General features: G+C 42.4%; 4 protein-coding genes across 6 annotated transcripts; all 4 read left to right on the forward strand.

The window, feature by feature from the left end:
• The first annotated feature begins 21,163 nt into the window (after positions 1-21,163).
• Positions 21,164-22,539, forward strand: LOC126335811 (uncharacterized). The gene is made up of 2 exons (XM_049999276.1): positions 21,164-21,188; positions 22,104-22,539. The coding sequence occupies exon 2, from the start codon at positions 22,129-22,131 to the stop codon at positions 22,537-22,539; it is 411 nt and encodes a 136-aa protein (XP_049855233.1). The 5' UTR covers positions 21,164-21,188; positions 22,104-22,128.
• A 72-nt stretch (positions 22,540-22,611) lies between these two features.
• On the forward strand, positions 22,612-24,498 carry LOC126335812 (uncharacterized). Its single transcript, XM_049999277.1, has 2 exons — positions 22,612-22,968; positions 24,091-24,498. Exons 1-2 carry the CDS (start codon positions 22,612-22,614, stop codon positions 24,496-24,498), a joined length of 765 nt encoding a protein of 254 aa, XP_049855234.1.
• A 19,986-nt stretch (positions 24,499-44,484) lies between these two features.
• On the forward strand, positions 44,485-55,640 carry LOC126336175 (uncharacterized). The gene is made up of 3 exons (XM_049999678.1): positions 44,485-44,582; positions 48,919-49,783; positions 54,964-55,640. Coding segments are annotated over exons 1-3 (1,275 nt in total). The 5' UTR covers positions 44,485-44,580; the 3' UTR covers positions 55,372-55,640.
• Positions 55,641-77,508: 21,868 nt separating this feature from the next.
• LOC126336177 (uncharacterized) lies at positions 77,509-109,467 on the forward strand. 3 transcript variants are annotated; one of them, XM_049999679.1, is made up of 3 exons: positions 77,509-77,648; positions 91,561-92,425; positions 108,699-109,467. In XM_049999679.1, the coding sequence occupies exons 2-3, from the start codon at positions 91,730-91,732 to the stop codon at positions 109,107-109,109; spliced, it is 1,107 nt and encodes a 368-aa protein (XP_049855636.1). In that variant the 5' UTR covers positions 77,509-77,648; positions 91,561-91,729; the 3' UTR covers positions 109,110-109,467. The 3 variants fall into 3 exon arrangements, with proteins under 3 accessions (XP_049855636.1, XP_049855637.1, XP_049855638.1); XM_049999680.1 differs by having other exon boundaries at positions 77,509-77,629; XM_049999681.1 differs by lacking the exon at positions 77,509-77,648 and adding an exon at positions 85,937-86,022.
• Positions 109,468-144,179: the final 34,712 nt, after the last annotated feature.

Genomic DNA, 144,179 nt, shown 5'->3' on the forward strand with positions numbered 1-144,179 from the left:
TTTTGACAAGGTTTACAAATAGACAAGACTCTTCGAATTCTCTTTTCCATATTGTTAAAATAACAAGTCGTTCGAAGAATATGATAACATTTTCGTGGACCAAAATGTACATAGCTGAAATGAATGTACCAAATGAGCTTATTAACAAAATCGTCTGGAATGCAAAGTACCCATAGCTTGTCATCAACAGTGCATCGTTTGAACAGTATGTTGTTTCTAACCAGATAATAATGCCGAATCTGTGTGTGTGTCTTTTCATGCCATTTACTTTTGATGTCTTTCCAAATCGGATCTTTGTCTTGTTCATGAGCAATGTCCTTTAAAGATGTGGTGATGAAGTTTTCAAAGGCGACTTTCTGGATGTAAAGAATACTGAAATTTCTCTCGAGGTTGCTTTCTGTGTTACTTTTCTCAAGCCCAGCCGGTGCGCGTGACAGTGCGTCCGCAACAATGTTCTCCTTGCCGGGAATGTAGACTATTGTGAAGTGGAATTCTTGCAGAAACAATGCCCAACGTTTTAACCTGTCATGATTTAATTTTGAAGACATAAGAAATTGTAATGCACGATGGTCACTGTATACTTTTACGTGCTTACCATAAAGAAAGAAACGGAATTTGTTAAATGCCCAAACGATAGCTAAAGCTTCTAATTCAGTAACGGAATAATTTTTTTCAGATTTTGTTAGCACTCGGCTAGCAAAAGCAATGGTTTTCTGAACAGTAATGTCATTTTCTGTGGCTTCTTGAAATAAATGGGCACCAAGACCGACTTTAGAAGAATCCGTGCTAAGGCAAAAATCTTGTGAGAGATCTGGATGAGCTAGTATTGGCGCGTTAAGTAGCGATTCTTTCAAAGAATTGAATTCCAACTGTGCTTGTTCGTCCCAGTTCCAAATAGTATTTTTTCCAGTGAGAGAACAAAGTTTTGGTGTAACTAGAATTTGCATATTCAGAAAACGACGGTAAAAATTTACGAGACCTAGAAAACTGCGGACTTGTTTTTTTGTGGATGGAACTGGAATGGCTCTGATTGCTTCTAACTTTTCAGGATCCGGCTGGATGCCTTCAGAAGAAATAATATGTCCCAAAAACTTCACTTTTGTCCTACCGAATTCAGACTTTTCCAAGTTAACTGTAATTCCAGATTCTGCAAAAATATGTAACACGCTGTTGAGGATGCGATTATGTTGTTCCCATGAGGCTTCTGCTATCAGAATATCGTCCACATATAAGGTGATATGACGTTTTAAGAGCTCAGGTAATATGGAATTTAGCCCGCGAATGAATGCTGCCGAGGAAATGTTCAAACCAAAAGGAAGTTTCCGAAACTGATAACAAACGCCCAAACAAAGGAAAGCTGTATATTTTCTACATTCTGGATGAAGTTCGATCTGATAAAAGCTGGATCTGAGATCAATGGAAGACAACACTTTTACACCATTAAAATTTTGAAGAAGTTCTTCCAACGTTTGCGGCCTGTCTGTTTCAGGAATAATGATAGTATTGATTTGTCTCGAATCTAAGACAAGCCTGATCGATCCATTTTTCTTTTCAACAACATGTAATGGATTGTTGTATGAGCTAACTGCAGGCTCAATAATGCCGTCGTCAAGCATAGATTGTATTTCTGTTCTAACATGGTCCCTATAATGTGCTGGAATTACGTATGGTCTAACACAAAATTTAGTATGCTCACGAACACGAAATTGGTATTGAAATCCCTTGATTGTTCCTGTTTTGTGAGTAAAAACTGTGGAATGTGCTTGTAAAATCTCAAAAAGGTCCTGCCTATCAGTGTCATTACAATTCTCAATTGTTTGAATTTTATTCTGAACTAACTCATTAGTTTCAATTGTGCCGTCGATATCATCCCTGTCAGTACTTGCAGAGCGACTGTTAGTGTCTAGTTCCGTAGAAAATTCCGAACTGTTGTCTAACAGAAGGTAAAGCCGATTAATTTCCTCGTCATGGTTTGAGAGCCAATCTTCAAATTTCAAAGCTATTGACTTACCTTCTTTCTCTAAACTTATTTCAGCATCGTGAAAGTTTAAGATTGCTTTGTATTCATTCAAAAAGTCTACTCCCAGTATAATTTCCGTCGACAACAATGGAACAATAATAAAGTTCATAGAGAAGCTGTGGCTCTGACAAAAGAATTCTAAGTTGGTTTGTTGGCGTACATCTACACTTTTTCCAATGACTGCACCTTGTAATTTAATCTTGCGTAACGGAAGTGTGGGGCAATCGTTCGATTTATTGCATTTGCTAAAAGCTGTTTCACTGATTACTGAAATGGGACTGCCTGAGTCAAGTACTGCCGTAAATTTTACGTCATTTACAGTAATGTGAATCACAGGATATGCAATGTTGTTATGTTTTACGTCGTGTTCCTGGAGTAATATGTCCCTAATGTCTTCCATTTTAACGTAATTACTAGCTACGGCAGCTGCGTCGTCAGTTTCATAAGTACGTTTTGAGGCTGCCAGCGGTATGAGTCATTGCCTATTGTGTCTTTGTTGGCGCGCGTCGTTATTGGGATTTGGAGACCTAACTTCTACAAATTCACCTTGTCGAGAGGGCCCTGCTCTGTTTGATTCCCGCCAGTTCTGCTGCAATTCAGGTCTGTCGTTACGATCATATCGTCTGTCGTCATGTCGGTAGATTCCATAGTTTCTTTCTTGTCGGTCACGTGGTGGAGAATTTCTCTCTGAATCGTAACTGCGCGCTGAACCGTTGCGTCTAAAGTTATTCTGTCTCCCTTGATAGTAATTATTTTGGTTCCCATATTGTCTGTTTCTCTGATTGTCTCTGTGATAGTCATTACCGCGGAGAGGTGACCTTTCCCTGTAATTATTACTACTCTGCCAACGGTTGTCATACGGGTGGTGTCTGTTTTGGTCACGATTTGTATTGTGAGAATAGCCTTGTCGTGTCCAGTTATTATTTCTTTCATCGCGGAATTGCGACGGATGTGACCTGTAATTGTTGTGTTCCTGTTTTCGCGTTCCGCGATTGTCAGTGTCAATTTCTAATTCTTGTAAGAGTCCCTGAAAAGCTTCAATGTCGTCTTTGCAACGGCCTGCCAAAATAATATGCCGTAAATGTTCAGGCAATTTGATTAAGCAAATGCGGATGAGTTCTGACGGGCTGTATGGGTTTGACAGGTACTGATTCTTGTGCAACATGTCTTCAAAATATTTCACAAGACTGGAAAATTCAGATTGTTCGAAATGTTTCATCATCATGATGCCATGTTTTACTCGGTCTTGTGTGGCTTGGGACCAATATGCTGAGAGGAAGGCATGGTAAAATTCTCCTTCACTGTGGCAATCGTGAATGACCGATCGCATTCTTACAGCTGGTTCATTCTCTAAGTAGCCACACATAAATTCTAATCTGTGCTCTAGTGACCAGTTGGGAGGAAAACAATGAGAGAATTGATGGAGCCACGCTTGTGGATGAATATCGTTGCCAGAATTCTTAAATGTTTTGAATTTACGTGCAGTAATGAACAGCTTATAGTCAAAATCATCGTGTCGGCGGGTAGCATATCGGTCATTGTTACGTCGTATCGGCGGTTCCATCTCAAAATTCGGTGCACCTTGCCAATTACTTTCATGATTTCCGAAATGCCCTGTGTTATTATCTTGTGGTTGTTCTGTATTGCTATGTCCCTCTTCCCATACTGGGGCGCGAGTGTCCTCTGAAATATGTAATTCTTGTATTACTTGAGCCAACTGATCTTGTACTTCCCGCATTTCTCTTTTGTACTGTGTGTTGATTTGATTTTGATTCTGTTTGAATTTCCTAATTTATTCATACTCTTCAGTGTCAGTGAAGGCTACAGGTTTTGTGTCATTCAGATCATCATCTACCTTCGTAGATAAGTTAGTGAACTGATCTGAAAGTTCGGCTACTTTATCCGACAGTGAAATTATTTCCTCTGTGTGTCTTTCTGAACCAATTTTCAGAGTATCTACTGTGTCCTTTAAGTTCGCTTGAGTTTTTGCAAGTTGCGTAACCGAATCGGTAGATGCAACTGAGTCAATTTTAGCTTGCAAGGTCTCATGATTTTCATGAACAATAGTTTGCAGTTCTTTTATGGCTGCTTCGTGATTCTGTAATGCATTCTCATGCCGCGAAAAAATAGGTTGGAAATGCTCACAAATTTGTGTTTTTACGTCATTACAGACTTTTTGACATTTCGATTCGATGTTATGTAACTCATTAGTTAAATCTTCACGTGTTTGTTCAAGTGTGGTGTCTAACTTTTGAAGCTTTTGCTGTGTTTGTCTCTGATTTTGTTCCATTGCGTCTAACTTTTGAAGATTATGTTCCATTGTGTCTAACTTTTGAAGATTCTGTCCCATTTGTTTCTGATTTTGTTCAAGCGTTGTGTCTAACTTTTGAAGATTTTGTTCCATTGTGTCTAACTTTTGAAGATTTTGTTCCATTGTGTCTAACTGTTGCTGTGTTTGTCTCTGGTTTTGTTTCATTTGTTGCATTAATTGCAATAATAATGTATTAGTGTCTGGAATCTGAACATCTATGCTTTTCGGCAGTGCATTTGCACCGGCAACATTCACAGTTTGACAAGCAGAAAATGTGTCTCGGCTTATTTGAGAAAACGGTGAGGACGCAAAACCTGAATTTACAGTATTTGCAAGATTGTGTCCTGTCATATCGGATTCCTGACGCGAGCTGTTGCCGACCAATCGATCGATAATGCTTCCCTGTTCACTAACTGTTTCACTTCCTACACCATTATTTGCAGCCCGCTCCATTTCCCTATGCACTATTACCAAATTACTACTTTGAACATTTGTGAATTCATTACATGGTGGCGCTAACACATTGCTTCCGTCTTCACTGTCATTTCTCAGTTTACTTTGTAGCCTAGTATTACGTTTTTCACACGCCATTATTGTCACAATATTTCACACGATAACACAGAAAAGCACAATTTGAAGATCAAAAATAAGAGAACACATTAACATAGCACTGAAAATAATATCTAGTTAATTGCAAGCGCAGCTGCGAAATACTTGGTGCAACTCTACATGCATGCCACAACTGTTGTACTGTACAACAATGAAAGACTACAACTACAAAGGAAATTCACTCTAAGATTACGCGCTAGCAATAAACAAAAGCTACACTAATTACACAAACTACAAGGAAAAAATCAGAAGATTCCAGTGAGGTATCCTCGGCTAAGGGTCGACATATGAAACGTCCCCTTAGAACAATTATACAAGACTGTGCTTAAACTGACACACAATATTTTTTAGTGCAACGCAATCTGACTTTCAAAAATCCCTACAAAAGAATGGCCCTGACCAACATTAACCTATACCTTTCACAAATCACTTACCTCACAAAAATCTTCGTTACTCGAACTACTGCAACACAGCGAGCGCCACTACAGCCAGCTAAATAAAAGATTCAGACTACGGAAGGCACTAACTACTGATAGGCATAGTTAGCGAATGAAAGATTTTAATAGAGTACAAACAATGTATTTACCTTAATAGTCATAATATATATATCAGTTCATGACACCAATTCTTACAAATTTCAAAACTCCACCATCTCTCTCCCCACGTCCACCACTGCTGGCGGCTCACCTCCAACTGCGCAACGCTACGCGCTGTTAGCATCCAGCTGCCGCTGCCTGACACTACAATGGCGAGTATTACAACAATGCCAACCAGCCACAGACTGCACACGGCACAGCCAGTGATTTTCATACAAAGCGCTATGTGGCGGCGGCGTTACCAATAAAAAAAAAAAACTTAAACAGCCTCCTTACACCATGTACGATGGTTTCAGAGGGTATTTAGAAGGAAGTTTTGCAACACGCTCACGAGAATATGTTGTCAGGTCATGGTAAGCGACGTGCAACCACCAGACGTGTAACATAGAAGTTTTGGTGGATGAATAGAAAGCGTGATTCGCAGCAAAATGTTACGGACTGCAATGAGCGCAGAGGGCAAACATCAGAAAGTGCCGTTGCAAAGGTTACCAGAAGCGTCCAGTCTGTTTTCTGTGTTTGGGTTGGATGTCCTTGTACCATTTAATAAAACACCTGGAGTAAATAGGTACGCTCTCATGATCGTCGACCATTTTTTGATCGATCACTTTTTCATCGATCACTTTTCACGACTTTTGGTAACTATACCGATGTCGGACCAATGGGTTAGTACTGTAGCGCAGGCATCAGTAAACAACTGGATATTGAAGTATGGTGTGTCTGATACCATAATTAAGGACCATGGTACGAATTTTGTCTCGGATTTAATGAAACAACTATGCCGTTTGTTGCATATATGGAAGTTATCAACATGTCCTTTTCATCAGCAGACCAGTGGGGGAACAGCACGCGTGCACAAGATAATTGCAGAGGTGTTGAGCTATTACGTAGGTCAAAGGCATGACGATTGGGATGCCCCTATTAACTCATGTATTCTGTACCTATAATTCGAAGGTTCATTATGCAATGGGCTTGTCGTAATTTGAGGTGGTGTACGCCTGGATAATGGTCACTAGTCCCTTAAGGCAGAGATGAAAACGAATAAATTTTTAACAAAATACCAGGGACCATATCAGGTTGTGGAAATGATCTCACCAGTCAACACTCAGATACAGTTCTCCACCAAAACGTTTGTTATACACGCCAGTCGCATAAAACCGTAAAGGATAAAAAGAACTGGTGAGCAACGGAAGGTGCATGATGTGCCATATAGGTAAAGGTCGCATAAGTGAGTTGTATAATTTTAATTTGTTGGTCTTTTAATTTAGTATATCAGATAATATGTATTTTTATTGCCATACGGATATTAGCCGTTATTATTTTTTTGCAGAGTTGTTATTTTTAGAGCCGTTATTACTGGTGGTGTTTCTTGTCGATTGTGCGTTCTCGGAATGAGGGAAGGGGTGATAGAGAAATTTTATTCTACAAGTGGCGAATACACCAGGATATCCTGGGGTACGAGGATGGTCCTGTTGTTGCTAAGCGTCTGCAGTGGTGACGCAGCCCAGGTAGCGGTTGTTCAGCCTCTCGAATCGGGTGTGATACTCTCGAGACAACCGTATGCGTTGTTCACTAGTCATTAATATACACTAAAAACAACAGTGGAGACCTGGCAGATTAGGAATGAGATGTGCTGGTTGGAGGATGCCTTTTTGGAATTATACAAGGAGGCACGGGAGAATAATTTATTTAGGGAGGCAAAGGGAGAGTACCAGGAATTATAACAGTGCCTAGTGGCTTGTGTGTTGGTGTCGAAGCGGGCTGAGGAAAGCTAACGTTGTATTTGTAATTATTAAACAGCGCTCCATTTGTCTCCACCAGACGAACTATATCACAGCCTTAGGGAAAAAAAGTATAAATAAGCGACCCTGAAGGCTCAAATGTAATTCAACAGGAACCCATAACGAGCATGTAATGGGATTTAAATGGTATACCCTTAGTTTCCGTAAACGTACAAGGAACTACAGAAGACGTCACGCTAATACCGTCTAATGCCGCCTCTAGAGTGGACAGTGGCTTCAGTTTGGCGAGGAAGAGAGTCCTCAAGTTGCTTCAGGAGTGATACACGTGCTCACTCATTGATGATTGCTGCTAAATTGCGGCAAGCTTTCTCCTCATTACTCCAACCGCTTCTGTGAGAGTAAGGTCGGGTGAATAAGCGGACGAGTCGAGGAGCTATAGGATGAATTAGTGTTCGTCAAACCAGGAAAATACAGTGTGTGTGCTGCCCTGCGAATACTAATTAGAAGATGGGAACATCCGCCGTGTACTCATCACGAAAATGTTGAAGAAGGGGTCTAGAGTTTCTGGAAAACATCCTTGTTCTTTACGGTTAAATGAATGACTGAGCCTAATTGAGTGCACTAAAAACATCCCCAAACCAAACCAAGACCAGTTCTGCCCTGATCTGAACTCTCAAGTCCAATCGTTTAAGACCGCGAGTGAGCACAATTCCTTGCAGACACGTTGGATTGTCTGCGTTGATACACTAACAAGCCGAGCAACTTCATACAAGAGTTAGTCACCGTCGAGGTATTTTTTTCTAGAGAGAAAGAAAAGCTACTGGTACACTCAAAGAAGATGGTATTCCAGCAACTTCCAGAATTTTGACGTGTCCTCCGACGTACACTCATCGTTTCTAGATCGCTTCTTGCTTTTCATATCAATGTCTACGTATTCGTTAGGTTTGAACTGAGTTAAAAGATACTGCGTCACCCTGATGAACAGCGGAGCAGAAGTTCTCTATACCAGCATATGTGACCTATATGAAATAATTGTAAGATTCATATGGAAGAAAACCCTTGCACATTCACTGGAAAATATTCCAACTGTGCCCAAGATGTGCTTCAGAGGAAGTAGTATATCTGGGTCTTTATTTTCTTGAATTGCATGCCTTTCCTGATAGGGAATTATGCAGGCTAACTTCCTAATTTTACCTTCATCAAAAGTCAGGTCCTTACTAGGAGCTCCTGGCCAATACTTGGTATTTAAATCTCGGCACATTCAAGCAACTCAACATCATCTCCTTGAAACAAGTGGTTAAAATATTATAATTTTTTTCTAAGATCTTATTTGTGGCATGGTTTGTGCGCCGAACGCTACTTATGGTGATGTATCTTTTTTTTTTCATTGGCATTAACTGTTGTTTCTATAATTCTCCACAATGACTGATTTTAGCATTTGCCCACTCCACTGCAATTTTCACTCTTATCCGTTTATTGACGGTTAAAATTTACAGCTCAATGTTTTGTTTTCGACACACACCCATTCATGAAATTCTCTCACGCTTCAAGTCGCGTCAAATGGTTCAAAATGTACGAGCTTTCGGCCGAGTACTCCTCTGCCATTGCCAAATGCTGACACTCTCTTGGTTGCTGCTTCCTGCTAAGGAAGGTAGAAGCAATCAAAAGACAGTCACCGCTTGACAACGGCGTAAGATTATGAGATAAATTTATCAGTACATGTCACCACGAAGCCGTGCATTCATATATAATACAGCCGCTAGTTTCTCTCCCAAAAGTTATTTTCCTGAAACAGTGTCCAACATTCGGGATATCGTATTCAGAATCTTTCCTGTCTTAATAAAATTCGACAATTTCTGTTTCTTCAGCCTTCATTTTTTTACTAATCGGCATAAAGGAACTATTTATTGTATTCATGTTGAAGAACGATTGCACGCATTTAAACTGGACTGGTTCAAAGCTGAGATTATGTGAATAAGAATTTATATATTATTATTTACGTAAACCATTCTTATAAACACTAATCACAACAAAATTGTATATAGAAATATTGTGACTTTGCTAGGCACCGAAATGCTAGAGAATTAGTGTCGTATGGTTTAGCGAGGAGCTAGTTTTGGCCTAGAAACAGTAGACATCAGACATGACTATATTTTACCAGCAGAATTTATCATTTTTTTTTGTTGAGACAATAAAATTGTAATGTAAGTATGCTTTCTGATGAAAGTATCGACGTTTAACCGTCTGTAGGCATTAGCGACAGATATAGTGGATTAGCTGAAGAAGCTGGCGCTCAGTCTAAAGATATAACGATGCATACAAAGGCTGACAGCAGCTGGACGAAATAATGGTTTATTTAAAACTCAAGTTGGAAACAACTTCGGTCTAACTAACACTGGTCAAATGCTTGCGTGATTGCGCTGCAGAAAAAATACTTGCGAATCTAACTAAAATGAATAAGTGTATAACATATGTGTTCATGCCATTTGCCTTGTGCCATACTCATTTTTCTGACTTTCCAGATTTTCGATGATTCGGATGACCTACTGCCCCAGCTAATACGGATGAAAGAAGTTAGACTGCGCTTTAGAACGCTAGTGATAACATAATGAATGGCATTACTCTTATTTCTAAATTACTGCTTTGGACATCAAACCTGTTTATACAATACTTCAGCTCCGTTGTTCTAGAACACTCGGACTGACGCAGCTACATCTGAAGAGTGCAGTGACATTGCCTTGCTCAGTAGGCGTTCTTTATCTGCAGCAGATATGAACAGACAAGCAACAGGCTCAACGTCCACTCGTTACTACCGAGTGCTTCCTATATGCAGATACGCACTGTCCGATAAGATGCAGTCCACTGACGCACATGTCACCGGGCCACGGCCTCGGCGTCTGAGCGTTATCTGGCGGGATTACAGGTACCGACGTTGACACCTGCATTGGAAATAGTCATTCAGTCCGATTACCAGCAGTAAGCTATAAGCAGTAAGATTGGCAATATGGAACGTCTGTGCATTGCAGATATTTATGACACAATCGCTCTAATTAGGGAAGAGTTGGTTGCAGACTTCTTTCATTGGAGGTACGCTTATCAAAAAGCAGGTAGGAACTTCAGTTACAGGCAATATGAGTCGTACGTGACCCAAAATAAACAATATTCGTAGAGGAAGAATTGTCGCATTACGTGCAATCATCCCAGCTCAGCCAATAAAATTTTCAAAAGCGGCTGCTAGCTTTCGGATTGGTTGCACTTAGGATCACTATATGTACTTTCATGTTTCTGTTAAGTTGGACCGCCACAAGGACGTCAGTGGATGTAATTCTATAATTTCGAAATAGTTAATAAAATAGAATCAAAGAAATATCTGAATGGGTTATCCGATAAGAGGTTGTAATTATGTAATAGGCGTATTTAAACTGTTTTAGCATGTAATTATCTGAACTGTTTCTTATTTAAATTGTTTTGTTAATTAAATTGCATTGTGTATTATTGAGAAAGAGCGGGAAACCGCGCATAGATACATTTTGAGAAAGAGCGGGAAACAGCGCGCAGTAATACATCTGTAATGGTAGCAGGGACTGTCTGCACCAAAAACCATTGTTGGCGGCGAGACCGCACTTTGGTAGCATTGAGCGTTGGAAGCGAGCAGTTGCGAGTAAGATGTGAGACGAGGCAGTCGTAGCTAGCGAGACATGAGAGGAGGTCGCTGTAAGCGAGGTATGAATTAACACTTTGAAAGAAGCGGTGTGCTCGCCAGCCACTCGCTATATGTAGCGCAATGCTAGTTTTTAAGAATTTTTGTAAAGAACTATGCCCCTTGTAATTGTTTGTCAAGATCGTTCTCAGAATATAGTTATGTAATTTTGATGGAAAATTAGGTATGTAGCGCAACGCTACTTTTTAAGAATTTTTGTAAAGAACTATACCCCTTGTAATTGTTTGTCAAGATCGTTCTCAGAATATAGTTAACTTCTACCAGATTAAATGCATTAAGAATTTTCTATCCCAAAATCATTCACGTAAATGCTTTACGGAATTTATTGTTATCTTAAAAGAAAAGTCTAAACTGAGCTTCAGCTTTTATCAAATCTAAATTAACTTCAACTTAAAGAATTCCAGTCACAAAGTATTATGAAACTCCACCAGCAGCTTATAATTATGTTAAAGAGAAGTAAGTATATTCATTCCACAGTTTGCTGTAGCAGTCAGATGGCGATCCAGTATAAATAATTAAAGGTAAGAATCAGTCTTAATAATTTCAGGTAACGACTGAGGGCCACGGCGACAACACATTTTATGTTTCGTCGTAATAATCAGCAGGTAGTCTTGACAGAGCAGCAGTTAAAAGATTTTAAGAGACGCAGCGTTCAGTCAGCAAGCAAACGTTCATCCAATATTAGACGGGAAGGTTTCAAGGTGAAATAGATCATTAGAATAGATCGAAAATGGAGCTATCCAAGGAAACACATTTTAATCGAAGCTGTAAGTGGCCATGTGTAGGAGATTTGCTTATTTTGATCCAATTGTACTTCATTTTTTCGTGACTAGTTTTTGGTTCACAGCCCCACCCTCAAGCGCTCCTTGATGTATACCGAAAAGTTGTCGGGAAAAGAAATTAAATGCAAAGAAACTAAATGAAAACAAAATGCAGCTATACAACTGCTGTTTCAAAAAGAAATAATTTATCAACAATGAACACAGAAATAGAATTCTGCATCCAAAATAGTGTAGCACACGGAAATCAGAACACTAATCGCTATGTGTGGCATGTGATCACACTTGCTGCCACATAGACTGCACATAGATGTGACATTATGTCAGCAAGCGTGTTGTTGGTCACTAGGACTCGTTAGAGAAAATCACATGATTCATAGTTCAATGACGTTGTTTGTAAACCAAATTCAACCCTCTCCTGCCCCAACTATGAAAAACAGTGCCATAAGATTTAGTATTTGGGAATGATTTTACGAAAGCAACTAAAATCTGAGTAGTGTGTTGTAATACGTATATTTTTTTACTTTATGAGTAAATCACAAGTGGGACTTCTGAACCCCATCAGAAGATATTCATCGTTTCTGATCGAGTTATTTTCATACTGAATCAGTAATATCTGTTTACATTAATTAAAGGAATACGAAACCCGAGTATAAACATCAAATCATTTACAATATTGTACCTATATGTCAGCAGAGCTCAAATTCTTATGACGACGATTCGACAGTCTGTCGCTGACGTCTCTCCTCTCTTTTATGTCTGTAGAAAGTGAATGGAAGTTTTAAGTACTGTCGGGCAGGGAAGGGTTAAGCGTACTTATATTTCTTTTTAGAGTGGTGTGCGATATCGGAATCCCCTCCGCCCCCCCTCGCCTTTCCCTCACTCCCCTCCCCCCCCCCCCCACACACACACTATTGTCTTGTGTACAGAGGCTATGCACTCAGCCACCAGTAAACCCTTTCGACTCGAGACGTGCAAATGTGGTTTTCTGTGACATGAGATGTTGGTGTTGGAGGGATATCCGCTGTTAAAGACAATACCACTACTGCAGAGGCACCTTGGTCCTTGGCTGACGTCGTACAGGTCATGGAGCGAGGTTGCGCTGTGGATAATGGACTTCAGTCGCAGTCAGGAAGAGAGAGATTTAAATTCTATGTTCCGGCTTCCAGGATCAAGTATTCCGTTATTTTCTTAAATTGGTTGAGAAGAATTTCTTGTCCAGTTAGGGATTGTGTTGTGAGTTAGACTGCCTAGTTGCTGACGTTGTGTAAGACGCTCATCTTCGTCGTTCTGGTACAGGTCGACGGCAGACATTTTAAATAAGAGGCTTACGCAGAGCTTAGACGAACTCAGCCAATGTTCAGCCTACTCTCAGTGGTTAAATAGTCTTTTAGTACAGAGACAAACTGCATGTTTGACTTGTAATGAAGCGGTTATTTGAGTGCAATATCGAAGCCGTATGTCTGCTATTTGCAACTGCTGTGACATTTATTGTTTGTATATTCTTCCTGTAGCTGTCAAATGGTTCAAATAGCTCTGAGCACTATGGGACTTAATATCTGAGGTCATCAGTCCCCTAGAACTTAGAACTACTTAAACCTAACTAACCTAAGGCATCACACACATCCATGCCAGAGGCAGGATCCGAAACTGCTCCGTAGCGGCCGCGCGGTTCGTAACTGAAGCGCCTAGAACCGCTCCGCCACTCTGGCCGATCTCTCGCTGTCATTCATTCACAGATAAAAAGTTTATCTGACACTAATTTTATACGAAAAAGCTATTGGAATATAATAACGATAATCAGAATAAAAGAAGTAGATCACAATTATTTTTATTCATACTAAATGGTATTATGATCGATTATGATCTGTAAAAAAAATACATAATTAAGATAATGTATCAGAAAAATGTTAGAATCGGTGCTACAAAAGTCAAAAAAATACAATTTAGTGGCGTTATAATCACCTCAGTTAGAACATATAATTGTTTCTTGTGAAACCAATGCTCATCACTGTAAAAGTTTACATTAGAATTTTGTAATGTTATTAGGTTTTGCCAATGTTATGCTGTCCGACTTTACAACGAGTAGTTGCAGTATAATGAAGACGTACGTATATATTTTACTAATAACATATGTGATTTCTGGGTACTTGCTGTGGTTGGCAATATGGTAATGTATAAATGATATCTCGTGACGAAATTATCTCTGTTGGTGAGGTGACAGTGACGAAGGTGATGATGGATTGAGTTGGCACTGAGCCTGAAGACAACATGACACATATAAAGGCATCAACGCGGCTCAACGAATGATGATTTGCTTTGAACGCAAGTTGTACAAAACTCGATTGAACTTACGCTAGTAAAACAACTGTGTGACGCTTATGTACATTAACGACTTAGTATTGTTGCTCGAAACAATGTTAGTTGTTGTTTCAGTGAATAATAATTCGTATCTTTACGTAAGAAAAAGAGATTGTTTATGGCCTTTGACTTACGTCAAACAATTTTTTTCTCAATTTCCGGATTTTTGATATTCCAGGTGGCCTACAGGCCCTACCTGTTCCTGATGAAAGAGGTTCCAGAGATGTAAGAACCAACAGCCTTACCGTTATTTCCATGTGACTGCTTTGAAAAATTAAACCCTCTCATACAAGATTTCACTCCCATTGTTTAAGAACAGTGGGGAGTGACGTAACTTTGAAATAAAAACGTCTGAGGAGTTCAGTGACATTTACTTGCTTTGTAGGCGTTCCCTATCTCAGCAGATACGAAGAGACAAGCAGCCGGATCAATGTCCACTCGTCAGAACGGATCGCTTTCGAGATGCAGACATGCACTGCCTGATAAGATGCAGTCCACTGACCCACATGTCTCCGGGCCACAGGCGCAGCGCCTCAGCGTAATGTGAAGGCAGACGGGAGTGGAAGTACCGACGTAAATGTCTACATTGGGACGAGTCACTTAACCTCAGTCTACAAAAGAAAGCTATAAGCATTAAGATTAGTAATAGGGAACGTCTGTGCTCTGCAGGTATTTACGACACATGTGCACTAGTAACGACGTCACTTCACCATTGGGCGATTTTATTGTTGATACGCTTAGCAAAAAGTTGTTCAGAATTTAAGCTGCAGACAGTATTAGTACATGTGATCCATAATAAACAATAACCTTTCGATAAGAATAGTCGCATTACAGGTACAAGTTCACACGAAATTTAGTTGTATAAGATGGCTTTAAGGAGGGTTGTACGGAAGCTTCATGGGACAATGAAGGTAAAAGTATGTGTAACCGTCCAGATACGTATGCGATTCCATAATTCTATTTCTATTTCAGTTAGAAGCAATTTGATCAAATAGAGTTTGTAATATGACTGTTCCTATCTTAAGCAAAATAAACAGTGGTTGCCGCTTAGTTCCTAGAAGGAGTGATAGGAACTGGGTGGCGACTGGAACGTTGGAAATTATAATGACATCTGTTGAACTTAAATGTAATATTCCGTATCCTTCGAGAATGTACAAAAGATGAGAAAAACATATTAAATCAACGAAAGCACTCTGATCTAAAGAGACATGTCATAAAATTCTTAAGCAGTATGCAACATATGGTAAAGCCACACGCTCAAGAAAAACTTGAGGTATAAGAATATGATTAAGTCGCCTATTATGCTACGTCGGTCGAAAAATCACTCACTACGTAACTCAGGGACATGGAAAATGTCACAGCCACTATATGCAAAACAGCTTCACTGATTCGACATTTGAAGAGGCAGCCTATGGGTAAATTCGAAAGTAAACTTCGACATATCATAAAATCATAACTGGACTCTCATAAGACACAGTCTGTGCAGTTTTCAGACAGAGAAGTACCACAAAATCGAACATTTCAACCTACTGTTTATAGAAAAATGGCTAGCAAAAAATACTCTACGTACCGTCTAGAGAGAAAGATCAGAAATTTGTTTAAGAACTGCAAACATCATCCCTTCTATAGCGTATAGGGAGAAAGGGACAGTGTAATGCCATATATTCACTTTGGAGAGTATGCAGCTCAACGTACCACCACGTAAATGAACACAAAAAACAACCATAATTTACTGCTTATTCCCACGAAGCATGCTTCATTGCATCCATAAGCTACCGATTTAGCGACGACCACAAATCGCTGGCTAGTGGTCAGTGAAACGGAATCATCTACCACAGCCTCTTAACTTTCAACCTTAAATTTAGTATAATAATGACTGCACATCAAAACAGTATAATTGAGCCCCACATTCCTACAGTTTAACCAGTAATAACCAAGATATTCAATCAACACTTTATCCGGAGGTTTCTTTTACCATCGGCGATCAAAACAATTCCAAAGAGCCCTTTATCCACTGTGTTGGCAAGTCATGGGATAGCTCCTAACAGCGTGTCCGATTTCGTTTTGCCCAGCGTTCCGCAGCAGCTCGACGTGATACGCACTCAGCAAGTCGTTGGAGAATCCCTGCAAAAATACTGAAAGATGCTGCCTCTATAGCCGTGCATATATGAGAGAGATTACCGCTGCATGAATTTGTACACCAAGTGACAACTCAATTTTGTTCATTAAACGTTCGACTGGATTCATATCAGGTAATCTGTGTGTGAAATCATTCGCTCGAAACATCCAGAACGTTCTTCAAAGCAATCGCGAACAATTGTGGTCCAGTGATATGTCGTACGGTCATCAATAAAAATTCCATTGTTGTTTGGGAACATGAAATGGTCTCCAGGTGGTCAAACATAATCAATTCCAGTAAATGATCGGCTCAGTTCTATCAGTGGACCCATTCTATTCCATGTAGTTACTGTAAGTAGGCTGTTTACGTTTTCTTACTGGTAACACCACGAAGCGCTCTCTATGAAAAATCACTGGCTGTGCCGTGTGCAGTCTGTGGCTGGTTTGCATTGTTGTCTGCCATTGTAGTGTTGGGCAGCTGCAGCTGGATGCTAACAGCGCGTAGCTTTGCGAAGTTGGAGGTGAGCCGCCAGCAGTGGTGGACGTGGGGAGAGAGATGGCGGAGTTTTGAAATTTGTAAGAATTGGTGTCATGAACTGCTGTATATATTATGTCTATTAAGGTAAATACATTGTTTGTTCTCTATTAAAATCTTTCATTTGCTAACTGTGCCTATCAGTAGTTAGTAAGTTCCGAAGTTTGAATCTTTTAGTTAGCTGGCAGTAGTGGCGCTCGCTGTATTGCAGTAGTTCGAGTAACGAAGATTTTTGTGAGGTAAGTGATTTGTGAAACATATAGATTAATGTTAGTCAGGGCCATTCTCTTGTAGGGATTACTGAAAGTCAGATTGCGTTGCGCAAAAAAAGTTTGTGTGTCAGTTTAAGCACAGTCGTGTACAATTGTTCTAAGGGGACGTTTCATTACCACCAGCTTGAACAGTGCCCTCATTGGCAACTTGGGTCCGTGGCTTCGAGGGGTCTGCGCCACAGTCGAACCCTATCGTTAGCTCTTAACAACTGAAATCTGGACTCATCTGACTAGGCCACGGATCTAACAGACAAGGCCACGACACCAGCAGAGGCGCTGTTAGAAAAGGCACTTGCGTCAGTTATCTTCTGCCACAGCCCGCTAACGCAAATTTCGCCACTCTGTTTTAACGTGTACGTCCGTAGTACGTCTCTCATCGATCCCTGCTGTCAGTTCACGCAGTGTTGTTTGTCTGTTATCACTGACAGCTCTAAGCAAACGCTGCTGTTCTCAGTCATCAAGTGAAAGCCGTCGGCTACTGAGCTGTCTGTGGTGAGAGGTAATGCTGAAATGTGGTATTCTCGGTGCAATCTTGACAATGTGGCTCTTGGAATATTGGATTCCCTAATGATTTGCGAAATGGGATGTCCCATGTGTCTAGCTTCAACCACAATTCCGCGTTCAAAGCCTGTTAATTCCCGTCGTGCGGTCATAATCTCGTCGGCCACCTTTTCACAGCAATCATGTAAGTACAAATGACAATTCCGCGAATGCACTGCCTCTTTATACTTTACGTATGCCATCTATATATGTACATACCGCTATCCAATTACCCAAAGCATTCGAAGCAGTTCTTGATAAACGACTTTAGATAAAAATCATCCATGATTTCGCTTTATGACAATGCCTTTAGACACCCTCAGAAGATGTTACCAGCTTTTAAAGTATTGTCACCGAATTTACGTACCTTCACTCGAGCTGAGTGCCGAGGTGTCCTGATACCCTGGCGTCCTTCCCCTCATATTCACGCTGACAGCCTGCTAGGTCTTTGTCCCCAACGGTTCCTTTTTCCCCAGCGAGAGGCAAACAAATAGCAGTTATTTCTCCGATCAAATTGACCTATCACATCTAACTATTTGTTCCACATTGTGTTGACGTATTAATAACTAGCGAGATTCATAATCATTTAAATTCAGCTGACAGACTTGTCAAAAGCGGTAGACTCAGGAATAATAGAAAATGAATTGATAAGTATGGATGGCAAACATACTGGGTGGTCAGTAAAAGCCGGACAGGTTAGGTAATGATAAGAAATAATTACTAAGAAAAACTGCGATACGTTGCGCCGTGTCCGATTTAGTAAGCCAGTAAGATCGTTGCGGGTGCGAACTGAAGCACTTACATGCGCTAAAATGCAGTAATGCAGAGACATCTGTGGTTCCATGAGTTACAACTTGTTGAAATGCTCATTACCAGTTAAAACTCGCCTTTTTCGGATGGTAATGAGCAAAATGTTATGTCTGAGGAAACCATAGAAAAACCACGTTTGACGACATTGCTTAACATTGCACGTGCAGTTACTTGATTGGCTAATTTCAAAGGCAATTAACGTATCAGTTTTTTTCCTTACCATTATTTCTCAGCACAGTCTACCTTGCAATACCCTTAAAACTCTTCAGCCTGTTTATGGTCACCATGTATATGAGTGGCCAGTCTCCTGACTGGTTGTTGGTATCCCCCAAGCGTCCTTTCCCATGCCAAGCTCCACATCTTGGAGTAGCACTTACACTCAAAGTCCTTCACTACTTGTTTGACATAGTCCAGTCTGTCTTGCCCTACAGTCTTTTCTTTCTACAGTTGCCATTGCTACAATGGAAATTATTCCCTGACATCATAACACATGTCTTATCACCCTGGCCCTTCGTCTTTTCAGTGTTTTCCACATATTTGTTTCCTCGCCCCTTCGGTGGAACACCTTGTCATTTCTTACAGTTAATTAAATTTTCATCGTGGTTCTCTAGTGTCTTATCTCAAACGCTTCGATTTGGCACATCTCCGGTTTCTCCCCGCTAGACAACTAATTTCCAAACGAATTTGATTTTCCTAAATTTCAACTTCCTTATTTTGGATCCTAGAAGACGTCTCTTTGTGATGAATGCCCTCTTTGCTTGTACCAGACAGCTTCTTATACCCTCTTTGCTCCGTCCGTCATATGTAATTTTACATCCATAAGATAGAAGCACTTCACATTGTCTACTTCGTACTCCCCAGTTTTGACGTTAAGTTTATCACTATTATTAGTCCTACAACTCATTAGCATTGTCTTTGTGTGGTGTATCCGGTTTCCACATTCCGCGTACATTTGTGTGTTAATTTCATCAACAGGTCCTGTAATTCTTCCTCAGTTTCAGTGATGATAGTAATGTTGTCAGCGAATCGTATCACAGAACAAAGAGTGTCGAATACACTTTTCAGAAGTAGTGAGAGGTCAGTGGGGCATCTCATAGGATATCGATCAGAAGGAGAATTGAGAATGGAAGGAAGAGTGAGTGGGATGACCAGGTGAAAGTTTCCATGTGTGAAAATCGTGACTGAAGTATTAGCACAACTCATGAGGCGACACAGGACGACAAAAGACTGTCGCTTGACAGCGGGCCCACTGACTTTCTCTTCGCCGCGCTGTCAGCGAATAAATCGAGAAACTGAGAAATGACACTGTACGAACTGCACGCTCTGTGTACACCCAGTAGCACCGACGGAGAGATGGTTAAGTAGTAGAACAGGAAATATTTAAGTCGGATATTTCCCAACTAGTAGCCACATAGGGTGATGACGCCGATAGTAAAATGTCTTCCCCATTCTAAAATCCTCGGTTTTTGCACTTCTAAACCAACCTCTATCATTGCTGTCTTTTATCACCTTACTTAAGATATGTAGATTTAGATTTCTCGTTAATACTGAACTTGCGTCATGTTAAACGAAACAGATTTTTTACGCTCAGCTTCCTCCAAATTTTGTGCAATCCGATACTGTGAAGAGAAGCTGACTGATAAATCTTTACAGCAGCTGGTGTATCGATAAGCAGAGCTAAGCGTGAAGTTTATAATAGTTCCAAAGTCAGACCGTTGGTGAAAGACCAACAAGAAAATCTTTGGAAGTATTTTGCCTATGAAAAGTCAATGAACGGATCGAGACCTTATATCAAACCTCTCATTTTGATGTTCAAAGGGAAAGATAGAACGTTGAAATACAGCAATCTACACTTAAATGTGTATATAGAAGTGATTATTCTACTACCATGTGAAATGTTTAGTGCCGCAGAATATCACAAATGAGGAATATTTAATTAACCACCGTCGATTTTGAAAAAAAAATGAAATGTGAAGATCGTATGGCATTGATGGCCAGGAATCCCCGTCTGGGAACGTTCGGTTTCCAGTCGGAAGACTCTTCAGTTGACGCTACAATGGGCATCTTGGCGAGTCGATGACGCTCAAATAATGAGGAGGACAATATAAGACTCAGTCCACGAGCCGAGAAAGTCTCCGACTCAGCTGGGAATCGAATCTGGCCCTGCTGCGTGACATTCAGACGTGCAGACTAGTCAGATAAGGTGGCGGACATTGAAAAACACTTTAAAATATTCAGTATGAGCAGCGCTCCTACTACGTTTTAACTTTAGTAAGCTGTGATAGTACCCTATCAACTCTCACAATTATCTAGAATCTGTCCACCTATCCACAACATGGATGAATTTCTGAGCGGTTTTCTTGGCACTAGCTAACTTTCTAAGACGAGTGACTGTTTGTCTTGAAGTGATACAAGTGGGATATTTGCACAGGATGTCATAGAAATCAATGGGGTATGTTACTGCAGGTCAAGGAACTCTTGGGATAAAGCAGCTGCAGTGACAGCAGTACTGAGTGGTATAATTCGGACTACGAATAGGCAGATAACATCTTTTAGATTAGATCTGCCAATTACACCATTGTCTGTATACACGATTTTAGCGGTTGCGTGAACTTGGAAACTAATCAGAAGAAGTCAGTGTATCTTCCAAGGACAGAAATTATCAACCTATCAGCCAACAGATAAACCAACAGCACATTTATTATATATACGAGCAACAGCATATTGGAAGCATCAGTCATAGGCAGAGAATCTCGAGCGCGCTACTTGCTTACCAGGTGAGTGAACGTACTTTGTCACAGATCGAATACGTCTTTATTGGCTGCTTAAGCGTGGCTTGCAATGATGACATCAGAGTGACATACAGACAATGAGTCTCTTTTAGGAAACTCGTGTAAATTCATTAGGTGTTCTTCTTGTGCGGTCTCAGATTGTCTATAGAAACTCTCGCAGCATGAACTATATCGTTAGAGGCAAATTATGGCAAGGTTCATACCTCTCGGTTACGCACAGTATCTTACCCCACTTTTTGCCAACTAGGCTATGTGGCCTATTTAATGACGTTTTCATCCATGAGATACCAAATTCTAATCTTTCTTCTTCTTGCAACAATATATTTTAGATGGTTGCAGATTCTGCCATTGTAATTTATCAGTGAAACACTTTTCAATTCAACATTATGTTGTGCTTGTAGCCTTCTTAGTTCATAAACGTGTTACTCAAATCAGTGACACTATTTAACACCAGAAAACACCTTTCGTTGAAGAGAGTGTAGTTCCCCTTCAATAATAAGCTAGTAGATGCTAGAAGATTTTGTAATGTAGTACCTTGGCAGAATGCTGTAGACTGCATTGACATGTCTTATAATTAGTAAAGAGTACTGATTTGAGATAAGATACAAAGAACTACGTGGCACAATTTGGCTGAAAGAGAATTTGGCAGATAGGACACACCCGCAGCACCATGGAATAGTCGATTTGGTAATGGGTGGAAGTCTGTAGCCCAAAAATTACAGAGGGAGAGCAAGTCTTTTGCTGTAGCAAGTGGGTTCAAATGGTTGTACTGTAGTTTACAGTAGTTATCCAGAGATGAAGATATTTTTACCGACTAGGCTAACACCTAAGTGTTCTTTGGGTTGACTGTCACATCAAGAGCAATATGGATTAGTAGTGAAGATTATGTTTTACTTCCAGGTACCTGAGCGGAACACCGGCAGACATGGTGCTAGAAATAGTAGAGAAGGAATCCCATCCTGACTGGGCCAGCAGCAAGTTCCTGGTCAGAGCCTTCAAACAGGCAGGCTTCGATGTGGTGGAGGACAGCATCCAGCTGAAGAACGCCTGCAGCGGCGGGGGTGGCTTCATGAGCGAGACACTGCTGTTGCGGGGGCGGACACTCAAAGGAGACGCGGCCAGCCTGGTGGTGAAGGTGTCTCTGCAAAGAGGTGGGGACGGTGCGCTCAGCTCCGACGGGCTGTTCCGGAGGGAGAGCGTGCTGTACACGAGGACTCTGCTCACGGCGGAGACGGCGCTGAAGGCTGCTGAAGGTGGCGCGTGGCGGCCGCTGTGGCCCGCCTGCCCAGGTGTGTTCGGAGGCGGGCTCGGCTGCCTGCTGCTGGAGGACGTGTAGGCCGCGGGCTTCCGCAAGGCCCCCAGTGCCGCCTCGGCTCGCGGGCTGGATCTGGACCACTGTCTGGTCGCCATGCGTGGGCTGGCGCGCCTCCACGCTGCCACCACGAGAAATGCGCTCCAGGACGCCCTAGTCGAACCCCTGCTACGAGAGTCCGTCTCTTTTGGCTCTAGTCAGATCCCGCTGCTTCAGTCGCAAACCAAGACGACCGTCCTCAAGATGGCTCAAATACTGAACCGCTACCCGTGGTTCCGGAGGTATAAGGACAAGTTCTTGCAATTCGCTGACACAATGCTGTTGCGAGCTGTTGAAGCCGTTAGTAGCTGCGACAACAAACTCACTGTCATGCTGCACAGGGACTTCCAGAAGAACAATATGATGTTCCAGTACTCAAACGAAGAGCTCGAAGTCATATTCTACGATTATCAGGTAATAATCAAATTTTATTTGAGGTCCAACCCATCTGATAATTCTGATAATGTACTAAGCGTATCCCAAAAGTTGTAAGTTAATAATGCAAATGTCACCTTCCATGTGGTGTGTAGGAGATCCAAGGAAACGTGCTGTTCAATAGGGCTAATGTAATACGAAATTAGTAGGACTGAATATACAGTTCACCAACATTCTTTACTTTCCTTCTCATATTTCTTTACTGGGCTGTATAATAAATAGTAATCTTCTCTGTCTCGCTTGGTACTGAGCAAGAGACATGTATTGGTGCTAATATTTACTTTCTCTATTTGTTTCTCCATATATGCAATAATGGTGTCTTAGTGTGATCGTGATCATAATACCTAAAACTCGTTAGTTCAGTCGATCATAAATGGAATAAACTGTATTGCTGCTTTCTATTTTTGATATAATATTGACGACATCATTTAATGCTCTGTATACTCATCCGACTGAACGGTTTTTGGACTTTTTCCACTGTGGTGGAGAAGTCCGTTTCGTATGCCTTACACCAATGACAGAATGGGGAAGCTGTTTTTAAAAAATCTACACTCTTCTCTGGAACTGTTTAATTACCTCCCATGTTTCTTCAGCCAAAATAGAGGTTATCGTTCTGGGCCCTGTCTCACTTCTCATGTTTTTTGTAATTCTGTGAATACTGCTTGTGCCTGTGTGACTTCTTCAGTGGAATTCATATTCGAGGGAAACAGATTACAAATCCCTCTTTTGGCCATTCTGATTTGCATTTCCTCAGGTGTCCAAATATTATTTCAGGCTCATGCTGGGACAGATCCTTAAACAGGCAAAGCTTTCTGCCTTTCTTCTTCATCAAACATCGGAGCTGACAGTTGATGTGGTATTAAATTGTGTCGTTTCATACATTCAATAGCAGAAAAACTAAGAGGTGGTCACAGTGCAGACTCTATGTGCGAGTGCAGCGACCCATATTTATTTGTCGAGATGTGGAATCCAAAAGATCCTTTAGAGTGTATATTGGGAAATGTTTCTTACGTTGTTATGTTCTTCTTATTTCCTTTCTTGAAACAGAAGGTTGTATCTTGTGATAGTCAGTGATTAATTCATTACTGTTGGATTTTTCAGGGAGCCCATATCGGATCTCCAGCGGAGGACCTGCAGTACTTTCTGCACACGAGCACCAGCCTGGAGGTGCTGCAGCAGCACACAGACCTGCTGCTGTCTGAGTACCACAGCACCCTGCAGCACACGTTGCGCGCCCTGGGGCTGCAGCAACAGGCGGACGCCTACCCGCTGGAGCAGCTGAGGACGGAGATGCAGCAGCTGGCACCAGTAGGGGTCTTCTGCACCTACAACCTGCTGCCTGTCATGCTCAACCTAGAGGCAGTCGATTTCGACCTCGATACATCGTCACCCAACTATGCTGCCAATGTGGACAAGTTATTAGAGAAATGCTACACAAATCCTGAGTATTTGTCCTTTGCCGAGTACTTGACGCCATTTTTTGAGAAGAACAGTCTTCTAGAAAGTTGAGTCTGAGCATTAGTGTTTCCTGGTGTAACAGATCTGAGAAAAAAATTGACAGCGTATTGTAATTATTCGCAATGTTCTGAATTCAATAAAGAAATGTATGAGAATTAAGAGGGTGTGACTGGTTTCTTTATTTTTTTGGCTGGATTAAATGTAAAATAGTCCCATGTTATCAATGGTTTCTGTATTATTTGAAGATTTCATTGAACCAGAAGGAAAATTTACCTGTCAACTAATGAAGATGTGCTGTGTAATGCAATATACTATGTTACCATTAAAATTCAATACAATAAATTTGCATAGCGGTTTTCAGTTGTATTTACTGCTTGCATCTTTTGTGGTGGCTTGTGTGTCCTGTTAACATTGTAGCTGGTATCATGCTAACGTTAACAAAAATTTTAGAATTTCCACGTTACTTGGATTCTTATTAACTGTCACAAGAAATGCATAGATGATATGACACCTGCTGGCTATTCATGCTGTGGTTTTGTTACGAAACAGTTACAATTTTCACGATATCATGGTTTGTTCTACAATGAAAAATAACGTCAAAGCACACTAATTTCTCCTACGGTCTCTGTAGGAGGACTACACAGTCAGGATTTATTAAATCCTGAAACGTGGGGGGTGGGGGGTGACGAAGACACTACTTCCACCAATATGGCACGCAAAAAGTGCAGACACACTGTCTAATAAAAAAAAGGAATCGTATAGAAGATGAAGAGGAAACGAAATGCAACTTCGTGGGTTGAGAGGGTATTTGATGTTACTTCAGTGCTTGTAAAATCGAATCTAATTTGCGAAAAGCTTGGCAGCATGAATCCCTCTCCCCCTTGTCCAGGATGCATGTACTGATTCTGTTAGGACGAGTATCGGAAAGCCGTTGTACACTTTCTTCAAGCAAATGGGGCCACACTGTCAAACCTACTCCCTGATATCCACCATACTGTATTAGGATGTATTAGGATGGAGTTGATATTCAAGCTGGTCGGAAACATGTCCTGTCTTGGAAAGATCTGGGGGTTCGGCTGTTCATGAAGATCAGGCAGACAATTTACATACTCAATTACCATGTGTGGACGAACATTACCGTCTTGGAAAACGGGAGCGTGGTACTGTTTGCAAGAGAGCTAATACATCAGAACGGAGTTCGAGACGTACTGTTAGGCCATCAGGTTTGCCTGAAGTACTGTCACCCATGAACTGAAGTCATACTCGATGGCTCCCCACGTCATGATCCCAGGGTCAAATCTTTTGTGCCTCTCCAAAACATTGGAATAGTGGTACCTTACACCATAACCACCCGAGACAGTGAAGAACCACGATTCAACGCTGAACGCATTTATCAGGAGACCATGCATTCCAGAAACCGCTCTACTCCAAATGTAGCCACTTTTGGGGCTGTATTAATGGCAGCCTAGCATGGGATGGTAATTCTCTATTCCGGCTGCTGCTAATCCGCAGTCAGTGGTGTAAGACGGTACAGAATGTAGCAGAGAGTCTATCAGTAGTTCATTTATGACAGATGTGAAGGGGTTGCAAAGAGCCTTGTGCACAATTTGGCGATCGACAGGAACACTGATGACGACCATGTGTTACCCTCATGTGCTAATCCAGTCCGACTTTGGGCCAATGTCACATCTGAAGCCCGATGAATCTGGTAGTGCTTGATTCGACCAGCCAGAGAAATGGAGTTTCAGAATCTCTGTCGGGTGCTGATAATGCTGTCTCATACGATTCACGGGATCTCCGTGTCCTTTACACTGATAACTCATCATCGAACACTGTTAACACCCTTTATACAGCACACTGGGCCTGGTTACAACAATAAACGTTGTACCTCAAGCAGATAATTGCAAATCTGTAATCATTTACATACCCGCCGATAGAGTGTAAGTGAACAAAGTTGCATTAACATCTGACTATGACTTGCTTCGCTTTTCTTGTCACGCAGTGTAGAAGTGGTAGTGGCAGTTAAAGATGAACGTGGAGAGAGGTCTGTCATTTCTACGGCAGTGCTGGGTAGCCGTGCGGTCTTAGGCATCTTGTCACGGTTCACTCTGCTCGCTTCCCCCCCCCCCCCAACCCCACCCCCTCGTAGGTTCCAGTCCTCCCTCGGGCATGGATGTGTGTGTTGTCCTTAGCGTAAGTTAGTTTAAGTAGTGCGTAAGCATAGGAACCAATGACCTCAGCAGTTTGGTCCCATGGTCCTCACAACAAATTTCCAATTTCATTTGTAGGCCCACATGCAGTGATCATCAACAGTGTTTTTATGAGTTGCTATTGCACTAACGTACATGAAAACTGAAACGTCTAATGGAAGGATTGTCATCAACATCGTTCCTTATTTGACAACCACTGCGTGACAATACTTTTCCACCCATTGTGATATTCATCCATACACATCTACGTTGTTCCTCCATGGATTTTAATTTGATCTTAAACGATCATCTCAAATTTTTCTTATCACTTACAATTCAGAAGATATCTTCATTGTTCCATAATCATCGATTTGTTTGGTTACATATCGCGCCTAGGTCCAATTTATTTTTATTATGGTCAGAATAAAGTCTTTCATTACCTTCTACTCAGTAATCTACTTGCTTGTTTTTCCATCGGTTGTTGGTTCCCAGAGTACACCTCTCCTCTGTTTGCTGAGTAACTCTGATACTAAATAGTCTCTGCATAAAGGCAATACATACTGTTTCCATGAATTGTGTGAAAAACAGAGAGAAAACTTAGTTTTGAAAACTCTAATGTACAAAAGCACTCAAAGCAGCTTTTTCTCATACGTTTATTTATTATTCTGCTTATATGGTTACTGGGTGCAAGCTGCCCTAAAAATGGGATGTCATCCATTGCTTTTATGTCTTCAGTATCAATTTCAGCAATTCTATTTAAGTTTGTCGTTTATACTTTACTTTAAACTGGTTGTGGTCGGTTTTTAAGTATATTTTCCGACTTTTCCTATGATACTTTTATATTTGTTGTTCAATATTATGTACACTAGATGATGATAGAGATGTTGTTTGGTTTGTGGGTCGCTCAACTGCGCGGTTATCAGCGCCCGTACAACTTCCCAACCGCCGCTCAGTGCAAACCCGCCACTTTCAAGAACGGTGATGAAATGATGAGGTCAACACAAACACTCAGTCATGTCGAGAGAGGTAAAAATCGCTGAACCCGCCGAGAATCCAACCCGAATCACCATGCTCGAGAAGCGAGAACGCGACCGCGAGTCTACACGCTGCAGACTATGTACACTAGAGGCCATCAGTACATCATCAGCAAACTGAAGACGGTTCAGATATTTCATGGTAAAGGTACTTGACTTAATCTAACTTGAACTAACTTACGCTAAGGACTCGATCCTCCGTCGGAGAGAGCCGCGAGAACCTTGGCAAGGCCGCCCAAGAACGTATGTCCACCCCGCTCGACGATATGAATCTATAATAAAACCATTATTTTGCCTGAATTCCAAATAGATTTAATCATGTGTCCTTATGTGTTTCACCCACTGACTATCTTGCATGGAGTGTTTTCCTGCGCCGCGATAAATAAATACAGGCGTGGATTTGAGGAGTTTTTGTAAATTTCGGGCAGCTTTGGCTGGAAGGTAGTAGTTAAGGTACCGATTATCACATCGGATGGCAGGCGCTGGCAATGTTGATATTTAGCAAACGATTCCGCGAGGCAGGTTTACGACACTGCTCACAGGCGGGAAAGCACGACCCAGCGGGCACTGTATATACGTGTGAAGTAATCAGGGCAGGACCCATGGGTTGGAGTTACAGTAGCGCATAGTGACCTGTGTGTAGGTACCAAAGCGGACTGTGGAAAGGTGACGTAATTATTGAAGAGCACTGCACTTGTCCTGTTCAGAGGCTATACGTCAGAGCCGTAGAGACAAGACGTTTAAATAAACAAGCCCAGTGAATCCTGGAGTGTCGGCGGTGGGGGTAGGGGGGACGTATTCGTGTCGCCATTCTGTCCGCATCTAGAACCAGAGAGAAAGATGCTCGTGTAAGTTGTGGTCATACGGAGCAGTAGGAGGCACTCTTAATCCAGACTGACTTCCCCGTAACTCTTAATGCGACTGACAGCGACTTCGTTTACGAGCCTGTAACTAAATTCCAAATTTCTCTGTGTCATGCCCTCAAACGGCTGTCTAAACGCTTGCACGTATTAAGTTAAGGCAGAAACTGTATCTATGGTAATAGCACATGTTTCCACTATTTTGCGTACACAACTTCCACTTTAATTCAACTGATATTTTTTTACAAAAAAGACAAGACATTTAACCTGACACAAAAAAGTAATCTCAAATTAATTCCTCTGGCGAATCATTACCCATCTACAGTCAGTACTACTACACAGCTGACTACTAAGCCTAATTACCGAACGAACAGCTGCTACAGCTCAGATACACGGCGACCGGTGCCTAGGCGAATTGCAAAATGGACACCTCAACGGCACTAAATTATCATGAACACCATTACATCAAAACAAAGATTTGTCCTCCGGCCACTGTGGCCAAGAGGGTCTAGACGCTTCAGTCCGGCACCGCCCTGCTGCAGGTTCGAATTCTGCCTCGAGCATCGATTTGTGTGAGGTCCTTAGGTCAGTTAGGTTTAAGTAGTTCCAAGTCTAGGGGACTGATGACCTCAGATGTTAAGTCCCATAGTGCTCAGAGCCATTTGAACCACAGATAAGTCGACAGGTTCCTGTGGCTACATAAATGTAGCTCTAAACATCGTGTACCCTAGATCACACAGCTAACTCGGACAACGAGGGTAAACAGGAAAAAATAATATAAATAAAACTTAGACATACCGCACCACACTGTGCTGAGCGGTACCACGCAACGTATGTCAAGTGACAGAGTCTCACTCACCGTAACCAACTCTCACACCATATAGTATTGAACGTGTACGAACACTTCCCGACAAAACGTATCGGAAAATCTTACAGCCCCTGAGCTCAGGGGCTGCAATATGTAAAAACGACCGAGAGAAATGGTTTGGGAGATAGGGTTGATTCACTTGAAGGCGTCCAGAGAAACACCAGCAAGTGTGTCACTGACTTTATTGCATCGAAGGTGGCGTGTGCCAATGTCGACGGAAATCCGCTGCATCGCCGCCCGACCGGCCAGACTTGCAGACATAGCACTAAGGGCCCACCGCGCCTATGGCTGCGACGGTAGCCCAGGAATCGGCTGACTGCTCCCTCAGGTGCAGCTCGAGGACCTCACGTAGAGAGGCGAAGAGAAACAGCCGACCTCCTTCGTTTGTAGTGAGCCGTAACACCTACAGCGGTCCGCCCAGGGCATCTCAGTCAGTGACTGCAGACAGCTCTACACCCACGAAGCCGCGATTGGTAGCGCTGATTAATACTTTCTCGGGCCAGGCAACAGAGTACGTCACGATTTTCTTTAAGGATTTAGTGACGCAGCTGGGGCGTATGGGTGGTCAAATGAAGTAACACTGTATGTTGCTAATATGCGTTTGGCGCTGGACACCAAAGCATGTACACTCCTGGAAATTGAAATAAGAACACGGTGAATTCATTGTCCCAGGAAGGGGAAACCTTATTGACACATTCCTGGGGTCAAATACATCACATGATCACACTGACAGAACTACAGGCACATAGACACAGGCAACAGAACATGCACAATGTCGGCATTAGTACAGTGTATATCCACCTTTCGCAGCAATGCAGGCTGCTATTCTCCCATGGAGACGATCGTAGAGATACTGGATGTAATCCTGTGGAACGGGTTGCCATGCCATTTCCACCTGGCGCCTCAGTTGGACCAGCGTTCGTGCTGGACGTGCAGACCGCGTGAGACGACGCTTCATCCAGTCCCAAACATGCTCAATTGGGGACAGATCCAAAGATCTTGCTGGCCAGGGTAGTTGACTTACACCTTCTAGAGCACGTTGGGTGGCACGGGATACATGCGGACGTGCATTGTCCTGTTGGAACAGCAAGTTCCCTTGCCGGTCTAGGAATGGTAGAACGATGGGTTCGATGACGGTTTCGATGTACCGTGCACTATTCAGCGTCCCCTCGACGATCACCAGAGGTGTACGGCCAGTGTAGGAGATCGCTCCCCACACCATGATGCCGGGTGTTGGCCCTGTGTGCCTAGGTCGTATGCAGTCCTGATTGTGGCGCTCACCTGCACGGCGCCAAACACGCATACGACCATCATTGGCACCAAGGCAAAAGCGACTCTCATCGCTGAAGACGACACGTCTCCATTCGTCCCTCCATTCACGCCTGTCGCGACACCACTGGAGGCGGGTTGCACGATGTTGGGGCGTGAGCGGAAGACGGCCTAACGGTGTGCGGGACCGTAGCCCAGCTTCATGGAGACGGTTGCGAATGGTCCTCGCCAATACCCCAGGAGCAACAGTGTCCCTAATTTGCTGGGAAGTGGCGGTGCGGTCCCCTACGGCACTGCGTAGGATCCTACGGTCTTGGCGTGCATCCGTGCGTCGCTGCGGTCCGGTCCCAGGTCGACGGGCACGTGCACCTTCCGCCGACCACTGGCGACAACATCGATGTCCTGTGAAGACCTCACGCCGCACGTGTTCAGCAATTCGGCGGTACGTCCACCCGGCCTCCCGCATGCCCACTATACGCCCTCGCTAAAAGTCCGTCAGCTGCACATACGGTTCACGTCCACGCTGTCGCGGCATGCTACCAGTGTTAAAGACTGCGATGGAGCTCCGTATGCCACGGCAAACTAGCTGACACTGACGGCGGCGGTGCACAAATGCTGCGCAGCTAGCGCCATTCGACGGCCAACACCTCGGTTTTTGGTGTGTCCGCTGTGCCGTGCGTGTGATCATTGCTTGTACAGCCCTCTCGCAGTGTCCGGAGCAAGTATGGTGGGTCTGACACACCGGTGTCAATGTGTTCTTTTTTCCATTTCCAGGAGTGTATATGGTGCCTACCACAAGACATTGTGTAAAGCACATACTTCCCAGGGGTGGACATCAAAAGCAGAACAGTCAGCGATTTTTTCGGGAGAGATTAAGTACATTGTCAATGCAGCGCAACAAGTCTGTGGAAGCATTCTCGTATAGAATCCGTAAGTGCAAAGACATATGTATTAGACCCAGAATGCAGACGTTAATAGAGAAAGGATACAGGAGGCAAAAACTGGAGCGTTGGTTTCTTTTTGTGTAGTATACCCGCTGAAATGTCACGGAGGGTACGGATAGAAAACAAAGAGGACTTAGCGTCAGCTCTTAGGTTTGCAACATTTATAGAGGAAGTGGATATGGCCAGAACGCAGCGAGTGGTCCAGCATGTATTTGCTTCTGAAGTGTTACAGATGGGGTCGGGAGGGACATGTACGGAAGCCGCGTAAGCAACCGAGATTCTAAGTATATGGCATAGTGGACCACCAGACATTTGAGTGTGGAGATAGGAAGGGCGGAAAGGACCGGCAAGGGAAACAGCCGTTAAACGCAAACGATATAACTCCAACCGTCGGAAAGCAGTCCTGATATATCGTAATATCGGATAAGTTTGTGCACAAACGGAATTCGACTCAGTGGGATTAGCAGGCGGCAGGGAACAGAGATTTTTGGTGGACGCTGTTGCGAATGCTTCGTTTATCAGTCTGGACTTCGCCGGAAAGAGAGGACTGGGGGTACCACGGTATAGGTTGAGTGAGTTTGGCGACGAGACGGTGGTATCATTGCGTACGGCAGTACTGCAGCTTTCGGTTGCGAACGCATGTAGATGTTGTCATGCGTAGTCGAAGGTTATTCAGTGTTTACCTGACAACATTTTGTCGACAATCATGCTAAGATTGGTCTTTTGTAATGCACAATGGAACTCAGCGAGACTTCTTTTCGACTGGGGAAACAGTTTCAAGCGAGACAATAGCGCAAGGTTCACGTGTCATGGGGGTGAGACCAACTAAACTGCGTACGTTTTCAGTAATGATCGATCAACAAAATGAAAAGCCAGCAGGTACCTGAAAGACAGCGTGAGCCTCAGGGGATTCGAACTTGCCGAGGGAAACATTATATGTGGTTGAACTGCTCTTAAGCAGTGGAGAGTTGTATAGTTCGCATTGTTTTTTCCGCAGGATTTTGGCGTATGCGAAGGAAATTATTGGAGAACAGATGATTTCCATTAGTGTGGATAACTTTGACGGATGGTAGGTGTGAGTGTCAAAGGAAGCGATAACAGCCACTCCTGAAGATGAGGACTACGGTAGGTCGAGGCTAGAGGAAAGCCTCAAGCAAACCCTCGATACGGAAGTGTTACGAGGGAACGTAGGTCACTTGAAGGCAGTGATCGCATGGCCAAGGAGGACTTGTTGAGGGGTAATGATTTATTATGTCCAAACGAAGGTTTGCTGTCAGTCACACTAACGCAACATCACGCACCGACAGGGGATAGCGCTTCAATTTACAGGAGCCATACCGTATAGCAAAGCAGCTGCAACCATTGGTAGAAGAAGTTATTGAACAACAACTACAGTATGAAATCATAGAACCAAGAGATAATCCCTGGAGCATAAATATTATTGTCGTGCCGAATAAATCGGTGGACGAGACACGGAAGTACGTATTTCGCTGTGACTACAGATATATAAACTCGCAGGATGACGTTATTTGATTACGATCAGCACGTTTGACGTGAAGTGTAGCATGCGCCATTTTGCGCAAACTCTGTTAAGCTATTTGAGGCAAGTGATTAGTGTACGTGGCGACAGATCGATCCTTGTCTTACAGACACAGTTCAGAATTATCCAATACAACAACCAACTAAACAGACACAGTCGTTCATTGGCGTCTGTAATTATTATAGACAGTTCGTGAAGAACTTTGCAAATATAGCCAGACGTGCAACGGGCAGAAGTGTAACATAAAAGTTTTGGTGGATGAATAGGAAGCGTGATTCGCAGCAAAATGTTACGGGCTGCAATGCGCTCAGAGGGCCAACATTACGCGTCAGAAAGTGCGGTTGCAAAGGTTACCAGAGGGGTCCAGTCTATTTTCTGTGTTTAGGTTGGATGTCCTACCATTTAATAAAATACCTGGAGTAAATTGGTACGTTCTCATGATCGTAGACCATTTCTTTATCGATAATTTTTTCATCGATCATTTTTCACGATTTTTGGCAACTATACCGATGTCGGACCAATGGGTTAGTACTGTAGCGCAGGCGGCAGTAAACAACTGGATATTGAAGTATGGGGTGTCTGACACCATAATTACGGACCATGGTACGAATTTTGTCTCGGATTTAATGAAACAACTATGCCGTTTGTTGCATATATGGAAGTTATCAACATGTCCTTTTCATCAGCAGACCAGTGGGGGAATAGCACGCGTGCACAAGATAATAGCAGAGGTGTTGAGCTATTACGTAGGTCAAAGGCATGACGATTGGGATGCCCCTATTAACTCATGTATTCTGTACCTATAATTCGAAGGTTCATTATGCAATGGGCTTGTCGTAATTTGAGGTGGTGTACGCCTGGATAATTCCATTAGGACCGGATGGTGAGTCGGTGAGGAATTTTGCCGGAAGAATTAGGGTAGTTTGGAGGAGTGTACCAAGCTCAAACACGAAAGCACTAGAATTCCAGGAACAACCGAACAGACGCGTTGGAAAATTATCGCAGTACCGCTTATGGCAGTGTGTAATGGTCACTAGTCCCTTAAGGCAGAGATGAAATCGAATAAATTTTTAACAAAATACCAGGGACCATATCAGGTCGTGGAAATGATCTCACCAGTCAACACTCAGATACAGTTCTCCACCAAAACGTTTGTTATACACGCCAGTCGCATAAAACCGTAAAGGATAAAAAGAACTGGTGAGCAACAGAAGGTGCATGATGTGCCATATAGGTAAAGGTCGCATAAGTGAGTTGTATAATTTTAATTTGTTGGTCTTTTAATTTAGTATATCAGATAATATGTATTTTTATTGCCATACGGATATTAGCCGTTATTATTTTTTGCAGAGTTGTTATTTTTAGAGCCGTTATTACTGGTGGTGTTTCTTGTCGATTGACGTACTCGGAATGAGGGTGATAGAGTAATTTTATTCTACAAGTTGCGAATACACAAGGGCATCCTGGGGTACGAGGATGGTCCTGTTGTTGCTAAGCGTCTGCAGTGGTGACGCAGCGCAGGTAGCGGTTATTCAGCCTCTCGAATCGGGTGTGATGCTCTCGAGACAACCGTATGCGTTGTTCACTAGTCATGAATATACACTAAAAACAACAGTGGAGACCTGGCAGATTAGGAATGAGATGTGCTGGTTGGAGGATGCCTTTTTGGAATTATACAAGGAGGCACAGCAGAATAATTTATTTAGGGAGGCAAAGGGAGAGTACCAGGAATTATAACAGTGCCTAGTGGCTTGTGTGTTGGTATCGAAGCGGGCTGAGGAAAGCTGACGTTGTATTTGTAATTATTAAACAGCGCTCCATTTGTCTCCTCCAGACGAACTATATCACAGCCTTAGGGAAAAAAAGTATAAATAAGCGACCCTGAAGGCTCAAATGTCATTCAACAGGAACCCATAACGAGCATGTAATGGGATTTACATGGTATACCCTTAGTTTCCGTAAAGGTACAAGGAACTACAGAAGACGTCACGCTAATACCGTCTAATGCCGCCTCTAGAGTGGACAGTGGCTTCAGTTTGGCGAGGAAGAGAGTCCTCAAGTTGCTTCAGGAGTGATACACGTGCTCAGTCTTTGATGATTGCTGCTAAATTGCGGCAAGCTTTCTCCTCATTACTCCAACCGCTTCTGTGAGAGTAAGGTCGGGTGAATAAGCGGACGAGTCGAGGAGCAATAGGATGAATGAGTGTTCGTCAAACCAGGAAAATACAGTGTGTGTGCTGCCCTGCGAACACTGATTAGAAGATGGGAACATCCGCCGTGTACTCATCACGAAGATGTTGAAGAAGGGGTCTAGAGTTTCTGGAAAACATCCTTGTTCTTTACGGTTAAATGAATGACTGAGCCTAATTGAGTGCACTAAAAACATCCCCAAACCAAAACAAGACCAGTTCTGCCCTGATCTGAACTCTCAAGCCCAGTCGTTTAAGACCGCGAGTGAGCACAATTCCTTGCAGACACGTTGGATTGTCTGCGTTGATACACTAACAAGCCGAGCAGCTTCATACAAGAGTTAGTCACCGTCGAGGTATTTTTTTCTAGAGAAAAAAAAAGCTACTGGTACTGACAAAGAAGATGGTATTGCAGCAACTTCAACGTACACTCATCGTTTCTAGATCGCTTCTTGCTTTTCATAGCAATGTCTACGTATTTGTTAGGTTTGAACTGAGTTAAAAGATACTGTGTCATCCTGATGAACAGCGGAGCAGAAGTTCTCTATACCAGCATATGTGACCTATATGAAATAATTGTAAGATACATATGGAAGAAACCCCTTGCACATTCACTGGAAAATATTCCAACTGTACCCAAGACATGCTTCAGAGGAAGTAGTATATCTGGGACTTTATTTTCTTGAATTGCTTCCCTTTCCTGATAGGGAATTATGCAGGCTAACTTCCTAATTTTACCTTCATCAAAAGTCAGGTCCTTTCTAGGAGCTCCTGGCCAATACTTGGTATTTAAATCTCTGCACATTCAAGCAACTCAACATCATCTCCTTGAAACAAGTGGTTAAAATATTATAATTTTTTTCTAAGATCTTATTTGTGGCATGGTTTGTGCGCCGAACGCTACTTATGGCGATGTATCTTTTTTTTTTTTTTCATTGGTATTAACTGTTGTTTCTATGATTCTCCACAATGACTGATTTTAGCATTTGCCCACTCCACTGCAATTTTCATTCTTATCCGTTTATTGACGGTTAAAATTTACAGCTCAATGTTTTGTTTTCGACACACACCCATTCATGAAATTCTCTCACGCTTCAAGTTGCGTCAAATGGTTCAAAATGTACGAGCTTTCGGCCGAGTACTCCTCTGCCATTGCCAAATGCTGACACTCTCTTGGTTGCTGCTTCCTGCTAAGGAAGGTAGAAGCAATCAAAAGACAGTCACCGCTTGACAACGGCGTAAGATTATGAGATAAATATATCAGTACATGTCACCACGAAGCCGTGCATTCATATATAATACAGCCGCTAGTTTCTCTCCCAAAAGTTATTTTCCTGAGACAGTGTCCAACATTCGGGATATCGTATTCAGAACCTTTCCTGTCTTCATAATGTGCAGATTCGACAATTTCTGTGTGTTCGGCCTTCATTTTTTTACTAATCGACATAAAGGAACTATTTATTGTATTCATATTGATGAACGATTGCACGCATTTAAACTGGACTCGCTCCAAGCTGAGATTATGTGAATACGAATTTATATATTATTATTTACGTAAACCATTCTTATAAACACTAATCACAACAAAATTATATATAGAAATATTGTGACTTTGTTAGGCACCGAAATGCTAGAGAATTGGTGTAGTTTGGTTTAGCGAGGAGCTAGTTTTGGCCTAGAAACAGTAGACAGCAGACATGACTATATTTTACCAGCAGAATTTATCATTTTGTTTTGTTTTGTTGAGACAATAAAATGGTAATGTAAGTATGCTTTCTGATGAAAGTATCGACGTTGAACCGTCTGTAGGCATTAGCGACAGAGATAGTGGATTAGCTGAAGAAGCTGGCGCTCAGTCTAAAGATATAACGATGCATACAAAGGCTGACAGCAGCTGGACGAAATAATGGTTTATTTAAAACTCAAGGTGGAAACAACTTCGGTCTAACTAACACTGGTCAAATGCTTGCGTGATTGCGCTGCAGAAAAACTACTTGCGAATCTAACTAAAATGAATAAGTGTATAACATATGTGTTCATGCCATTTGCCTTGTGCCATACTCATTTTTCTGACTTTCCAGATTTTCGATGATTCGGATGACCTACTGCCCCAGCTAATACGGATGAAAGAAGTTAGACTGCGCTTTAGAACGCTAGTGATAACATAATGAATGGCATTACTCTTATTTCTAAATTACTGCTTTGGACATCAAACCTGTTTATACAATACTTCAGCTCCGTTGTTCTAGAACACTCGGACTGACGCAGCTACATCTGAAGAGTGCAGTGACATTGCCTTGCTCAGTAGGCGTTCTTTATCTGCAGCAGATATGAACAGACAAGCAACAGGCTCAACGTCCACTCGTTACTACCGAGTGCTTCCTATATGCAGATACGCACTGTCCGATAAGATGCAGTCCACTGACGCACATGTCACCGGGCCACGGCCTCGGCGTCTGAGCGTTATCTGGCGGGATTACAGGTACCGACGTTGACACCTGCATTGGAAATAGTCATTCAGTCCGATTACCAGCAGTAAGCTATAAGCAGTAAGATTGGCAATATGGAACGTCTGTGCATTGCAGATATTTATGACACAATCGCTCTAATTAGGGAAGAGTTGGTTGCAGACTTCTTTCATTGGAGGTACGCTTATCAAAAAGCAGGTAGGAACTTCAGTTACAGGCAATATGAGTCGTACGTGACCCAAAATAAACAATATTCGTAGAGGAAGAATTGTCGCATTACGTGCAATCATCCCAGCTCAGCCAATAAAATTTTCAAAAGCGGCTGCTAGCTTTCGGATTGGTTGCACTTAGGATCACTATATGTACTTTCATGTTTCTGTTAAGTTGGACCGCCACAAGGACGTCAGTGGATGTAATTCTATAATTTCGAAATAGTTAATAAAATAGAATCAAAGAAATATCTGAATGGGTTATCCGATAAGAGGTTGTAATTATGTAATAGGCGTATTTAAACTGTTTTAGCATGTAATTATCTGAACTGTTTCTTATTTAAATTGTTTTGTTAATTAAATTGCATTGTGTATTATTGAGAAAGAGCGGGAAACCGCGCATAGATACATTTTGAGAAAGAGCGGGAAACAGCGCGCAGTAATACATCTGTAATGGTAGCAGGGACTGTCTGCACCAAAAACCATTGTTGGCGGCGAGACCGCACTTTGGTAGCATTGAGCGTTGGAAGCGAGCAGTTGCGAGTAAGATGTGAGACGAGGCAGTCGTAGCTAGCGAGACATGAGAGGAGGTCGCTGTAAGCGAGGTATGAATTAACACTTTGAAAGAAGCGGTGTGCTCGCCAGCCACTCGCTATATGTAGCGCAATGCTAGTTTTTAAGAATTTTTGTAAAGAACTATGCCCCTTGTAATTGTTTGTCAAGATCGTTCTCAGAATATAGTTATGTAATTTTGATGGAAAATTAGGTATGTAGCGCAACGCTACTTTTTAAGAATTTTTGTAAAGAACTATACCCCTTGTAATTGTTTGTCAAGATCGTTCTCAGAATATAGTTAACTTCTACCAGATTAAATGCATTAAGAATTTTCTATCCCAAAATCATTCACGTAAATGCTTTACGGAATTTATTGTTATCTTAAAAGAAAAGTCTAAACTGAGCTTCAGCTTTTATCAAATCTAAATTAACTTCAACTTAAAGAATTCCAGTCACAAAGTATTATGAAACTCCACCAGCAGCTTATAATTATGTTAAAGAGAAGTAAGTATATTCATTCCACAGTTTGCTGTAGCAGTCAGATGGCGATCCAGTATAAATAATTAAAGGTAAGAATCAGTCTTAATAATTTCAGGTAACGACTGAGGGCCACGGCGACAACACATTTTATGTTTCGTCGTAATAATCAGCAGGTAGTCTTGACAGAGCAGCAGTTAAAAGATTTTAAGAGACGCAGCGTTCAGTCAGCAAGCAAACGTTCATCCAATATTAGACGGGAAGGTTTCAAGGTGAAATAGATCATTAGAATAGATCGAAAATGGAGCTATCCAAGGAAACACATTTTAATCGAAGCTGTAAGTGGCCATGTGTAGGAGATTTGCTTATTTTGATCCAATTGTACTTCATTTTTTCGTGACTAGTTTTTGGTTCACAGCCCCACCCTCAAGCGCTCCTTGATGTATACCGAAAAGTTGTCGGGAAAAGAAATTAAATGCAAAGAAACTAAATGAAAACAAAATGCAGCTATACAACTGCTGTTTCAAAAAGAAATAATTTATCAACAATGAACACAGAAATAGAATTCTGCATCCAAAATAGTGTAGCACACGGAAATCAGAACACTAATCGCTATGTGTGGCATGTGATCACACTTGCTGCCACATAGACTGCACATAGATGTGACATTATGTCAGCAAGCGTGTTGTTGGTCACTAGGACTCGTTAGAGAAAATCACATGATTCATAGTTCAATGACGTTGTTTGTAAACCAAATTCAACCCTCTCCTGCCCCAACTATGAAAAACAGTGCCATAAGATTTAGTATTTGGGAATGATTTTACGAAAGCAACTAAAATCTGAGTAGTGTGTTGTAATACGTATATTTTTTTACTTTATGAGTAAATCACAAGTGGGACTTCTGAACCCCATCAGAAGATATTCATCGTTTCTGATCGAGTTATTTTCATACTGAATCAGTAATATCTGTTTACATTAATTAAAGGAATACGAAACCCGAGTATAAACATCAAATCATTTACAATATTGTACCTATATGTCAGCAGAGCTCAAATTCTTATGACGACGATTCGACAGTCTGTCGCTGACGTCTCTCCTCTCTTTTATGTCTGTAGAAAGTGAATGGAAGTTTTAAGTACTGTCGGGCAGGGAAGGGTTAAGCGTACTTATATTTCTTTTTAGAGTGGTGTGCGATATCGGAATCCCCTCCCCCCCCCTCGCCTTTCCCTCACTCCCCTCCCCCCCCCCCCCACACACACACTATTGTCTTGTGTACAGAGGCTATGCACTCAGCCACCAGTAAACCCTTTCGACTCGAGACGTGCAAATGTGGTTTTCTGTGACATGAGATGTTGGTGTTGGAGGGATATCCGCTGTTAAAGACAATACCACTACTGCAGAGGCACCTTGGTCCTTGGCTGACGTCGTACAGGTCATGGAGCGAGGTTGCGCTGTGGATAATGGACTTCAGTCGCAGTCAGGAAGAGAGAGATTTAAATTCTATGTTCCGGCTTCCAGGATCAAGTATTCCGTTATTTTCTTAAATTGGTTGAGAAGAATTTCTTGTCCAGTTAGGGATTGTGTTGTGAGTTAGACTGCCTAGTTGCTGACGTTGTGTAAGACGCTCATCTTCGTCGTTCTGGTACAGGTCGACGGCAGACATTTTAAATAAGAGGCTTACGCAGAGCTTAGACGAACTCAGCCAATGTTCAGCCTACTCTCAGTGGTTAAATAGTCTTTTAGTACAGAGACAAACTGCATGTTTGACTTGTAATGAAGCGGTTATTTGAGTGCAATATCGAAGCCGTATGTCTGCTATTTGCAACTGCTGTGACATTTATTGTTTGTATATTCTTCCTGTAGCTGTCAAATGGTTCAAATAGCTCTGAGCACTATGGGACTTAATATCTGAGGTCATCAGTCCCCTAGAACTTAGAACTACTTAAACCTAACTAACCTAAGGCATCACACACATCCATGCCAGAGGCAGGATCCGAAACTGCTCCGTAGCGGCCGCGCGGTTCGTAACTGAAGCGCCTAGAACCGCTCCGCCACTCTGGCCGATCTCTCGCTGTCATTCATTCACAGATAAAAAGTTTATCTGACACTAATTTTATACGAAAAAGCTATTGGAATATAATAACGATAATCAGAATAAAAGAAGTAGATCACAATTATTTTTATTCATACTAAATGGTATTATGATCGATTATGATCTGTAAAAAAAATACATAATTAAGATAATGTATCAGAAAAATGTTAGAATCGGTGCTACAAAAGTCAAAAAAATACAATTTAGTGGCGTTATAATCACCTCAGTTAGAACATATAATTGTTTCTTGTGAAACCAATGCTCATCACTGTAAAAGTTTACATTAGAATTTTGTAATGTTATTAGGTTTTGCCAATGTTATGCTGTCCGACTTTACAACGAGTAGTTGCAGTATAATGAAGACGTACGTATATATTTTACTAATAACATATGTGATTTCTGGGTACTTGCTGTGGTTGGCAATATGGTAATGTATAAATGATATCTCGTGACGAAATTATCTCTGTTGGTGAGGTGACAGTGACAAAGGTGATGATGGATTAAGTTGGCACTGAGCCTGAAGACAACATGACACATATAAAGGCATCAACGCGGCTCAACGAATGATGATTTGCTTTGAACGCAAGTTGTACAAAACTCGATTGAACTTACGCTAGTAAAACATCTGTGTGACGCTTTTGTACATTAACGACTTAGTATTGTTGCTCGAAACAATGTTAGTTGTTGTTTCAGTGAATAATAATTCGTATCTTTACGTAAGAAAAAGAGATTGTTTATGGCCTTTGACCTACGTCAAACAATTTTTTTCTCAATTTCCGGATTTTTGATATTCCAGGTGGCCTACAGGCCCTACCGGTTCCTGATGAAAGAGGTTCCGGAGATGTAAGAATCAACAGCCTTACCGTTATTTCCATGTGACTGCTTTGAAAAATTAAACCCTCTCATACAAGATTTCACTCCCATTGTTTAAGAACAGTGGGGAGTGACGTAACTTTGAAATAAAAACGTCTGAGGAGTTCAGTGACATTTACTTGCTTTGTAGGCGTTCCCTATCTCAGCAGATACGAAGAGACAAGCAGCCGGATCAATGTCCACTCGTCAGAACGGATCGCTTTCGAGATGCAGACATGCACTGCCTGATAAGATGCAGTCCACTGACCCACATGTCTCCGGGCCACAGCCGCAGCGCCTCAGCGTAATGTGACAGCAGACGGGAGTGGAAGTACCGACGTAAATGTCTACATTGGAACGAGTCACTTAACCTCAGTCTACAAAAGAAAGCCAAAAACATTAAGATTAGTAGTTCACACGAAATTTAGTTGTATAAGATGGCTTTAAGGAGGGTTGTACGGAAGCTTCGTGGGACAATGAAGGTAAAAGTATGTGTAACCGGCCAGATACGTATGCGATTCCATAATTCTATTTCTGTTTCAGTTACAAGCAATTTGATCAAATAGAGTTTGTAATATGACTGTTCCTATCTTAAGCAAAATAAACAGTGGTTGACGCTTAGTTCCTAGAAGGAGTGATAGGAACTGGGTGGCGACTGGAACGTTGGAAATTATAATGACATCTGTTGAACTTAAATGTAATATTCCGTGTCCTTCGAGAATGTACAAAAGATGAGAAAAACATATTAAATCAACGAAAGCACTCTGATCTAAAGAGACATGTCATAAAATTCTTAAGCAGTATGCAACATATGGTAAAGCCACACGCTCAAGAAAAACTTGAGGTATACCGTCTAGAGAGAAAGATCAGAAATTTGTTTAAGAACTGCAAACATCATCCCTTCTATAGCGTATAGGGAGAAAGGGACAGTGTAATACCATATATTCACTTTGGAGAGTATGCAGCTCAACGTACCACAACGTAAATGAACACAAAAAACAACCACAATTTACTGCTTATTCCCACGAAGCATGCTTCATTGCATCCATAAGCTACCGATTTAGCGACGACCACAAATCGCTGGCTAGTGGTCAGTGAAACGGAATCATCTACCACAGCCTCTTAACTTTCAACCTTAAATTTAGTATAATAATGACTGCACATCAAAACAGTATAATTGAGCCACACATTCCTACAGTTTAACCAGTAATAACCAAGATATTCAATCAACACTTTATCCGGAGGTTTCTTTTACCATCGGCGATCAAAACAATTCCAAAGAGCCCTTTATCCACTGTGTTGGCAAGTCATGGGATAGCTCCTAACAGCGTGTCGGATTTCGTTTTGCCCAGCATTCCGCAGCAGCTCGACGTGATACGCACTCAGCAAGTCGTTGGAGAATCCCTGCAAAAATACTGAAAGATGCTGCCTCTATAGCCGTGCATATATGAGAGAGATTGCCGCTGCAGGAATTTGTACACCAAGTGAGAACTCAATTTTGTTCATTAAACGTTCGACTGGATTCATATCAGGTAATCTGTGTGTGAAATCATTCGCTCGAAACATCCAGAACTCTTCAAAGCAATCGCGAACAATTGTGGCCCAGTGATATGTCGTATGGTCATCAATAAAAATTCATTGTTGTTTGGGAACATGAAATGGTCCCCAGGTGGTCGAACATAATCAATTTCAGTAAATGATATATTATGACTATTAAGGTAAATACATTGTTTGTTCTCTATTAAAATCTTTCATTTGCTAACTGTGCCTGTCAGTAGTTAGTAAGTGACGTAGTTTGAATCTTTTAGTTAGCTGGCAGTAGTGGCTCTCGCTGTATTGCAGTAGTTCGAGTAACGAAGATTTTTGTGAGGTAAGTGATTTGTGAAACATATAGATTAATGTTAGTCAGGGCCATTCTCTTGTAGGGATTACTGAAAGTCAGATTGCGTTGCGCAAAAAAATTTTGTGTGTCAGTTTAAGCACAGTCGTGTACAATTGTTCTAAGGGGACGTTTCATTACCACCAGCTTGAACAGTGCCCTCGTTGGCAACTTGGGTCCGTGGCTTCGTGGGGTCTGCGCCACAGTCGAACCCTACCGTTAGCTCTTAACAACTGAAATCTGGACTCATCTGACTAGGCCACGGATCTAACAGACAAGGCCACGACACCAGCAGAGGCGCTGTTAGAAAATGCACTTGCGTCAGTTATCTTCTGCCACAGCCCGCTAACGCAAATTTCGCCACTCTGTTTTAACGTGTACGTCCGTAGTACGTCTCTCGTTGATCCCTGCTGTTAGTTCACGCAGTGTTGTTTGTCCGTTATCACTGACAGCTCTAAGCAAACGCTGCTGTTCTCAGTCATCAAGTGAAAGCCGTCGGCTACTGAGCTGTCTGTGGTGAGAGGTAATGCTGAAATGTGGTATTCTCGGTGCAATCTTGACAATGTGGCTCTTGGAATATTGGATTCCCTAATGATTTGCGAAATGGGATTGTCCCATGTGTCTAGCTTCAACCACAATTCCGCGTTCAAAGCCTGTTAATTCCCGTCGTGCGGTCATAATCTCGTCGGCCACCTTTTCACAGCAATCATGTAAGTACAAATGACAATTCCGCGGATGCACTGCCTCTTTATACTTTACGTATGCCATCTATATATGTACATACCGCTATCCAATTATCCAAAGCATTCGAAGCAGTCCTTGATAAACGACTTTAGATAAAAATCATCCATGATTTCGCTTTATGACAACACCTTTAGACACCATCAGACGATGTTACCAGCTTTTAAAGTATTGTCACCGAATTTGCGTACCTTCACTCGAGCTGAGTGTCCAGGTGTCCTGATGCCCTGGCGTCCTTTGCTACATATTCACGCTGACAGCCTGCTAGGTCTTTGTCCCCAACGGTTCCTTTTTCCCCAGCGAGAGGCAAACAAATAGCAGTTATTTCTCCGATCGAATTGACCTATCAGGTCTAACAATTTGTTCCACATTGTGTTGACATATTAATAACTAGCGAGATTCATAATCATTTAAATTCAGCTGACAGACTTGTCAAAAGCGGTAGACTCAGGAATAATAGAAAATGAATTGATAAGTATGGATGGCAAACATACTGGTTGGTCAGTAAAAGCCGGACAGGTTAGGTAATGATAAGAAATAATTACTAAGAAAAACTGCGATACGTTGCGCCGTTTCCGATTTAGTAAGCCAGTAAGATCGTTGCGGGTGCGAACTGAAGCACTTACACGCGCTAAAATGCAGTAATGCAGAGACATCTGTGGTTCCATGAGTTACAACTTGTTGAAATGCTCATTACCAGTTAAAACTCGCCTTTTTCGGATGTTAGATGAGCAAAATGTTATCAAATCAAAGTTTGTTATGTCTGAGGAAACCACAGAAAGACCACGTTTCACGACACTGTCAGTAGGAACATGCTTAACATTGCACGTGCAGTTACTTGATTGGTTAATTTCAAAGGCAATTAACGTATCAGTTTTTTTCCTTACAATTATTTCTCAGCACAGTCTACCTTGCAATACCCTTAAAACTCTTCAGCCTGTTTATGGTCACCATGTATATGAGTGGCCAGTCTCCTGACTGGTTGTTGGTATCCCCCAAGCGTCCTTTCCCATGCCAAGCTCCACATCTTGGAGTAGCACTTACACTCAAAGTCCTTCACTACTTGTTTGACATAGTCCAGTCTGTCTTGCCCTACAGTCTTTTCTTTCTACAGTTGCCATTGCTACAATGGAAATTATTCCCTGACATCATAACACATGTCTTATCACCCTGGCCCTTCGTCTTTTCAGTGTTTTCCACATTTTTGTTTCCTCGCCCCTTCGGTGGAACACCTTGTCATTTCTTACAGTTAATTAAATTTTCATCATGGTTCTCTAGCGTCTTCTCTCAAACGCTTCAATTTGCCACATCTCCGGTTTCTCCCCACTAGACAGCTAATTTGCATACGAATTTGAGTTTCCTAAATTTCAACTTCCTTACTTTGGATCCTAGAAGACGTCTCTTTGTGATGAATGCCCTCTTTGCTTGTACCAGACATCTTCTTACACCCTGTTTGCTCCATCCGTCATATGTAATTTTACATCCATAAGGTAGAAGCACTTCACATCGTCTACTTCGTACTCCTTAGTTCTGATGTTAAGTTTATCACTATTATTAGTCCTACAACTCATTAGCATTGTCTTTGTGTGGTGTATCCGGTTTCCACATTCCGCGTACATTTGTGTGTTAATTTCATCAACAGGTCCTGTAATTCTTCCTCAGTTTCAGTGATGATAGTAATGTTGTCAGCGAATCGTATCGCAGAACAAAGAGTGTCGAATGCACTTTCCAGAAGTAGTGAGAGGTTAGTGGGACATCTCATTGGATATCGATCAGAATGTAAATTGGGAATGGAAGGAGGAGGCAGTGCGATGACCAGATGAAAATTTTCATGTGTAAAAATCGCATCTAGCATGTTGTGTTCATTAGGTGTAAAGTGACTGTAGTATTAGCACAACTCATGAGGCGACACAGGACGCCAAAAGACTGTCGCATGACAGCGGGCCCACTGACTGTTACTCTTCGCCGCGCTGTCAGCGAATAAATCGAGAAACTGAGAAATGACACTGTACGAACTGCACGCTCTGTGTACACCCAGTAGCACCGACGGAGAGATGGTTAAGTAGTAGAACAGGTTTTTGCACATCTAAACCAACCTCTATCATTGCTGTCTTTTATCACCTTATTTAAGATATGTAGATTTAGATTTCTCGTTAATACTGAACTTGCGTCATGTTAAACGAAACAGATTTTTTACGCTCAGCTTCCTCCAAATTTTGTGCAATCCGATACTGTGAAGAGAGGCTGACAGATAAATCTTTACAGCAGCTGGTGTATCGATAAGCAGAGCTAAGCGTGAAGTTTATAATAGTCTCCAAAGTCAGACTGTTGGTGAAAGACCAACAAGAAAATCTTTGGAAGTATTTTGCATATGAAAAGTCAATGAACGGATCGAGACCTTATAACAAACCTCTCAATTTGATGCTCAAAGGGAAAGATAGAACGTTGAAATACAGCAATCTACACTTAAATGTGTACATAGAAGTGATGATTCTACTAATATGAGATATGTTTAATGCCGCAGAAAATCACAAATGAGGAATATTGAATTAACCACCATCGATTTTGAAAAACAAAAATGAAATGTGAAGATCGTATGGCATTGATGGCCAGGAATCCCCGTCTGGGAACGTTCGGTTTCCAGTCGGAAGACTCTTCAGCTGACGCTACAATGGGCATCTTGGCGAGTCGATGACGCTCATATAATGAGGAGGACAATATAAGACTCAGTCCACGAGCCGAGAAAGTCTCCGACTCAGCTGGGAATCGAATCCGGCCCTGCTGCGTGACATTCAGACGTGCAGACTAGTCAGATAAGGTGGCGGACATTGAAAAACACTTTAAAATATTCAGTATGAGCAGCGCTCCTACTACGTTTTAACTTTAGTAAGCTGTGATATTACCCTATCAACTCTCACAATTATCTAAAATTTGTCCATCTATCCACAACATGGAAGAATTACTGAGCGGTTTTCTTGGCACTAGCTAACTTTCTAAGACGAGTGACTGTTTGTCTTGAAGTGATACAAGTGGGATATTTGCACAGGATGTCATAGAAATCAATGTGGTATGTTACTGCAGGTCAAGGAACTCCTGGGATAAAGCAGCTGCAGTGACAGCAGTACTGAGTGGTATAACTCGGACTACGAATAGGCAGATAACATCTTTTAGATTAGATCTGCCAATTGCAGCATCGTCTGTATACACGATTTTAGCGGTTGCGTGAACTTGGAGACTAATCAGAAGAAGTCAATGTATCTTCCAAAGACAGAAATTATCAACCTATCAGCCAACAGATAAACCAACAGCACATTTATTATATATACGAGCAACAGCATATTGGAAGCATCAGTCATAGGCAGAGAATCTCGAGCGCGCTACTTGCTTACCAGGTAAGTGAACGTACTTTGTCACAGAACGAATATGTCTTTATTGGCTACTTAAGCGTGGCTTGCTATGATGACACCAGAGTGACATACAGACAATGAGTCTCTTTTAGGAAACTCGTGTAAATTCATTAGGTGTTCTTCTTGTGCGGTCTCAGATTGTCTATAGAAACTCTCGCAGCATGAACTATATCGTTAGAGGCAAATTATGGCAAGGTTCATACCTCTCGGATACGCACAGTATCTTACCCCACTTTTTGGCAACTAGGCTATGTGACCTAGTTAATGACGTTTTCATTCATGAGATACCAAATTCTAATCTTTCTTCTTCTTGCAACAATATATTTTAGATGGTTGCAGATTCTACCATTGTAATTTATCAGTGAAACACTTTTCAATTCAACATGATGTTGTGCTTGTAGCCTTCTTAGTTCATAAACGTGTTACTCAAATCAGTGACACTATTTAACACCAGAAAATACCTTTAGTTGAAGAGAGTGTAGTTCCCCTTGAATAATAAGCTAGTAGATGCTAGAAGATTTTGTAATGTAGTACCTTGGCAGAATGCTGTAGATTGCATTGAGATGTCTTATAACTAGTAAAGAGTAATGATTAGAGACAAGATGCAAAGAACTTCGTGGTACAATTAGGCTGAAAGAGAATTTGGCAGATAGGACACATCCTGCAGTACCATGGAATAGTCGATTTGGTAATGGGTGGAAGTCTAGCCCAAAAATTGCAGAGGGAGAGCAAGTCTTTGCTGTAGCGAGTGGGTTCAAATGGGTGTACTGTAGTTTACAGTAGTTATCCAGAGATGAAGATATTTTTACCGACTAGGCTAACACCTAAGTGTTCTTTGGGTTGACGGTCACATTAAGAGCAATACGGATTAGTAGTGAAGATTATGTTTTACTTCCAGGTACCTGAGCGAAACACCGGCAGACATGGTGCTAGAAATAGTGGAGAAGGAATCCCATCCTGACTGGGCCAGCAGCAAGTTTCTGGTCAGAGCCTTCAAACAGGCAGGCTTCGATGTGGTGGAGGACAGCATCCAGCTGAAGAACGCCTGCAGCGGCGGGGGTGGCTTCATGAGCGAGACACTGCTGTTGCGGGGGCGGACACTCAAAGGAGACGCGGCCAGCCTGGTGGTGAAGGTGTCTCTGCAAAGAGGTGGGGACGGTGCGCTCAGCTCCGACGGGCTGTTCCGGAGGGAGAGCGTGCTGTACACGAGGACTCTGCCCACGGCGGAGACGGCGCTGAAGGCTGCTGAAGGTGGCGCGTGGCGGCCGCTGTGGCCCGCCTGCCCAGGTGTGTTCGGAGGCGGGCTCGGCTGCCTGCTGCTGGAGGACGTGGTGGCCGCGGGCTTCCGCAAGGCCCCCAGTGCCGCCTCGGCTCGCGGGCTGGATCTGGACCACTGTCTGGTCGCCATGCGTGGGCTGGCGCGCCTCCACGCTGCCACCACGAGAAATGCGCTCCAGGACGCCCTAGTCGAACCCCTGCTACGAGAGTCCGTCTCTTTCGGCTCCAGCCAGATCCCACTGCTTCAGTCGCAGACAAAGACGACCGTCCTCAAGATGGCTCAAATACTCAACCGCTACCCGTGGTTCCGGAGGTATAAGGACAAGTTCTTGCAATTCGCTGACACATTGCTGTTGCGAGCTGTTGAAGCCGTTAGTAGCTGTGACAACAAACTCACTGTCATGCTGCACGGGGACTTCCAGAAGAACAATATGATGTTCCAGTACTCAAACGAAGAGCTCGAAGTCATATTCTACGATTATCAGGTAATAATCAAATTTTATTTGAGGTCCAACCCATCGGATAATTCTGATAATGTACTAAGCGTATCCCAAAAGTTGTAAGTTAATAATGCAAATGTCACCTTCCATGTGGTGTGTAGGAGATCCAAGGAAACGTGCTGTTCAATAGGGCTAATGTAATACTAAATTAGTAGGACTGAATATACAGTTCACCAACATTCTTTACTTTCCTTCTCATATTTCTTTACTGGGCTGTATAATAAATAGTAATCTTCTCTGTCTCGCTTGGTACTGAGCAAGAGACATGTATTGGTGCTAATATTTACTTTCTCTATTTGTTTCTCCATATATGCAATAATGGTGTCTTAGTGTGATCGTGATCATAATAACTAAAACTCGTTAGTTCAGTCGATCATAAATGGAATAAACTGTATTGCTGCTTTCTATTTTTGATATAATATTGACGACATCATTTAATGCTCTGTATACTCATCCGACTGAACGGTTTTGGACTTTTTCCACTGTGGTGGAGAAGTCCGTTTCGTATGCCTTACACCAATGACAGAATGGGGAAGCTGTTTTTAAAAAATCTACACTCTTCTCTGGAACTGTTTAATTACCTCCCATGTTTCTTCAGCCAAAATAGAGGTTATCGTTCTGGGCCCTGTCTCACTTCTCATGTTTTTTGTAATTCTGTGAATACTGCTTGTGCCTGTGTGACTTCTTCAGTGGAATTCATATTCGAGGGAAACAGACTACAAATCCCTCTTTTGGCCATCCAGATTTGCATTTCCTCAGGTGTCCATATATTATTTCAGGCTCATGCTGGGACAGATCCTTAAACAGGCAAAGCTTTCTGCCCTTCATCTTCATCAAACATCGGAGCTGTGTTCGGATGAGGGCTGACTTGGCATCCCTTCGCTCACAGCTGCAATCGGCGCTGACTTCGGTCGCGCAGCTTGAGGCTGTTGCCAATGGGCACCACTGTGGGGAGCCGGACTCGGGTATCACGGGGATGTCAACCTCATCCCGTCTGTCCCCAGATCGGTCTGCCGCTGTGGTTGCCCCGGTTGCTGCCCGCAGTGGGGCTGAGCCCTCGCCTGTGGTTGATTGGGAGGTCGTTCCAAGGCGTGGCAGGCAGCGAAAGGCGTCCCCGGAGGCTGATCAGAAAGCCTCCCCGGTGCGTCTGACAAACCGGTTTCAGGCACTGTCTCTGGCTGAGCCAGATGCAGCTGCCTGCCCTGTTTCAGAGGATCATTCTCAGCCTTCAAGGTCCGGGCAATCGCAGAGGGTGGGCTTATTGGTAGTTGGGAGCTCCAATGTTAGGCGCGTAATGGGGCCCCTTAGGGATATGGCGGCTAAGGAGGGGAAGAAATCCAGTGTGCACTCCGTGTGCATTCCAGGAGGAGTCATTCCTGATGTGGAAAGGGTCCTTCCGGATGCCATGAAGAGCACAGGGTGCAGCCAGCTGCAGGTGGTGGCACATGTCGGCACTAATGACGTGTGTCGCTTTGGATCTGAGGAAATTCTCTCTGGATTCCAGCGGCTATCTGATTTGGTGAAGGCTGCCGGTCTTGCTTACGAGATGAAGGCAGAGCTCACCATCTGCAGCATCGTTGACAGAACCGACTGCGGACCTTTGGTGCAGAGCCGGGTGGAGGGTCTGAATCAGAGGCTCAGACGGTTTTGCGACCGTATTGGCTGCAGATTCCTTGACTTGCGCCATAGGGTGGTGGGGTTTCGGGTTCCGCTGAATAGGTCAGGAGTTCACTACACTCAGCTGGCGGCTACACGGGTAGCGGAGGCTGTGTGGCATGGACTGGGCGGTTTTTTAGGTTAGAAGGCCTCGGGAAAGTGCGGGATGGGCTGCAATGTCAAAGGGTGCTTGGCAATTACAGGACGTGCTTGGATCAAGGAACAGTCGGAATTATAGTTGTAAACTGTTGTAGTTGCGCTGGAAAAGTCCCTGAGCTTCAAGCGCTAATAGAAAGCACAGAAGCTGATATCGTTATAGGTACAGAAAGCTGGCTAAAGCCTGAAATAAGTTCTGCAGAAATTTTTACGAAGTCTCAGACGGTGTTCAGGAAAGATAGATTAGGCAGAATTGGTGGTGGAGTGTTGGTGTCTGTCAGTAGTGGTTTATCTTGTAGTGAAGTCGAAGTAGATACTCCGTGCGAATTGGTGTGGGTGGAGGTTATACTTAACAGCCGAATTAAGTTAATAATTGGCTCCTTCTACCGACCCCCAGACTCCGATGATACAGTTGCGGAACAGTTCAGAGAAAGTTTGAGTCTCGTAACAAATAAATACCCCACTCATACGGTTATAGTTGGTGGGGACTTCAACCTACCCTCGGTATGTTGGCAAAAATACTTGTTCAAAACCGGAGGTAGGCAGAAAACGTCTTCCGAGATTGTCCTAAATGCATTCTCCGAAAATTATTTAGAGCAGTTAGTCCACGAACCCACGCGAATTGTAAATGGTTGCGAAAACACACTTGACCTCTTGGCCACAAACAATCCAGAGCTGATAGAGAGCATCATGACTGATACAGGGATTAGTGATCACAAGGTCATTGTAGCTAGGCTCAATACTGTTTCTTCCAAATCCATCAGAAACAAACGCAAAATAATTTTATTTAAAAAAGCGGATAAAGTGCCACTAGAAGCCTTCCTAAAAGACAATTTCCATTCCTTCCGAACTGACTATGCGAATGTAGACGAGATGTGGCTCAAATTCAAAGATATAGTAGCAACAGCAATTGAGATATTCATACCTCATAAATTGGTAAGAGATGGAACGGATCCCCCGTGGTACACAAAAAAGGTCCGAACGCTGTTGCAGAGGCAACGGAAAAAGCATGCGAAGTTCAGAAGAACGCGAAATCCTGAAGATGGGCTAAAATTTACAGACGCGCGAAATTTGGCACGTACTTCGATGCGAGATGCCTTTAATAGGTTCCACAACGAAACATTGTCTCGAAATTTGGTAGAAAATCCGAAGAAATTCTGGTCGTATGTAAAGTACACAAGCGGCAAGACGCAGTCAATACCTTCGCTGCGCAGTGCCGATGGTAGTGTTATCGACGACTGTGCCGCTAAAGCGGAGTTATTGAACGCAGTTTTCCGAAATTCCTTCACCAGGGAAGACGAATGGAATATTCCAGAATTTGAAACACGAACATCTGCTAGCATGAGTTTCTTAGAAGTAGATACCTTAGGGGTTGCGAAGCACTCAAATCGCTTGATACGGGCAAGTCTTCAGGTCCAGATTGTATACCGATTAGGTTCCTTTCAGATTACGCTGATACTATAGCTCCCTACTTAGCACTCATATACAACCGCTCGATCACCGATAGATCTGTACCTACAGATTGGAAAATTGCGCAGGTCGCACCAGTGTTCAAGAAGGGTAGTAGGAGTAATCCATTTAACTACAGACCTATATCATTGACGTCGGTTTGCAGTAGGGTTTTGGAGCATATACTGTATTCAAACATTATGAATCACCTCGAAGGGAACGATCTATTGACACGTAATCAGCATGGCTTCAGAAAACATCGCTCTTGTGCAACGCAGCTAGCTCTTTATTCGCACGAAGTAATGGCCGCTATCGACAGGGGATCTCAAGTTGATTCCGTATTTCTAGATTTCCGGAAAGCTTTTGACACCGTTCCTCACAAGCGACTTCTAATCAAGCTGCGGAGCTATGGGGTATCGTCTCAGTTGTGCGACTGGATTCGTGATTTCCTGTCAGGAAGGTCGCAGTTCGTAGTAATAGACGGCAAATCATCGAGTAAAACTGAAGTGATATCAGGTGTTCCCCAGGGAAGCGTCCTGGGACCTCTACTGTTCCTGATCTATATAAATGACCTGGGTGACAATCTGAGCAGTTCTCTTAAGTTGTTCGCAGATGATGCTGTAATTTACCGTCTAGTAAGGTCATCCTAAGACCAGTATCAGCTGCAAAGCGATTTAGAAAAGATTGCTGTATGGTGTGTCAGGTGGCAGTTGACGCTAAATAACGAAAAGTGTGAGATGATCCACATGAGTTCCAAAAGAAATCCGTTGGAATTCGATTACTCGATAAATAGTACAATTCTCAAGGCTGTCAATTCAACTAAGTACCTGGGTGTTAAAATTACGAACAACTTCAGTTGGAAGGACCACATAGATAATACTGTCGGGAAGGCGAGCCAAAGGTTGCGTTTCATTGGCAGGACACTTAGAAGATGCAACAAGTCCACTAAAGAGACAGCTTACACTACACTCGTTCGTCCTCTGTTAGAATATTGCTGCGCGGTGTGGGATCCTTACCAGGTGGGATTGACGGAGGACATCGAGAGGGTGCAAAGAAGGGCAGCTCGTTTTGTATTATCGAGTTATAGGGGAGAGAGTGTGGCAGATATGATACACGAGTTGGGATGGAAGTCATTACAGCATAGACGTTTTTCGTCGCGGCGAGAGCTTTTTACGAAATTTCAGTCACCAACTTTCTCTTCCGAATGCGAAAATATTTTGTTGAGCCCAGCCTACATAGGTAGGAATGATCATCAAAATAAAATAAGAGAAATGAGAGCTCGAACAGAAAGGTTTAGGTGTTCGTTTTTCCCGCTCGCTGTTCGGGAGTGGAATAGTAGAGAGATAGTATGATTGTGGTTCAAAAAATGGTTCAAATGGCTCTCAGCACTATGGGACTTAACAGCTGTGGTCATCAGTCCCCTAGAACTTAGAACTACTTAAACCTAACTAACCTAAGGACATCACACACATCCATGCCCGAGGCAGGATTCGAACCTGCGACCGTAGCAGTCGCACGCTTCCGGACTGCGCGCCTAGAACCGCGAGACCACCGCGGCCGGCAATTGTGGTTCGATGAACCCTCTGCCGAGCACTTAAATGTGAATTGCAGAGTAGTCATGTAGATGTAGATGTAGGTCATAATGACACTGTTGATGTGATATTAAATTGTGTCGTTTCATACATTCAATAGCAGAAAAACTAAGAGGTGGTCACAGTGCAGTCTCTATGTGCGAGTGCAGCGACCCATATTTATTTGTCGAGATGTGGAATCCAAAAGATCCTTTAGAGTGTATATTGAGAAATGTTTCTTACGTTGTTATGTTCTTCTTATTTCCTTTCTTGAAACAGAAGGTTGTATCTTGTGACAGTTAGTGATTAATTCATTACTGTTGGATTTTTCAGGGAGCCCATATCGGATCTCCAGCGGAGGACCTGCAGTACTTTCTGCACACGAGCACCAGCCTGGAGGTGCTGCAGCAGCACACAGACCTGCTGCTGTCCGAGTACCACAGCACCCTGCAGCACACGTTGCGCGCCCTGGGGCTGCAGCAACAGGCGGACGCCTACCAGCTGGAGCAGCTGAGGAGGGAGATGCAGCAGCTGGCACCAGTAGGGGTTTTCTGCACCTACAACCTGCTGCCTGTCATGCTCAACCTAGAGGCAGTCGATTTCGACCTCGATACATCGTCACCCAACTATGCTGCCAATGTGGACAAGTTATTAGAGAAATGCTACACAAATCCTGAGTATTTGTCCTTTGCCGAGTACTTGACGCCATTTTTTGAGAAGAACAGTCTTCTAGAAAGTTGAGTCTCAGCATTAGTGTTTCCTGGTGTAACAGATCTGAAAAAAAAAAAAAAATGTCAGCGTATTGTAATTATTCGCAATGTTCTGAATTCAATAAAGAAATGTATGAGAATTAAGAGGGTGTGACTGGTTTCTTTATTTTTTGGCTGGATTAATTGTAAAATAGTCCCACGTTATCAATGGTTTCTGTATTATTTGAAGATTTCATTGAACCAGAAGGAAAATTTACCTGTCAACTAATGAAGAAGTGCTGTGTAATGCAATATACTATGTTACCATTAATATTCAATACAATAAATTTGCATAGCGGTTTTCAGTTGTATTTACTGCTTGCATCTTTTGTGGTGGCTTGTGTGTCCTGTTAACATTGTAGCTGGGATCATGCCAACGTTAACAAAAATTTTAGAATTTCCACGTTACTTGGATTCTTGTTAACTGTCACAAGAAATGTATAGATGATGTGACACCTGCTGGCTATTCATGCTGTGGTTTTGTTACGAAACAGTTACAATTTTCACGATATCATGGTTTGTTCTGCAATGAAAAATAACGTCAAAGCACACTAATTTCTCCTACGGTCTCTGTAGGAGGACTACACAGTCAGGATTTATTAAATCCTGAAACGTGGGGGGTGGGGGGTGATGAAGACACTACTTCCACCAATATGGCACGCAAAAAGAGCAGACACACTGCCTAATAAAAAAAAGGAATCGCATAGAAGATGAAGAGGAAACGAAATGCAACTTCGTGGGTTGAGAGGGTATTTGATGTTACTTCAGTGCTTGTAAAATCGAATCTAATTTGCGAAAAGCTTGGCAGCATGAATCCCTCTCCCCCTTGTCCAGGATGCATGTACTGATTCTGTTAGGACGAGTATCGGAAAGCCGTTGTACACTTTCTTCAAGCAAACGGGGCGACACTGTCAAACCTACTCCCTGATCTCCACCATACTGTATTAGGATGTATTAGGATGGAGTTGATATTCAAGTTGGTCCGAAACATGTCCTGTCGTGGAAAGATCCGGGGGTTCGGCTGGTCATGAAGAACCTCAAGATCAGGCAGACAATTCACATACTCAATTACCATGTGAGGACGAACATTACCGTCTTGGAAAACGGGAGCGTGGTACTGTTGCAAGAGAGCTGACACATCAGAACGGAGTTCGAGACGTACTGTTAGGCCATCAGGTTTGCCTGAAGTACTGTCACCCATGAACTGAAGTCATACTCGATAGCTCCCCACATCATGATCCCAGGGTCAAAGCTTTAGTGCCTCTCCAATACATTGGAATAGTGGAACCTTACACCATAACTACCAGAGACAGTGAAGAACCACGATTCACCACTGAACGCATTTATCAGGAGACCATGCTTTCCAGACACCGCTCTACTCCAAATGTAGCCACTTTTGGGGCTGTATTAATGGCAGCCTAGCATGGGATGGTAATTCTCTAGTCCGGCTGCTGCTAATCCGCAGTCAGTGGTGAAAGACGGTACAGAATGTAGCAGAGAGTCTATCAGTAGTTCTTTTATGACAGATGTGAAGGGGTTGCAAAGAGCCTTGTGCACAATTTGGCGATCGACAGGAACACTGATGACGAGTATGTGTTGCCCTCACGTGCTATTGCAGTCCAACATTGGGCCATGGTCACATCTGAAGCCCGATGAATCTGGTAGTGCTTGATTCGACAGGCCAGAGAAATGGAGTTTCACAATCTATGTCAGGTGCTGATAATGCTGTCTCATACGAGTACACGGGCTCTCCGTGTCCTTTACAGTGATAACTCATCATCGAACACTGTTAACACCCTTTATATAGCCCACTGTGCTTGGTTACAACAATACTCGTTGTACCTGCCGCAGATAATTGCAACTCTGTAATCATTTACATACCCGCCGATAGAGTGTAAGTGAACAAAGTTACATTAACATCTGACCATGACTTCTGGTTGGCTCGCTTTTCTTGTCACACAGTGTATAACCGGTAGTGGCAGTTAAACAGGAACGTGGAAAGAGATCAGTAATTTCAAGTGCCGCACGGGGTAGCCGTGCAGTCTTAGGCGTCTTGTCACGGTTCACGCGCCTACCCCCCTCCCCCTCCCCCCATCGGAGTTTCCAGTCCTCCCTCGGGCATGGATGTGTGTGTTGTCCTTAGCGTAAGTTAGTTTAAGTAGTGCGTAAGCGTAGGGACCAATGACCTCAGCAGTTTGGTCCCATGGTCCTTACCACAAATTTCCAATTTCATTTGTAGGCCCACATGCAGTGATCATCAACAGTGTTTCTATGAGTTGCTATTGCACTAACGTACATGAAAACTGAAACGTCTAATGGAAGGATTGTCATCAACATCGTTCCTTATTTGACAACCACTGGGTGACAATAGCTTCCTCCATACTTTTCCACCCATTGCGATATTCATCCATACACATCTACGTTGTTCCTCCATGGATTTTAATTTGATCTTAAGCGATCATCTCAAATTTTTCTTATCACTTACAATTCAGAAAATATCTTCATTGTTCCATAATCATCGATTTGTTTGGTTACATATCGCGCCTACGTCCAATTTATTTTTATTATGGTCAGAATAAATTCTTTCATTACCTTCTATTCAATAATCTACTTGCTTTTTTTCGTCGGTTGTTATTTCTCACCTCTCCTATGTTTGCTGAACAACCCTGACGTTGAATTGTCTCTGCATAAAGGCAATTTATATTGTTTCCATAAATTCTGTGAAAAGCAGAGAGAAAACTTAGTTTTGAAAATTCTACTGTACGAAATCACTCTCAGCTGTTTTTACTCATATGTTTATTTATTGCTCTGCTTGGTTGGTAGCTGTGTGCAAGCTGCCCTAAAAATAGGATCTCATTTATTGGTTTTATGACTTCATTATGAATTTGTACCATTCTTTTTCAATATGTTTTTTATACTTTACTTCAAACTTGTTGTGGTCGGTTTTTAAGTATATTTTCCGACTTTTCCTATGATATTCATATATTTGCTGTCAATATTATGTACACTAGATATGATGATGATTATGTTCGGTTCGTGGTGCGCTCAAATGCGCGGTTATCAGCGCCCATACAAATTCCCAAACGTTGCTCAGTTCTATCTCGCCACTTTCATGAATGATGATGAAATGATAAGGACAACACTAACACCCAGTCATCTCGAGGCAGGTGAAAGTCGCGGACCACCACTGGAATCGAACCCGGGACCCCATGCTCGGGTAGCGAGAACGCGAACGCAAGTCCACAAGCTGCGGACTATGTACACTAGAGGCTGTCAGTACGTCATCAGCAAACTGAAGATGGTTCAGATATTTCCTGGTAAAAGTACTTGACTTAATCTAACTTAAACTAACTTACTCTAAGGACAACACACACATCCACACCCGAGGGAGGGCTCGAACCTCCGTTGGGGAGAGCCGCGAGAACCGTGGCAAAGCACCCAAGACCGCATGTCCATTCCACTCGACGATATGAATCTAGAATAAAACCATTATTTTGCCTGAATTCCAAATATATTTAGTTTAATGACGTGCCCTTATGTGTTTCATGTAGTATACTCCAGCGCGATTAATAAATACAGGGGTGAATTTTGGGAATTTTTGTAAATTTCGGGCATCTATGGCAGGAAGGTAGTAGTTCAGGTACCGATTATCACATCGGATGGCAGGCGCTGGCAATGTTGATATTTAGCAAACGATTCTGCGAAGCAGGTTTACGACACTGCTCGCAGTATTCGTGTCGCCATTCTGTGGGCATCTAGAACCAGAGAGAAAGATGATCGTGTAAGCTGTGGTCGTACGGAGTAGAAGTTGGCACTCTTAATCCTGACTGACTTTCTCGTAACTCTGATTGCTTCTGACCATGACTACATTTACGAACCTGTAACCAAATTCGAAATTTCTCTGTGTCATGCCCTCAAACAGCTGTGTTAACTCTTGCACTTATTGAGTTATAGCAGAAACAGTATATAAGGTAATAGTACGTGTTTCCACCATTTTGCGTACACTACTTCAACTATATTTCAACCGTTTTTTTTAATAAAAAGACAAAATATTTAATCCAGCACAAAAAACCTAACCTCAGATTAATTCTTTTGGCGAATCATTGCCCATCTACAGTCAGCACTACTCTACAGATGCCGAGTATGCCTAAATACAGAACGAACAGCTGCTACAGCTCCGGTACACGGCTACTGGTGCCTTGGCAAATTGCAAACTGGACACCCCACTGGCACTAAATTATCGTGAGCATCATTACATCGAAACAAAGATATGTCCCCGGCCATTGTGGCCAAGCGGTTCTAGACGCTTCAGTCCGGCACCGCCCTGATGCAGGTTCGAATTCTGCCTCGGGAATGGATTTGTTTGATGTCCTTAGGTCAGTTAGGTTTAAGTAGTTCCAAGTCTAGGGGACTGATGACCTCAGATGTTAAGTCCCATAGTGCTCAGAGCCATTTGAACCACGGATAAGTCCACAGGTTCCTGTGGCTACACAAAAATAGCTCTAAAAATCGTGAACCATAGTTCACACAACTAACACTGACAACGAGAGTAAACAGGAAAAAATAAAATAAATAAAACTTAGACATACCGCACCACACTGTGCTGAGCGGTACCACGCAACCTATCTCAAGTGACGGAGTCTCACTCACCGTAACCAACTCTCTCACCATGTAGTATTGAACGTGAACGAACGCTTTCCGACATAACATATCGGAAATTGTTACAAGCCACTCAGCTCAGGGGCTGCAATGTGTTAGAACAACCGAAAGATATGGTTTGGGAGAGAGGGTTGATTCACTTGAAAGTGTGTAGAGAAACATCGGTAAGTGTGTCATTGACTTCAGTGCATCGGAGGTGCACAGTGAACATTCCGCTGATCCAGGAGATGGCGCTGTGTGACGTGCGTGCATGGGTCAGTGCCAAAGTCAATGGAAATTCGCTGCATCGCCGTCCGACCGCCCAGGGCTAAGGGCCCACCGCGCCTGTTGGCTGCGACGGTAGCCCAGGAAACGGCTGACTGCTCCCTCAGGTGCAGCTCGAGGACCTCACGTAGAGAGGCGAGGAGAAACGGCCGACCTCCTTCGTTTGTAGTGAGCCGTAACACCTACAGCCGTCCGCCCAGGGCATCTCAGTCAGTGACCGCAGACAGCTCTGCACCCACGAAGCCGCGAGTGGTAGCGCTGATTAATAGTTTCTCAATCAAGGCAACAGAGGACGTCACGATTTTCTTTAAGGATTTAGTGACGCAGCTGGGGCGTATGGGTGGTCAAATGAAGTAACACTGTATGTTGCTAATATGCGGTTGGCTGTTGACACCAAAGCACGCATAATGTGCCTACCACGAGACATTGAGTAAAACACATACTTTCCATGAGTGGGCCTCTGGGCTGTGCCAGCGGTACCAAAAGGAGAGCAGTGAGCGACTTTTTGGGAGAGATTAAGTACATTGTCAATGCAGCGCAACGAGTCTGTGGAAGCATTCTCGTACAGAATCCGTAAGTTAAGGGCAAAGACACATGTATTAGACACAGAATCCAGACATTAATAGGGTACTGTTACAGGAGGCAGAAACTGGAGCGGAGGTTTTCTTTGCGTGCTATACCCGCTGAAATGTCATGGAGGGTACGTATGGAGGTCACGGACTTAGAGTCAGCTCTTAGATTTTCAACACTTATAGAGGAAGTGAATATGGCCAGAACGCAGAGAGTGGTCCACCATGTATTTGATTCTGAAGTCAAGTGTTACAGATATTGTGTCGAGGGACATGTACGGAAGCTGTGTAAACAACCGAGATTCTAAGCATATGGCACAGTGGGCCACCGGACATTTGAGTGTGGAGGTAGGAAGGGCGGAAAGGACCGGCAAGGGAAAGAGCCGTTAAACGCAAACGATATAACTCCAACCGTCGGAAAGCAGTCCCGATAGACCGTAATACCGCACAAGTTTGTGCACAGACGGAATTCAGCTCAGTGGGGTTAGTAGGAGGCAGGGAACAGAGATTTTTGGTCAACACTGCTGCGAATGTGTCCGTTATCAGTATGGACCTCGCTGGAAAGAGCGGACTGGAGCCACCACGGTGTAGGTTAAGTGAGGTTGTTTAATGCGATTCTGTCTCTTTTAATCATTTGGGAGTTGACCGTCTGGTTTTAAACTTTCTTTACTTTTTGCGTTTGCCGGCCGCGGTGGTCTCGCGGTTCTAGGCGCGCAGGCCGGAACCGTGCGACTGCTACGGTCGCAGGTTCGAATCTTGCCTCGGGCATGGATGTGTGTGATATCCTTAGGTTAGTTAGGTTTAAGTAGTTCTAAGTTCTAGGGGACTGATGACCACAGCAGTTGAGTCCCATAGTGCTCAGAGCCATTTGAACCATTTTTTTTTTTTTTTTTTTTTTTTTTGCATTTTATTTGATTGGGAAACCGTTGAGATCGAACTTAACATATACATGGATGGACATGAGAAATGAAAGGTTGCAATAAATTTTTCATCTTTGATTCTCACTTTACGCATGAAATATTCTGTTGAAGATTAATAAAAATGAATTTCTTTGAATACTTCAGAATAATTATTCAAGTTTTACTCTTATTCAGGTACTAAAGCTGTTTGTGCTAGAATGAAAATATTATTGTCCATCGAACTTAGGAAATATTTTCACGTTGCAGTGGATTTTAGTTTAAATGTATATACCCCGACTAGCTTTGAAGCATAAGACTATCTTTACTACATGAAAATGTTTTATTTTTATATTGCTAAGCTCTCCTGAAAAATTATCCACTTTTAAATACACTTTACGATATGTTCAGAATTTATCACTTTTTTTGAATGAAAATTTACAATAGCTGCAGCCTGTCTCCACCTGTGAATGCACAAGATAAAATCTCCTTTTATTCTGCGTGTGGAGTGCTGTGAAAAAAAACACTTTATTATTTTCGTTCACCTCTACCTGTATCCTTTTTAGCATGTGGTCGTTACTGCGATCGGGGAGCTCGTCCGGTCCCAGGTGAGTGCGGCGCTGTACAGCAAAGACACGCTAGACGTAATCGTCCAATCCATCACGGACTCTGTGACGGCCGCGGTCATGGACAAACTGCAAGAGTCTATCGGGCGCAACAGCACCGAAATCCAGTCTCTTAGAAAGTCCCTGGCCGTACAAGAGAAAAAAGCCGCCGACCTAGAAGCTAAACTGTCTGCTGCCACCGATGAAATTGAGCAGTATCAGCGAAGGAACAGCTTGCGCTTGTTCGGGGTAGCTGAAAACGATCGCGAAAACACCGACGACCTGGCCATTAGCCTCGTGCGTGAGAAACTTGGCGTGCAGATCGACGTGGCCGATATTGACAGAAGCCACCGCGTTGGGCGCAGGATACCAGGTGCCATGAAACCCAGGTCCATAATAATTAAATCTGTGTCTTACCGGAAAAGAGCTGAAGTGTTTGCTCAGAAAAGAAAACTCGCCAAGAGTGGGGTTACCCTGAGGGAAGAGCTGACGAGCGAAAGACTAAAAGTTTTGAACGCTGCGATCACACAGTTCGGCCTTCAAAATGTATGGACCCAGGATGGCAGGATCGTAGTCAAGACGGAAGGAGGGGAGGAAAACGGTGACGAACATGTTCGAACTGAAAGACTGAGCGAAATCTCGCGAGACACAAAGTCTGATATTGTAATCTGTCTAATATAAGTTAATTCTTATTCTTTCTTTTCATTTTTTTAGCTTAAATATTGCTCTGTTATTTCTATAAGTACCATAAGTACTCTATTTAAACTCAGTCAATTGTTTCACATAGATATTGTTTCTTTATTTGTCTATCATAAGTGCTCATGTATATTCATATTGTCAGTCAAATGGGAATTAACATTCTCCATTAACAGGAATCTCCTTACAACCGCCTTTCTATATCTGTTATTTTCATCCTCGCCACTACCACTACTACTACTATTATCTTTTTCGTAACCACTACTGCCACATTCCATCTTTCTTTTCGCTCCCTTCTCCGATACTTCCAGCCTGTTTTACACCTTTAGTCCACAGACGCTTGAGCCAGTCACGACCTTGGACACACCTGTAAATATGTCTCCCCCGCGAAATCCAGCTTTTGTCCCTCTTCGGCCAGCAGGTAAACGGAGCACGCTCGGTCCTACAGGCGGCCACAATGGGACGGAACGGTTCCGGCGGCGGGCTCTTTGTGGCCCACGCGAACGCGCAGTCGCTAACGGCTCACTTCGACGAGTTCTGTGACCTGTTCTGCCAATCGCTGTTCCATATTATCCTCGTCTCTGAAACTTGGTTGAAACCGAACATTTCTTCCGACACTATCCGAATCACTGGTTACTCTCTCCTAAGGGCAGATCGCGAAACACGACGCGGGGGTGGTGTGGGTGCCTATGTTCGCTCTGATCTGACACCTACTGTACTATGCACATCGGATGCAAAGGGCGAAGGAGAAGCAGAGTTCTTGTTTTTCGCAATAAATACATCAAATCAGAAACTGCTAATTGGAGTAATCTATAAACCTCCAAACGTCGGTGCCATGTCCTCCTTTCAGTCTGCCATGTCCTCACTCGTGACACAGTATGAACACATAATCATTATGGGCGACACAAACATCGACTTACAGTCAAAATCTCCCTCTGCCGAAAAACTAAGGCGACTGTTCCAGTCCAATGATATGAGTTTAACACCACTGGACCCAACTCATCACACGCCACACAGCCACACACTCATAGATATAATAGCAACAAAGCGACCAGATAAAATAATCCGCGCCAATCAGACATCCACTCCGGGACTCTCTGCTCATGACGTGATATTCTTAAATTAGTCAATGCAAACTACCAAAGAAAAATCTCACCTGGTAACCTAAAGAAACTTAAAAAATGTTAACCATGACGCTCTTCAAAAGGATTGCTCAGACATCCCTTGGCATGATATAAGCAATGAGCCGACTTTAGACGGAAAAATTCGGCAATTATGTCGCAAAATTATTGCACTGTATGATAAACATGCTTCTCAACGCACTGTCAAGGTAAAGAGAGCTCCCGCTCCGTGGCTCACCACTGCATTACGCCAGTCAATGGATAAACGTGATGCTGCACATAGGGCCTTCAAGCGTAACCCAACTCCCGAGGCGTACGAAGCTTATAGGAAACTCCGAAACAGAACCAAGCAAAGCGTGAGGAATGCCAAAATCAGACATGCCCGCTCTGTTGTATGTGGCATATCAAAACCTGCTGCACTGTGGAAAAAGCTGCGCAGTTTCTGTATAGGGAAGCGAAGATCCGACGCTGTTTATCAAGCGTCTGCAGAAGAATTAAACGATTTCTTCTCTACAGCTGTAAACTGCCACGCAGCGACAAATTACCAGCCCCAAGATATCAATCTCTCGAGAGACAAGTTTTTCCTAAAACATGTCACTACCGGCACAGTACACAAGGCAATTATGAGAATCTCTTCCGAGGCAGTAGGAAATGATGGAGTGAGCATTGGCATGATTAAGAACGTCGTAGACACTATTATTCCAGTTATCACATCTTCAACCTCTCTCTTGTCAGTAGTACATATCCTACTGAGTGGAAGCAAAGTTTAATTCAACCTATACCCAAGACTGACAACCCTAAGTCACCAGGTGACTACAGGCCGATCAGCATACTACCTGCAATATCTACATCTACATCTAAATCTACATCTACATGACTACTCAGCAATTCACATTTAAGTCCTTGGCAGAGGGTTCATCGAGCCACAATCATAGTATCTCTCAACCATTCCACTCCCGAACAGCGCGCGGGAAAAACGAACGCATAAACCTTTCTGTTCGAGCTCTGATTTCTCTAATTTTATTTTGTTGATCATTCCTACCTATGTAGGTTGGGTTCAACAAAATATTTTCGCATTCGGAAGAGATAGTTGGTGACTGAAATTTCGTAAATAGATCTCGCCGCGACGAAAAAAGTCTTTGCTTTAATGACTTCAATCCCAACTCGTGTATCATATCTGCCATACTCTCTCCCCTATGACGTGATAATATAAAACGAGCTGCCACTTTTTGCACCCTTTCGATGTCCTCCGTCAATCCCACCTGGTAAGGATCCCACACCGCGCAGAGGACGAACGAGTGTAGTGTAAGCTGTCTTTTTAGTGGACTTGTTGCATCTTCTAAGTGTCCTGCCAATGAAACGCAACCTTCGGCCCGCCTTCCCGACAATATTATCTATGTGGTCCTTCCAACTGAAGTTGTTCATAATTTTAACACCCAGCTACTTAGTTGAATTGACAGCCTTGAGAATTGTACTATTTATCGAGTAATCGAATTCCAACGGATTTCTTTTGGAACTCATGTGGATCATCTCACACTTTTCGTTATTTAGCGTCAACTGCCACCTGACACACCATACAGCAATCTTTTCTAAACCGCTTTGCAACTGATACTGGTCTTCGGATGACCTTACTAGACGGTAAATTACAGCATCATCTGCGAACAGTCTAAGAGAACTGCTCATATTGTCATCCAGGTCATTTATATAGATCAGGAACAGTAGAGGTCTCAGGACGCTTCCCTGGGGAACACCTGATATCACTTCAGTTTTACTCTATGATTTGCCGTCTATTACTACGACCTGCGACCTTCCTGACAGGAAATCACGAATCCAGTCGCACAACTGAAACGATACCCCATAGGCCCGCAGCTTGATTAGAAGTCGCTTGTGAGGAACGGTGTCAAAAGCTTTCCAGAAATCTAGAAATACGGAATCAACTTGAGACCCCCTGTCGATAGCGGCCATTACTTCGTGCCCTAGAATACATCGTCCATGAACAGCTGACGGATTACCTCAAAACTCATAACATCCATGACGAATATCAGTCAGGCTTTCGAAAGCACCATAGTACAGCAACTGCATTAATCAAAGTAACTGATGACATTAAACATGCTATGGACAGACGTGAAGTTACTATCCTAACACTGCTTGACTTTAGCAAGGCTTTTGACACAGTTGACTTCGATATATTACTAATTAAAATGAAACAGCTGAATTTCTCAAACAGCGCAATACACTGGTTCGACAGCTACCTCAAAAACAGAAGTCAACAAGTCATTTGTGGGTCGGAAGAGTCATCATGGAAAAACCTGCGCTCTGGAGTTCCCCAAGGCTCCGTCCTTGGTCCACTACTCTTCTCACTGTACATTAATGATATTTCTTCAGTGATTCACTCCTGCAACTACCATCTCTATGCCGACAACATCCAACTGTACATAAGCGCAAGCCCCAAAAACATTGCTGACGCAGTAGCGAGTATGAACGCAGATCTTTGCTCTGTTTCTCGATGGGCACAGAACCTAGGTCTGAAACTAAACCCCAAGAAATCCCAGGTCATACTTATATCTCATCCAATGTTAATCAGCCGGTACTTTCGCGAAACAGTCCCTCAAATACTCCTCAATGGTACCCAACTACCATACCAAAAAAACAGTAAAAGACCTTGGAATACTCTTGGATGAACACCTAAACTGGGAAGAACAAACAGTCGCAGCTTGCCGGAAATCGCTCTCCTCCCTACATGCAATTCAAAAATTTAGAAAAATATTCCCAACCCATGTTAAACAAAAATTAGTCCAAACACTAGTCTTGCCTAATCTTTACTACTGTGATGTAGTTCAACACGGCACAAATAGTGAAAATTCTAGATGCCTCGAGCTAGTGATGAATGCTTGCGTTAGATACGTGTGCAATATTGGGTTGTATGATCATATCAGTCCTTCATACTCCCAGCTAGGTTGGATACGCTCACATAAGGCACGCGATCTCCACACGATGTGCTTACTTCATCGATTTCTTAGCCACTGGTGCCCACAATACTTATCTTCTCACATTAAACACATATCATCATTCCACAATCGCAATACCAGATCGCATACGTCTAGCATCCTGGCTGTACCTTTACATAACACAAAATCTTTCTCCGAGTCATTCTCCATCTCAGCCATACGACTATGGAACGCGCTCCCCTGTGATCTGCGTCTTATCCAGAACTACTCAACATTCAAGAGGGAACTCAAAACTTATATATTAGGGACGGCATAGCCACCATTGTTGTGCCCCTCTCATCTCTTTCTTTCTCCTCTCCATCACAGCTTCGAATTTTCCCATTCCATTTCTGTTCCTCTAACCTTTCTACTTCTTAAATATCTCTTTTACCTCATCCTATTGTCTTATGTCTCTGCTCGATGAGAATAACTCATAAGCTGCAAGAACATAACGAGAAAATTTCCAACTAACAATAGGACTGACATTCACAAAAGAAAAGTATGTTTACTTTCATATACACAGTCATTACTATTATTATTATTATTATTATTATTATTATTCTTGATTGTTATAATTATTTTTTATTGTTATAGTTATCATTGTACTACTGTTATAATCTCTATTTTTCTTCTTTAACATCAATACTGCATAATACATTATATGTCCTTAATGTTCTGTAGAAACTGTAACTCGTTCAATCTGAGTATGCCTGGTTAGGTGTAAGAGAGGGCCTGAAAGCTCTAATCTTGCCAGGTAAAATAAATGCATAAAAATAACAAAAATAAAATCTGCCGCTGCTGCAGACTGCTCGCTCACGGCGCAGCTCCGCACCGCCAGCGATATCCAATAATGTGCTGAAATTTCTTACATAAATGGGTAACGTCCGGTGAGAACTTTGCAGTAATTGTGACAAACGGATTTTACTACATAAATATATTTTAACAGAAACAATTAAAATCTTTACACACCTTTAACAATCCCAGCTACAAATGGCGTCGTTCATCGACTTATGACAAATGAAGACTACGTAAGAGCCTAATGCAACGTCACGGGTTCCTCTCCCATTCAGTCAGTGCAGAAGACAAGCGATTCTATTACAATATATTGCCTATTTATATCTTAACTAATTCTGGTACAGCCTTTGTCATTTCTCATTAGACATCGTTTCTTCTGTGGTGGTTTTCACATCCTCCGCCACAGATAGTATTCCACACTCTTTGAATAATCATTTATATATAATAGCAAGATTCATAATTATCTTTTTCCTCACAAAATGAAGTATCCCTTTCGAAATTCAGTTAACAGAAATATATATAAAATATTTGTTACAGTGAGCATTAGACATCGAAATGTTCTTTTAACTTTCATTTTGGATGCGTGCTGCAGAGAACGATACAGTTGGCGGTAAGATGGTGGTATCATTGCGTACGGGAGTAATGTAGTTTTCGGTTGGGAACGCATGTAGATGTCATGCGTAGGCGAAGGTTATTCAGTGACTAACTGACTACATTTTCTCCGACAAACATCATGCTAAGATTCATCTTTTGTTAAGCACAGTGGAACTCAGTGAGACTTTATTTCAACTGGGTAAACGGTGGCAACCGAGGCAATAGCGCAAGGTTCACCTGTGAAGGGGGTGAGATCAACTAAACTGCGTACGTTTTCAGTAAAGATCGATCAACAAGATGAAATGCCAGCAGGTACGAGAAAGATAGTGTGAGTCTCAGGGGATTCCGATTTGCCGAGGGAAAGATTATATGTGGCTGAACCGCTCTTATGCAATGAAGAGTTGGATAGTTCGCATTGCTTTATCCGCAGGAGTTTGGGGCATGCGAAGAAAATTAATGGAGAACAGATTCCATTAGCGTGGATAAATTTGCCAGACGAAAGGTGACTCTGTCATAGGATGCAATAATAGCCTCTCCGGAAGATGAGCACTTCGGTAGGTGCAGCCTAGAGGAAAGCCTCAAGCAGATCCTCGATGCGGAAATGCTACGAGGGAACGTAGGTCATTTGAAGGCAGTGATCGCATGGCTAAGGAGAACTTGTTGCGGTGTAATGATTTATTATGTCCAAACGAAGGGTTGCGATCAGTCTCACTGGCTCAATATCACGTACCGACAGGGGATAGCGCTTCAATTTACAGCAAACCATACCGTATAGCACAGCAACTCCAACCATTGGTAGAAGAACTCATTGAACAACAACTACAGTATGAAATCATAGAATCGATACATAATCCCTGGAGCATAAATATTGTTGTCGTGCTGAACAAATCGGCGGACGAGACACGGAAGTACGTATTTCGCTGTGACTACAGATATTTAAACTCGCGAACCATTTCGGATGTTTATCCATTCCAAACATCACGGAAACTTTAGATAATCTGTGCCAGTGTCGGTTATTTAAAACCGTGAACCTCAGTAGAGAATACCATTAATTGGAGGTGGTGCCTATCTTAGGTAGGTCGAAAACAGCGTTTACCGTCCCAGCAGGACATTTCCATTACAAACGCACGCCATTTGGACTAAAGATCTCAGCAACAACTTCCCAGTGTTGTTAGGTGGAGTACTGAGAGGAATAAAACCAAAAACCTGTTTGATCTATCTCTACGACATAACTGTCTATTCAAAGGATTTGCCGGAGCATGTGAGACGTCCGAAGGATGACTTTATAGATTACGATTAGAACGTTTCACGTTAAGTGTGGCAAATGCCATTTTGTGCAAACTCAGGTAAACTATTTGGGGCACGTGATTAGCGTGAGTAGCGACAGACCGATCCTCGTATTACAGACGCAGTTCAGAGTTATTGCGAATCTAACTAAAATAAATGAATATATAACACGTGTGTTCATGCCATTTGACTTGTGCCATTCTAATTTTTCTGACTTCCCAGATTTTCGATGATTCGGATGACCTACTGCCCCAGCTAATTCGGATGAAACAAGTTGGACTGCGCTTTAGAACGCTAGTGATAACATAATGAATGGCATTACTCTTATTTCTAAGTTACTACTCTGGACAGTGAAACCCCGCTTATACAAGACTTCAGCTCCGTTGTTCTAGAACACTCGGACTGATACAACTACATCTGAAGAGTTTAGCGACATTGCCTTGCTCAGTAGGCGATCTCTATCTGCAGCAGATATGAACAGACAAGCAACAATTTCAACGTCCACTCGTTACTACTTCCCAAATGCAGATAAGCACTGTCCGATAAGATGCAGTCCACTGACCCACATGTCACCGGGCCACGGCCACGGCGTCTGAGCGTTATTGGAAATAGTCATTCAGTCCGATTACCAGCAGTAAGCTATAAGCAGTAAGATTAGCAAAATGGAACGTCTCTGCACTGCAGATATTTGTGACACAGGCGCGAGAATAACGGAGGAGTGCGTCGCATAGTTCTTTCATTGGAGGTACGCTAATCAAAAAGCGTGTAGAAACTACACTTACATGCAATTTCAGTCATACGTGACCCAAAATAAACAATATTCGTACAGGAAGAACAGTCGCATTACGTGCCATCATCCCAGCTCAGAAAAATTTCAAAAGCGGCAGAAAATCAGGAGTACTAGAGAAAAATGGAAATGGAGTGCACAGATTAATACATATTTGACAGTAATTTTTTAATGGATTACCAGTCTTCGGACATGTTTGAAGTAGCCCGCCTCTACGTTCTTTTCTGTATCAAGCACTTCATCTCGGAGTAGCTCTTACACCCAACTACCTCGATTACTTGTTGCATACATTCCAATCTCTGTCTTCCTTTGTGATTTTACTCTCAGCTACTGCCTCTAGTGCCCTTCTTTTTGTCATTGTTTTCCACATATGCCTTTGCTCTCCGAATGTGAGATGTACCTCCTCATTCCTTATGCTATCAGTACATTTCATTTTCAGCATCCTTCTTCTACTACTTCTTCTTCTGCTTTTACGGTCTTGATGGAGCACTTGATTCCATCAATTTCTGGTCATCTTCTCCAGTAAGTTTTCTTCCATAATAGCTCCCAAACACCAGTTTGTAACAGTGAAAACACCACACAAGAAGAAACACTGGTACAGCAAGTAAACTGAGTGCATATTTCTGTTTCAGTTACCAACATTTGACAGAAAAAAGTCTGGTGCCAAATTATAAAGAACTGGGAATTTCATTTGTGAAGACAGTGACATCTACCAGGATAACTTTTGCTCTAAATGCATCGATCAATTTTATAATTTGAGAAAAAAATGGTGGTACTGCGTACCCTTGTCTATCAGCAGAAAGAAAAGCACTGGTCATGCGGACATAACTGCTTAGCACCAGTTCTGAACCTAGTCTACGTGATCTGTAGATCTTCAAGGCGACCAGTCTGCTGTTTTAAGATGGTGACTGACACTTTGTCTGGTGAGATCTGCTGCTGTTTTTCGTTTACGTTGGCGGTAATTATAGATCTCGTGACGTTCTTTCGGATACCACATACGTTTTCATTTCTACGGTGCGAAATTGTTTATCATTAGCATTTTACCTTTTTCTAGTCACTTGAGTTACTTACTCTGTAATTATACATTGTGATACCCATCACTTTCAAGTTCTAAGCCCACACATTAAATGGAGCAGATAATTATGCAACATTCTTTAGTATGTGCCCAGAACAATTACTGAATGTGGGTTCAGTCGCCTATCACCAACATTTTCTCGCTGAACATCACCGTCGCTATGTTTCTTCAACGATAACCATACTGCCTACGGTATCAACGAGAGAACAGGCTACCTCCAATTTTGAGCTACGGAAACATTCAGATTTTTATGTTCCTCCACAAGAAAGAGAGCGTAGTGAAAACTGAAAGACTGCAAAAGTTACAAAAATATTGCGATAATATTAGGATACGACAGCAACGATAATGTGAATCAGTGGAAAGGTACCTTAAAGCAAGGCATGAACTTTTTGAAAAAAAAAGAAAAGAAAAGGAAAAGATAGTAATAACCGTTGACTTGAGTCATCTCAACCGAATTTCACGAGTGCTAGCTGAAAAATAACGACTTAGAATTTTTTATGTGAAAACTCTTGAAGCTTTTTAAATAAAAAAAGGTTATTAGCATTCTAGATATTTATTATTCATGTCCACATATAACCCTTTGCCGCTAGAGAGCCCCGAATTGCAGGACTATGTAATGTAATTATGTCGGCGCGTGAGAAACAGCATGCTGTAGTCGAGTTCCGAATTCGAATATTTCGTCCACAACGGCAACACCTTCTCCTTCAGCATTACAATGCCAGACCACACACGAGCGCTGCGACATATACAACAATCCAACGCCTTGGCTTCGCTGTCATCAATCGTCCTGTATACAGTTCCGACGTGGCCCCATCCGATTTTCATCTGATTCCAAAACTTACATGGCACCTTCGAGGGCTTCCTTTGGTAGTGATGAAGAGGTGCAAGCAGAGGTGATGTTGTGACTCTGTCAAAAAGCTCAGCCTTTGTACAGTGACTCTATCAACTAACTGGTCCAATTATACAATTTCATCTGTAGATGAAAATGTATAATTTTGAAATCGACCACTTTAATTAAATAGCGTCAATGAAACAACGGAATGGATTATCCAATAACAGGACAAATGAATCACTCGAACACGTCGAAAGAGATACTATTCAGGGAAATGTATTTTAGTCGTAAAAATAAGTGGCCGTGTTTTTCGAAGTAGTAGCCCCATCGTCAAGCGCTCATTCGTGTATACTGCCAAGGTGTCGAAAAAAATGAAACCTAAATATGTAAAATAAAGACAAACTGCATATGTGAATCTGCTGTTTCAATTACAAATAATGTATCAGCTATGGTGACACAAGAGGAATTCTATATCGAAAATAATGTAGATGATGAAAAAAGATTGGGGGAAATCAGAATCCGTAGCGGATACTAAGCCATCAACATAGTATGTGATCACACTTGCTGTACACAGACTAGACATTGGTGTGGCATGTGTCAGTAAGCGTGTTGATGATCACTAAGGCTCGTTAGAGAAGATCACATGATTCATAGTTCCACGGCGTTGTTCCTCATCCTAACTCAGCCTGAAAAACTGAACCGTAGCATTTAGGAAGAATATTACGAAAGCAACTTATAAGTGAGTAGTGAATTGCAATACATTTGCTGTATTTCTTATAATTTATGCACAAAATACTAGGATGACTTCTGAGTCCTGTTGGGATATATTCATCGTTCGTGATGATGTTATTTACTTATTGCATTAGTAATATCAATTTACGTTAACTAAAATAATATGAAACCAGATTATAAATCTTAAAACATTCACAATGATGGGTCACGTCAACAGAGCTACTAAATTCTTATGACGATATGAGCAATACAGAGGTACGACAGTCTGTCGTTTTCTTCTGTCCTCTGTGGGAAAAATATTGAATTATCACAGCAAAACAATTTACTGTTACAGTAGAGGGACGCAGACATCCCGAAAGGATCTCAGTGCATTAAGTCAACTCCACGCTGTTTTATGGCTGTAGAAAACGAACGGTAATTTAAAACCCAGTCGGGCAGGAAACGGTTAAGCGTGTGTACCTTTGTGGAGTGGTGAGCAGCCGTCACACACACACACACACACACACAAACGCTTTGGTTCGTCTGGTGTACAAACACCGTTTAGCGAGCCGCCCTGTTGACCTGAGCTGAGGCCCTAGTGACGGGCGTCTGCTGTCAAAAACATACACCGCAACTTCAGAGTATCTTGATCGTTCGCTGACCTCTACAGTCCACAGAGCGAGGTTGTTTCCCTGAATCGATTAAGGATAATTCCCAGACGATTCTTTGAAAAAGAGATGGATGATCCATCCCCATGATGGTCCAGTCCAAGACTTTGCTCTGCCTTCAATGACTTCCTTATCAAAGTGACATAAAACGCTGCTCACGTGGACAGCGGACTTGTTCAGGTTTGAAATATGCGACACATGTGCGAACTCAGTCATTGTTCAGCCTACGCTGAGTTGTCAAATATTCTATCTGTCAGCACAAAGATAAACTGTGCGCAAATCGCATCTTCCGCTTCGAATGAAACATGTTATTGTACTATATTTTTTGACGGAAAAACGCATTTCACGATAAATTGTCGATGTTTGAAACAAACATGTATTCATTTGCGAGTGTTGTCACACTCATTAATTTTGTATTTTGTCTGTTTGTCGCATTCGTCCATATATCAAATATTTCTCTAATTCTAATACCCTACAAAAAATTGCGATTTTAAAACAATTGTAATAGTAACAATTACCATAAAATAAATGTATTTTTTATTTTTATGCGTATTAATAGCTAATGTGACAGATCATGATTTGTAAAACAAAATAATTAAATTTTACAAAATTAAGGAAATTTCAAGGAAAAATATTTTTATTGGAACAATTAAAGTCAAAATAGTATAATTTACTTGTGTTATAATCGTCTGAGAGAGTGTATGTAAATTATGAGATATATAAATCATTCTGATAAATATTAATCGTCGCAAAATTTTATAACAAAATACTCTGTATGTTAGAGAGTTACTGCCGCATAGTTTAGGGGTGAGCTAGTTGTGGTCGTAATTGTATATTACCAACAGAATTTGTGATCATTCTTAGTAATATTATAGCGTAGTAATGATTTCTGGTGATACTATTGCCGTTCATCAGTCTATAGGCAATGACGACAGAGATGATGGATTAGTTGAAGAAGTTAAAGTTCTACTTATCTGAATATATAATTTGTATCTTTACGTGAAAATAAATAAATACGAGTAACTTGTGTTTATGGGATTTAACGTACGTCATACTAATTTGTCAGACTTTCCAGATTTCGGATAATACGCATGGCCGTCTGCCTCACCTAATCCGGATAAACTAAGTTCGACTGTACTTTAGAACGTATAACGGTACTTTGCGGGCAGGCGTGTCAATTAGCATCATATTAATTGGAATGGGGGATAAATAGACACTATTTTGGAAGAATTAAAAAGGGGAAAGTAATACGAAACTTTAATAAGTGCACAGTATTACTAAGAAGCAATATACTGAAAAGTAATAAAAAGCAAAGTAGCAAAGACCAAGCGGGACAGAAAGATATAGGGGCGCGTTTGTTTTTTAATGCATATAAAAGAACATGTAACACATTATTGAGCTCTCTACCTTCAGTTATCGCGATCGGGCTAGTCGATGAAAAAGTGGTATGCGACTGCGAAATTCGTTAAGGAGATTATTTAAAGACTCTTCAAGCACGTTTAAAATACATTACGTGTGACTAAGTGATCAGAGACGTTTATTGTCGGGTGGAGTGAAAATGAATCCGACAACGTAATTCGAACTTTGTGTTAGCTGGGAAAAATACTCTTGGGAAACTATTATGGTTGTGGAACCCACGAAAGTTGTGCGCAACGGAAAGCTATAGTTTACGTAATTCTGCATTTTATAAAATGGTGAAACACGTGCGCGTAACATTGATAGAATCTTATCCTTGGACGGTTGCGGGGGTAACTGATACAAACAACGCGCCAGCATAAAAAATAGTTCGCTTATTAACTACCAGATATTAATTAACGGGGACCTAAAATACTAAAAAAGAAGGATAGGATCATCACCTCCAACCCCGATTCATATTTCATATTTAATTAGTGAAAAGATAAGTGTTAATAAACAAACTACATTTCAATTTTATCCACGATTTTGGCTTCAGTACGTAATCTTGACTTCATGATAAACAATATCTGTGGAAGTTGTATGCAACGTATCGTCATAATATTTAGCCAACCAATATTGTGGGACACCAAAAATGTAAATGCATGAAATTGTTCTTACAGCAGACGTGTAATGTGTGAGTGCAACGAACTATATTGAGACACTGAACATCCATTATGTACTTGCATGCTTATCTGCGAAAATGGTCCTTGTCTGTACATCAGCATAGAGTTCGAATAGAATCGCTGGAACATTGCAACCACTCAGATTAATCGAACATCTAAATACGCAAAATGCTGGTACTACCAGGATGTGTTCTTTCTCCTCACCATCGTGGCAGTAATTGAATTAAGAGTCAGCCGGGAAACACAGTTAAATCAATTGACGACCATTGAGCTAGAGTCACGAATTTTCAAACGTATGAAGGCGAATGACACCACGAGTGTTAACGTCGATAGAGGGGTGTCGTCTTGATCGTATTGAATGACATTGTACTATATTTTTCGAAGAAAAAACGCATTTCGTGATAAACTGTCGATGTTTGAAACAAACATGTATTCAATTTCCTAGTGTTGTGACACTCATTAATTTTGTATTTTGTCTGTTTGTCGCATTCGTCCATATAACAAATATTTCTCTAACTCTAATATCCTACAAAAAATTGCGATTTTAAAATAATTGTACTAGTAACAATTACCATAAAATACATGTATTTTTTATTTTTGTGCGTATCAATAGCTAATGTGACAGATTATGATTTGTAAAACAAAATAATTAAATTTTACGAAATTAAGAAAATTTCAAGGAAAATATTTGTATTGGTACAATTAAAGTCAAAATAGTAGAATTTACATGTATTACGGCCTTATTATAATCATCTGAGAGAGTTTATGTAAATTATGACATATATAAATCATTCAGATAAATATTAATCGCCGCAAAATTTTATATCAAAATACTGTAATGCCCTTAGGCTCTGTATGTTAGAGAGTTATTGATGTATAGTGTAGGGGTGAGCTAGTTGTGATCTAGAAACTGTAGAAAGTAGACGTAATTGTATACTACCAACATAATTTGTGATTATTCTGAGATAGTAATATTATAGCGCAGCTATGATTTCTGGTGATATTATCGCCGTTCATCAGTCTGCAGACAATGACGAAAGAGATGATGAATTAGTTCAAGAAGTTAAAGTTCTGAGCATATAATTTGTATCTTTACGTGAAAATAAATACATACGAGTAACTTTTGTTTATGGGATTTAACTAATTATTCAGACTTTCCAGATTTCGGATAATTCGCATGGCGGTCTGCCTCACCTAATCCGGATAAACAAAGTTCGACTGTACTTTAGAACGCCAGTGGTACCATAATGAATAGCATACCCTCATTTCCACGTTATTGCTTTGAACAGTGAAACACCTCACAGAAGACTGCAGCTGGGTGGTTCTAGAACACTCGGACTGGCGCAACTACGGCTGAAGAGGTCAGTGACATTTCCATGCCCAGTAGGCGTTCCCTATCTGCAGCAGATATAGAGAGAGACAAGCAGCCAGGCCAATGTCCGCTCGGCAGCATCGAGTGCTCCCCAGATGCAGATACGCACTGTCCGATAAGATGCAGTCCACTGACCCACATGCCACTGGGCCACGGCCACGGCGCCTGAGTGTAATCTGACAGCGGACGGGAGTAACACCGACGTCAGTGCCTACATTGGCGCCAGTCATTCGATCTCAGTCCGATTATCAGCAGTAAGTTGTACGCGTTAAGGTTAGTAATATGGAATGTTTCTGTACTGCAGATATTTATGAGAGAGACGCGCCAGTAACGACGGTAGTTCGTCGTAGAGCGATTTCACTGTAGGTACGCTTATCAAAAACTAGACTGGAATTTAAGTTACAAACGGTATTAGTCAGTATTAACCATAATGAACAATACTGATTCAGCAGGACTTGTTGTATTACATGGTATCATCCCAATTCACCCAACAGACTTTTCAAACGGGTGGAAACACATGGGTCATCAGTTTTCTGTCTGGTTTTATGCGGCCTTTCCCGTGCCAAACTTTTCATCTCAGAGCAGCACTGCAACCTACGTCCTAAGTTATTTGCTGGATGTATCCCAATCTCTGTCTCCCTCTACGGCTCTTGCTTTCTACAGCTTCCACTAGTATCACGAAAGTTATTCCCTCGTTTCTTAACAGATGTCCTATCATCCTGTCCCTTCTCATTGCCAGTGTTCCCCATATATTTCTTAATTCGCCGATTCTGCGGAGAATCTTTTCATTCTTTACCTGATAAGTTCAACTATTTTTGAACGCTATTATGAAGCACCACATCTCAAATGTTTCTATTCTCTTCTGTTCCGGTTTTTCCATAGTCCATGTCTCACTACCATATCATCTATGCTCCAAATGTACATTCTCAAAAATTTATTCCCCAGATTAAGGCTGTAAAGGTACTTGAATTACGTAACCATTATGGTACCTCACCTGAACCTCTCGACACCAGCAATATTCTACTGTGTTTCTGTTAACTACTTAACATATTTCTGAGACAACATTCATATTTGATTTTATTTGTGATACATCGATATGTTTATATTGCAATAATATTATTCTTATTGGTATTCTTTCTTTTATCACTATGATCTTTGACGTACTTCTACGTAAGCGATAGTTAGTTAGTTGTTGAGTTGTTAGAGAGTCGGGCCTTGAGAAAGTGAAGTGTTGGACGTCATAACGTAGTCCGCTTATAAAGTGTGAACTTTAACACTGACTGTGAGGAAGATGTTTTCAAATATGTTTTGTGTTGTGAAGTGATGTTAGTGTGTCACGTGATATTGCAATAAAAGCAATTAAAAGGAAGTGTAGCTTAAATTCGGAGTGCTGATTATTCTTTACATCATCATTGTCCTGATAAAGTCTAATCTTCAAGAATGGTTTGTGAAGCGCATCTACAAAACTTTTGAATATAGCAGAATAAAACCTAGGCCTCTTTGCATCCAAACTTGGAATCATAACCACCTAGATTTTCAACGATTGAGCCATGATTTTACGACGAGACCAGAGTGGGAAACACAAAAAGATGAGTGGCTAGTTTTTTGATTATTACATGAAATGACTTTATTAACTATGCTCTAATGACACCTGCCACATAATATGACTGTTGTTGCCCGAAAATGCAGTATTTCGCAGATTGAGCAACACCACAATCGTTATTAAATGCTGACCTTTGTTGTGGACGGGTTGTCAGAAGGCCTATGTTTGGTACAGGGATAGTTTTCTCGGCCAACAGTGCCCATTTTGCCAGTGCTAGTCTCCTTTTCATGTCGTCTCCACCCCGTCTGTCACGGTTAATTTTGTTGCCTAAATTTGTCTACTTCGTGATCCCCAGTTCTGATGCAAAGTTTCTAGCTGTTCTCGTTTCTACTACTTCTCATTACTTTCGTGTTTTATAGATTTACTCTCAAACCGTATTTTATGCTCACCAGACTGTTCATTCCATTCAACAGGTCCTGTAATTCTTCCTCTCTTTCCGTGACGCTAGCGATATCATCACCAAATCTTATCACAGGAGGAAGTCTACGGAAGGGAAAGGTTATGTGACATCTGATATCGATACGTACATAACTTGGCAAATGAAGGATGAATATTTGTTAAATCAGGCAAAGATTTCCATGTGTAATAACAATAATTTAGGATGTGTGGTTCATTAGAATGTTTGATTCATGTCGCTTAGGAGGGATGTGTGATAGAACCACTCTTCTTTACTACAAGCTTAGCGCTCGCAGCTTCATTCGCGTAAACTGGTCTGTGCAGATATTTTTTACGTTTTTCTGTTATCGTATGTGTGTGTTATACCCATTAATCACGTACAAATCTACATGTTATAGAAGATTTAGTGATCCTTTATATTGCTGCAACTCTTTGCATAATTAAAGTGTTCCAACTGATTTAATTAATTTCATAGAGCGAGTTAAAAAAAATAAACAGACAAATCGGATAAGTAGTTCTATAGTTATCAGCGCCAGTATTATGCACGGTACTGAACTCTCTCATTTCAAACGGACATTCCTGTATATGGATTCGCATTTAAGCATGCTACCTGTTTAGTCACCAGTAATATTTAGTTTGCGTAGTAATTACGATAAAAATAATTTTGTAAACATATATTAGCTCCACTGAAAAATTAATGCTTGAAAGATCCGTTTGTTTACTGTACAATTCTGACAAAGCTAATTTTTCGTGGTGTCTGTTTAATAGCTTGCTTTGATTTAGTTCACAAATTGTAACAGCTTTATAACTTTTCACGTTTTTGATTCTGCTTTCATAATCAAATATTTAAAAACAAATTTCGTCTCTTGCTTTACACCCTTAAGGGTTGAATTTCCGAAAACACTGAAACATGTATTTTTTATTTCTAACCGAGAAGTCAAATATCAGTTCTGATAGATGTAGCTTTAAAAGTGCTTAAATAGTTCTTTAATAATGATTTATTTAAAAGAGAATCTTTTATCCACTATTTCACCCCGTTACCGTCTCAATATCCAGAAATGCTAAAACTTTTTTTGTTTCTGGCCGAGAAAACAAATACCAAGTTTCGTAGTTCTAGCTTCAAAACTGCCGTAATAGTGACATAATAAAAAAAAACCTTTCAATTCATAGTTATTCCCCATAGAAGTGTAATTTTGAAAAACCCTTCAAAACCGATGTCTACAGTATTTGATCGACACCCTCTCCACATTTCAAGTTTCCATCCTTAGCGTTTCGGGGTGGGCAATGTCGAGTCAGCAAATCAGTCAGTACGTTTCCTTTCTGTTCACGGGACTTCCACAACTGTAATTCATTGTCAATTAAAGAATACGCTACAGTTGTAAAAATTATTATGTGCTAAAATCGGGAAGTACTTTCCTTTCTTTTGAAAAAATAATTTTTATAACTGTAGCGTATTTTCTTATTGAATATGATGTATAGGAAAGATACACATAAACGACGTAGCGGACAGAGTGAACAGCTATCTGCGACTGTTTACTATGACGCCGTAGTATGTTGGAAAGTGTCGCCGTCGAGTGACAGTAGAAATGTAACTGAAGTCAGAATTTCTATTTGGTGTGACGAATTACAGCTTGCTCGGAATGTCAAAAGTTAATGCAGGCGGGTACTAAACGCAAAACTGTAATTCTCGATTGCATTTTTAGTTATCTGCTGCCTGACACAGTCACGTCGAATGAATATCTAGGTATAACGTTGCAAAGCGTTATGACATGGAAAGAGCGCATAAGGACGGTAGAAGAGAAGGCGAATGGTCAACTGGGAGAATTATAGGAGAGTGTAGCTCCTCTACAAAGAAGACCGTGTATACGACACTTGTGCGACCCAATTTTGAGATCGCCTCGAGGCCAGGTTAAAGGACGATATCTAAGCAATTCAAATGTGTGCCACTGGATTTATTACCGATAAGTTAGAGCCGGCCGGAGTGGCCGAGAGGTTCTAGGCACTACAGTCTGGAACCGCGTGACCGCTACGGTCGCAGGTTCGAATCCTGCCTCGGGCATGGATGTGTGTGATGTCCTTAGGTTAGTTAGATTTAAGTAGTTCTAAGTTCTAGGGGACTGATGACCTCAGAAGTTAAGTCCCACAGTGCTCAGAGCCATTTCAACCATTTTGAACCATCTAACTTATCAAAAGTAATTTTCCTTTACAACAGATGGTTCAAATGGCTCTCAGCACTACGGGACTTAACATCTTAGGTCATCAGTCCCCTAGAACTTAGAACTACTTAAACCTAACTAACCTAAGGACATCACACATACCCATGCCAGAGACAGGATTCGAACCTGCGGTTGCGCGGTTCCAGACTGAAGCACCTAGAACCGCATGGCCACACCGGCCGGCGATAAGTTTGATGAATAACAGAGTATTACGGAAATGCTCCGTGAAACCAAACTGAAAACCCTGGAGAGAAGAAGACTTTTTTTTTTCGTGAAACTGATGAATCGGCTCATATTGCCAATTTCTTTGTAAATCTGACACGGTTTTGTAGTTACTGAACTAACATGACATATTCTCTCAACCAGCGAAATTTCACTTCATTTTCTCCTCCACGTCTGGGTGACTTTTTTCGTCAGTCAGTGTATTACAATTGTGCAGGTTTAAAGGCTCTCTAATCACGAAGATGTTATTTGTTATCCAAGGCTGGAAGTATCAACTTATCACGAGAAAGATAAAGACTCAGAAGGAGATTTAAGATATAAAAGCGACTCTAGCCATCAGTAGTAATGGCAGATATCTCCAATAGCGCTGCTCACTTTTCAGGTTAGTATCAGTGCTTTGTCAGTGACCTACATTTATTTTACTCGTCATTTAAATGAGCGTTAAACGATTGCAAAACTTCGCTGGATGAGCTATCTACAGGTTCGTGGACAGACTGCCATCTTCTTTTGATGAGACCCTTGTTTATCTCCTCATTCGTATTTCTTATAAAATGTTTGTTTCGAGCATTGTTGATGAATTATTAGTGAATTGCCTTTTTGCAAGTACACAAATTATAACTTTATTATCCAAACATGCTTCATTACAGTTGTGACGTTTGAAGTGATACTTTTAATTTTATTTCCTGAAATACAGACATATGATGTTTAGTTAGAGGATATGATGCATCCGATTTTATTGCTATTTAAACTGTATATGCATTTTACCGTTTATTTTACTTTATGTGCGCCCTATGGCTGCCAACTAAAATCAGCCACAGATCTAAATCAGTACACCATGTTATTAGCAAACATGAAGGATGTTAAAAATTGTCTGCATTGAATTTTTGTTTATTATCCACTCCAAAACTCAAAACTGTAGTTCTGGTAAAATTCGTGGCATATGTCTTTTTTTTGCCGTATCATTGCGGTATTTCACTAGTCCTGAGCTATGACAGGTTTGGTTTTATGTGGCAGGTGTTTCCTTGTGTAGTCGAGCTGAACCTATGAACATCAGTAAAAGTTGTGTGAAGCTTTGGAAACACATTTCACTACACGAACTTCTAAACATTCATGGTGGAGTCTGTTTGTACTATATCGTGTCTCCCTACCTCTTTCGCGCAACGACGATCTGAGCGTGATTTTTAGGGAATTAACTAGTTTGAACCTGGGACCTGTTGCTGGTAAGGAGACGCCAGACCACACATGACATCTAGAATTCAGAAGAGTTCAGTGAGACTAGCGATGATATAACCAAATACTAAATGATCTCAGCGTCAGCTCCACTGCACTCCCTGTAAAAGAATCTTAATACTAACTAAATATAGTGGAAAGGGTTCAAGGCTTTCCTATTTTTAGTTAGCTGGTAAAATAACGAAGAAAAAGCAGTTAAGTTTACCATTGATAATTTTATTCTACTCACAAAACATCGTTTATAAATTGCAATATAGATAAAAGGAAATGTTTCAATACAGGATGGTAAAAACCAACTGAGTTCAACAAAAATGTGAACGAATATTCCCTGAGTGGTTTTCCAAGTTCTACAATGGATCGAAGGATGACCTATGCCATATCACATCTATAATCTAGGTTTAAATTAAGTTTCACAAAAGAGAAAACTTTCAAAATGGTCTACAGTGACCCTCAGTTATCTTTAATTACTTATTTAACTTGTCGTAAATTACAGTGGATTCTCAATAACTATATAAAAGAAAAATCATCGCTTTTCAGATCTTTTCTTCAAGTGGCAAATGTGAACACCATGAGTTTTAATTAACGATCGACACTAGTATTACGCAAAAAAGGGGGTGTAACAGATGAGACTTCTGCAGTTCTGAGTGAAGCCTTATGCGCTCAAAAATGCGGCATCGCGTGCGTTCATTACCTTGTCGGTGTTTAAACAGCATCAGGGTGGCAGTGGCCGGCGCAGCAGCCATCCAGCTCGCCGTCTCGGAACCAACCCTCTAACTTCTCCTTACTACAATTTACCGAAGTTAGTTTAAAAAAACTATCTGGCTATGTTTTCATCTGACCAATCAGGGTCTCAATGTTAACCTTAAGCTCCGCCTACAAAAATTCTGTCTATCCAATGAGAGACGTTATACTTTTCGTGGTGGGGCAATGTTTTTAAAGTTTGCAATGTAACAGAGACGCTAAAAGTCTCACGCTAAAACCTGTTGCTGGTGTGGTCCTTTTAGCGTTATCGTGAGATCTCTACTGTTCTTCTGGAGGGCTCTATCTTTTAACATGGGCTAGGGGGTGGTCCTTGATGTACCTGAGACGCGAAAAAGTCTCACGCTAAAACGTGCGGGTGGTAGTCTTAGAGGTAGGCTGCCGACGTGGGTGTCCAGTCCGTCCCTTATCGTAGGGCCTTCTAGCTTAACACGGTTCTGCTCTCGGCTTCTGTCCTCGTTTCTCCCCTCGGAACTGCGTCTGCCTCACGGTGGGAAGGTACGACATGCATTTAGCCATTCTTGTGTTAGTCTGTGGTATTCCATTTGCTCACTCGTTACTCGTATTATTTTGGTTAATTTAATGTCACGATTTATTCGGAGCTATGTGACATACTACTGGATTTGCTGATCATGTCAGGGTTTTCATGTAAGGTGTTGGATTTGCCTGACACCTTACAAACTCACGTCTCATATGCGCTTCCAACTGTCGTTTTCCTTAAGCCGTCGGCACACGGACCGTGCATCCGAAAGTTGAGCGTTGAGCGTGCCGAGTTTCTGAGGTCATCGCGTGGAATAGCACGTTCCGGAGTCTTTCCGAACCTGCAGAGCAATATCTGTCATGTCAGATATTCTGAGCGCGCGTCTGAGCGTTGACCAATGTGATGGCACAACGCCACCTACGTCACACGCACGCCGTCTCCCTTCAGTACAGAGTTGTGAGGCGCCATATTGACATTCATTTCAGGCCTATAGGCATATTTGTCGTTTCTGAGTACCGGTAAATTGAGAATCACTGGAAAACCCGTTGGCTAACTGTGTGATTCGTTCCAATAAAAAATGAGAAACATCATATTCGTGGCAAAGGAATTATTGTAACTTGCGTATTATGAGAGTAGGCTATTTGAAGGAATTGACATACTGAAGATCCACCCAAAACGCATTGTTCTTGGTACACTTTGTTATAATGAAATTGCAATTAGTAACATATCTACAAGTATGGTTTTCAGCAAGCGTTAACATAATATGATTAGATGCGTGGGCAGTGTTGTTGGTTCACCGTAATGTGTAGCGTTACTGACCTGTATTGAGTTGTTTGTTGGGGCGGTGGTTCGCGTCTTGACACATTCAATTTTTTTCCCTAACGTTTTTATTAGGTTCTGATACTTTATTACTAGTTTAATATAAGTATATACTATAATACTTGATGTTATGTAAATATAAGTTCTCCTTTTTTTGAGGGGTGACTTTGTTCGATTGGTTTAATCTACTGGACAGCTTGCTCTACTTGTATAAAGATATTTTACTCCTTTTTCTTTTACGTTTCGTAATTCACATGCTGCAAAGAATCTGCTACTGGGTAGGAACAGTGATCTAGTAACATTGACCTTGGGGTTTTACTAAAATGTGGAAATGATGATCCAATGTTTATCTAATGCGGAGAAGTATTCCATAATTGTACCGAATTGTTTGTAATGGCACTTTTATAAGTCTGCGCCGCCGGCCGGTGTGGCCGTGCGGTTCTAGGCGCTTCAGTCTGGAACCGCGTGACCGCTACGGTCGCAGGTTCGAATCCTGCCTCGGGCGTGGATGTGTGTGATGTGCTTAGGTTAGTTAGGTTTAAGTAGTTCTAAGTTCTAGGGGGCTGATGACCATATATGTTAAGTCCCATAGTGCTCAGAGCCATTTTAACCATAAGTATGCTCCCTTATTGATTGGACATGGTACTTTCCTTTTTGTGGACGATGGAGGAAATGTGCGTTTTAATAGAGCTAACGTGGGAGTTTTACGCGCGCACGTTGGATGAGCAGTGTGATTTACGAACTAGAAACATCCCTTAACAGCCGCTGGAGTGCGTTGCGATCGCGTTATACCACGTTGGGGCTCATGTACCGTGTGCACAAGTCTCATCGCTCCTGAGCGTTCAGCAGCACGTTGACCTCGGCACGCTCAACGTTAACGTTCGACAGTTCGGTCCGTGTGCCGACGGCTTTACTCTTTTGGTATGGTTTGACATCACGAACTCTGAATCTGTTCTATTTTGTTTCCATTCTCTCTCTCTCTCTCTCTCTCTCTCTCTGTGTGTGTGTGTGTGTGTGTGTGTGTGTGTGTGTGTGTGTGTGTGTGTGTTTTATTTTGTATTGTGCAGTGATTTGTTTAGATTTTTGAATAATGTTTGTTACAAAGTACTGATTTGTCACTGATAACTGTTTTCCCTGTGACATAGCTTTTTGGATGTGGTAATTTTTTTTCTATTGTTAAAAATTGGTGCACATATTACTGTATCTTAGGATTTGAAGGTCTGTTTCTAAGCCATTGCGGCGGTGATTATTTTTGATGAGGTAGTCTGCAAATGTAGAATGTGTGTTGTTACAACTCAGTGCTCTTCAATGTTCTGTGCATCTCATTATGAAATTTCGACGTGTCTGTCCGATGTATACTGAATCACAGTCTTTGCAAGTTAGCTGGTATACAGGGTGAATCATCTAAAATTGTCACCGCAAATTTTGTGAAACTAGAAAGCGCTGTTGATGTGAGGTTTTCACAGAATGGGTGTAAAAGTCAGGGACTCGCATTGTTAGCCAGCAGACAGATGGTAACAGTACTTAGGAAATTTACTTTTTGTGCAAACATACACTTTTTTAAATGGAATATTGCTTATTGACACTAATAAAATAAAAGTAGGGTAAATTAGGCTGTCGGTCGCATTTGCTGCAGGATTCTAGCGCGAATCGTTTACGAAATACCGCATTTTGAAACACTTGTTTGTAGAATTCAATCTGCGTAGTTGCTTACAGTGAGTTTGTTTGTTCCTTGAGTGCACTGCTACTTGCGAGTCAGTTAGTGTGTTACAGTCTAGCAGTATGTCGTGAGTGGACAATGGGATTTACTAATGCAGAAAAAACAGACATACTCATGTTGCATCGCGAGTGTAGGAAGAACGCAGTTCGTTCTTGAACGGTGTATGCGGCAAGATGGCCCAATAGACGTAAATCGTCTCAGCACTTATTCATCAAGCCCTCAAACAGTTACGTGGAAGTGGTAGTGTAACAACTAGACAACGTTACAGAAGGAAAAAAGTGATAACAGAAGTCAGTGTGCTGCTGTTGCAGTTATCCGCTAATTCCCTCCCGAGCAATCGTACGAGGAATTGGCATGAGTGAGGCATTCTCCATCGACATACGTGCCATCCTGTTACATCTTTGTCCATCAAGAGCTGCATGGACATGATTATGGGAATAGTATTAAATGCAGTACATCGGCATTATGACAGGATATTCCAGATGTATCATGTTTCTTGTTGAATGACGAAGCTACATTTACCAGTCATTGACAGATAAACTGCCGAACTATACGCTATTGGCCTGTTGACAATTCCAGATGGAACGTTACGATTCATGGAGTGTGAACGTGTGGTGTGGGACAGTGAACTACCAGCTTCATAGATTGAACACTGAACGTGCACAAGCACTGCAACCTCCACGGAAGCTAGAAGACGTTCCTCTGCAGAATAGGAGGAACCTGTGGTATCAAAACTTATAGCTCATAGCGCATGTCTTACGAATTGTTTTCAAATCGTTGGACTGGACGCAGAGGACGTATATCTTGGCTGGCCATTCCCCAGATTTGATGCCTGTAGATTTTTTTCCCTGTGTGGAAAGCTGAAAGACGCTGTTTACAGGGACATACCAACTACACTCAACGACATGCAGCGGCGTATTACTGCAGCCTGCTCGGACATCTCCTCTGAAATGGTAGCACATGTGTAGCAGTCATTCCATACTAGACTGGAAGCGTGTGTTGCCGCTGCCGGTGGTAATTTTGAACACCACCTGTGATTCCGTATTCCTGGATTTTCGGAAGTCTTCTGACACTGTACCACACAAGCGGCTCGTAGTAAAATTGCGTGCTTATGGAATATCGTCTCAGTTATGTGACTGGGTTTCCAATTTCCTATAAGAGAGGTCACAGTACGTAGTAACTGACGGAAAGTCATCGAGTAAAACAGAAGTGATTTCAGGCGTTCCACAAGGTAGTGTTATAGGCCCTTTGCTGTTCCTTATCTATATAAACGATTTGGGAGACATTCTGAGCGGTCGTCTTCGGTTGTCTGCAGATGACGCTGTCATTTAGCGACTAATAAAGTCATAAGAAGATCAAAACAAAGTACAAAACGATTTAGAAAAGATATCTGAATGGCGCGAAAAGTGTCAGTTGACCTTCAATAACGAAAAGTGTGACGTCATCCACATGAGTGCGAAAAGGAACTCGTTAAACTTGTGTTACATTATATATGTCTAATCTAAAAGCCGTAAATTCAGCTAAATACCTAGGTATTACAATTACGAACAACTTAAATTGGAAAGACACATAGAAATATTGTGGTGAAGGCTAACCATGGGCTGCGTTTTATAAGCAGGACACTTATAAAATGTAACAGACCTACTAAGGAGACAACGTACTCTACGCTTGTCCGTCCTCTTTTAGAATACTGCTGCGCGGTGAGGGATCCTTACCAGGTAGGACTGACGGAGTACATCGAAAAAGTTCAAAGAAAGGCAACACGTTTTGTATTATCACGAAATATGAGAGAGAATGTCACAGAAATGATACAGGATTTGGGCTGGAAATCATTAAATCCGAATTTGAAAAGTTCTTGTTGACACTGACCTACATAGGGAAGAACGATCACCACGATAAAATAAGGGAAATCAGAGATCGTATCGAAATATATAGGTCTTCGTTCTTTCCGCGCGCTATACGAGATTGGAATAATAGAGAATATTGAAGGTGGTCCAATGAACCCTGTGTCAGGCTTTTAAATGTGATTTGCAGAGTATTCATGTAGATGTAGATCTAGATGTGATGGTCAGTTAAACATGCACCCATCTCTGCTTTAGCCACCCCAAAACGTTGATTCCAGTTATTACTGCCGTCGTTGTTTTGTGTTATATAGCATGTCATGTGCTCAAACGCAACTTCCGTCTTTGGATGAGCATTTCTTTTTCAGTACAGCTGCAATGTAATATCAGTCCAACACAAAGCAGATGTATCCAAATATATAATCACATTTTGTTAAAAATCGTGCTGTGGCTGGTAGATGGCAGGTAACATCAGTGCCATTTCTTTGTTTGCAGTTTGAGTAAACGAGGCCAGTACCTGAATGATTCCTTCAGCTCAGACTTCTTGGTCATTCCCTTACAAATGAGTTATTGGTTCACCTATAACGACCTCCTTGTTGATGATGCAGTGAACTCTGATCTTACTATTCTTGTAGCATTACATTTCAAATGCTTACAGGTTCTTCTCTACTGATTTTCAAATGATTCAAATGACTCTGAGCACTATGGGACTTAACATCTGGGGTCATCAGTCCCCTACACTTAGAACTACTTAAACCTAACTAACCTAAGGGCATCACGCACCTCCATGCCCGAGGCCGGATTCGAACCTGCGACCGTAGCAGCAACGCGGTTCCGGTCTGAAGAATCCAGAACCACCCGTTCACAGCGGCCGGCTTTTGATTTTCCTGTGGTTCACGTTTTACTTACATGTAGTAGTAGTAGTATGCTTGCGACGTTATGATCCACAAACAGTTATGTAAATATTTGATATCAAGAAGCTTCTTTCGTCGAATAAATGGTTTTTTATTTATACCATATTGCTGTTGATGACAACCTCGCACTCTAGACGGAGAAACGTGATCGTTTCTTCGACAGCGTCGTCTGGAGACTCAGTATCTGAAAATTGTTTTTCTTCCTTCAGTTGTGTCGCCTTCTTCCTCGCCTTACCACATATCTTCGTGGGTTCAGCCTGTTAATCTCGCTTTGACAAAGTTAGCAACGTTCGGTAGCGACATGCCTTACCTGTCGCCACCCCTTCCCCCTGGGATGTAACTTGTCTACGCCATCTGTGTATGTCTATTGTTATCCCATGTGTAAGTGTGAGAATGTTTTCTAAATGGTTGCATATCATGTGAGGGAGGTCCGATGTGAGTACCAGCTTGGTATACATCTAGTTGGACGTGTGAGACGGCCTAAAAACCGCATCCATGGTACGAGCACCCTGGCCTTCGCCGTTAGTCTGCCAGGCGGCTTCGATCTTAGACCCGCGCATCTCCATGAATCCTATAAGTAGCATGCTAACACGTGCATCTGTACAGTTACTCCCCCAGTTTCATTTTATTTTTGAACTGTTTATTTACTCTGGTTCGCAGCCCATTTAGACGTTCATGAAGTACAATTGTTTTGCATCCACCTGATGTCTGGCCATAAACGCCTATCGTCTCTGAGCTTTAGTACTGGTTTTTATTCCTATCGTACTTTTATGTTTCATTCTCAAGATCGAAACCATGCAAGTATTAGTACTGGTTCTTGACCCTGATATTTTTATATTTCTGTAGTTTTTCAGTAACTTTGATTGTTTTAGCAGTCTGTGATTGATGCACACATCAGATCTGCCAAATAGTCGACTACAACCGTAATGCTTCCTAGACTAACAACATACTCTAGGTTTCTTCACTATCTTTACTAATTGTGATTTCTATCTACTGGAAATTAAAGAGGTTTGTCTGTTGTGAAAAGAAAATAGGAAAACGGAAAAGAGAGGAAGCGAGGAAGGTTGGTCACAATTCGTTCAGTGTCTTCAGGATATGAAATCATGCCAACATGATCTTAGGCACATAAAGTGAGCTCCTCCATCCTCTGCAGATATTCTTTTCTGATGGTTTCAAATGGCTCTGAGCACTATGGGGCTTAACATCTGAAGTCATCACCCCCCCCCCTCTAGAACTTAGGACTACTTAAACCTAACTAAGATAAGGACATCACACACATCCATGCCCGAGGCAGGATTCGAACCTGCGACGTAGCGGTCGCGCGGTTCAGACTTAAGCGCCTAGAACCGCTCGGCCACACACCGGTCGGCCCTCGCTAAATAAATTATTCTCCCGTGCCTCCTTGTATGATTCCAGAACGGCATCCTCCAACCGGCACATCTCATTCCTAATCTCCCAGATCTCCACTGTTCTTTTTAGTGTCCAGTCATGACTAGTGAGCAACACATCCGGTTGTCTCGAGAGCATAACACCCGATTCGAGAGGCGTCACTGTTACCTGCGATGCGTGACCATTGCAGACGTATAGCAACAAGAGGACCATCCTCGTACCCCAGGATATCCTGGTGTATTCGCCACTTGTAGAGTAAAATTACTCTATCACCCCTTCCCTCATTCCGAGAACACGCAATCCACAAAAACAACACCAGTAATAACGACACTAAAAATAACAACTCGGCAAAAAATAAAAACGACGGATATCCCTATGGCAATAAAAATGGCGCCTAGAAGCGCTCGGCCATACCGGCCGGGTCTGCCGGTTTCCTCAGTAACTTCATTGCGCCTAGGACATGCAAATTATACAATAGTAATGATAAGCTTCCTTTACAACCATCTTCACAGAAAGTGCCATGTAGATCTCCCGACTTTATTAGCCTCATTTGTTTGTTGAGCATGTCGTTCTTGATTTATTGTTTCATTTGCAGGTGGAAGAGTTTGGACCTAATTTAAATGGCACTGGAGATAACGAGAAAGGAATTCTACCCCTAGTGGGCGTCTAGCAAGTACTTTGTCGCCGCCTTCAGGCTGGCCGGATTTGATGTCCTGGAGGACAGTGTACGGGTGGAGAATGCTTGTGGTGGCGGTGCTGGATTCATGAGCGAGACACTACGTGTTCAGGGACTGACCCAGCACGGAGCTGTGGCCAGCCTCATAGTGAAGGCGCCGCTGTCTGATGGCGGGGGCGGAGGAGGAAGGCTCGGTTCTGCGGGTCTGTTCCGGCGAGAGCGGGCGGTGTACTCTCGGACGCTGCCTGCTGCGGAGGCGGCGCTGAAGGCGGTCGAGGGAGGGGCGTGGCGGCCGCTAGGGCCCGCCTCCTGGGGCGTGTGCGGAGGCGGCTGTATACTGCTGCAGGACGTGGCGGCCGCGGGCTTCCGCAAGGCGCCCAGCGCCGCCTCCGCCCGCGGGTTGGATTTGGCGCACTCCCTGGCTGCGCTGCGCGGGCTGGCGCGCCTCCACGCCGCCTCCACTGCAACTGCGCTCCGTGACGCCCAGGTGGAGCCGCTGCTGCGAGAGTCCGTCACCTTCGGCCCCAGCCAGGCCCCTTTGCTGCAGTCACAGGCCAGGACAGTCCTCCTGAAGATGGCCGACGTGCTGAACCGCTACCCTTGGTTCTGGAGGTACCGAAACAAGTTTCTGCAACTGGCAGACACCTTGCTGCCTAGAGCAACACACGCTGTTGCCAGCTGTAATGAGAAGCTCACTGTCATGGTGCATGGGGACTTCCAGAAGAACAACATGATGTTCCGGTGTTTGAAGGATGAGCTTGAAGTCATTTTCTACGATTTTCAGGTAAATCATGGTTCTGCCAAACAAGTCATTCATCTCTTAGAGTAAATAACTTTTTTTTATTAAGCCAGGTGCGTCATTTTTATGTAACTGAAAAATCGTTTGCTGACTAAAAGTAATTTCCATTTAAAATAATTGGAAAGCCGCGATCGCTTCAATATCGTTTACTAGATGACCGGTTTCAGCACTCTGAAGGTGCCATCATCGGATCTGAAACGTCTATTAACATTTATAAATGTTAATACATGTTTCAGATCCGATGATGGCACCTTCAGAGTGCTGAAACCGGTCATCTAGTAAAGGACATTGAAGCTATCGTGGCTTTTCAATTATTTTAAAAACAGCGTGGTCGCCCCACGACACACCATGTGTTCACTGCAAAATTTCCATTTACTTGGAACCTGTATGTATTCTGAAACGCTTGCTGCAAATCCAGTGTCCTACTTTCCAACTTGGGATGCTGTTTTTGACTTGAAAAAGAGCTATATGCCCAAAAATACTGATAAGTGGGAAACAGAAGTAAAATATGGTGCAAGCCTTGTTGCTGTGGTCTTCAGTCCAAAGACTGGTTGGATGCAGCTCACCCTGCTACTCTGTCCTGTGCAAACATCTTCATCTCTGAGTAACTATTACTACCTACATCCTTCTGAATCTGCTTATGTATTCATCTGTTGGTCTTCTCTACGAGTTTTACTCCTCAGACTTCGTTTCAGTATTAAACTGGATCCCTTGGCGAAGCAGAATGTGTCCCATCAATCGATCCCTTCTTTTAGCCAGGTTGCCCCACAAATTTCTTTTCTCTCCAATTTTATTCAGACCTGACAGGTCTACTAAATACTTGTTGTTTAACTGAAGACTTGTTTCTACTCGAAAATATCGGCCAAGTCATAGCATTTTGCTGAACAGATCTGCAGTACAAGATAACCATACATATTTCAGAGCGAGAGCCTAACTTTCAGGGCTCTACAACTTTGTTCGAGGATCTCTGTCATAGTCGCATAATTCGACCCACCCTCATTCTGGACTGTTGTCACATGTCACATATGAAAGTTATTTCCTTAATACACACGCGAACGCACACAAAAGACAAGGAATAATCCTCAGGTCATCAACATACTAAGACTTCTCCTACATTAACTAACTCAAATCTGCACCCCCTCCGTTGGAGAGATGTGACCCGAGACAGGAAAACAATTGTCGGGGATATTCGCAACCATGTGACATAGTTTCATGAATTACACTATCCGTAGAAATGAAAACAATTTCTCAATACAGTGAAGGCTTTCACGATTAGATGTCATAGTTGCTGGTGCGTTTCCAGGTTGTATGGATGTCGTCCAAAGATCTTCTCGGGTTCTTTCTCAATAGAAGAATGGTACTGAAGTCAGCAATGATCAAAGTGAGCAAAGACAGTTGATTATGATGGTATGGGACTCACATGAGGCCCTCGAAAGTGTGGAGAAATGCGATAATTAGGCCGGCCGCGGTGGTCTCGCGGTTCTAGGCGCGCAGTCCGGAACCGCGCGACTGCTACGGTCGCAGGTTCGAATCCTGCCTCCTTAGGTTAGTTAGGTTTAAGTAGTTCTAAGTTCTAGGGGACTGATGACCACAGCAGTTGAGTCCCACAGTGCTCAGAGCCATTTCAACCATTTTTTTACGATATTTAGAGATTAATTTCGAATGCAAAACAGATGGACAGAGTTACGATCTAAATTCTTGAGTGCAACAGCAGATTGGCACAAAAGTGTACGGCTTTATGGTACTGGACGTGGATCACTAGTTCTTGAGTTGATTTACTAGTCATGCGTTAACAGTTCTGTTGATCACATTAGTAACCTCAAAGTGATTTGATAACATACCAAAACGTGTGAGTCATATTGCTACCTTATAGTCTGTGATGGTACAGAAGTCAACAACTGCAGCTTACACACTTGGTGTCATGTTTACATAGCATGCCAAAATAGCAGACTATAATACCAGTTGACAACATGGTGAGGTACTGCAGTACCAGGGAAAGAAGCATTACTTACGCAATACGAGTAACACACAATCATCTAAAGGCAATAGTGCTGTGGTTTTAATATCACAATATTAAACAGTTGTGGAGCTTCCCTGGGCCATAACAGCATCGTACATGAAACAACCTTCGGATTTTACATTCTGTTTTGAATGTAGCATTTAACATGAGATAAGGATCCAAGAAGGGAGAGGAAGCTCATATTGTCATGACCCCCCACGCATCATAGCAGAGAATGCATTTTAGTAAAATCTTTTACATTTTTTACAAATGTCAGTTTCCAAGTTTCTCGTGTAACATGCACAGAATAAAGTACCAAGAAAATTGAGAGCCTCGAGTTAAGTGAGGAATTCAAGAAAAACGGAAGCCATATTTATCACAAGATACCTTTCAGTTTCTTGCCCACGTGTATAAACTTAGGTCCTGACCGTCTGCGGAAAGCGTTCCAGTCAGTGTACTGCTGCAGAAGGTATACGGGCGATCTTATCGTTACTTATGCCTTTCATCCCGTACATAGTTTCTATTCATATACGTACATGCCATCCTACTGGTCGCAACAACTCGATATCTGATTCATAATATGATTCGGTCAACAAGTAAAATTCCTCATACTCGAAAGGTACACGCTCATTAAGCAGTGCATAATTATATGTAAAAACAGTATGTAAGCGAACGACCTGGTGTGCAAGGACTATATAAAATGTCCCACCTTTGTTATTTTACGTCTGCACGATCTCTGAATATGTAATCGGTTATATGTATCAACTATTGCTTTTTAATGTTTTTGCTGTATATTTGCCAATAATAAATATTTGCGCTAGTGGGCTCTAGGTAATGTTTATTAAATTGTCAGACACTTAACAGCCAGCTGAGCGTACCACTTTATACGGCCAGAATCTCTGACCACTCACAGCAGTATTAATCATTTGCTACACCGATATTTAATTTCAGTTATTTTCTGACTCGTATGAAGCTGTACTAGACGTAAGTGGTATAGAGAGTTTTATTTCCTCTCATACCTTCCTTTCTGGGTAATGTCACAACCAGTTTTTTGTTACACTTGTATTAAAAAAAAGAAAAGAAAAGAAAAAACAAATATTTTCCTACCAATCTACATCTTAATCATAACTCTGCAAGCCAACTGACGGTGTGTGGCGGAGGGGACTTATGGTACCAGTAAATTGCTCTCCATCCCTGTTCCACTCGCGAACGGCACGTGGGAAGAATTTCTCGAATTTTCTCGTTGTCGTCACGAGACGTATGTGAGAAGAAGTAACACGTTGTCAGACTCATTCCGGAAAGTGTCTTCTCGAAATTCCCGTAGGAAACGTCTTCGTGATGCACAGAGCCTCTCTGGTAACATCTGCACTAGAGTTTGTTGAGCATCTATGCAATACTCTCGCGAGCACTGAACGTTCCCGTGACGAAACGCTTCGCTCTTCATTGGTTCGACTCAGTCTCTTTTATCAGTCCTACCAGGTAAGGGTTCCAGAGTAATGAAAATACTGAAGAATCGGTCGAACAAGCGCCTTTTAAGGCACTGCTTCAGTGGATGAATTACATTTCCTTAAGATTCTGTCTGTGAATCTGTCTGTTTCCACCTGTGCACCACTCATCAATCCTCTGTGGGTCGTTCTGCAAATCGTTACTGTGTTCTGGTGTTGCTACGTTCTTACAGACTAGACTACTGCATCATCAGCGAACAGCATTAAAGAGCTTTCGACGCATTCTTCTGGATCATTTATTTGCATTTTAAACTGTAATGGCTCAACCACATTTCCTTAGGGTACTCCCAAAATTATCTTTTCATCTGTCGATTTAGTTCCGTTAAGAGCAGACTGTTGAGTCCTGTCTTCAAGAATGTACTCACATCCAGTCGCAGATCTGGTCAGATACTCGGCAAGCTCGTATTTTTTTTCACTAAGCGACAGTGCGCGACAGCATCAGATGCCTTCCTGATGTTCAGGATCAGGCATCAATCTGAGAGCCGGTGTGTACAACGCTGCGAATGTCATAGAGGAACAGAGCGAGCGGATTTTCGCAAGATGTCTGTTTGCGGAATCCATGTTGATTTTTATAAGGGAGATACTCGTTCTCCTAAAACTTTATAACTCTTGAGCATAAAGTATGTTCTATAATTCTACAATAGATTGGTGACAACGATCATCATCATCACCATTTTCTTTGGGCCTTTGTCCCACGTCAACCCGGGGTTGGCCTTGTTACTATGGATTTGGAGGTGTTTGTCGCCCCCCCCCCCCCCCCCCCCCCCCGGAACACCACGGGACAGAAGTAGTGTACCCCAGCTGTCTGCGTCTAGTGTAAGCCATGAAACAGTGCGAACGTTTTCAGATGTCTGGGAATCGTGTAACTGAGGTGGAACGTGGGGACCAGCCCGGTATCCACCTAGCGGGATGTGGAAAGCCGCCTGAGAGCCACATCCAGGCTGGTTGGCGCTGACAGCGGTATAGGCATATAATTATGTGCATCTGTCCTACGAGCCTTCTTGAAACCAGGAGTAACCTGCAATTTTTAAGGTCACTAGGTACCCTTTGTTGCTCTAGTGACCTACAATAAATTACTGCTACAGGTGGACCAAATTCTTTCGCATAATCTTTGCAGAATCTTATACATATCTCATCTGGTCCTGATGCCTTTTCACTGCTAAGCGATTACAGTTGTTTTTATCTCAATATCTGCAATTTCTAAGTTGTTACGATGACTGAAAGGAGGGACTGCGTTACGATATTCCATTGTGAAACAATTTCGGATGAGCAAATTTAGTATTTCGGTCTTCTCTCTATCCTTTTCCGTTCCGGTGCCTTTATTGTCGCTGAGCAACTGAATGGATGATTTGGAATCGCTTACTAATTTTACGTAAGACCAAAAACCTCATAGGATTTTTAGTGAGGCCGGATGACAAAATTTTCCTTCAAAGTCAATGAACACTTCTCTCATTGAAAACATAACGCTCATTTTGACATCGTTCAACATTATTTGCCAGCTAGTCTTTGACTTCTCGTGAATGAAGTCGCAATCTGATCCAATCCACGGCAAGCTTGTATTTTTTTCCACTTGGCTGACATCGAGGAACGCGGATTCAACCTGAGCGCCGGTGCCTATAGCGCTGTGGATCTCATGGAGAAACAGAGAGAGATGATTTTTGCAAGGTCTCTATTTTCGGAATCCATGTTGATTCTTATAGAGGAGATTTTGAAACGTCCCCTTAGAACAATTGTGCATGACTGTGTTTAAACTGACACACAATATTTTTCGCGCAACGCAATCTGACTTTCAAAAAACCCTACAAAAGAATGGTCCTGACTTACGTTAACCTATACATTTCACAAATCACTTACCTCACCTAAAATCTTCGTTACTCGAACTACTGCAATACAGCGAGCGCCACTACTGCTAGCTAACTAAAAGATTCAAACTACGGAAGTCACTAACTACTGATAGGCATAGTTAGCGAATGAAAGATTTTAATAGAGAACAAACAATGTATTTACCTTAATAGTCACAATATACAGGGTGTTTCAAAAATGACCGGTATATTTGAAACGGCAATACAAACTAAACGAGCACCGATAAAAATACACCGTTTGTTGCAATATGCTTGAGACAACAGTACATTTTCAGGCAGACAAACTTTCGAAATTACAGTAGTTACAATTGTCAACAACAGATGGCGCTGCGGTCTGGGAAACTCTATAGTACGATATTTTCCACATATCCACCATGCGTAGCAATAATATGGCGTAGTCTCTGAATGAAATTACCCGAAACCTTTGACAACGTGTCTGGCGGAATGGCTTCACATGCAGATGAGATGTACTGCTTCAGCTGTTCAATTGTTTCTGGATTCTGGCGATACACCTGGTCTTCAAGTGTCCCCACAGCAAGAAGTCACAGGGGTTCATGTCTGGCGAATAGGGAGGCCAGTCCACGCCGCCTCCTGTATGTTTCGGATAGCCCAAAGCAATCACACGATCATCGAAATATTCATTCAGGAAATTAAAGACGTCGGACGTGCGATGTGGCTGGGCACCATTTTGCATAAACCACGAGGTGTTCGCAGTGTCGTCTAAGGCAGTTTGTACCGCCACAAATTTACGAAGAATGTTCAGATAGCATGATGCAGTAATCGTTTCGGATCTGAAAAATGGGCCAATGATTCCTTTGGAAGAAATAGCGGCCCAGACCAGTACTTTTTGAGGATGCAGGGACGATGGGACTGCAACATGGGGCTTTTCGGTTCCCCATATGCGCCAGTTCTGTTTATTGACGAAGCCGTCCAGGTAAAAATAAGCTTCGTCAGTAACCCAAATGCTGCCCACATGCATATCGCCGTCATCAATCCTGTGCACTATATCGTTAGCGAATGTCTCTCGTGCAGCAATGGTAGCGGCGCTGAGGGGTTGCCGCGTTTGAATTTTGTATGGATAGAGGTGTAAACTCTGGCGCATGAGACGATACGTGGACGTTGGCGTCATTTGGACCGCAGCTGCAACACGGCGAACGGAAACCTGAGGCCGCTGCTGGATCACCTGCTGCACTAGCTGCGCGTTGCCCTCTGTGGTTGCCGTACGCGGTCACCTTACCTTTCCAGCACGTTCATCGGTCACGTTCCCAGTCCGTTGAAATTTTTCAAACAGATCCTTTATTGTATCGATTTTCGGTCCTTTGGTTACATTAAACCTCCGTTGAAAACTTCGTCTTGTTGCAACAACACTGTGTTCTAGGCAATGGAATTCCAACACCAGAAAAATCCTCTGTTCTAAGGAATAAACCATGTTGTCCACAGCACACTTGCACGTTGTGAACAGCACACGCTTAGAGCAGAAAGACGACGTACAGAATGGCGCACTCACAGACTGCGTTGTCTTCTATACCTTTCACATCACTTTGCAGCGCTATCTGTTGTTGAAAATTGTAACTACTGTAATTTCGAAAGTTTGTCCGCCTGAAAATGTACTGTTATCCCAAGAATATTGCAACAAACGGTGTATTTCTATCGCTGCTCGTTTAGTTTTTATTGCCGTTTCAGATATACCGGTCATTTTTGAAACACCATGTATATAGCAGTTCGTGACATCCAGTCTTACAAATTACAAAACTCCGCCGTCTCTCTCCCCACATCCACCACTGCTGGCGGCTCACCTCCAACTGCGCAACACCACCTGCTGTTAGCATCCAGCTGCCGCTGCCCAACACTACAATGGCGAGTATTACAACAATGCCAACCAGCCACTGACTGCACACAGAACAGCCAGTGTTTTTTTCTACAGAGCATTACGTGGCGGTGGCGTTACCAATAGAAAAACCTAAACAGCCTATTTACAATTTTCGTTCTGCAAAAACATCATAAGTCCTGAACATAAAATTTACATAGCAGTTTTCTCACACGGCTATGAAACCATGGTGAGTCTTTCCCATCCCTTAAGACCTTGCTCTGAAAATGCATATTGAACAGTGCTTTTGAATAAAGTAAGACATAACAGTATCTTCTTGTCCATTAAGTTCTTTTAGTATAAATGTAATATCCGAATAGAACTTCGTGTCATTCGCTTCCTCACAGTTTAATTCTTTAAAATTTTATTTATGCTAGTGATGACCTCTATGTAGCGCCTTCCGTTAATCCTTTTAATGTCCACTTAAAAAATTATATTTGTGTTATGAATCAAGTTACTGTCTTCGTGATTTTCTCCTTACTGAAACGATTTCTCCCTTTCTTCGAGCTTTACCCACGAAAAGTCAATATATTTTTAAATGCTTTTTAAATGATTTTGACTTCTATCGTTTCCTTATGACCGAAAGGGATCGTGAATACACCAGTAGACTAAATAATGACAAGTCTACAGTTATTTCAACATTTAACGAAAATTAGCATTTTCCTAAATAATGTCAGGTAGGAATGCACTCTGCTGTAATCAAGTTCTACAATTAATTGTTTATGCAAGGCTTTACCACTTCAGGCGTCGGCGCCTAAGTAACGCTGTGTCCTATCACTTCACACAGAAGTGGGCGGATACCCGATTCAGCCTCCCATTAAGTGAAAGTCGCACTGAATGCTGTCCCATTTAATGGCTGCTTAACGTCAATAAAGAAATGAGGCATTCGTTAGTTTTAATTTCTTTGTCGAGTTAAAGGCAATTAGCGATTGCTAACAATTCAAAAATTCCTGGATTTTTCAGGGAAAACAACAAAATGAGCTAGAATGTGATTTTCACTCTGCAGCGGTGTGTGCGCTATTATGTAACTTCCTGGCAGATTAAAACTGAGTGCCGGACCGAGACTCGAACTCGGGATATTTGCCTTTCGCGGGCAAGTGCTCTACCATCTGTAGTAAACTGCCAGTCAACATCTACATCTACATCCATACTCCGCAAGCCACCTGACGGTGTGTGGCGGAGGGTACCTTGAGTACCTCTATCGGTTCTCCCTTTTATTCCAGTCCCGTATTGTTCGTGGAAAGAAGGATTGTCGGTATGCTTCTGTGTGGGCTCTAATGTCTCTGATTTTATCCTCATGGTCTCTTCGCGAGATATACGTAGGAGGGAGCAATATACTGCTTGACTCCTCGGTGAAGGTATGTTCTCCAAACGTCAACAAAAGCCCGTACCGAGCTACTGAGCGTCTCTCCTGCAGAGTCTTCCACTGGAGTTTATCTATCATCTCCGTAACGCTTTCGCAATTACTAAATGATCCTGTAACGAAGCGCTCTGCTCACCGTTGGATCTTCTGTATCTCTTCTATCAACCCTATCTGGTACGGATCCAACACTGCTGAGCAGTATTCAAGCAGTGGGAGAACAAGCGTACTGTAACCTACTTCCTCTGTTTTCGGATTGCATTTCCTTAGGATTCTTCCAATGAATCTTAGTCTGGCATCTGCTTTACCAACGATCAACTTCGTATGATCATTCCATTTTAAATCACTCCTAACGCGTACTCCCAGATAATTTATGGAATTAACTGCTTCCAGTTGCTGACCTGCTACTGTGTAGCTAAAATGATAAGGGATCTATCTTTCTATGTATTCGGAGCACATTACACTTGTCTACATTGAGATTCAATTGCCATTCCCTGCACCATGCGTCGATTCGCTGCAGATCCTCCTGCACTTCGGTACAATTTTCCATTGTTGCAACCTCTCGATACACCACAGCATCGTCTGCAAAAAGCCTCAGTGAACTTCCGATGTCATCCACCAGGTCATTTATGTATATTGTGAATAGCAATGGTCCTATGACACTCCCCTGCCGCACACCCGAAATCACTGTTACTTCGGAAGACTTCTCTCCATTGAGAATAACATGCTGCGTTCTGTTATCTAGGAACTCCTCAATCCAATCACACAATTGATCTGATAGTCCGTATGCTCTTACTTTGTTGATTAAACGACTGTGAGGAACTGTATCGAACGCCTTGCGGAAGTCAAGAAACACGGCATCTACCTGTGAACCCGTGTCTATGGCCCTCTGAGTCTCGTGGACGAATAGCGCGAGCTGGGTTTCACAGGACCGTCTTTTTCGAAACCTATGCTGATTCCTACAGAGTAATCTCCAGAAAAGTGATTATCCTCGAACATAATACGTGTTCCAAAATTCTACAACTGATCGACGTTAGAGATATAGGTCTATAGTTCTGCACATCTGTTCGACGTCCCTTCTTGAAAACGGGGATGACCTGTGCCCTTTTCCAATCCTTTGGAACGCTACGCTCTTCTAGAGACCTACGGTACACCGGTGCAAGAAGGCGGACAAGTTCCTTCGCGAATTCTGTGTAAAATCGAACTGGTATCCCATCAGGTCCAGCGGCCTTTCCTCTTTTGAGCTATTTTAAATGTCATCTGTTTCGATATCTACCATTTTGTCATCTGTACGACAATCTAGAGAAGGAAGTACAGTGCAGTCTTTCTCTGTGAAACAGCTTTGGAAAAAGACATTTAGTATTTCGGTCTTTAGTCTGTCATCGTCTGTTTCAGTACCATTTTGGTCACAGAGTATCTGGACATTTTGTTTTGATCCACTTACCGCTTTGACATAACACCAAAATTTCTTAGGATTTTCTGCCAAGTCAGTACATAGAACTTTACTTTCGAATTCACTGAACGCCTCTCGCATAGCCCTCATCACACGACATTTCGCTTCGAGTAATTTTTGTTTGTCTGCAAGGCTTTGGCTATGTTTATGTTTGCTGTGAAGTTCCCTTTGGTTCCGCAGCAGATTTCTAACTCGTTGTACCACGGTAGCTCTTTTCCATCTCTTACGATCTTGCTTGGCACATACTCATCTAATGCATAGTGTACGTTGGTTTTGAACTTTGTCCACTGATCCTCAACACTGTTTGTACTTGAGGCAAAACTTTTGTGTTGAGACGTCAGGTACTCTGTAATCTGCTTTTTGTCACTTTTGCTAAACAGAAAAATCTTCCTACCTTTTTTAAAATTTCTGTTTACGGCTGAAATCATCGATGCAGTAACCGCTTTATGATCGCTGATTCCGAGTTCTGCATTAACTGATTCAAATAGTTCGGGTCTGTTTGTCACCAGAAGGTCTAATATGTTATCGCCACGAGTCGGTTCTCTGTTTAAATGCTCAAGGTAGCATTCAGATAAAGCACTTAAAAAAATTTCACTGGATTCTTTGTCCCTGCCACTCGCTATGAACGTTTGAGTCTCCCAGTCTATATCATGCAAATTAAAATCTCCACCGAGAACTATAACATGGTGGGGAAATCTAATCAAAATATTTTCCAAATTATCCTTCAGAGCTCAGCCACAGCAGTTTCTGAGCCAGGGGGCCTATAGAGACATCCAATTGCCATGTCTGAGACTGCTTTAACCGTGACCTTCACCCAAATTATTTCACATTTCGGATCTCCGTCAATTTCCTTCGATACTATTGCACTTCTTATCGCTATAAACACGCCTCCCCCTTCACTGTCCAGCCTGTCTCTGCGGTATACATTCCAATCTGAGTAACAATCATTTAAGGTTTTACCAACCAAATGTTACCAATAAAGTAAGTTTAAACTTAACAGAAATTAAATGATCTCACCATAATTTTTGGAAACCGTACTAACTTTAGAAACTTGTTGAAAAATATGCGGACTTAAAAAAAACACAATACCAAAAAAATATAATTTAGAGCAATGAAATCTGCACAATACATTTGTCCAGGTTTAATATTTATGTAATTAACATTACCAAAAAAAAAAAAATGGTTCAAATGGCTCTGAGCACTATGGGACTTAACAACTGTGGTCATCAGTCCCCTAGAACTTAGAACTACTTAAACCTAACTAACCTAAGGACATCACACACATCCATGCCCGAGGCAGGATTCGAACCTGCGACCGTAGCAGTCGCGCGGTTCCGGACTGCGCGCCTAGAACCGCTAGACCAACGCGGCCGGCATTAACATTACAAGACCACAGGTTATCTAAGTGCGAGATAAGTCATTGCAAATGTGAAATGCTGGTATCTTAATAGCCGGTGTAACCATCAGAATGTTGAATGTAAGGAGGAAGTCGTGCATGCATTGTGTTGTAGAGGTGTTGCGCTTGGTCAGTCGATACAGGGACGATTAATGCCGGTTGTGGATGATGCTGGAGTTGTCGTCCGATGATGTCCCATATGTGCTCAACTGGAAACTTACCTAGTGATCGAGCAGGTCAAGGTAACATGTTCACACGCTGTACATTATGTTGGGCTACAACAGCGTTACTTGTGTGGGCGTTATCTTATTGGAAAACACCCCCTGGAATTCTGTTCATGAATTGCAGCCGAACAGAGTGTGTGTGTTGGGGCTTATGGGCGCTCAACATCGAGGTCATCAGCGCCCCAGCAGAACAGATCCAGTCACCAGACTGAAGTACAAATTTACAGTCAGGTTGAATGGATGAACCACGAGAGGGGTCCTGCAGCCATATGAAGTAGCACTACAGACCATAATTCAAGGTGTAAGTGCAGTACGTCTAGTACATATATAGGTTGGTTGCAAGGCCTCAACTGGCTCCCTTCTGACCAACACATGGCCATCAGTACCACCAAGACAGAACTAGCTTCCATGAGAAAACACAAAAAACCTCCACGTTGCCCTCCAATGAGCTCTCGATTGACACCGCTGAAGTCGGAGATGGTGGTGGTTTCGAGTCAGTGGAATGCACATTTACATCGAGTCTGGCTCGGAGCTGTCCATGAAGTAACCTATTTATGACAGTCCCTGTCGTCACTTGTCCATTGCCTCAGAAAGCTTGTGTGCGATATGTCCACGGTGAGGTGTGTTACTGTGTACATGCAGTTCTGCCGCACTCTCGCAAAGATGCTGTGCGATGCGACAGAGCCATACTGCAAACAGGATGGTCTTCCTTCTCGGTAGTGTCACATGGCCATCTGGACCCGCTCTTCTTGCAGCTGTACATTCTCGTGACCACCGCTGCCAGCAATCACGTACAGTTGCTACATTTCTGACGAGTTTTTTCGCATCAGCAACATCCAGTCCTATTGCATCGACCTAGTTCAAAATCAATGAGGTGTTGATACAGCGTGTATTTTATGCAAACCTGGTTTGCATCCTCTTACTGGTGCTCCTAGCGTCAGTCTTATGCGACTGGCGCGAAATATGCATAGACATCATGTTTCAGATGCAGAAACACGCTTACCAACTTTCATTTATGTCGCACCACTCCTTCTTGGGGCTGTGATTTTTTTTTCCATCACTGTAACTCGGCAACCTTCGTAGATGGAAGGCAAGCTCTAGAGATAACTTACCACAGTCAGACAAATCGACTGTGCTCCGTCTCAAAATAGCCCACAGTCAGGACCAAAACCATAATGCCTAAGAGCCATACTAAATTACCGGTAACCATCAAATTTGAACAAACGAGCAGCGCTGCTTACGCTTTTTAACGATTTACGCACATTGCGTATGACGACATCCAATGTGTGGCTCTGAGCACTATGGGACTTAACAGCTGTGGTCTTCAGTCCCCTAGGACTTAGAACTACTTAAACCTAACCAACCTAAGGACATCACACACATCCATGCCCGTGGCAGGATTCGAACCTGCGACCGTAGCAGTCGCAGCCAATGTGTGTTCCAGGGTCCGACTACGGGCTGTTTGCGCTTAGGTTTCAGCATGAGTGGAAAACATTCGGCACCTACAATTCGCAACAATTAACATCAAGAAATCAGAAAGATAATACTTACATGTTTTATCAGTTGTATCATCAGGACAAGGCGCTCATTCACGTTGTGACTTCATCTGGTGCCCACAAATCCCCCACGGTTAGGGAGTACACTGGTAGGAATGTCAGTCAACAAGAAGTTGAGTAAGCGAGGACGGAAATGGAAAGAACTGTCCACTACGGAAAGAACAACAACATGAAAACTGAATTCCCAAATGTAGACTGAAGCGAACGTAAAAAAAAAAAAATTAAAAAAAATTACAAACTCTCATATCCACACTCTGTAGAAATGTTTCCATTTGCAGTGCTACGTGAAATACTGATAATGGTAATTACTAATTAGATACTTCGATTTTACACCGTGTAAATTTTCATGTCTAGATTGTGAGAGATTGTCGCTATTATACAGGAAGTTTCAAACCTTCTGGATCTAATTGAAACAATTGATAGTGCGTCCTCAACCGATTATACTGAGATAGAGAACCAGTCGTCGGAAATGCATATTAATTGTTATGAACATACACAGCGTACACCACATAGCAGTATAGCTGACAGCAGGGAACCTCCCATAAACATTTTTTTTTACACAGTCTAGCCCTGGAGATTTGAAATAGTACAAGTGTGTTAAATCACAACGGAACTATAATTTTCCGCTGCGGCAGCACAAGTGAACGGGAGAATGGGTCGCCAACTTGATGTGACGGGCAGGAGGTACTGTATGTTTGTGTGTGTGTACACAGTATACCCAAGAATACTGAACACACGTTCATAGAGCAGCCACAAAGCAACTGTTCGAACGTTGCGGCTAGCAGCATTTGAAAACATGATGTCATAGTCACGAAGACTACCGACTTGTGCCAATATGTATGAAGCAGAACGATGGAGCAAAGTGACACTGGTACGGCGGCAGGCAGTGGCAGCTGTTGTTTATATTGGAACCTTGTGGTGTTATGGTTTTGATTATAAGATATTATGCTTTAAAAACCTGAATTTCAGAACAGTATTTCCTAAAAAATGATTTCTCATCGTAATTCTGTAATTATTCAAAGCAATGGCCGCCAGTCTCAGTGTGTGTACCGCAACGGCGCACACAGATCTGCCTCACTCTCGTAAAGATTCCGGGTGTCTTCCGTACACTGAAATAGGCAGCGGGTGATATACATCGTACACCCCAGACCAGCAAAAATGCTTACAGTACACAACTTAGGTCACAGCACGTGTGTCATGTGACGACTGCTTACATGGCACCGGCGTGTTAATCTGTGCTGCACCCACCGCGCTACCCCTGTCGTCACTTTTCCATCGCATCAGAAAGCCTGCGTGTGATGTGTCCGTGGTGAGGTGTGTTACTACTCTTCTGTCCAGTGTATAAAACGTTATTCGACACGAGAATTTGGAGACGTGCATTTAATGAAGTGTTCTGCAGGTTATAGCTGCCGTAATGCAGCAGGAACATACAGGGAACCCATTCCCAATAGGCGTAATCCTAACTGGAAGAAGTTTATCTCCGTGGATATCAACTTACGAAAGCTGGGGTCGTTCACAACACAGAGAACCGACGAAGGTTCCAACCAAAGGGTTGTTCAAACACCACACTTTGAAGAGGTGATGTCAGATTGTGTGGTCAAACAGGCAAGAATGAGTACCCGACAACTTGCCAGTGACACACACACTTCGAAGCATACAACGTAGAGAGTATTGATGGAACAGGTCTTACACCCCCATCATAAGGAACGTGTACGAGCGCTGGAACCAACAGGTTTTTATCCTCGTGTTTACATCTGCCAGTGGATTATCCACTGTAGTGCTGAACTTAATCCAGTTTGTCTTGTTCACGGATGAGGTCTCATTCTCCCGTGATGGTGTTTTCAAAAGCCGCAACAGCCCTGTCTAAAGCGAGGAAAATCCGCGCGCCACTCCATATCGGTGGACGCCAGCAACGATTCTCTGTCAGCGTATGAACGGGCATTATCCAAGATCAGGTAATAGTGCTCAGCATTACTTGCGGTTCGTGGGAAATGTGCTGCCAGAGTTCTTGAAGACGGTACACTTGTTGTCTGTGAACGGATTTGGTTTCAACACGACGGTGTTCCAGCTCATTTCGATGTTAATATCAGTGAGCACCTGGACAACATGTACCCTCATTGCTGGATTGGAAGTGGAGATCCTGCCTCATGGTTCAAATGGCTCTGAGCACTATGGGACTTAACACCTGCCTCATGGCCAGCATTCTCGTCGGATCTCGCACATCTGGACTTTCTCCTCTGGAGTTACGTCAAGACACTGGCGTATGAAAACCCTTAGAAACGGATTAAGATCTGCTTGCTAGTGTCCAAGCTCCCTCTCACCTGGCACAACAAACAACAGGGATCTCTGAAAGAGTGCAGCAGAACTACATGTGCAGTTGAATGCATGCGTTGAGACTGGAGGTCGTCACTTTGAATAGTTACAATGAGCTACGTGTATTACAATGAGCTACATGTACATTTCTGTTGCGTAGTGCATGTCCATAACTCAATAAATATGCTTTTCCGACCATGGGTTCCCTAAATCAATGCAATTGGGTGTGAGGCCACTACAACCTCTTTCAGTTTGACCCGAAAGGTCTGAGATGCACTATAGTTCCTAAATCAGTTGCTCAACAAGCACACCCCTAAAGGTTTTGGACGAAATGTTTTCAAATAATGTATTTTTCTGAATGGCAACTTATTGTGCAAAAGTGATGTACAAAGCAGTGATATGAATAAATTAGTATTAATATCATTATGTTGAATAGTTTTACATTTAGTTTATTATTATTATAATCATAAGAATCTGTACAATGTTAAAATTTGGGAGTGCAACAAAGTTATATTGTGGGTGAGATGACTGTAGCAAACTCCCTAGAACTGAACCCAGAATGCGCATCTTTTCAACATAAAGTATGGTGTTGCCTTGCTCACCTCAAATGTGTCAGTGGTAGTACTTCCGTCGTATAAATCTGCTGGAACTATCCTGTCAGCATAGAAAAGCTAATATTTCGTTTGTGTTCGACATTTTGTACTTATTGGACGATTTATTCAGGGAGCCCACATCGGGTCCCCAGCGGAGGACCTGCAGTACTTTCTGCACTCGAGCACCAGCCTGGAGGTGCTGCAGCAGCACACAGACCTGCTCCTGTCTGAATACCACAGCACCCTGCAGCACACACTGCGGGCCCTGGGGCTGCAGCAGCAGGCGGACGCCTACCCACTGGAGCAGCTGATGAGAGAGATGGAGCAGCTGGCACCAGTAGGAGTCTTCTGCACCTACAACCTGCTGCCTGTCATGCTGAACCTAGCGGCAGTCGATTTCGACCTCGATACATCGTCACCTAGCTATGCAGCTAACGCAGAGAAGCTGTTACAGAAATGCTTCACAAACCCTGAATATTTGGCATTTGCTCTATATTTGACACCACTTTTTGATAAGAGTGGTCTTCTTGAAAGTTATTAGACTTCTAATTGACATTCTGTTCAGGATGAATTTGAAGTATGCTGAAGTATTAATACCTTCCTAATAATAAGTTCTATGTGAAGACTGTTGATGCCAGGTGGAGAGCAATGAATGCTGCAATGCCTATTAGCATACTTTAAGTAATAAATCTACCAAGATATTTTGCTCGCTTATTTCACTTCCATTTACACACTTCTTTTCTGTGTATAATGCGTATCTTTTAGCTGTAATATTTTACGAAACTTCTACATTTTTAATGTGGATATTAACTTCTCGTAAGTGGTATGTATGTCAGCTCATTATGTGTATGTTTTAGATCTTGATGTTTGTCATGCAATATATTTTGTAGTACACCCGATGTATCAGGATGCAGTAACATCTAGAATATTTCTCTACACATTCTACAGATTTGTACTGTAGACAAATGTTGCAAATTTTCTGTGTGTGATGTGCTGCCATGATAGCAGAACTTCGACATAAAAATACCACAATTTATTGTGACAAATTAGATTTATTTTAAGAGATTGAAGACTATTGTCTTTCACATACAAATGGAATATGAAGAATTTTTCCTTTTGGTGTGAAGAAGGAAGATGAGGAATTTACATCCTGTCAACAACGAGGGCATTAAATATTCATTTTATAAATTCAAACAGCTTTGTCTTACTGTAACGAATACTTATTTATGTTAGAGCTGAGTTTCACTTTTTATATTAAGGTATGTTCAGTCACTTTCATCAGGAAAAACAATTTTTTTATGTGCAGTACTCATAGATTAGGAAACAATTCACATTAAAATTGTTATATTAATAAGTTATTGTTCAGTTATTTTTTTTTGCTGGAGAAGCTGATTCCATATAAAAGTAAAAAAAAAATCTTTGAAAAATTTTGTCAAAATACTGCATGATGCAGATGTAAGAAAACTGATCTTCCGATATCAACTTAAGCCAGTCAAAAATTCAAAAACCAAAGAACGCAGTGAGACCCACAACAACTGTTAGAAAAGCTTCCACTTACAAGCTTATGGGCTATGTGTTAAAATTACTGTCTGAAAACTTACAATTACAGGAAGACAGAATCAAATAAGATCCCTTATACCAAATCCAACATATAAAAACTGCAGGAATAATGACACAGAAACACATCTTCTCTCATTAGTAAAGAAATTATGTGTTCCAGTATGCCAGCAACAGAGACAATAAACGTTATCGAAAAAGACCTGAAAACGTACAACAGATGAAGGAAATACTCACATTACCACTGCTTATAATGGAACTTTTAAGACTACCTTTTATTTACCAGAGGACAGATCACCAATGGAACCTCCAGATTTGGGAACGTTAGCAAATATTTTTATAAAATTCTGGACAGTTAATTTTTTCGAAATTAGTTGCAAAACATATTGTACTAGTTCAGATGGATGGATGACATCTTCTTAATAGATGAATCACAAACGAAAATTGTTAAACTATGGGCTGAGCTAAACAAGCTATGTAAGAAAATAAAATTCACAATTGATAAAGAACAAAATAATCAAATTAAATTTCCAGAGAAAACAATTATAAAACAATACATCAAACACATAATCGAAATTTAACGTAAACCCACAGTTGACACGGTCATCTACCAAATCTTGAACCCCTCTAAAACCCAAAAGAACTAGCACTTAGAAATACCCTATGTTCTATAGACACCAGTATGGTGGCACTCAACAAACAAAAGTACAAAAATAATTAGACATCAAATGGCAGCTACCCATAAACAATGGATACAATAATAGTATAGTTACAAAGCTCTGCAACAACAGTACACTATACAATAACTGTAAACACAAAGCCACATACAACAACAAAATGTAACGAAACACAAGCACACCCCTCATAATAAAACAAAGATTAATCAGCAAAATGTGTGAAAAGAGACAAGCTGGTGCACAAAAGTATAAAGACACAAACCCACTCATGAAGTCACCAATATTTTCAAAAGACAAGCGATAAATGCAGCATATATAACAGATAATTCAATCCAAATATACATTCCAAAACTGACAAAAGACATAGCCTTATACCAGAAAGCAGATGCATATTAACTACAACGCACCACATGTGATGGAAGGTAAGAGCGACAAAAAGGACAACGTTTGTCTGATATAAAGAACACATGAGATCCTGAAAGTACAGAACAAATTATTCCACGTTTCCAGAACACCTCGAAGAACATAACCACTAGTGAACCTCTAGGGAAGAAAACAGTCAGAATAAACAATAAAATATGGCTTCTAATCTCGCACAAAAATTATCGGACACAAAAAAACGAAGCCGAAAAGAAAATCTTACTGAACGACCAACTGTGAGCCACAATTCACTATCTGCATTAACATACAAAATAGGTCAATAACACCCTAAAGGATGATCATCAGAATAATGCCACACAACGGTTTTCCTTCACACTTCCCTGATACTCTCCAAATAAACTCTAAGCCAAAACCCTAATCCAAACATCTACATCTTTTTAGCTGTTCTCTTAGAGGTACTAGATCCACATTCAACTTTCTGCAACTCTCTCACTGACTAGTCACAATCCTATCCTCACATGTGTCTTAACATAATGCTAATTCCTAGGGAGAAAAAGATCACTTGCATCCACATATATAAACAAACACTCCTACACACACACACACACACACACACACACACCTATAGTATCAATTGAAACTGCAACCAAGAGGATAGGTTCGTATAATCCAATTTTCTAGAATTTTCTTTAGTTTCATTGCCATAGATTTCTGTCGTAATTAACACCACATTGGAAAATTATTATTTTGTTGTGTTTTGATTATGTGAGTGTTTTGTAGAGACAGAGAGTGAATGAAGAACATACGTAAAGTGAGAATGTGATATTTTATTAAAACTATGTAAATGTAAGAGTGAGGAAGTTGTTGTGTTAAAGGGGAATTTGTGACTTATTTCCGAGTGTAAAGAGCAGCCAGAAGGGGCATTGAGTATTAAATTTATCAGTAATTTATACTGCGAAAAGTAATCGTATTTTGTTTTGATTACGTTTTATCTAGTTTTGGAATTACGAGATTTCTGGTCTAAATTATGTATGGTAATCTGATTGGCGGAGTATAGAGGTGCTCGAGATGATGTGATTGGCTGCCTCACATATTAACCAATAGAAATTCAGCATATGCCGCGCGTCTGAGTAGGGCTTGTTGCCTCAGTTCTATGAGCCAAGATAGTCGCTCGGGAGCCGTCTTCCGGTAAACACCTATGTTAAATCGCGTTAATCATAGTTATACCAAAATGAAGAACGCCGCACATTTGATAGTTTCTCGTGTAGTCGATGAAAAGCGACTACAGTGTTGAATATTTTGTGAGTGTTTATTTAAGGAGAGATTTGCGTGTGAACATTTCAAGTCGTACATAGACTCCGCGTGGCGTGTTTCGTGCAGATAACGAGACATTATGGCGAGCACATATGTACGATAAGCCTACTGGACGACTGAATGCATTAACTCGCAAATAGTAGTGCGTCAGTGACTGTTTAGGATGTTCAAAATACTGGGTCGGACTACATATCTTCTGGCTGCTTTCTGGCCGTGAACTTCTTCAAAAATGGTTCAAATGGCTCTAAGCACTATGGGACTTAACATCTGAGGTCTTCAGACCCCTAGACTTAGAACTATTTAAACCTAATTAACCTAAGGACATCACACACATCCATTCCCGAGGCAGGATGCGAACCTGCGACCGTAGCAGCAGCGTGATTATGGACTGAAGTGCCTAGAACAGCTTGGCCTCAGAGGCCGGCTGTGAACTTGTAACAGAGACAGTAAGTTGCATAATTGATGTCGGGATATTAAATACCGACTTGGCAGTCATTTTCCGTGTTTTAAAGACAAGAAACCAACTTACAGCGAATATTAGACATTCTTTAACGAGTCATGCAATAATCTCGAACGCCCAATCGTTTGATTAACTTTCAGCTGGACTGGAGTTATGTGGTCTTTCCGTGGTAGATATTTAGTCGAATTTTCGTCAACGCTGCTTTTGTCAGCTAAACTAGTATCTACCATCAGAGAACGAAGGGAAGAAATGCATATTTAGTCCAGAAAGATTAATTAACTCCCTTTCATCTGCGAGATGTAAACAGAGCTGACAATTTGCAGCATAGTCTACATGGACGATTGCGCTCTCGACTTGCTTTAAAGGGTGGTTGAGTTTCGGGTTCCGCTGAATAGGTCAGGTGACCACTGTACACAGGAGGCGGTTACACGGGTAGCAGCGGCTGTGTGACGTGGACTGATCGTTTTCTTTTAGGTTAGAGGGTCTCGGGAAAACACTAAATGGCTTGAGTCACAAACGGTGCAGGCTGAAAATAGGAAGAACGTAGATACAGGGACCATCGGTATAACAGTTGTAAATTGTCGTAGCTGTGTTGAGAAATTACCAGAGCTCCAAGCGTTAATAGAATGCACTGGTTCTCAAATCTTTATAGGCACTGAAAGCTGGCTAAAACCGGAGATAAGCTCAGCAGAAATTTTTGCGAAGAACCTAACAGTGTTCCGAAAGGATAGGCTAAACACGATTGCCGGTGGTGTGATTGTTGCTGTTAGAAGTAGTTTATCTTGTCGGGAAATTGAAGTATGTAGTCCCTGTGAGTTAATATGGGCAGAGATCATTGTTGGCAACTGCAATAAAATAGTAATTGGGTCCTTTTACCGACCTAAAAATTCAGATGATACTATCCCAGAAAAGTTCAAAGAAAACTTGAGTCTGATTTCAAACACATACCTTCCTCATACAATTATAGTTGGTGTTGACTTTAATTTACCTCAATATGTTGGCGAAAATACATGTTTAATTCCGGAGGTTTACATAAACGCATTCTCTGAAAATTATTTCGCGCAGTTAGTTCGTGAGCCCACACGAGTAGCAAACGGTTGAAAAAACACACTTGACCTCTTCGCAACAAATAATCCTGAGTCAATAACGAGCATCAAACCGGATACAGGGATTAGTGAACACAGGGTTGTCGTTGCGAGACTGAATATTTTAACCCCCCAAATATACCTATTCAAAAAAGCAGATAAATTCAGTTGACGACTTCCTGAAAGACAATCTCCACTCCTTCCAAATTAACAATGAAAGTGTAGATCAGATGTGGCTTCAATTCTAAGAAATAGTATGTGCTACAATTGAAAGATTTATATCAAATAAATTAACAAACGACGGAACTGATCGTCCTTGGTACACAAAACGGGTACGAATACTGTTGCAGAAACAACGAAACAACCATGCCAAATTTAAACAAAAACACAAAATCCCCAAGATTGGCAATCTTTTACAGAAGCTCGAAATTTAGCTCGGACTTCAATGCGAGATGCTTATAATAGTTTCAACAACAAAACTTTTTGTATGTGAAGTACGCTAGCGGCAGGAAACAATCAATACCTTCTCTGCGCGATAGCAATGGAGATACTATCGAAGACAGTGCTGCCAAAGCAGAATTACAAAACACAGCCTTCCGAAATGCCTTCACAAAAGAAGGCGATGTAAATATTCGAATCAGGAACAGCTGCCGACAGCAGTAACGTAGGAGTAAATATCCTCGGAGTAGTGAAGCAACTTAAATCACATAATGAAAGCAAGTCTTCTGGTTTAGAGTGTATACCAGCTACGTTACTTTCGGAGTATGATGATGCAATAGCTCCTTACTTAACAATCATACACAACCATTTCCTCGACGAAAGATCCATACTCAAAGACTGGAGAGTTGCACAGATCACACCAATCTTCAAGGTAGGTATTAGGAGTAATCCACTAAATTACAGGCTCATATCATTAACGTCGAATGCAGCAGGATTTTGGAACATTTATTGGTTCGAACATTATGAATTACCGCGAAGAAAATGGTCTATGGACGCACAGTCAACATGGATTTAGAAAACATCGTTCAGGTGAAACACAACTAGCTCCTTACTCGCATGAAGTGCTGAGTGCTACTGACAAAGAATTTCAAATTGATTGCGTATATCTGTATTTCCGGAAGGACACTGTGCCAAACAAGCGGCTTGTAGTGAAATTGCGTGCTTATGGAATAACGTCTTAGTTATGTACTGGATTCGTGATTTCGTGTCAGAGGGTTCACAGTTTATAGTAATTGACGGAAAGTCATGGAGTAAAACAGAAGTGATTTCTGGCGTTCCCCAAGGCAATGTTTTAGGCCCTATGCTTTTCCTTAACAATACACGGTGTTACAAAAAGGTACGGCGAAACTTTTCATGAAACGTTCCTCACACACAAATAAAGAAAAGATGTTATGTGGACATGTGTCCGGAAACGCTTAATTTCCATGTTAGAGCTCATTTTAGTTTCGTCAGTATCTACTGTACTTCCTCGATTCACTGCCAATTGGCCTAATTGAAGGAAAGTAATGTTGACTTCGGTGCTTGTGTTGACATGCGACTCATTGCTCTACAGTACTAGCATCAAGCACATCAGTACGTAGCATCAACAGGTTAGTGTTCATCACGAACGTGGTTTTGCAGTCAGTGCAATGTGAAACGTCCCCTTAGAACAATTTATACACGACTGTGCTTAATCTGACACACAATATTTTTAGCGCAACGCTATCTGACTTTCAATAATCCCTACAAAAGAATGGCCCTGACTAACATTAACCTATACCTTTCACAAATCACTTACCTCACAAAAAATCTTCGTTACTCGAACTACTGCAATACAGCGAGCACCACTACTGCCAGCTAAATAAAAGATTCTGACTACTGAAGGAACTAACTACTGATAGGTATAGTTAGCAAATGAAAGATTTTAATAGAGAACAAACAATGTATTTACCTTAATAGTCATAATATATATGATAGTTCATGCCATCCAGTCTTACAAATTACAAAACTCCGCCATCTCTCTCCCTACGTCCACCACTGCTGGCGGCTCACCTCCAACTGCGCAACGCTACGCGCTGTTAGCATCCAGCTGCCGCTGCCCAACACTACAATGGCAGACAACAATGCAAACTAAACACATACTGCGCACGGCACAGCCAGTGATTTTCTACAGAGCGCTATGTGGCGGCGGCGTTACCAATAAAAAAACCTTAACAGCCTAGTTACAAATGTTTATAAATTCGTAGTTGGCAGATGCCCATTTGATGTATGAATTATCACGGGGCAACAGCCGTGGCGCGGTACGTTTGTATCGAGATAGATTTCCAGAACGAAGGTGTCCCGACATGAAGACGTTCGATGCAATTGATCAGCGTCTTATGGAGCACGGAACATTCCAGCCTATGACTCGCGACTGGGGAAGACCTAGAACGACGAGGACACCTGCAGTGGACGAGGCAATTCTTCGTGCAGTTGACGATAACCCTAATGTCAGCGTCGGAGAAGTTGCTGCTGTACAAGGTAACGTTGACCACGTTACTGTATGGAGAGTGCTACGGGAGAACCAGTTGTTTCCGTACCATGTACAGCGTGTGCAGGCACTATCAGCAGCTGATTGGCCTCTACGGGTACACTTCTGCGAATGGTTCATCCAACAATGTGTCAATCATCATTTCAGTGCAAATGTTCTCTTTACAGATGAGGCTTCATTCCAACGTGATCAAATTGTAAATTCTCACAATCAACATGTGTGGTCTGACGAGAATCAGCACGCAATTGTGCAATCACGTCATCACGTTTCTGTAAACGTTTGGGCAGGCATTGTTGGTGATGTTTTGATTGGGCCCCATGTTCTTCCACCTACGCTCAATGGAGCAAGTTATCCTCATTTCATACGGGATACTCTACCTGTGCAGCTAGAACATGTGCCTTTACAAGTACGACACAACATGTGGTTCACGCATGATGGAGCTCCTGCACATTTCTGTCGACGTACGCTTCTTCCACCTACGCTCAATGGAGCAAGTTATCCTTATTTCATACGGGATACTCTACCTGTGCAGCTAGAACATGTGCCTTTACAAGTACGACACAACATGTGGTTCACGCATGATGGAGCTCCTGCACATTTCTGTCGAAGTGTTCGTACGCTTCTCAACAACAGATTTGGTGAGCGGTGGATTGGTAGAGGCGGACCAATCCCATGGCCTCCACGCTCTACTGACCTCAACCCTCTTGACTTTGATTTATGCGGGCATTTGAAAGCTCTTTGTCTACGCAACCCCGGTGCCAAATGTAGATACTCTTCGTGCTCGTATTGTGGACGTCTGTGATACAATACGCCATTCTCCAGAGCTGCATCAGCGCATCAGGTATTCCATGCGACGGAGGGCGGATGCATGTATCCTCGCTAACGGAGGACATTTTGAACATTTCATGTAACAAAGTGTTTGAAGTCACGCTGGTGCGTTCTGTTGCTGTGTGTTTCCATTCCATGATTAATGTGATTTGAAGAGAAGTAATAAAATAAACTCTAACATGGAAAGTAAGCGTTTCCGGACACATGTCCACATAACATATTTTCTTTCTTTGTGTGTGAGGAATGTTTACTGAAAGTTTGGCCGTACCTTTTTGTGACACCCTGTATAAACGATTTAGGAGAGAATCTGAGCAGCCGTCGTATTTTGTTTGCAGATGATGCTGTCGTTTATCGACTAATAGTCATGAGAAGATCAAGACAAATTGCAAAACTATTTAGAAAAGATATCTGCATGGTATGAAAATTGGCAATTGATCCATTGATCGTAAATAATTACAAGTGTGAGGTCATCCACATGAGTGCCAAAAGGAATCCATTTAACTTCGGTTACACGATAAATCAGTCAAATCTAATAACCATAAATTCAACTAAATAACTAGGAATTACGTTTACGGACAACTTAAACTGGAAGGAACACGCAGAAAATGTTGTGAGAAGGCTAAGACACCTTGGAAATATAACAGATCTAGTAAGAAGACTGCCTACACTACGCTTGTCCGTCCCCTTTTAGAATACTGCAGCGAGGTGTGGGGCCTTACCAGATAGGATTGACAGAGTACATAGAAAAAATTCAAGGAAGGGCGGCACTTTCTGTATTATCACGAAATAGGGCAGAGGGTGTCACTGAAATGATGCAGGGTTTGGGGTGGACATCATTGAAACAAAGGCGTTTTTCGTTGCTGTGGAATCTTGTCACGAAATTACGATCACCAACTTAATGTGAAAATATTTTGTTGTCACCGACCTACATAGGGAGAAACGATCACCATGATAAAATAAGGGAAATCAGGTATAGGGGTCCGTTCTTTCCGCGCGCTATACGAGATAGGAATAATAGAGAATTGTGAAGGTGGTTCGATGAACCCTCTGCCACGCACTTAAATGTGATTTGCAGAGTATCCATGAAGATGTAAATGTAGACGTAAGTTGCAGAGAACATTCGGGATGAAGAGACTTGTACAGGATGGAGTAGCGTGAAGGACTGCGTCAAACCAGTCCTCGGGCTGAAGACCACAGTAACACGACTTTCTTCTACACACACGCACACACAGAAACACACGCGAGCGCGAGCACCTGACGGTCTATTCAGCTTGCTATCGCTCAAGTGTGCTCTGTACGACCAGAAATTTTATTCTACGGTACGATAAAAAGATAGAAGCCGGTGATATCCTTCCTGATACGAATTCACTCAATGGACGTCCGCAAAGTTCTCGTTTCTGTTGCTAACAGCACTTTTTTTTAAAGGAATCTTACCGGGGCCAAAAGGGAGATGTGCGGGCAAAGTGCGCAAGAGTCGCAACACGAGGCCTGGCCACCATGTCGCATACCCAGCCTCCAGGAACCAAGAAAAGCGTAGGGAGCGTGGAGAAGAGTTACAATTAACATCGTTCATTCATTTATTCCCCCCCCCCATAAACCATGGAGCATGGACCTTGTCGTTGGTGGGGGAGGCGTGCGTGCCTCAGCGATACAAATAGCCGTACCATAGGTGCAACCACATCGGAGGGGTATCTGTTGGGAGGCCAGACAAAAGTGTGGTTCCTGAAGAGAGGCAGCAGCCTTTCCAGTAGTTGCAGGGGCAACAGTAACAGTCTGGATGGCCTTGTAACACTAACCAAAACGACCTTGCTGTTGTGGTACTGCGAACGGCTAAAAGCAAGGGGAAACTACAGCCGTAATTTTTCCAGAGGGCATGCAGCTTTAGTGTATGGCTAAATGATGATGGCGTCCTATTCGGTAAAATATTCCGGAGGTAAAACAGTTCCCCATTCGGATCTCCGGGAGGGGGCTACTCAAGAGGACGTTGTTATCAGGAGAAAGAAAACTGTCATATCCCTTGATAAGGCAGGTAGCTTAGAATATTTATAAAGGGAGATGGATAGGTTACAGTTAGATATAGTGGGAATTAGTGAAGTTCGGTGGCAGGAGGCACAAGCCTTCTGGTCAAGTGAATACAGGGTTGTTAATACAAAATCAAATAGGGGTGGTGCAGGAGTAGGTTTAATAATGAATAAAAAATAGGAATGCGGGTAAGCTACTACAAACAGCGTAGTGAACGCATTATTGTGACCAAGATAGATACGAAGACCACGCCTACCACAGTAGTACAAGTTTATGCCAACTAGCTCCGCAGATGACGAAGAGATTGATGTAATGTATGATGAGATAAAAGAAATTATTCAGATAGTGAAGGGGGACGAAAATTTAATAGTCACAGGTGACTAGAATTCGATAGTAGGAAAAGGGAGAGAAGGAAACGTAGTAGGTGAATATGGAATGGGGGTAAGGAATGAAAGATGAAGTCGCCTGGTAGAATTTTGCACAGAGCATAACTTAATCATAACTAACACTTGGTTCAAGAATCATGAAACAAGGTTGTGTACATGGAAGAAGCCTGGAGATATTAGATGCTTTCAGATAGATTATATAATGGAAAGAGAGATTTAGAAATCAGGTTTTAAATTGTATGACATTTCCAATGGCAGATGTGGACTCTGACCACAATTCATTGGTTATGAACTGTAGATTAAAACTGAAGAAACTGCAAAACGGTGGGAATATAACGAGATGGGTCCTGGATAAACTGAAAGTACCAGAGATTCTACAGAGTTTAACAGAGGGCATTAAGAAACGATTGATGAGGCTATCAATAGAAGAAGAATGGGTAGCTTTGAGAGATGAAATAGTGAAGGCAGCAGGGGATCAAGTAGGTAAAAAGACGAGGGTTAATAGAAATCCTTGGGTAACAGAAGATATATTGAATTTAATTGATGAAAGGAGAAAATATAAAAATGCAGTAAATGAAGCAGGGAAAAAGGAATACAAACGTCTCAAAAATAACATCGACAGGAAGTGCAAAATGGCTAAGCAGGGATGGGTAGAGGACATATGTAAGGATGTCGAGGCGTATGTTACTAGGGGTAAGATAGATACTATCTACAGGAAAACTAAAGAGACCTTTGGAGAAAATAGAACCACTTACATGAGTATCAAGAGCTCAGATGGAAACCCAGTTCTAAGCAAAGAAGGGAATACAGAAAAGTGGAAGGAGTATACAGAAGGCTATACAAGGGCGACGTTCTTGCGGACAATATTATGGAAATGGAAGAGGATGTAGATGAAGATGAAATGGGAGATATGATACTACGTGAAGAAATTGACAGATCACTGAAAGACCTCAGTCGGAACAAGGCTCCGGGAGTAGAAAACATTCCATTAGAATTACTGATAACCTTGGGAGAGCCAGCTCTGACAAAACTCTACCATCTGGTAAGCAAGATGTATGAGACAGGCGAAATACCCTCAGACTTCAAGAAGAATATAATAATTCCAATCCCAAAGAAAGCAGGTGTTGACAGATGTGAAAATTACCGAACTATCAGTTTAATAAGTCACAGCTGCAACATAATAAAGCGAATTCTTTACAGACGAATGGAAAAACTGGTTGAAGCGGACCTCGGGGAAGATCAGTTCGGATTCCGTAGAAATGTTGGAACACGTGAGGCAATACTGACCCTACGACTTATCTTAGAAAATAGAGTAAGGAAAGGCAAACCTACGTTTCTAGCATTTGTAGACTTAGAGAAAGCTTTTGACAATGTTGACTGGAATACTCTCTTTCAAATTCTGACGGTGACAGGGATAAAATACAGGGAGCGACAGGCTGTTTACAATTTTTACAGAAACCTGTTGGCAGTTATAAGAGTCGAGGGGCATGAAAGGGAAGTAATGGTTGGGAACGGAGTGAGACACGGTTGTAGCCTATCCCCGATGTTATTCAATCTGTATATTGAGCAAGCAGTAAAGGAAACAAAAGAAATTTTTTTAAGTAGGAATTAAAATCCATGGAGAAGAAATAAAAACTTTGAGGTTCGCCGATGACATTGTAATTCTTTCAGAGACAGCAAAGGACGTGGAAGAGCAGCTGAACGAAATGGACAGTGTCTTGAAAGGAGGCTATAAGAAGAACATCAACAAAAGCAAAACGAGGATAATGGAATGTGGTCGAATTGAATCGGGTGACGCTAAGGGAATTAGAAAAGGAAATGAGACACCTAAAGTAGTAAATGAGTTTTTCTATGTGGTGAGCAAAATAACTGATGATGGTCGAAGTAGAGAGGATATAAAATGTAGACCAGCAATGGCAAGGAAAGCGTTTCTGAAGAAGAGAAATTTGTTGACATCGAGTATAGATTTAAGTGTCAAGAAGTTTCTGAAAGTATTTGTATGGAATGTAGCCATGTATGGAAGTGAAACGTGGACCATAAATAGTTTAGACAAGAAGAGAATAGAAGCTTTCGAAATGTTGTGCTGCAGATGAATGCTGGAGATTACATGGATAGATCACACAACTAATAAGGAGGTATTGAACAGAATTGGGGGGAAGAGAAATTTGTAGGACAACTTGACTAGGAGAAGGGATCGGTTGGTAGGACAGATTCTGAGGCACCAAGGGATCACCATTTTAGTATTGGAGGGCAGCGTGGGGGGGGGGGGGGTTAAAATCATAGAGGTACACCAAGAGATGAATACACTAAGCAGATACAAAAGGATGTAAGTTGCAGTAGGTACTGGGAGATGAAGAAATTTGCACAGGATAGAGTAGCATGGAGATCTACATCAAACCAGTCTATGGAGTGAAGACCACAACAACAACAATTCATTTATTTTTCTTTTAGTTCTCTTTTTTTGTTTTATTTATTTATTTATTTTTGTCATTAATACCACAGAGAATATCAAGAAACCGGCGTCACGCGAGAAGGAGGGCGCAGCAAGACGTCACAGTAATGGAAACGTACTTTTTTCCTCGAAAGAAAATTCCGATTACCAGCCAGTAAATATATCGGTTCTAAGTGTGGAAGAGGCGGGGATCAACGCTTCATGACAGGTACACCCCAGCTCTGGGGTAGGTTAAGCAAGACACTGGAGAGGAAATTGGAGACAAATTTCTGTATTTTGGATTGCGGACAGCTGCACAATGGCGTTCATTAAGGAACTTCCAAAAGTCAAGTATACTTTTATTACCTTCAGCAAACAAGTAATGTGCTGCGGTCCACAAATCCGCCTCATAGAGTTCGACTTCGCTAGCAGGAACTGTCCCGCGTCCGGAAAGAGGAGCAGTTGAGTAGGTATTTGATGAGGAGTCGTAGGGGTAATTGGGGACAAGATCTGTTTCTTCATAAACCATACACCTTTCGCTTATCTGCACACCAGGAGGTGCTCGTCTGTGTCCTTAACATCTTAGTCGACACTCAACGAGGTGACTTGCTTCCCAATGACAGTATGGTACCATGCAGAGTTTCAAGATAAGGAGCGCTTCCTTTCAACTACATTCGGTGACCTGTGCTGCTGAAGGAAACCATAGATCGCCTTCGTGGATGTCAATTACGGCGGCAATATCAGTATGGACGTAGCTCAGTTCAAGGAAAAAGTGACTGGAGTAAAAGATAAGAGTCAGGACTTCCGATAGTAGGATGGGTGCTGAGAGAGAGAATGTGGTGCCAGGGCCTCCAACAAGGCTGGGAAGGGAGGTAGGACTACGGCGCCACAGCGTCATGTGAGAGCCAATGAAAAGGGCTACGGCTCTATCAGGCCCATGATACAGACCTAAACCGCCCCTGCACTGCGAGAGACTGAGGGTTTCGTACCTTATCTTGAACAGGAAGCCGTGCAAACAAACGAAACCAATGCCGCTAGCGCACGGCAGGCCATTGATGGCGGAAGTGTCTGTGTCACATGGGGGAAACATGACGCCAAATATACATTTACTTATTGTGTGCGTTGCAGAAGATTGAGTGCTCATAAACAGCGATCGCAGAGCACTGCTCATAGTTGGGAAAGTGGACGTTAGCTGCTGAGGGCCACTGTCCGTAGCAGATCACTGGCGAAATCGAGTCCAAAACTTCGGAGAGTATCAGCTACACGCAAAGGAGCAGTATCGTCAGCAGGAAGTCCCGCATATACAACCATGGCACTCGATTTGCTGACGTTAAGACAGCTACCAGAAGCTTCGCCGTTGGTGGTGACCCACGCCAGTAGGTAGTAACCAATCCCAGTTACTCCATGACCTCAGCACCCCTAAGAAGGACGATGACGAGATCGTCTGCATGTGCAGTGAAGCTGAATACACAGCCACCGAGAGCCAACCCGGAGAGGCGTTGATGTTGGCCGCATACCAACGGTTCCATGACGAATGCATACAACAGTGCAGAAAGAGCGCAGCTTTAATGCACTGATCGACGGATCGAGGTGGGAGGAGTAAGACAGCCATTGTACGGTACGCGAGACGTAGTTCCACGTAGGAGATGCATTATGACGTCGACGGTAGTATTGGATTAGCCCATATTGCGAAGCACCTCTTCCAGAAAGTCATGATCGACTCGACCGAACGGCTCGCTGAAGTCAAGAGCTGCTAAAAGTCCAGTGTACGACGAGCTTGAGCAAGAGCGATTATGCCCTGATAGCGGTAGATGGTAGTGCAGATATTATTGGTACCTCCCAAAGAAGTTTGATCCGGAGAAACCACTTACCGAACTGTCCGTTTAAGCCGTGCAGCCATCAGGCGGGTAAAGATCTTTGTATCGCTGTTGAGTAACGTCAATGGGCTGTAGTTGCATATCCGTGAGGTACTCCAAGGCTGTTGGATGGGAATGAGGAGATCATTGAGGAAATCGTCTGGAATCGGCGCGAAAGGTGACACAAAGTCTTGACAAATTTTTCGTCCACCCTGGCGCCAGAAGGGGACGAAATGTCTTATAAAACTCCAATGGGAGACAATCAGGGCCAGGCGACCTGTTCGTAGAACCCGCTGAATAGCGCCATGGACTTCATCCTCCATGACGTAAGCAATCAGATCCATCGTCGCATCAACGGGAACCGAGCCAAAGGAGAGTCTGGAGACCGCCGTATTGTTGGCAGGGTGGTGACGTTGTTCAGAGTACAGCGTAACATAATGTGCATGGAGGGCAGGCAGATGTCACGTTGGGTATCAAAACGATGACATCATCAGTCGTAAGACTATTAATCAAATTCCTCCGACTATGGCTTCGTTCTGCTACAGATAGATGGATGTTCATGCACTAAAAAAGGCTCTAGATACCGGCTCCCAGCATGATGCCATATTTCCCGACTTTCGAAAGGCGTTCGACTCAGTTCCGAACTGTCGCTTGCTCCAAAAAGTGCGCGCATACTGACTGTCCGATGATATATGCGGTTGGGTAGAAAGTTTTCTAACAGACAGTAAGCAATATGTCATCGTGAACGGGATGAGTTCAAGAGAAACGCGTAACTTCAGGTGTGCTCCGGGGCAGCGTAATAGGTCCGTTGCTTTTTACGATTTACATAAACCATCTGGTTGATGGTATTGAAGCGGCATTAGACTGTTTGCCGATGATGCTGTAGTCTACAGGAAAGTTGTGGACAAATCAATGAGGATCTGCAGAAAATTAGTGCGCGGTGTAATGACTGGCAGTTATCTCTGAATATTAGTAAGTGTAATCTATTGCTTATAACAAGGCGAAAATCCCCATTAATGTACGAGTACAAAATAAATGCCTAGTCTTTCAATCCGTCAACTATCTGGGTGTGACTAATCGAAATGATCTCAAATCGCATGATCATATTACACAAGGAACGAGTAAGACAAACACTAGGTTGCTGTTTATTGGTAGAATCCTGAAGAGATGCAGTCCTTCATCAAAGGAAATAGCTTACTATACGTTAGTTCGTCCAGTCATGGAGTATTGTTCGTCTGTATATGAACCTTACCTGTTGGGTCTGGTTCAAAATATTGAGAAGGTCCAAAGAAGAGCGTACTGGTACATTTAGCTATCGCGAGAGCGTTACAAGTCTCATAGAAAGTTTGGAGTGGGACATTCTGGCAGATAAACGGCGCTCTAAACGGAAGGGGCTGCTCACTAAATTCCAAAATCCGATCCTCACCAACTTTCAAATCACGCAATGATCACCATTCAAAGATAAGGGAAATTAGAGCTCGTACTGAGGCGTTCAGACAGTCGTTTTTCCCTCACGCGATGCGCGAGTGGAACAGCGGGGGAGGGGGGGGGGATTTGACTTTGGCGCGAATTGTGTTTGGTGGCTAGCGGAGTGTATATGTAGATGTAGATGTGTGTGCGCGTCCTGACCATAGCTCCTGCAAGGTGGCGGCGAGAGACGGACGTGAGCTGTGCCTTGGCACGATTCGCCATCGCCTGTCCCTCCTGCGAATACGGCATAATAGTGCATTCCCGGAGAACGGTAAATAGAATTCCTGACTCCGTCGCCGCCACGCCGCAACCTCCCTTCCGTAACCAATCAAGGCCCTTCAAAGAGCAGGCTTTGCACAGCGCACCCACCATGACAAGGCAGACTGATAGGCATCACGGCGTCGAGGACAAGCTGCCCAAGTGGTCTCGATGAGCTGCCGACAGCAGGTGGATCGTGTTCACTTTTCATGGTACCCGGCCGCGTCACACCCTGATGGCGCAGATATTTGTATCATGGTCAGAGAATGCTGTGGGCCAGACTTCAGCAGCTTTCACCCCTCTGACAATATGGTGGAAGATGTAAACACGATCGAGTTGGCTGGAAGAATGGCTAGTAAAATGTATAAACCCCAGACGATCGCCAGAACATGATCCCAAGAATCCACAACTCTGAGTTGCTGGAGAATTTTCGCTAGCGCCGCGCATGGAGAGTGACGTGGTAGTTGGTCTTTGGGTGCCTGAGCGCAATTGAAGTCGCCTCCCATGATCAATGCATCCTGCCAACGCAGGAAGAGAGGAGTGATTGTCTCTAAGAAGAAGGTGGAACATTCACGGTGGCGACCCGAATCAGATGGCACACAGACACTAAAGATCCGGACGCCAGTAAACATGAGGGAGATTTGGCTCAAATGGCTCTGAGCACTATGGGACTTAACATCTGTGATCATCAGTCCCCTAGAACTTAGAACTACTTAAACCTAACTAACCTAAGGACATCACACACATCCATGCCCGAAGCAGGATTCGAACCTGCGACCGTAGGAGTCACGCGGTTCCGTGAGGGAGATAGACAGCAGGGAGATAGGCAACTGCATCAGCAAGGAGACCGTCACGTAAGAGGATCGCCACCCCACTACCAGCACAGCAAGCTTAAAAATTGTTCAACTGGCTCTAAGCACTACGGGACTTATCATCTGAGGTCATCAGTCCCCTAGACGTAGAACTACTTAAACCTAACTTAGGTGACATCAAACACACCCATGCCCGAGGCAGGATTCGAAACTGCGACCATAGCAGCAGTGCGGTTCCGGACTGAAGCCCTAGAACCCCTCAGGCACAGCGGCCGGCTACAGGAAGCACGACACACATGGGTTTAAAAACCATGGGGAGCACAGAGAGTTGCAACACGCGCCTCCTGAAGGAGAGATACGTCAACGTCCGCTGCATACAGCATTTCTTGGAGTAAAGCCAATTTGTGGCGTACGCGAATAGTGTTGACATTAACTGTGGCTATGTGATAGGTCTGGAAAGCTGCCGTCACCAGGAGAACAGGCGATTCAAACATGGGGGAAGCACAGGGAACTCCTCTGTTAGGCCCCACGGAAGGGCTCATCACTGTATCGTGGAGGGAGCTGACCCCATCAAGGGGAGTCCATCTTTCTGTGCACCTACAGAATGTCCCTCTTCAGCTCGACGTCGTCCGCCCAGGAGACAGAAGTGTCACAGGGCAGGTTTAGCAGAGCGCCCACAGATAGCGCCAGACACAGAAAGGGAGCAACCGCATCAGAGGCAGGCCGGGGAAGATCGGTGTCCGGAGGTACACGCTGACTGGAGATGGAGGCGGGGAAGGACGTCGCGTCGTCAAGTGTCAAGGCGTCAGAGGACAGCGCACCATCAGCAGCAGGGTCGTCGTCCTGTGCAGACTTCCGATGGACGCAGTCATCAGAAGGGGTACGGCGTTTCCTCGGCGACCGTTGCGTCCTATCATGCTGTTCCGTGTCGGATGGCGGGCGGATATCGTCCGACAAGTGGTCAGGTGGCAGAAAGGCGGAGGTAGGTACAGCTCTATGATCAACGACGGTCGCCGTCATTTGCATTGCCTCCGGCAGGGGTGTAGGGGAGACAGGCGAAACGTCCATTGCATCGTCGAGAGGAGCCGACGCCGGTACCGACTGATTCAGAAGGGGCGCAGCAGGCAGTACCGCCGCAGACACGTAAGACAGAGATAACACAGTGGGCGCCGCAGGGGGAGCGATGTCTCCGATCAGAGTCTGAACCAGTCTACGTCGGACACATTCAGAGCGGACGTGGCCTTCCTGGCCACAACCTGAACAGGTGCGCGAATGGCCATCGTATATGACGACAGCCCTGCAGCCGGCAATGACCAAGTACGAAGCCACGTGTTTCCGTAGTTCAATTTTTATCTGACAGACACCATTTAGGACACGAAACGTTTCGAACGTCTACTACGTTTCAGACACTAGACTGACGACGCTGCCGTAAGGTATGAAAGCGGCCACCACAACCTCCGACGATACTGCAAACGGGAGCTCGAACAACCGCAACGTTCGGAGGTGAAAACCAGCGTGATCAACCACTACAGTCACTACATGTCATTCAGAGTATCGGAAGTTGAGATCATTATCGTGACGCCGCACATCGGCGGCGCACAGCTCGTCATTCGCCATCTTTATGTACACAGTAGTACTGAGGATCGAAAAATGTATTCCGAGAACATCTTGTGGCGAAAGATGCATTTCTTCCCGTATGAAACGTTCAACTTCATACGCCTCCGATTGTTCGTGATCTAACTGAAAAATTAATTTAATTGTCGCTTGGCGGTAAGAAAACGCCATGATGATCAGTGAAGTCGGACTCGGAAACAAGCCGCTACGCGGATGAAAAAAACGCCCGCTCGCTAGCAAGCATCACAACAGGCGAGACGCAAACATGTTGTGCGTGCCCCATCGCAGCCAAAAACCGACTACCCCTTTGCCGTTAGCTATTTAAATTTTAAGCACAGTTAAGGTACGTTAGCTACTTGGCCTAATGAACGGTTCCAGATTTAATATTCAGCCTTCATTGTCTCATATGATGTGATGAGATTACTACGTTAACCTCACAAACACTTCTTTGAACTTTTTGCTTTAGAATTTTTTATCAATTTTACAAAAAGGTATCGGTAAGCTAAGAAACACGACGGGCTTCAATAGTGAACTGCAATAACGCGACCTATTCAACAGCTGGAATTGTTTTCACTTACTTATGGGGCAGGTACATGTAGGTGATCCACCCTAATGCAAGTACGTTCCACATTTCGTTGTCAAAACAAATTCCAGTTCCGGTAAATAAAATCGGCGTGCACATTTTCCGGTAGCTTTAGCTTGGCAACCGACGGAAATGGAGCACATGTTAAAATGACGCTACCCAAGTAAATGACTTTCCTCTTGAAATACATTGAATTTTTTATAATCTACTCTATTATTCTATGATATATTTACGAAGGAAAGGCTGAAAGATAACGTTATGCAGCTATATGACAGGGAAGGAATTATTGCTATCATGCGGACTGTGTGCGTTACTTCCTGAGAAATATTGTGGGTTTTATTGGTGATATAAGGAAAGTCACTACGCTGTAGCAAAGACAAGGTCGTCCACTACGGACTGCAGCTTGCGCGTATCATCAGAAGCTTTAGCACTAGGATATTCTTGTAGCTTATCTGACAGATGGCGCTATCTAGTGACATTACCTGTAATTAATGCACCGGTAATACATTGGCTAACAAGATTCCGCGGTACAGTATTTGCTAATAAATTTTTGGAAACTCAATGGCATTAGATGGTCAGGAGTACCAGATGCACTCCACACACATCACCTCTCCCGGCTATTTATTGTAAGTCCCACGTCTGAGAAAAATTTGTCTGCTGGCCGACCTGTGCTGCCATCTGATAGAGTTTGCTGTACTACGTGGGCCACCAAGCAGCGTTTCTAAAGTCAGAGCCCGAAATGAAAGATAAACTACTGGTTTTTGCGTATCGTATCGTTTTCTTGCTTCTAGCATGTACAGAAAGTTTGAAATCTTTAAAGGTTACGTTTCTTTCGACTTACTTGAGGCTGTCCTCCATCTTTTTCTATAGCACAATTTTTATCTCTACATTTCGATTAGAGCCTTTTTCCACCACAATCAGTAAACTATTTTACACGTTATGAACTAGTCTGCCCTTCCAATAGAGAAACAAATGAAAAAAAGGAATACATGCTAGGCACAGTGCCTTACATGATAAACAAAGGAACGACTTTATTATTCACACTAATCAATATTTTGTGACTGGACACTTCAGACCAGCCAGAAAACTAACGATACACCCCGCCCCCTCTCCCTTGGGAAAATGTTTCGAAAAATTAATTAAAATTTTCTCCAATTCTATAGCTCCAACTGTGGCTTTCTTAGCTTGTAAAATAAATGCCAAAAATGGAAATCTGCTCTCAATTATATCCAGCTCCAAATTTTTATTCTTCCCTCCCACTTCGCCTGAGATCTGGCTAAAACCAGCCGAGTTCAACCGGGACCGATTGCAAACAGCCCTTCTCATGATGAAAAAAGGAAGCATAAAAGGGAAACAAGTCCCTTATAACACCTCTACTCATGCATGCTGTAGCAGATTTCCTAATAATGTTTGTTTCTTCTTGTAAAAGCTTTCTGCAGACTTCCTTCCAGGCCTGTATTCTACAGTCATTCTTTTGTTCATCTGCTGTCCACCTAATTTTTAACGTATTTTAATGGAGTCGCGTCTAAAACGCTCTCAATTTATTATCCTCAAGAGCTTCTACATTCCTGATTCACTTCCATGCAAGGCAGTGCTTTAGACATCCAGAATATTTCCCTTTCCAGTTCAGTTTTCAATACCTGTAGATACGCAGGTAATATTTAATACCAGAGCTTCTTATTTGAGAAATTCTTGCTTCTACTGTAAATTCCACGACATTACTATTACGCAATCACTGTTCTCGTCATTACACTTCACATGAAGTATTTATGTTAACTTTATTTAACTTGTATTATATGCGACGTATATCTCCAATGCAGTAGAAAAGTCTTCCAGATTCTCCTTACTTTCGACCACTAGGGCTACATCATCTGAAAGTATATCTCACGATTGCACAATTCCTATCCTCAATTTTTTTTAAAAAATACTTCATAGTTGCCGCTGAAATAACAGCTTGTTGTTGTTGTTTTGTGCTCTTCGGTCCTGAGACTGGTTTGGTGCAGCTCTCCATGTTGCTCTATCCTCTGCAAGCTTCTTCATCTCCCAGTACTTCCTGCAACCTACATCCCACTGAATCTGCTTAGTCTATTCATCTCTTGGTCTCCCTCTACGATTTTTACCCTCCACGTTGTCCTCCAATTCTAAATTTGTAATCCCTTGATGCCTCAGAACATCTCCTACCAACCGGTACCTTCTTCTTGCCACGTTGTGCCACAAACTCCTCTTTTCCCCAGTTCCATTCAATACCTCCTCATAAGTTATGTGATCTACCCATCTAATATTCAGCATTCTTCTGTAGCACAACATTTCGAAAGCTTCTATTCTCTTCTTGTCCAAACTATTTGTCATCCATGTTTCACTTCCATACATGGCTACACTCCATACAAATACTTTCAGAGACGACTTCCTGACACTTAAATCTATACTCGATGTTAACAAATTTCTCTTCTTCAGAAACGCTTTCCTTGCCATTGCAAGTCTACATTTTATATCCTCTCTACTTCGACCATCATCACTTATTTTGCTCCCCAAATAGCAAAACTCCTTTACTACTTTAAGTGTCTCCATTCCTAATCTAATTCCCTCACCATCACCCGACTTAATTCGACTCCATTCCATTATCCTCGTTTTGCTTTTGTTGATGTTCATCTTACATCCTCCTTTCAAGACACTGTCCATTCCGTTCAACTGCACTTCCAAGTCCTTTGCTGTCTCTGACAGAATTACAATGTCATCGGCGAACCTCAAAGTTTTTATTTCTTCTCCATGGAATTTAATACCTACTCCGAACTTTTCTTTTGTTTCCTTTACTGCTTGCTCAATATACAGATTGAATAACATCGGGGAGAGGCTACAACCCTATCTCACTCCTTTCCGAACAGCTGCTTCCCTTTCATGCCCCTCGACTCTCATAACTGCCATCTGGTTTCTGTACTAATTGTAAATAACGTTTCGCTCCCTGTATTTTACTCCCGCCACCTTTAGAATTTGAAAGAGAGTAATCCAGTCAACATTGTCAACAGCTTTCTCTAAGTCTACAAATGCTGGAAACGTAGGTTTGCCTTTCCTTAATCTTTCTTCTAAGATAAGTCCTAGGGTCAGTATTGCCTCACGTGATGCAACATTTCTATGGAATCCAAACTTATCTTCCCCAAGGTCGGCTTCTACCAGTTTTTCCATTCGTCTGTAAATAATTCGCGTTAGTATTTTGCAGCTGTGACTTATTAAACTGATAGTTCGGTAATTTTCACATCTGTCAACACCTGCTTTCTTTGGGATTGGAATTATTATTTTGTTCTTGAAGTATGAGGGTATTTCGCCTGTCTCATAGATCTTGCTCACCAGATGGTAGAGTTTTGTCAGTAGTTTCAATGGAATGTTGTCTACTCCCGGGGCCTTGTTTCGACTCAGATCTTTCAGTGCTCTGTCAAACTCTTCACGCAGTATCGTATCTCCCATTTCATCTTCATCTACATCCTCTTCATTTCCATAATATTGTCCTCAAGTACATCGCCCTTGTATAGACCCTCTATATACTCGTTCCATCTTTTTGCTTTCCCTTCTTTGCTTAGAACTGGCTTTCCATCTGAGCTCTTCATACTCATACAAGTGGCTCTCTTTTCTCCAAAGGTCTCTTTAATTTTCCTGTAGGCAGTATGTGTCTTGCCCCTAGTTATATACGCCTCTACATCCTTACATTTGTCCTCTAGCTATCCCTGCTTAGCCATTTTGGACTTCTTGTATATTATGAAAAAATTCTTTTCGATATTGGACCAAGTTATTTTGTAGGAAGATTACAAATGAAAAATGGCCGTTTTGTTCCTCCTTAGAATGGTTCTCTTCAGGTCGACGATATGTCTGAGTTCTGACGACAGTGTTCTCTATACACAATCTTATTTCGGTTGTCATTTGACAGACCGATGTCACTATTGTAGAAACTCGTTGAAGAGTACAAAACCAAGATTTTGTCGAGGGATGTTTACAAGAACTTGTCTTTTTTAAGCTTCCACATTTATCACTTGGATTTTGTAGACACTACAGATGCTTCATCTATAATTTTCAACTCCGTTCGGTGTTCAGAACATTGTATTTCATCTTACGTCTTATGCTTTCTCTATATACACAAACACTATCGTAATTCTCCCTCAGCTACTAACACGTCATGTTCGCTTTTGCCGGCCTCGGGCATGGATGCGTGTGATGTCCTTAGGTTAACTAGGTGTAGTAGTGCTAAGCCCTAGGGGATTGATGACCTCAGATGTTAAGTCCCATAGTGCTCAGAGCGATTTGAACCATGTTCGCTTTTGGCTGTAACTGCTTCACTGCACTCAGTGGCGGCTCACAGATATACATTCTAGGTGCTCACAAATATTTAAATTCAGATGAAAATGAAAGTGCGAAATTAATAGCATCTGGTGTATAACAATAATATGTGTAACTGGTCTGAAAAGGAAGAATTATTTTTGTGGAATTTAGTTGTTTTGCACGTAACGAAGCACAGTTTTTGTGTAAGTGGGAGTTTTCGTGCTGCTTTATTTTTTCGGACAAACGCACAAGATTCTTAATTCAATTATTAGTTAACAAATTAACTTCTGGGCTCAAAATCAGGCATTATTACGTTGCACCCACATAACGACTCACGCTTATTATTCACTTCTTTGTTAAATGTTAGTTTGTAGTCACGCTTATTTAATTTCGTCTCTTCCTGAGACAACGAATTTTGTCTGTAATGCCCTAGTTCCTTTGCGGCTAACTTTACGTGGCAATTTTCTTTTCTGTTAACACTTAATAAAGAGTCAATGGAGTTCATGATGACACTTCACAGGAATGTCGATTTCTATACAGTAGACAACCGACTCCAAACGCGACTAAACTCAGGTAGTACTACGCGCCAACTATGTCACTTGACGAGAATACAAATGAGGCGCTGAGAGCCACAAGGGCTAGAAGCACACAGTGTTCGATCTCACCTGTTTAAGTGAATTGCAGAGAAACAAGTGTGACAGCTTTTCGTGAGTGTTCAAATATACCGTACGTACAACATGGGTCTACAGTACAGATAAACCATAATATTATCAGATGTCAGAAGTATGCGTAAATACTACGTCTCCAATCGACGATGATATGCTCCATGGTTCTCAGAGCCTTAAATGGATTACTCTATGATACAATCAGAAACTTTATGTACTACATCTAATTCAGACTCCCACAAAACAAGTTTTTCTTTCAGTATGACTATAACGCTTACTGATACCCGATCTAATTTTAATACATAGTGCGTGAATTCGCATATCTGTGGAGTGAGCTACCACCTAGTGGCGAACGTACGAGGGTGAGGCAAATGAAAACCTTAAATATTTTTTTAAATATTATTTATTGTGCAGAAATGGTACAAAGCTCTATCACTTTTCAACATAATCTGCCCCACGCTCCATGCAAGTCCTCCAGCGCTTACAAAGTGCATAGTGCATGAATTACTTTAGAAAAAAAAATTATTTTGGTAGTCTGCGCAGCCACTCATGCATCGCGTGCCGTACCTCTACATCAGAACGGAACTTCCTTCCTCCCATTGTGTCTTTAAGTGGTCCAAACATATGGAAATCACTTGGGGCGAGGTCTGGTGAGTATGGTGGATGAGGAAGACACTCCAAATGCAGGTCTGTGATCGTTGCAACTGTTGTACGTCAATGTGGGGCCTTGCATTGTCATGTTGCAAAAGGACACCTGCTGACAGCAATCCACGTCGCTTTGATTTGACTGTAGGCCGCAGATGATTTTTTAAGAGATCTGTGTATGATGCACTGGTGACAGTGGTCCCTCTAGGCATGTAATGCTCCAAAATGAAGCCTTTTTCGTCCCAAAAGAGAGTCAGCGTAACCTTCCCTGCTGATGGTTCTGTTTTAAACTTTTTTGGTTTAGGTGATGAGGAATGGCGCCATTCATTGCTCGCTCTCTTCGTTTTCGGTTGGTGGAAGTGAACCCAGGTTTCGTTCCCAGTAACGATTCTTGCAAGGAAGCCATCACCTTCTCGTTCAAAGCGCCGAAGAACTTCTTCACAAGCATCAACACGTCGTTCTCTCATTCCAGAAGTCAGCTGCCGTGGAACCCATCTTGCAGACACTTTGTGAAACTGAAGCACATAATGTACAATGTGGTGTGCTGACCCATGACTAATCTGTAAACATGCTGCAATGTCATTCAGTGTCACTCGGCGGTTTTCCTTCACTATGGCTTCAACTGCTGCAATGTTGTGTGGAATCACAACTCGTTGAGCCCGACCTGGACGAGGAGCATCTTCCACTGCACCATTTGCGAACTTCCTACTCCATTCGTAGATTTGCTGCTGTGACAGACATGCATTACTGTACTGAAACTTCATTCGTCGATGAATTTCAATAAGTTTCACACCTTCACTACGCAAAAACCGAATAACAGAACGCTGTTCTTCCCTGGTGCAAGTCGCAAGTGGGGCGGCCATCTTCATACTGACACTTCGACGGTATGTGTGCATCTGCTGCCACCCACAGGCCATTATGCACGCTGTTTGTAGCACGCTTACCAACTTACAGGACAACGGCGCAAAATTTCGATTTGTTATTACAAATGTGTAATGTTTTCATTTGATTCCCCCTCGTAGACAGAAGTCTTCTTCAGTGTGATACCACCTGGTGGCATTAATGTAAACAAGTGGTTGAGCTGTAAGGGCTAGCAGTGCATGCTGTCAACCGTGCACATTGATATGTATTTGGCCCATAAAGCAATTGTGTCACACCAGTTGCACATGCGCAGAAGCTGCTTAAAACGTGCACAAGTGAAGGTGTGCTCACGATATCGATGTCAAGTTTCACATATTCTAGTGGAGTGATGTGTAGCACAGCGCAGTAGATTTAGTGCCCTGTATTTGATATTCCCGTATCTACATTACGTTTAACAGCATTAAAAAAAAATAGCAATAAACCCGAAAGGTGTCTAAAGTTAGAGTGTTCACAAGACCTTGTGCTCTTACGCAGTAGCTAGCACTGATTGTCTATTGCAGTTAGGGACTTTGTGCCCTCATCAAGAACATAGAAAGACGTTCCATGAAGTATTAAGAAAAACTTAATATGAAATTGATCGAATGTACAAGAAATATGTAGTTGTTAATATTCAAAAGCTTGCAAGGTCTGATTTTAGAGTGTGACGTAAAATAAAGTACTATGATCGATAATGTGTGGCTGACCAGTTACTCTTCTATGTACAGTCTGCTGGCCCCTGGAGAGACTAAGTCCGAGTCGCTCACTTACGGCCACCAATAAAACTGTCGGCCACTCAGAATTCGAAGTCCTGCCATATGCACGATTGGGCAATATCAAAAATGGTTCAAATGGCTCTGAGTACTATGGAACTTAACATCTGATGTCATCTTAGAGCAAGTTAAACCTAACTAACCTAAGGACGTCACACACATCCATGCCCGAGGCAGGATTCGAACCTGCGACCCTAGCAGAGGCGCGGTTCCGGGTTGAATCGCCTAGAACCGCTCGGCCACAGTGGCAGGCTTGGGCAATATCGTAAGCAGCAGTAGTGTATGGAGGAAGTGTAGTTTTCTTCTCGAGTTATTACAGTGCTGTATCAGCAGTGGTGTAGTGCTAAACTTCGCGCAATGTAAACCCAAAAACGCAAGTTCGAGTCCACTTTTCCCAACTATTCTTTCAACCGCATTTTGGTTGTCTGCTAAAGTTATCCGTATGACCGATCTACAAAGATAAATCGCTTGACTTTCTAACCCGTAAACAATTCCGCTAAACAGCACTGGCTGTGTCAGGATCAAAACAGATTACACTTGAGAGTTTGGTCACCCTGCAGCTGACGCCGTCTACGCGCTACTGGTTCGCGCCTATCAGCTGCCGGCCACACGACCCCCGTCACCTGATGCCTGGCGCCATCCGATCACGTGACAGTGGTGCCGCGCTAGGAGTGTACTTACCAACTGTCATTTTCTTACGTCAAGTTCTAATATCGATCTTGCAGTTACGTACTGGAGTTCGCATACATGAAACTAATAAACGTTGTTTAAGCGTTGCAAAGTAGTCGCAACACTTAAAAGTCCAACATGTGTGACATAATGTTTGCTTTGGGTTTAATGGCGGGGCGAAGGCGGCGGAGACTGCTCGAAATATCTGTATTCTGTGAGAGGCGAGTACTTTTGATCAAAACACGTCAAAAAATGGTTCAAATGGCTCTGAGCACTATGGGACTTAACATCTATGGTCATCAGTCCCCTGGAACTTAAAACTACTTAAACCTAACTAACCTAAGGACATCACACAACACCCAGCCATCACGAGGCACAGAAAATCCCTGACCCCGCCGGGAATCGAACCCAGGAATCCGGGCGTGAGAAGCGAGAACGCTACCGCACGACCACGAGATGCGGGCTCAAAACACATCAAATGGTTCAAATGGCTCTGGGGACTATGGAACTTAACATCTGAGGTCATCAGTCCCATATAGCTTAGCACTACTTAAACCTAACTAACCTAAGGACATCACACACATCCATTCCCGAGGCAAGATTCAAACCTGCGACCGTAGCAGCAGCGCGGTTCCAGACTGAGGCCCCTAGAACCGCTCGGTCACAACGGCCGTAACACGTCAGAATATGATTTTTTTTCTCTGAAGAAAAATAACTCTGGAATGAATCATTTTCGACATTTAGGAAGTCTCGATAACTGATACAAATGACGCTACGGTCGCAGGTTCGAATCCTGCCTCGGGCATGGATGTGTGTGATGTCTTTAGGTTAGTTGAGTTTGAGTAGTTAGAAGTTCTAGGGGACTGATGAGTGCTCAGAGCCATTTGATACAAATGATGACCTTCGACCATTTAACCATCGCGCGACAATTTTATTCCATAGCAAGGTCATAAGCTGGGTTTATTTATTTATTTATTTAACCTGATCAGATTAGTGCCATCAGGCCCTCTCTTACATCGGACCAGTGTTCCATACATGCAGCATTTCACACATCAGAGTTACATCATGACCATAGTTTAAATGAGAATATTAGCTTACTCTAGTGACAATATGAATAAAGAGTAGTGACTAAGACCTAATAAAGTAAATGCGGCAGTATTTTTACAACAGGTGCTGTACATACAGATTATGATAAAAGCAATAATGATAACAGTAAAAAAATGTAATGATAAACATGACTAAGACTTAATAAATTAAATGCTGGCAGTATTTTTACAGGAGGTGCTATACATACAGATTATGATAAAAGCAATAATAAGCAATAATAATAACAGTAAAAAAATCAAATAATAATGACAAACATGAGAAGGATTGGCAATAGTAATGAAGGTTTGTGCAGATGTACATAATATCTTGGTGTGTAAAGTAGATGTTTACTAGTTTAGCGTGTTTTGGGGAATGGAGATTTAAGGAGGGGGAAAGAGGGAAGTAATGAGGTGAAGTGCATTTATGTAAAGAGGAAGGCATTACTGTTGCTTAAGTAGATACGTCATTAACTGTTTTTTGAAGCTGGACATATTTTTAAGTTCTCTAACATAACGAGGGAGGTTATTCCAGAGTCGGGTTCCCGCTACTGTAAAGGTCTTGGAGAAGGTGACTGAGCGATGCAGTGGAACGGAGAGGATTTTATTGTAATGGGAACGTGTGTTTCTGTCATGTTGTTCCGACATGAGCGTTAGGGACGAGGAGAGATATGAGGGACAGTTTACATTTATAAGGCAGTAGATGAGACAGAGCGTATGGAAATCTCTGCGTTTGTCTGCACGGAGCCAGGACAATTTTGCATATGCTGGTGAAATGTGATCAAAAAGTCGAACGTCACAGATATATCGGACGCAGGCATTCATGACCAGTTATAGACGTCGGGAATTCTCCTGAGAGAGGCCTTGTAGGATAATATCGCTGTAGTCAATGATTGGGAGTATAAGCGTTTGTACTACTTTCTTTTTCAGATCGAAAAGGGAAGAGTTTTTTATATTTTTGTAGGACATGAAGGGATGCTGATGCTTTTTTGCACACTGCAGTTACGTGCTCTGTCCAATTTAGATTTTCATCTATTACTACTCCCAAACTCTTTGCTGAGGGAGAGAAGTTAATATTTGTTCCATTTAGGATAAGAGGTGGTAAGGATTCCCGATGTTTTGGGCTAATGAGCTTAGAGTGACCAACAAGTACCGCTTGGGTTTTAGATGGGTTTAGTTTTAGACCTATGTCCTGTGTCCATTTTGACAGTGCATCGAGGTCAGTATTGAAATTTTCAATAGCTTTCTTGAGATTGCTTGGTTTCGCAGTTAGATACAACTGAAGGTCATCAGCATACATATGGTATTTGCAATACGTCAGAACCGATGACACATCGTTGACATACAGAGAGAAGAGTATAGGACCTAATACTGAGCCTTGGGGAACGCCTGACACTACCTGCCGCCATTGTGATTTTATATTCCCCGATAGGACGCGTTGCTGACGAGACGTCATGTATGAGCGAAACCATTGCACTGCACTTGGTGAGAAATTTAGACCGCTAAGTTTGGCCAGTAAGATGTCGAAGTCGACAGTATCAAATGCTTTGCTGAAATCTAAAAAGCAAATGATAGTCGCTTCTTGTCTGTCCATGGCAAGTTTCAGGTCATCTGTCACCTTTATCAGAGCAGATGTTGTGCTTCGATGTTTACGGAAACCTGATTGGTATTCGTCTAGTAGGTTGTTAGTAGTGAGGTAGATGGTGAGCTGGTCATGAACTATGTATTCTAAGGCCTTTGATAGTGCAGGAAGAAGGCAGATGGGGCGGTAGTCAGAGGGTGCTGTGGCTATGTTCTTTTTAGGCAGTGGCTTAATTTGTCCCAGTTTCCAGGCCTCAGGGAAAACACTTGTGATTAATGAATCGTTGAAAATGTCTGTTATAGAGGGCAGTAGTTGGTCAATAATAAGTTTTACCATCTGGATAGTGGTACCATCATGTCCAGTAGATGCTGATCTAATCCGCATTATGGCTTTCTTGACAGTACTGCAAGTGACGTGCTATAGATAGAATTTTTCTTTGCTACAGTCGTTCAACCCCATGAAGTAATCAATGATTCTCTGTTTTTTTTTTTCGGTACAATTTTGGTTGCAGGTAACGTGAAGAATCGGTTTAGTTCTTCAGCTGGGACCATATGATTTTCTGCAACTTTTATTTTGCCTAAACCGAGACTACGAAGATTTTTCCATAGGATAGTTGGTCTACATCTATTGTCAGCTAATGTACGGGCATGTCTGAGCTTAGCGTTTCTCACCGGTTGACTGACTTTGTTTCGTTTCTGCTTGTATACAGCATGATTTTCAGGTGTAGGGTGTATCTTGTACGCTCGATGTGCAGCATCTCTGATATTCATGAGCTGTTTTAGTTCATCAGTCAGCCAGGGTGCAGGTTGCCTTTTTACTTTTCTGGTCTTTATTGGAGCATATTTGTCATAGAGTCGAGTAATTTTGTTAGTGAAATCCTGGAGTTTGTCGTTTATGTCCATGAGGGGAGTAGAGGTCATCCCCCAAACTATTTCTTGTGCCTCAGTTTCGAGTTCAGGCAAATTTATGCGTTTGAGGTCTCGGTATGTAGACAGTTTTTGTTTGTTTCTAGGACATTCTAGTGAATACGTCATGGAAATGATGTCATGGGCAGACATGCCAGGCGCAGATATTTGAGAGGTGCGGATTATTCTGTTCGGAGATTTCGTTGCGAATATATCAATGAAAGTGTGACTGGTAGTCGTGTGATGAGTAGGTGCCAGCTGAAGTAGCGTCATATTTGAGGAAGAAAGCATCCTCTTAAATTTCTCAGTGGAAGGACTATTGCACAGAAAATTAATGTTAGTGTCTCCTGCTATAATTACATGTTCATATGACGATTCGAGACTAGAGAGGGCAGTTTCGAAGCAGGCGAACCCACCTACTTTAGGAGGTTTGTAAAGGACACATATTAAGGACCTTTCTGTTAAGTGATTTGATCTCTATGAACATATATTCCAGTTGTTTATCTGCATTGTTGTCGGATGTGTGTAGTACTGTAGGTGACAAATCAGAGCGTATGTACGCCCCTACTCCGCCCCCTCGTCAGATGCATCTGTCGTGCCTGAGAAAGATATAGCCATCTAGGTTTACGGAAGTTGTAGGAATACTTGGTTTAAGCCAAGTCTCTGACAAAAGTATTACGTGTATATCAGCAGTTTGAAATATATATTTAAACTGGTCGAAGTGAGCTGGCAGAGACTGGACATTTGCATGTGCAACATGCAACTTGGTGCGTTCGGGTGTTGATTGCCCGAGGAGGCTGCCGACCGATGTTTGCGGGTCGTGGTTGGCGGTGACTAGAGGGTCTGGCATGAGGAATGCGGAAGGCGTGTGAAGGAGGGGGGTGAGGGAGTGTCCTCCCAGTTCTGTGCAGTGAAAGCGCCGGGAAGGGGAGGGGGTAGGTCCCCGGGGAGGCAACGGGATCTGCGGCCAAGGTCAGCAAGGTCTGCAACTGTTCTGGAAGCAGCCGTGGGCTGGCAGGGGAAGGAATTTCGCTAAACACAAAGGGAGTAATCTGCACGTTACGACAGAGTGTGATATTAATTTCACTTATGAGGATTACAACTAAAGTATGATGGTGGGTTGCTAATTAAGCATGGAAGTGAGACTACCTTATGTAATAATTAACAAAATTACATGAGAAAAACAATTAAAGATGAAAATAGTTATGTGGAGAAACGAAAAGTTGATAATACAAATAATAACAAAAATTACACGAGAAAAAATAATTAGAGATAAAAGAAAAATAGTTATATGGAGAAACGAATAATTTGGAAATACATTAGTTACGATATAGTTGACAGTGTAAACAGTAAAAACATACAGGTTAGTGGCAGCAAGATTAGACATGATTTAGCTTCTAACGCACAGGCTTTCAAGTTCATTAACACTGCAAATTGTTTTCTTTCCGTTTTCGGTCTTAACCATTATCCTGCCGTCATTTGTCCATACGTTCTGTAGCCCAAATTTCGAAATCGCGCTCTTCAAAATCTTTAGTCTATCAGAGGTCAGATCCTCGCGTACTGTCAGACCCGACTTCGCGAGATTCTTCTTTGTTCTGAAGATTTCAGATCTTTTCCTACACGACATAAACTTCACTATTATAGGTCTTGGTTTTGTAGATCCTGGCGACTTACGACCCACTCTATGACTTCTGTCAATGTCACTCAGAGTCACCTGCACGCCTAGCTTTTCTTGGACAAGGTTTATCACAAGTTCATCTGTGCTCTCTCTGCTGCTCTCTGGAATGCCGAACAGTCTGAGATTATTGCGTCTCTGATATTGTTCGAGCTCGTCTATCTTCTCGATCAATTTCTGTTCGAGCAGTCGTGCTTTCTTCTCACTTGCTTTGAACGATGTGTCCAGTGCACGGATCTCGCTCGCATTCGCCTCCAGAGTTTTCTGTATTTTGTCCGTCACTGCTGCAGTGACAGCATCAGTGATGGTTTGAACAACGAGCCCGAGCGTCTCCTTAGCCTGCAGCGCGGCACTCACCTCAGCCTTCACGAGTGCGGCGATGTCTGCGATGCCGGGCGAAGCGGCCGCAACTCCCGGTGTAGACTCCACAGCTGCGCTATCTCCGGCCTGGCCGTTGGCTGCACTGCGCGTTGTTCGGCGATTTTCCATTTTAAGTGCGATTCCGTGTAATTGGTGCTCAGTATGTGATGTGAAATACGACACTCGGCAGTAGATATACGGCTTTAGTGTATGTAGACTAGTCTAACTACTTAAAACACCTCCAGATTTCACGTAAACTTGGGAGCCAAGCTAACGCACGTCACTCACTCGCCGCCATCTAATACACGTTTAGGAGTACCACATGCTCTAAATCAAAGTAACAGAAATCAAAGGAGTGAAAGTTGCCGGAATTTTGCTTGAATGTCATCAAACGTTGAGTATTCCTATCCCATATTTCTTTTGGTCGCAGTCTAAGAAAAACGACCAACAAATCTTCACTGCAAATTGCTACTTCACGATAATGCACTGATTTGACAACTAAAACTATCGAGGATGTTATTTGGGTAGGCATCACTAAAGCACTTTTTATACTGGTATTATGCCCTCAGATGATTACGTCTCCCACCCCTTAGTGAACAAAAGTCAAGAAAATTCGTTTTCAGGCGAAATGCACTTAAGATCCGTTTTGACGACATCATTAACTCAGAACTAGTAGGTTTCCAGGGTTGTGGAATCGGTAAACTGCCTGAGCATTGCCATACTGTTTTTGATATTGTTGGTGCTTCATTTCTCTCAGATGTGTAACGTTGCGTTCAATAAAGTAATCGGAAACGCTGTTAAAATATACACCGTACTAATACAAATGAAATGCTACTTACCACAACATTCGACCAAAGTCTATTTCAATGAAGGGAATGCCTATAACGCCATGATTTAGTAAGATATTACACACCTCAGACTTATAAATATACTGTGCTTACTTGCTATCGTGTCTCATACTCAAACGCTATGGAATGTCATAAATAAAACTGTGTATCCACAAGGCCAAAAATTATGTCGACAGAAGCAGAAAGGTGTATTATCAGTTGTGCTGTGTATGGAGTTTTACGCTCTTACACTATGAGGTACTGTAAGTCGTACAACGACTTGTGATGGAAAGGGTTTCTTACGATTTCCTTGCTGTATTTCGATATTGGTGCTTTTGGCTCTGTAACAGAACAGCTAAAAATCTATCCTTCAGTGAGACTGGAACTGTGAGCTAAAGCGTTCCTCGTTTTACATGCTAACATGTTACTACAGCGCAAGCAAAGTGTTGCAGTATTCCTCTCCCTCATATTGCCACAGTCTTGTCTATGAGAGATAAACTGTCATGTGAAAGACGAGATTAGTGTCAGTTTCCACGTGAAATAACTTTCCTGAACTCAAAACTATAAATTCAATGACCTTATGTCAAACCTTAAGTGAAAATCACAAAGTTTATTCAAACTACACCACAAAATAAAGTGAATTTAGCAGTTTGATTCTGTGCCGTCCAGGAAGTAACCCGTCGGTCACACAGTTTTCAGGCTTATTCTGCATTGATATCAAAATTTAGTTATAGTTGGTTGGTTGACTCTGGGAGGCGAGGTTATCGGCCCCATTGGATAAGGGATCAAAGCAATCATCCCGGAATTTGCCTGAAGCGATTTGGGGAAATCACGGAAACATAAATCACGCCTGCCGGCCGGAGATTTGAACCGTTGTCCTCCCGAATGCGAATCCACTGTGCTAACCACTGTGCCACCAAACTCGGTGGTTTGCTTATACTAACAGCAAGAAGAACACCAGCCATGTTTTAAATTTTTTTAAT

Source organism: Schistocerca gregaria, chromosome 2 (genome assembly GCF_023897955.1).
Source record: "Schistocerca gregaria isolate iqSchGreg1 chromosome 2, iqSchGreg1.2, whole genome shotgun sequence".
In the NCBI taxonomy this organism is placed as follows: domain Eukaryota; kingdom Metazoa; phylum Arthropoda; class Insecta; order Orthoptera; family Acrididae; genus Schistocerca; species Schistocerca gregaria.

What these genes read in the sequence shown, in the direction of transcription:
- LOC126335811 (XM_049999276.1), top strand. Translation starts at nt 22,129, where the DNA reads ATGGTGCTAGAAATAGTAGAGAAGGAATCCCATCCTGACTGGGCCAGC.
- LOC126335812 (XM_049999277.1), top strand. Translation starts at nt 22,612, where the DNA reads ATGCGTGGGCTGGCGCGCCTCCACGCTGCCACCACGAGAAATGCGCTC. An exon ending in TCATATTCTACGATTATCAG is followed by an intron (nt 22,969 to 24,090) that starts GTAATAATCAAA and finishes TGGATTTTTCAG; the next exon opens with GGAGCCCATATCGGATCTCC.
- LOC126336175 (XM_049999678.1), top strand. An exon ending in TCATATTCTACGATTATCAG is followed by an intron (nt 49,784 to 54,963) that starts GTAATAATCAAA and finishes TGGATTTTTCAG; the next exon opens with GGAGCCCATATCGGATCTCC.
- LOC126336177 (XM_049999679.1), top strand. Translation starts at nt 91,730, where the DNA reads ATGAGCGAGACACTACGTGTTCAGGGACTGACCCAGCACGGAGCTGTG. An exon ending in TCATTTTCTACGATTTTCAG is followed by an intron (nt 92,426 to 108,698) that starts GTAAATCATGGT and finishes CGATTTATTCAG; the next exon opens with GGAGCCCACATCGGGTCCCC.